This window comes from Ursus americanus, chromosome 7 (genome assembly GCF_024610735.1).
Source record: "Ursus americanus isolate L20-20 chromosome 7, mUrsAme1.1.p, whole genome shotgun sequence".
Taxonomy (NCBI): Eukaryota; Metazoa; Chordata; class Mammalia; order Carnivora; family Ursidae; genus Ursus; species Ursus americanus.
In genome coordinates this window covers 1,379,810-1,519,387 of record NC_142133.1, presented here as the reverse complement: position 1 = coordinate 1,519,387, position 139,578 = coordinate 1,379,810, and the positions used below count along the sequence as shown (strand labels likewise).

Sequence of the window (139,578 nt, the reverse complement as noted above, 5' to 3'; positions counted from 1 at the left end):
GAGCATAGACATCTGAGATCAAGGTGTGGGCAGGGTTAGTTTCTTCTGAGCCTTTGCTCTTTGGCTTGAGAAGGTTGTTCTCTCCCTGTGTCCTCACATGGCCTCCCTCTGTATGTCTCTGTCCTAATCTTCTCTTCATATCAGGACACCAGTTACATTGTATTAGGCCCACCTTAATGCCTTATTTAACCTTACCTCTTCAAAGGTCCTATACCAAACACAGTCACATTCTGACGTACTGGGGGTTAAGACTTCAACATATGAATGGGAAGGGGGGACACAACTCAGCCCATAACAGAGTGTACCCAGTGAATGCCTAGGTCCTGCCTGGAGAGTTTCTAAGCTTAAGTACAAGGAAAGGGGACCCGAAGAGAGCCTGCTGAGTTCTGGAGACTGAGGCCAAAGTAAGCAATTTGTGGGAGAGAGTACCAAAAAGGAGGGGGCTTTACAGAGTGAGCAAGCTGTGGAGGTCTGCATAGGGACCCCTCAAACCTTTATTTGAGTACCAATCCATGTGAAGGAATGATGCAATCTGAGGAAAGCACCAGCATGAGGAAGTAAGCAAAACAATCCCCAGAACTGACTTGACCAGTGACTTGTGCTCCCACCAGCAAGCAAGAAGAAACCTCCTAATACAAGAGGCCATTAAATCCCTCAGAAGGGTATGGTCTCAGTAATGCAACCAAATTAGTGCCAGAATGAAGCTGCTTGGACAAAGCTCAAACCCAAGTCTCATAAAGATTAAACTGATTCCAAGGAATTTAACTGCATCTAGAACTAAGCTAAAACTATTCGAAGGAATACAACAAACTCTAGCACTCCATTTTTAATAATATAAATTTCACAATATCTGTCATCCAATAAAGAATCACCATCATACCAAAAAAGTAAATGTGATTTGTAATGTTTAAAAAACTCAACCAGTAGAAATAGACACAGACAAGACACAGCTTATAGACTTAGTAGACATAAACATTAAAACTACTATTATAACTGTAGTCCATGAGTTTAAAAAGGTAAAAGAAGGCATGCAAATGATGGAAAGAAAAATGATAGATTTGTAAAAGACACAAATTTAATGTATAGAGATGAAAAATGCAATATTTGAAATGAAAAATACAATTTATGCTCCTAACAGCAGATTAGATGATTCATGAGAAAGATCAATAAATTGTAAGATACAGCAGTAGAAATGATCTAAAATGAAAAAAGAGGAAAGACAGAATATTAAGAGAAAGTCAGTGAGCTGTGGGACAATATTAATTGGCCTAACACAAGTATAACTGAAACCCTAGAAAATAAGGAAGTTGGACAAAAAAAGTACTTTGAATAAATTATGAAAAGAAACTTTCCAGACTTGATGAAAACTATAAATGTCTAGATACAAGAGACTCAGTGAGCCCCCAGTACATTCACACACCATACATATACAAATCATGATCAAACTCCATAGGACCAGTGACAAAGAGAAAAGCTAAAGCAGTCAGAGGAGAAAAAAAAAAAGCAACTAAGTTAAGAATAAGAAAGACATCTCATCAAGAACAAGACAAGCTAGGGGCGCCTGGATGGCTCAGTCAATTAAGTGTCAGACTCTTGGTTTTGGCTCAGGTCCTAATCTCATGGGTTGTGAGATCAAGGCTCATGTCAGGCTCTGTGCTCAGTGGGAGTCTGCTTGGATAGTCTCTCCCTCTGCCCCTTCCCCCAGTCGTGCTCTCTCTTTCTCTCTCTCTCAAATAAATAAAATATTATTAAAAAAAAAAGCAGTACAAGCCATTAAACAATGACACCTTTTAAGTACTAAGTGAAAAAAAAATATCAACCTAGAATTACATGTTGGGGGAAATATCTTTCAAAAACAAAGGCAAAAGAAAGACATTAAGACAAACACTGAAAAACTTTATTGCTGGTACTCTTGGATAACAAGAAATGGTAAAGAAATTTCTTCAGGCAGAAGGAAATTGACACCTGAAGGAAATTCAAATCTAGACAAAGTAATAAAGAGTTTTGGGAATGGTAAATGCATAACATAAAAGACTGTTTTTCTCATGTCAAAAAGCACTTTAAAAGATAATCAATTATTTAAAGGAAAATCAAAAGATATATGGACTTTATAACATGTGTAGAAGAAAAATGTATGCAAACAATAATACAATGGCTGAGAAGGGTAAAATGGAAGCACACTATAATAAAATGCTTAGAAAGTATGTGAAGTGGTACAATATTTATGTTTAATATCATGATAATTTAATTATCATGGATAATTAAAGATGTATATTGTTAACTCTAATGTAATTACAAAATCTTAAAACAAAGAAATATGCTTTTCTTAAGGAAAATAAAAAGGAAATAAAATGGAAACAAAAAAATACTAAATTATTCCAAAGGAGTCAAGAAGAAAAGGAGAAAAAAGAAACAATGGGACAGAGGCAAGATGGCAGAAGAGTAGGGGACCTTGTTTTATCTGGTCCCTTGAATTTAGCTAGATAACTGTGAACTCACTCTGAACACCTATGAACTCAACCTGAGATGTAAGAAAAGAATTGCTGTAATTCTACAAATAAAAAAGCAACCACTTTCTGCAAGGTAGAAGTTGCAGAGAAGTGAATCTGAGGGGAGGTATCAGAAGATAAACAGCAGGTGGAGGGAGCCTTCATAAGCCAACTACCAGAAAGTGATACAGTAGCAGAGCACAAAATTGGAACCATTAGAAGTCTGCTCCAGTGAGGGACATCCCTGCCTGAAAGGTGCTCAGGTGATGAAGTGGGGCAGAATCCTAGGTGGGACAGTGTGGTATCAGGATCCCCGGGACCACAGAAAGAACATGGGTGCCTGAGCCAGCAGACTTCCCAAGCATTGAAGAGGGGAAGCTGGTTGTGGTCGGTAAGCGTTGGAGTGGGCTCTCAGCTCAGTTTGCCATAAACTGGGAGCCCCAGCAGGATCCGGCAAATGCTCTCTGTGTGATGACCCTGCAAAGGGCAGAAACATGGAGACCCTTCTCCTTTCCCCAGGAAGATTGGTATGGGCCCACACCAGAGGAATCTGCTGAGTTTGGCTCACACAAAAGTGAAGATTGCTTTTCCCTGAGGGTTTACTGAAGAGAGAGGGACGGGATCTTTCAGCTCCAGGGCTGGAGATAAGGATGCCGCCATTTTTATTTTCATCCTCTGAAGCAGTGTGGAAAGCCTTCAGGGAACAAAAGCCAGAAAGAAGAACCCAAAGCAGCTTACACTGAGCCCGGCCTGCTGGCAAGGGATGGTGCAACTCTGCTGAGGCAAAGACAACTGAAAATCAGCACAGCAGGCCTCTCCCCCAATAGACCAGCTGTAATATCAGTTTACCAAGCACACAGAACCTCAAAAATCCAGCACTAGGGAAAAACAGTATATAGAATTTGAGGTTTTTCCTCCTAATTTTATCTTTCAGTTTAAATTTTCCTTTTCTTTTTTCTTTTTTTTTTCTTTTCAACTAGTTTCTTATTTTATCAACTCTTTGTTTTTTTCTTTTTTTAACTCCCATTTTACATTTACATTTTATAGATATATTCTTCATTTTTGGCTTTCTTTCACTGTGTTCGGTTTTATTTTTACACATATGTGTAAATTTTGCTTTCTTTAAAATTTTGGGATTTAGGGTCTTCTAACAAAGAGACCAAAATACAGCCAGGACAAAGGGGATCACCCTGTTTATATTCCTCTCCCCCCCTGCTTTTTTTTTCCTTCTTTTTTTTGGTTTCTGACCTATTTGGATTTGTCTAGTGTGTATTTAGCTTAGGTCATGGTTAATATTTTTGATCTTGTTCCCTCATTCATCCATTCTTCTCTGGACAAATTGACCAGAGGAGGAATTCACAACAAAAGAAAAAACCAGAGGTAATACTCTCTGCCACAAATCTAATTGATATAGATGTAAGTAAAAAGTCAGAGCTGGAAATCAGGATAATGATTATAAAGTTACTAGCTGGGCTTGAAAAAAGCAATAAAAAACATTAGAGAATCTCTTAGTGCAGAAATGAAATCTTATCAGACTGAAATTAAAAATAATTTAACTGAGATGCAGTCTAAATTGGCTGCTATAGAGGCACCTTGGTGGCTCAGTCAGTTAAGTGTCTGCCTTTGGCTCAGGTCATGACCTCAGGGTCCTGGGCTCAAGCCCCATGTCAAGCTCCCTGCACACTGAGGAGTCTGCTTCTCCCTCCCCTCCGCCATCACTTGTGCTCTCTCTTGGTATCTCTCTCTCTTTCTCAAATAAATAAATGACATCTTTAAAAAGAGAAATAAATAAATTGGATTCTCTAAAAGCTAGGGAAAATGAAAACACAATATGATGGAAAGGAAGGGAGCTGAGGAAAAGAGAGAAAAACAACTGATGGACCATGAGGGGAGGCTTCAAGAAATCAGCAATACCATAAAGTGAAACCATATTGAAATTATTCGGGTCCCAGAGGAAGAAGAAAGATGGGGGAGGGGGATAGGAGGTATATTTGAGCAAATCATAGCTAAGAACTTCCCTAATCTGGGGAAGGAAACAGGTTTTCAAGTCCAAGAGGCAAAGAGAATGCCCCCAAATCAAGTAAAAATAGATCAACACCCCAACATATAATAGTGAAGCTTGCAAATTTTAGCAATAAAGAGAAAATCCTGAAAGCAGCTGAAGACAAGAGCTCCTTAAAATACAATGGTAGAAACATTAGACTGGCAGCAGACCTATCCATAGAGACCTGGCAGGCCTGAAAGGGCTGGCATGATATAGTCAGGGTACTAAATGAGAAAGACATGCAGCCAAGAATACCTTATCCATCAAGGCTGTCATTCAGAATGGAAGTAGAGATAAAGAGCTTCCAGGACAAACAGAAACCAAAAGACTCAGTGATCATTAAACCACCCCTGCAAGAAATATTAAAGGGGATCCTGTAAGTGAAGACAGAGCCCAAAGTAACATAGACCAGAAAGAAACAGAGACAATATACAGAAACAGAGGTGTTACACGTAATACAATGGCACTAAATTCATATCTATCGATAGTTACTCTGAATGTAAATGGGCTAAATGCTCCAATTAAAGACATTGGGTATCAGATTGGATAAAAAGGCAATACCCATCCATATGCTGTCTACAAGAGACTCATTTTAGACCTAAAGACACCTCCAGATTGAAAGTAAGGGGGAGGAGAACAATTTATCATACCAATGAACATCAAAAGACAACTGGAGTAGCAATCCTCATATCAGACAAATTAGATTTTAAACCAAAGACTGTAGTAAGGAATGAAGAAGGACACCAGATCATGCTTATAGGGTCTAGTCAACAAGAAGATCTAACAATTATAAATATTTATGCTCCTAACTTGGGAGGAACCAATTATATAAATCAATTAATAACAAAATTAAAGAAACACATTGATAATCATACATTAATAGTCAGGGACTTCAACACCCCACTCACAGCAAAGAACAGATCCTCTAAGCAGAAGATCAACAAGGTAACAAGTGCTTTGAATGACACATTGGCCAGATGGACTTCACAGATATATAAAGAGCATTCCATCCTAAAGCAGCAGAATAAACATTCTTCGTGAGTGCACATGGAACTTTCTCCAGAATAAATCACATACTGGGTCACAAATCAGGTTTCAACTGGTACCAAAAGATTGGGATTAGTCCCTGCATATTTTTGGACCACAATTCTTGACTTGAACTGAATCATAAGAGGAACTTTGGAAGGAACTCACACTTGTAGGTTAAAAAGCATCCTACTAAAGAATGAGTGGGTTAACCAGGAAATTAAAGAAGAATTTTTAAAATTCATGGAAACAAATGAAAATGAAAACACAACTGTTCAAAATCTTTGAGATACAGCAAAGGCAGTCCTAAGAGAGAAGTACATAGTGATACAAGTCGTTCTCAAAAAATTTAAGAAGTCTCAAATACACAAGCTAACCTTTTTTTAAAATTTTTTAAAAGATTTTATTTATTTATTTGACAGAGAGAGAGACAGCCAGCAAGAGAGGGAACACAGGCAAGCGGAGTGGGAGAGGAAGAAGTAGGGTCCCAGCGGAGGAGGCTGATATGGGGCTCAATCCCAGGACTCCAGGATCACACCCTGAGCCGAAAGCAGACGCTTAGCGACTGAGCCACCCAGGTGCCCTTACACAAGTTAACCTTATACCTAAAGGAGCTGGGGAAAGAACAGCAAATAAAGCCTAAACCACAAAGAAAAGAAATGATAAAGATTAGAGCAGAAATCAATGAAATAGAAAGCAAAAGAACAGTAGAACAGATCAATGCAACTAGAAGCTTTTCTTTGAAAGAATTAATAAGATTGATAAACCCTTATCCAGACTTATCAAAAAGAAAAGAGAAAGGACCCAAATTAATAAAATCATGAATGAAAAAGGAGAGATCAAGACAAACGCCAAGGAAATAAAACAAGTTTAATTATCATATGGTTTCTCTCATCTATGGAACATAAGAACTAGGATGATCGGTAGGGGAAGAAAGGCATAAAGAAAGGGGGGGTAATCAGAAGGGGGAATGAAGCATGAGAGACTATGGACTATGAGAAACAAACTGAGGGCTTCAGAGGAGAGGGGGGTGGGGGAATGGGATAGACTGGTGATGGGTAGTAAGGAGGGCACGTATTGCATGGTGCACTGGGTGTTATACGCAACCAATGAATCATCAAACTTTACATCAAAAAAAATAACAAAAAACTTAAAAAAATAAAAAAATAAAGTATTATTAAAAGCACATATTATGGGCAACTATATGACAATAAATTAGGCAATCTGGAAGAAATGGAAATTAGGCACTCCTGGAAGCATAAACTATGAAAACTGGAACAGGAAGAAATAGAAAACCTGAACGGACCCATAACCAGCAAGGAAATTGAAGCAGCAAACAAAAATCTCCCAACACACAAGAGTCCAGGGCCAGATGGCTTTCCAGGAGAATGCTACCAAACATTTAAAGAAGAGCTAATGCCAGGGGAGTTAAGATGGCGGAGGAATAGGGGACCCCTTTTTCAGCTGGTCCCCTGAGTCGAGTTGGATAAGTACCAGACCAGCCTGAACATCCACGGAATCAGCCTGAGACGCAGGAAGATACATCTGGATCTCTACAAATGAACATCTTCAGTGCTGAGTATTGAGGGACGAAGCGGGGAGCCGTGAAACCGTGCACAGATATCGGAAGATAAACGGAAGGGGGAGGGAGCTGACGCATTCGGGCGCCGGGAAGCGGTAGCCACCTGCACGGGGGAGCGGGTGGACTCGTGGACCGGCACCCCCGAGAGAGCAGACTGAGACTGTGAGCCAGGGAACGCACACGACCAGACTGAAAACCGGAGCTCCGGTGCGCTCACTGGAACCACACTGAGACCAGGAGAGCCAGGAGCGCACGGGTGCGGCTGGCAGCTGGAGGCTGGCGGTGTTAGACACACAAAGGACAGAGACGCGCCGGCCCGGGAAGTGAGGGCTGGGACGCCAGGTGTGGGGCCCACATCCCGGGACGCTGCAGGGTTGAGCAGCACCAACAGAAAAAGAGTTAAAGTGGCCAGAACATCAGTGGAGAACGGTCTGCGATCCCTCTGTTCTGAGACAGAGGCTGAGATTCGGCCACTACTGCTCTGACTCTCAGAAGAGGCACAGCAAACCGCCAGGGAAAGCCGCCAGAGAACAAAAGCCTGGAAATACCAGCTCACAGTGTGCCCACCCCCATCCCCCCTCGCAGGGGACAAGGAGACTCTACCCAAACAGGGTTGCCTGAGTATTGGCCCGGCGGCCCCTCTGCCAGAAGGCAGTCTGAAAAATCAAGAAGCCCACATCCCTAAGATCCCTATAAAACAAGGGCGGACGGCCTGGGTCCCAGTCAATAATTTGGGCTCTGGACAACCCCGCAACTCTCCTCATCAGAATGACGAGAAGGAGAAATCCCCCCCAGCAAAGAAAAGACAATGAGTCTGTGGCCTCTGAAACAGAACTGATGGATATGGATATAACCAAATTATCAAAAATGGAATTCAGAGTAACAATGGTCAAGATGATGTATAGACTTGTAAAAAGTATTAACGAAAATGTTAATGAGAATATAGAATCTCTATGGGCAGAAATGAGAGCGAATCTGGCAGAAATTAAAAATTCTATGAGCCAAATGCAGTCAAAACTAGAGGCTCTGATGGCCAGGGTGAATGAGGCAGGAGAACATATCAGCGAATTGGAGGATGGGTTAGTAGAAGAGAAAGCTAGAATAGAATCTGGACTAAAAAAAATCCACGCTCAAGAATGTAGGTTGCGGGAGATTACTGACTCAATGAAACGTACAATGTCAGAATCATCGGCATCCCCGAGGGGGTGGAGAAAAACAGAGATCTAGAAGAGATATTTGAACAAATTGTAGCTGAAAAATTCACTAATCTAGTGACGGAAACAAACATTCATGTATAAGAGGCAGAGAGGACCCCTCCCAACCTCAACCACGACAAACCTACACCACGTCACGTCATAGTGCAATTCGCAAATATTAGATCCAAGGATACAGTATTGAAAGCGGCCAGGGCAAAGAAATTTCTCACGTACCAAGGCAAAGTTATCAGAATTACATCAGACCTGCTTACACAGACCTGGAATGAGAGAAGGGGTTGGGGGGGCATTTTTAAAGCTCGTTCAGAGAAAAACATGCAGCCAAGGATCCTTTATCCAGCAAGGCTGTCATTCAGAATTGATGGAGAAATAAAGACCTTCCAGAATCGCCAGTTATTGACCAATTTCGTAACCATGAAATCAGCCCTACAGGAGATATTACGGGGGGTTCTATAAAAGTAAAAAGCCCCCAAGAGTGATACAGAACAGAAAGTCACAATTTATAGAAACAAAGACTTTACTGGCAACATGGCATCATTAAAATCATATCTCTCAATAATCAGTCTCAATGTGAATGGCTTGAATGCTCCCATAAGCGCCACAAGGTTGCAGATTGGATAAAAAGACATGACCCATTCACATGCTGTCTACAAGAGACTCATTTTGAACCTAAAGATACATTCAGACTGAAAGTAAAGGGACGGAATACCATCTTTCACGCCAATGGACCTCAAAAGAAAGCTGGGGTAGCAATTGTCATATCATACAGATTGTATTTTAAACTACAGACTATAGTTAGAGACGCAGAAGGGCACTATATTATTCTTAAAGGATGTATCCAACAAGTGGATATGACAATTATAAATATATATGCCCCCACCAGGGGAGCAGCAAGATACACAAGCTAACTCTTAACCACAATAAAGAGACCTATAGATAAAAATATGTTAATAGTAGGGGACCTCAACACTCCACTATCAGCAATAGACAGATCACCTAAGCAAGAAATCAGCAAAGAAACAAGAGCTTTGAATGCCATACTGGATGAGTTGGACCTCATAGATATATACAGAACACTACACCCCAGAACCAAAGAATACTCATTCTATTCTAATGCCCATGGAACATTCTCAAGAATAGACCATGTTCTGGGTCACAAAACAGGTCTCAACCGATACCAATAGGCTGAAATTATTCCCTGCATATTCTCAAACCACAACGCTCTGAAATTGGAACTCCACCACAAGGAAAAATTTGGAAGAAACTCAAACACTTGGAAACTAAGAACCATCCTGCTCAGGAATGATTCGATAAACCAGGAAATCAAAAATCAATTTAAACAATTTATGGAGACCAATGAGAATGAAAACTCAACGGTCCAAAACCTATGGGATACTGCAAAGGCAGTCCTAAGGGGGAAATACATAGCCATCCATGCCTCTCTCAAAAGAATAGAAAAATCTAAAATGCAGTTTTTATATTCTCACCTCAAGAAGCTGGAACAGCAACAGACGGACAGGCCTAATCCATGCACGAGGAAGCAGTTGACCAAGATTAGAGCAGAAATCAATGAATTAGAAATCAGGAGTACAGTAGAGCAGATCAACAGAACTAGAAGCTGGTTCTTTGAGAGAATCAATAAAATTGACAGACCGCTGGCAAGACTTATCGAAAAGAATAGAGAAAGGACCCAAATTAATAAAATTATTAATGAAAAAGGAGAGGTCACAACCAACACCAATGAAATTGTAAGGATTATTAGAAGCTTTTATCAACAGCTTTATGCCAATAAATTAAACAATCTGGAAGAGATGGAGGCCTTCCTGGAAACCAATAAACTACCAAGACTGAAACAGGAAGAAATTGATTTTTTAAACAGGCCAATTAATTATGAAGAGATTGAGTCAGTGATAAACAACCTTCCAAAAAACAAAACTCCAGGCCCGGACGGTTTTCCTGGGGAATTCTACCAAACATTCAAAGAAGAAATAATACCTATTCTCCTAAAGCTATTTCAAAAAATAGAAACAGAAGGAAAGCTACCAAACTCATTCAATGAGGCCAATATTACCTTGATCCCCAAACCAGGCAAAGACCCTGTCAAAAAGGAGAAATCCAGACTGATTTCCCTAATGAATATGGATACCAAAAGCCTCAACAAGATCCTGGCTAATAGAATCCAACAGTACATTAAAAGGATTATCCATCATGACCAAGTGAGATTCATCCCTGGGATGCAAGGGTGGTTCAACATTCGCAAATCTATCAGTGTCTTAGATTTTATCCAGAAAGAAAAATTCAAAAATCATATGATTCTCTCAATAGATGCAGAAAAAGCATTTGACAAAATAGAGCATCCTTTCCTGATTAAAACCCTTCAGAGTGTAGGGATAGAGGGTACATTCCTCAATCTCATAAAAACCATCTATGAAAAGCCTACAGCAAATATCATTCTCAATGGGGAAAAGCTAGAAACCTTTCCCTTAAGATCAGGAACACGACAAGGATGCCCACTCTCACCACTATTATTCAACATAGTACTAGAAGTCCTTGCAACAGCAATCAGACAACAAAAAGGGATAAAAGGTATCCAAATAGGCAATGAAGAAGTCAAACTGTCTCTCCTCACAGGTGACATGATACTCTATATGGAAACCCAAAAGAATCCACTCCCAAACTATTAGAAGTTATAGAGCAATTCAGTAATGTGGCGGGATACAAAATCAATGCTCAGAAATCAGTTGCATTTCTATACACGAATAATGAGACTGAAGAAAGAGAAATTAGGGAATCCATCCCATTTACAATAGCACCAAAAACGAAAATTAACTTGGAATTAACTTAACCAGAGACGTAAAGGACCTATATTCTAGAAACTACAAATCACTTTTGAAAGACATTGAAGAAGACACAGAAAGATGGAAAAATATTCCATGCTCATGGATCGGAAGAATTAACGTAGTTAAAATGTCCATGCTACCCAGTGCAATCGACACTTTCAATGCTATCCCGATCAAAATACCGAGGACATTTTTCAAAGAACTGGAACAAGTAGTCCTTAAATTTGTATGGAATCAGAAAAGGCCCCGAATCGCCAAGGAACTGTTGAAAAGGAAAAATAAAGCTGGGGGCATCACAATGCCAGATTTCGAGCTGTACTACAAAGCTGTGATCACAAAGACTGCACGGTACTGGCACAAAAACAGACACACGGACCAATGGAACAGAATAGAGAGCCCAGAAATGGACCCTCGGCTCTTTGGGCAACTAATCTTTGACAAATCAGGAAAGAACATCCAGTGGAAAAAAGACAGTCTCTTCAATAAATGGTGCTGGGAAAATCGGACAGCTACATGGAAAAGAATGAAACTGGACCACTCTCTCACACCATACACAAAGATAAACTCCAAATGGATGAAAGACCTCGATGTGAGACAGGAATCCATCAGAATCCTAGAGGAGAACATAGGCAGCAACCTCTACGACATCGGCCAAAGCAAACTTTTTCATGACACATCTCCAAAGGCAAGAGAAACAAAAGATAAAATGAACTTGTGGGACTTCATCAAGATAAAATGCTTCTGCACAGCCAAGGAAACAGTCAAAAAAACTAAGAGGCAGCCCACGGAATGGGAGAATAGATTTGCAAATGATGCTACAGATAAAACACTGGTATCCAAGATCTACAAAGAACTTCTCAAACTCAATACATGAGAAACAAATAAACAAATCATAAAATGGGCAGAAGATATGAACAGACACTTTTCCAATGATGACATACAAATGGCTAACAGACACATGAAAAAATGTTCAAAATCATTAGCCATCAGGGAAATTCAAATCAAAACCACACTGAGATACCACCTTACGCCAGTTAGAATGGCAAAAATTGACAAGGCAAGAAACAACAATTGCTGCAGAGGATGTGGAGAAAGGGGATCCCTCCTACATTGTTGGTGGGAATGCAAGTTGGTACAGCCACTCTGGAAAACAGTGTGGAGGTCCCTTAAAAAGTTAAAAATTGAGCTACCCTATGATCCAGCCATTGCACTACTGGGTGTTTACCCCAAAGATACAGACGTAGTGAAGAGAAGGGCCATATGCACCCCAATGTTCATAGCAGCATTGTCCACACTAGCTAAATCATGGAAGGAACTGAGATGCCCCTCAACAGATGACTGGATTAAGAAGTTGTGGTCCATATATACAATGGAATATTACTCAGCTATCAGAAAGAACAATTTCTCAACATTTGCTGCAACATGGACGGCACTGGAGGAGATAATGCTAAGTGAAATAAGTCAAGCAGAGAAAGACAATTATCCTATGATTTCTCTCATCTATGGAACATAAGAACTAGGAAGATCGGTAGGGGAAGAAAGGGATAAAGAAAGGGGGGATAATCAGAAGGGGGAATGAAACATGAGAGACTATGTACTATGAGAAACAAACTGAGGGCTTCAGAGGGGAGGGGGTGGTGGAATGGGATAGGCTGGTGATGGGTAGTAAGGAGGGCACGTATTGCATGGTGCACTGGGTGTTATATGCAAGTAATGAATCATCGAACTTTACATCAAAACCAGCGATGTACTGTATGGTGACTAACATAATATAATAAAAAAACATTAAAATAAAACAATTAAATTAAATTAATTAAATTAAATTAAAGGCATTCCAAAAAGAAATAAAAATAAAGAGGAGCTATTGCCTATTCTGAAGCTGTTTCAAAAAATAGAAAGGGAAGGAACATTTCCAAATTCGTTCTATGAGGCCAGCATTACCTTGATCCCAAAACCAGATAAAGACCCCACCAGAAAGGAGAATTACAGACCAATATCCCTGATGCACATGGATACCAAAATTCTCACCAAGATATTAGCCAATAGGATCCAACAGTACATAAAAATGATTATTCACCAGGGCCAGGTGGGATTTATTCCTGAGCAGCAAGGGTGGTTCAACATCTGCATATCAATCAACATGATTAATAAAAGAAACGACAAGAACCATGTGATCCTGTTGATTGATTCAGAAAAAGCATTTGACAAAATACAGCATCATTTCTTTTCTTTTAAGATTGTGTTTATTTATTTGACACAGAGAGAGCACAGGCAGAGGGAGCAGCAAGCAGAAGGAGAGGAAGAAGCTCGGCAGGGAGCCTGATGTGGGGCTCGATTCCACGACCCTGGGGTCATGACCTGAGCAGAAGGCAGATGTTTAACCAAGTGAGCCATCCAAGTGTGCCTAGCATCCTTTCTCAATTAAAATTCTCCATAGTGTAAGGCTAGAGGGAACATACCACAATATCATAAAAGCCATCTACAAAAAGCCCACATCCAATATCATTCTCAATGGGGAAAAATTGCTAGCTTTTCCCCCAAGGTCAGGAACATGACAGGGATGCCCACTCTCTCCTCTACTATCAACATAGTACTATAAGTCCTAACCTCGGCAGTCAGACAACAAAAAGTAATAAAAAAAAACATTCAAATTAACAAAGAAGAATCAGACTCTCACTCTTCACAGATGACATGATACTTTATGTGGAAAACTCAAAAGACTTTACCCAAAAATTGCTAGAACTCATACAAGAATTCAGCAACATGGCAGGATACAAAATCAATGCACAGAAGTCAGTTGCATTTCTATACACTAACAACGAGGTAGGAAAAAGAGAAATTAAGGAGTCAACCCCATTTATAATTGTACGAAAAACCATAAGATACCTAGGAATAAATGTAACCAAAGAGGTAAAAGATCTGTACTCAGAAAACTATAGAACACTTATGAAAGAAATTGAGGATGACACAAAGAAATGGAAAAACATTCCATGCTCATGGATTGGAAGAAAAATATTGTTAAAATGTCTGTGCCACCAAAGCAATCTACACATTCAATGCAATCCCTATCAAAATACCATCAATAGTTTTTGTAGAGCTGGAACAAACAATTCTAAAACTTGTATGGAACAAGAAAAGACCCTGAATAACCAAAGTAGTGTTGAAAAAAAAAAAACCCAAAGCTGATTGCATCACAGTGCCTGACTTCAAGCTATATTACAAAGCTGTAATCATCAAGATGGCATAAAACATACACATAGATCAATGGAACAGAATGGAGTACCCGGGAATGGACATTCAACCCTATAGTCAACTAATCTTTGACAAAGCAGGAAAGAATATCCAATGGATAAAAGTCTCTTCAACAAATGGTGTTAGAAAAATTGGACCATGACATGAAGAAGAATGAAACTGGACCACTCTCTTACACCATACACAAAAATAAACTCAAAAAGGATGAAAGACCTAAATGTGAGACAAGAATCCATCCAAATCCTAGAGAACACAGGCAGCAACCTCTTTGACCCCAGCCACAGCAAATTCTTGCTAGACATCTCCAAAGGCAAGAGAAACAAAAGCAAAAATGAATATTGGGACCTCATCAAAACAAAAAGCTTTGGCACAACAAAGGAAACAGGCAACAAAACTAAAAGGCAACCTATGGAATGGGAGAAGATATTTGCAAATGACATATCAGATAAAGGACTAATACCCAAAATCTGTAAAGAACTTGTCAAGCTCAACACCCAAAAACCAAAAAATCCAATCAAGAAATGGGCAGAAGACATGAACAGACATTTCTTCAAAGAAGACATCCAAATGGCCAACAGACATATGAAAAAATGCTCCACATCCCTTGGCATCAGGGAAATATAAATCAAAACCACACTGAGATACCACCTCACACCAATCAGAATGGCTAAAATTGACAATTCAGGAAACAGCAGATGTTGGCTAGGATGTGGAGAAAGGGGAATCCTCTTACACTGTTGGTGGGAATGTAAACTGGTGCAGCCACTCTGGAAAACAGTATGGAGGTTCCTCAGGAAGTTAAAAATAGAGTTACCCTACCACCCAGCAATTGTACTACTAGATATTTATCCAAAAGATACGGAGTAAGTCAAAGGGGTACATGCACCCTAATATTTATAGCAGTAATATCCACAATAGCCAAGATATGGAAAGAGCCCAGATGTCCATCAACAGATGAGTGGATAAAGAAGATGTGGGGGATATAGATAGATAGATGATAGGTAGATAGATGGAACTAGAGGTATTATGCTAAGTAAGTAAGTCAGTCATGATTTCACTCATGTGGAATTTAAGAAACAAAACAGATGAACATAGGGGAAGGGAAGGAAAAATAAAATAAGATGAAAATTGAGAGGGAGGCAAACTGTAAGAGATGCTAAACTCTAGGAAACAAACTGAGGGTTGCTGGAGGAGAGGTGGGAGTGAGGAAAGGATAGTTGGGTGATGGTCATTAAGGAGGTCACTAGATGTAACGAGCACTGGGTGTTATACGCAACTGATGAATCACTGAATTCTACCTCTGAAACTAATTTAAAAAATAAAATACATCTTAATATATTAAGCAAATACTAACAGATCTAATGGGAGAAATAGAAAACAGTACAATAATAGTAGGGGACTCTAATACTCCACTTTCAGCAATGGATTCAGACAGAAAGTCAACAAGGAAATGTTGAGCTTGAACCATACATTAGACCAAGTGGGCCTAACAGACAATTATAGAACATTCCATCCAACAGCAGCAAATACACACTCTTCTCAAGTGCACACAGAATATTCTCCAAGACAAATCACATGATAGAGCACAGAATAAGTCTAAGCACATTTAAGAAGATTGAAATCATTCCAAGTATCCTTTCTGACAACAATGGTAAGAAACTATAAATCAACAGTATGAAATCTGGAAAATCTACAAATATGTGGAAACTCTACAATGCACTCCTGAACAATCAATGGGTTGAAGAAGAAATCAAAAGGGAAATTTAAAAAATCTCAAAACAAATGAAAATGGAAACACAATACAGCAAAAGCTATAGGATCTCACAAAAGCAGTTCTGAGGGGGATATTAACAGGAATAAATACATAGAGCAAGAAAATACAAAGATCTCAAACAAACAACCTAACTTTACCTTAAGGAACTAGAAATAACAAAGCCTAAAGTTAGCATAAGAAAGAAAATAACAAAGGTCAGAGTGGAAATGAATGAAATAGAGATGAGAAAAAAACAGTGGAACTAAGAGTAGGTCCTTTGAAATGATAAATAAAATGGACAAAACTTTGCTAGACTAAGAGAAAAAGAGACAAGACTTAAATAAGTAAAATTAGAAATGGAAGAGACATTACATCTGATACTACAGAAAGACATAGTATCATAAGACACTGCCATAAACAATTAATTGGACAACCTGGAAGAAATGGACAAATTCCTGGAAACATACAACCTACCAAGAATTTACCAGGAAAAAATAGAAAATCTGAATAGACCATTAATGAATAAGGAGATGAAATTAGTAATCAAAAACCTTCCAACCCAGAAAACTTGAGAACCAGATGGCTTCACTGGTGAATTTTATCAAACATTTAAAAAAGAATTAACACCAATCCTTCTCAAACTCTTCCCAAAAATTGAAGAAGAGAGAAATCTTCCAAATTTGTTTAATAAGGCCAGCATTACCCTGAAACCAAAATCAGGTAAGGACAAAAACTATAGGCCTGATGAATATAGAGTAAAAATTCTCAACAAAATGTTAGCAAACTTAATCCAACAACACATTAAAATATGAAATTTATCCCTGATACAAGGATGGTTCAACATATGTAAATCAATAAACTTGAAATACCACATTAATAGGTGGAAAGGTAAAAATGTTATGATCATCTACATGGGACGCGGAAAAAAGATTTAACAAAATACAACATCCTTTCATGATTAAAAACACTCAACAAGGGGCGCCTGGGTGGCACAGAGGTTAAAGCGTCTGCCTTCGGCTCAGGGCGTGATCCCGGTGTTACGGGATTGAGCCCCACATCAGGCTCCTCCGCTATGAGCCTGCTTCTTCCTCTCCCACTTCCCCTGCTTGTGTTCCCTCTCTCTCTGGCTGTCTCTATCTCTTTCGAATAAATAAATAAAATCTTTAAAAAAAAAAAAAACACTCAACAAATTGGATACGGAAAACAAATTTGATCAGTAGTGTTTCTATATGCTAAAAATGAAACAACTGAAAAGGAAATGAAAACTATGCCATTCACACTAGCTTAAAAAAAATACTTTGGAATAAATTTAACCAAGAAAGTGAAAGAGGGAGAATTGGATGAAGGGGGTCAAAAAGTACAAAGTTCTAGTTATGAGATAAACAAGTCCTAGGGATGTAATGTACAGCATGATGACTATAGTTAACACTGATGTACAGCGTATTTGAAAGTTGTTAAGAGAATAAATCTTAAGGTTCCCACCACAAGGGGAGAAAAGCATCTTGTGTGTGTGTCCCTGTGAGGTGATAGATGTTAACTACAACTTATCGTGGTCATCATTTCACAATATATGAAGGTCAAGTCATTATGCTGTTCACCTTAAACTTTTACAAGGCTGTATGTCAATTATATCTCAGTAGGACTGGAAAAAAGTGAAATATCTAAACAATGAAAACTATAAGACTTTGATGAAAGAAATTGAAAACACAAATGAAATTTGTCCCATATTCATGGATCACAAGATTTAATATTGTTAAAATGTCCATACTACCCAATGCCATCCATAGATTCAATAAAATCCCTACCTAAATTCCAATGGTATTTTACATGGAACTGGAAAAAACAATTCTAAAATTTGTATGGGACCACAGAAGACCCCAAATAGCCAAAGCAGTCATGAGAAAGAGCACAGCCAAGGCATCACACTTCCTGATTTTAAACTACTACAAAGCTATAGTAATTGAAACAATATAGTACTGGTATAAAAGTAGACACATAGACCAATGAAGCAGAATACAGAGCTCAGAAACAAACCCTGGCATTTGCAAACATTTGATAAGGAGCCAATAACACTCAGTGGAGAAAGGATATCTTCTTTGACAATGGTGTTGGAAAAACTGGATAACTGCATGCAGAAAAATGAAACTGGGTGCCTATCTTATCCCACTCACAAAAATCAACTCAAAACTGATTAAAAACTTAAACATAAGACCTGAAACAATAAAATTGCTAGAAGAAAACATAGGGAAGATGCTCCCTACGACATTGACCTTGGTGATGACTTTTTAAGATATGACACCAAATCAGTGGGACTGCATCAAACTATAAAACTTCTGCACAGCAAAAAAATGACCAACAAAATGAAAAGGTAGGCTCTGGAATAGGAGAAAATGTTTGCAAAGTATATATGGGATAAGGTTTTAATATCCAAAATACACAAAGAACTTCTATAACTCAATAACAAAACAATACAATTAAAAATGGACCACAGAACTAAGTAGATGTTTCTCTAAAGAAGACAACTGAATGGCCAGCAGGTACATGAAAGAGATGTTCAACATCACTAATCATCAGGGAAATGCAAATCAAAACCTCACACCTGTTTTTGTTTTTGTTTTTGTTTGTAAAGATTTTATTTGACAGAGAGAGACACAGTGAGAGAGGGAACACAAGCAGGGGGAGTGGCAGAAGCAGGCTTCCTGCTGAGCAGGGAGACCGATGCCGAGGCTCCATGCCAGGGTCCTGGGATCATGACCTGAGCCAAAGGCAGACATTTAGCAACTGAGCCACCCAGGTGCCCCAAAACCTCACACCTGTTAAAATGTCTATTATCAAGAAGATAAGAGAACAAGTGTTGGTGAGCATGTGAAAATAAGGGAATCTTTGTACAATATTGGTGGGAATGTAAATTGGTTCATCCATTACAGAAAACAGTATAGACCTTCCTCAAATAATTAAAAATAGATCTACCATATGACTCAGCAAAAATAGAGCTCCCATATGATCCAACAATTCTACTTCTGGATATCTATCAAAAGGAAATGAAAAGAGAATATTGAAGAGCCATCTGCAATCCCATGTTCACTGCAGCCCTGTTCACAGTAGTGAAGAAATGCAAACAACCTCAGTGTCTGCCAGGGGATGAATGGATAAAGAAGATGTGGTGTGTGCATATATACAATGGAATGTTATTCAGCCATGAGAAAGAAGGAAATCCTGCCTTTTGTGACAACATGGATAGACTTCAAGGGCACTATGTTAAGTGAGATAAGTCAGGTAGGGAAAGACAAATACTGTATGGTATCACTTACATGTGAAATCTAGAAGGGCTGATCTCCTAAAAACAGAGAGTAGAGTGGTGGTTACCAGGGACTGGGGGCTGGGGGAATTTGAATAAGTCCTGGAGATTTAATTCACAGCATAGAGATTACAGAGAACAATATTATATTATGAACTTCAAAGTTGCTAGAAGACTACATCTTAATTGTTCCCACCACAAAAAGGAAAGATAATTATGTGATGTGATAGAAGTGTTAGGTGGCACTACGGTAAGAACTATTTCACAATATATTAAGGTATCAAATCGGGGCGCCTGGGTGACTCAGTCCTTAAGTGTCTGCCTTCGCCTCAAATCATGATCCCATGGTCCTGGGATCGAGCCCCGCATCTGGCTCCCTGCTCAGCGGGAAGCCTGCTTCTCCCTCTCCCACTCCCCTTGCTTGTGTTCCCTCTCTCGCGGTCTCTCTCTGTCAAATAAATAAATAAAATCTTTAAAAAATTTAAAAAACTAAAAAATAAAGGTATCAAATCAACACAAGTATACCCTGAACTTACACTATATCAATTACATCTCAATAAAATATATTTAAAAAATAAATTGAAAAAGAAAAAACATGATCATTTCAATAGAGAAAGCATTGAACAAAATCCAGCCTCCGTTCCTGATTAAAACAAAAGAAGGCTAACCCAGCATCCTTTAGGCTTCGGCATGGGTGTTAATTCCTCTGGGAAGAGTGCTTCAGGCCCCGCCACGTCCAGATCGGGCATGCCGTTTACCAGCTTCAGTAGCAACCTGAGCTTCTGCATCAGAGCCCTCAAACAGCAAAGCTCTGAGCTGTGCCGGCTGGCTGCGTTACCACGCCTGAACTTTAGCTCGCTATGTGGCCCACAGAGTCCACACAGATATCTGGAAGCTGGACAAATGGATAAATAAAGTTAAAGACTAAGCTTTACAAAACATTCCTCAAAGCAGAAGAAAAAAAATAATTCGAAGACCTGTATAGGAACTATGTGTACTTGTTTAAAACCTACGGTCTGCCAAATTCAAAAACAGACAGATATGATAAGCTTTATAGTAAAAACACATACAAATGTAAACTTGGCAGTTAATTGTTTAAGCTATAGGAAACCTTACAGGTGAAGCAGGGAGATAAACATCCCAGGAATTAAAAACAAGCTTATTACTGTTATTCGGCACTAAATTGAACTTTGAGCTCCCTCGCAGCCCAAGCAAAAAGAGGACGATATCAGAGGTTGTAGAATTCTCACTGGCTCATAAAGGAAGGCAGAGCCTAATTAGTAGCAGAAACAAGATGCTTATAGAGATGAAAAGATGGGGACAAGTTACTCAAGGAAGAATTATATGATTGCAATGTCAACAATTGGGAACCTTTCAGACAGTAATACTACCTACAGATCTTTGCTTGGTAAATTGATCAACTGGGACCTCCCTGAGCATGACAAGGTTTTGAACTGCACGGCCATGGATGGGCAGGACAGGCGCCAGCTTCATGTGGGGCACTGAGCTAACGTGCCATGATCAGAAGCAAGTCAATGTGGAGGGTTTTACAGAAAACAACCAAAAGTTGTCAGTGTCCAACTAAGTGGCTCTACAGTTCCACAAATAGCATTCTGTATTTCTTCAGGGAAAAAAAAAAAAGAGATAGAGAAAATGCTCATGTTTTATCCTAGGTGATAGATAGAGGGTTGTGTGGAATCTTGATTTTAAAAAGGGGGTATGGAGGCCCATGGGAGAGAAGTGATGTGTGAGTCTGTTGACCAGATCTACTTTGTGTTTTGGATCTCTTCTAAAAGAGGATCGAGTTCCTACCCTGGGCAAGGTGGGGTTTGAGCTGCTGCCACTTTCTTCCAAGAGGAGCAGGTGGGATGGCCTCTGCAATTCAGGCAGTAGGGGTGCAGCCCAGCTAGCTCAGGGAGCCACAGGCAGGGGAGACCAAAGTGCAAGGAGCCTGTCTCATCAGTCAAGAACAAGGTCAGTTCCTCTGAAGGTAAATCAGTAAATAACAACAATAGCAACAAACTGCCCTGCCTAGTTGATAGATCTTGTGTACTTCTTGCTTAAATAATATAGATACACTGTGTCAACTATCAATACATTGTCTCTCAACTTCAAATTCATCCTTCATTGCCTGCTTGTGAGAATTAAGATGGACCCTTTAAGTATTTTTTCTTTGCCAGATGGCACGACATTAAATCTGTCAGTTGAGGCATTGTCCTTCCAAGTTCCAGCAGGCTCCTGTAGCATTTAGGTGGTTGTGGAGTGGAGTGCCTTTTCTGAGACGCCTCCCTGAGAACAGCCTTCCCAGCACCCTATAGAGTGGATTTCCAGCAGGTTTCCCAGGGCAGCACCACAGACACTGCTCTGTGAGCCTGGCAGGGACTTTGGGGTGGGGAGGGGAGCTTCTCCTGGGGAGCTCCTTCTCAGCCCCAGGGGTAGTGGCTGCTCCTTGTAGCTGTTAATTGCTATACTCTCTGGCATTTTCTCTACTTCTTACTATCCAAATCCTCTTCGATTCTGTTACAGTTGATAATTCTTCATATTAAATTTTCCCTGTTCACTATGTGGTTTCTCTCTCCTGACTGCTCCTGACTGATGTATATAGTGTCTCCTAGAAGCATTTTCTCCAGCCATTAAAAAAAATCTTGTATGGAGCACACGAACACCATTTGTAATGCCCACAGATTGGCATCATCCATCCAGCTGACAGCTGAGTGGACCGCATGCCAGACCCTGAAACTCCAGAGATGAATTGGACATGGACCCTGACCTGAAGGATTTTGTGGTATAGTGAAAGCTCAAGAACATAAGCCATCGAAGCACCATGATATAGGAATATGTTTTGTGGGAGCTCCAAGAAGGGAGTCCTGTCAACAGCAGGGGCCATCCCCCTGCTGGTCCAGCTATTCTGTTCCTTTCTTCCTCCCCAGCCAGCCTTCCTGCTCGATGCCCAGCAGTGCACACTTCAACCCCTGCACTGGGCACTGCCAGCCACCCCTTCTCCACAGGTGAGGAGAGCTCAGGCCCAGCTGGCTCCCAGGACCTCTGCATATCTCTGCTCTGGACAATCTCACAGGACAACCCAGGTCTCCAGGAGTAAGCTGAGGGTTGGACAAAGAGCAGTTGTGTGTGCATGTGGAGGAGGGGAGAGGCACGATGGGGTTGTTGGGCCATCGATCCACAGTCCTGTGCACATAAGGACCCCTGGTCTGAACATCGATGGGCAGGCCGTAGGGCACTGGTATCCATTTGTCCTCCTGCCCAAAGGCACCAAATCATCCCAAGCCTCTCCTAGAGTCCCTGTACCCACAGCACTGACTGCTGTCACATCTCCCTGCCTTTTATATGCCTGACATGCCCTGCTTCCATCTCCCACCTGGGAAATTCTTCTCCCCCACATCCCCTCACCACCCCAGTAAGATTTGTCAAATAAAAAACAAATATAGACTTAGTAAGGAAAGACTTTATTCCAAAGGATTGTTGTAAGGCTGGAGACAAGGACTGTTGCAATAGGGAGAATGCTCTGATCATGGTGTCTGCTCAGCTCAGGGTCAGGCAAAAAGGGCTTTCCTATTATAGGTAGTAGGGAAAGAAACTGGAGAGAGCCAGCTGTGGGGAAGTGGGGTGGAGGAGTGGCAGGATCTGGTCGGAAATCAGAAAATGACTCACCCAGAGGCCAGCCTGTTCTCAGGAGGGTCCAAGGAGGGGCTGAGAGGCTGGGTCCAGCGGAGGGTGGGTCAGAGTTGGAGCACTTTATTCCCATTAATCAGTGGGGACCAGTCTGGGTCGAATCCTGTCCTTGGCAAACAAGGGACATCGTGAATGTCATCTAAATTGTATGGAAAGGGGATCTTGGCAGAAAGTCATTTCCTGGAACACAAAGAGTGGGGGTTTTCCCAGTCTTCACTGTTTTCCAGGATCACAAGGCTTGGGGAAAGCTTGACATTATCACTTTTATTTTTGATGTGCTCTTGGATTTTACCACATGACGAGAGCGACACAGAGAGAGAGGAGGGTCAGTAGACTGATGCTGACCTCACTGTCTCCTGATTTCTCAGCCCCTGCTATGGCTGCGGACCATCACCTGCTCCACATTCCAGGGAGAATGTGCGAGAGTCCGACTAGGTTATGTGGCCCACAGCTCACACCCTCCCACAACTCCGTAGCCCATATTTTAGCTTTGCAGCAGTTTCTGATTAGGCTTTGCGGAGGGGAGCCAGGGGAGCACTGTGGGGCAAGAGGGGCAAAGTGGCAATTGCTTGCCATTCTCGTCAGCATGGCCCTTGGGAGCTGCCATTTCCGTATTACTCAGGGTTCCCCTGTGCTTTGCAACACCTGTATAAGCAGTCTCCCCAAGACATTCTTTGTGAACTCCCTGGGTTCCCCTCTTCTTGATGATCCTAAAGATCCAGACTGCTAAGTTGCTATTAAATGCAGTATCAGGCCCTTATTTCACTCTCATCCCAAACAGGTTAATCCTACGGGCTGCTAGCCACCCATGGCTATCATGGGTCAGGAGCCCTCCTGGGTTGAACCACCTATGGTTACAAGACCATGCGGACCAAGAGAGGAATCTTCTGGGCAAGGTGCTACCAGAGACTGGTAGGGCAGGTGCCCAGTGCCTCACAGCCTCCTGGGCACAAAACTGAGGTTCTCCAAGGAACAGGGAATCCATGTGGGAGCCTCTGGAGACAGGTTTGAGCAACCGGACAGAGGAGAGGATGTTCCATTAGTCAGACTAGGGTACCCAAGAGGAGGAGTGGGCAGTGGAAATGAGGAGGCCTGTTTGGGACTGCTGAAGTGTTGGTAACTGTTGGCCACCCAGGTGGATATATTTCTAACACATGGTTAGAAATATGGATCTGGTGCTTGGATAAGAGATGAAGACCCCAGTACAAATATGGTACTATTGGCATGTGGCTGAAGTGAAGAGTGGTGGTGAGCATACACAGGAGGACTGAGGAGGGAAAGGGGAAGGAAAGCTGAGGATGGAAATGGTGACACCATCTTTCAGTGATTAAGGATGCTGGCCCAGCACAGAAGGTGGAGAAGGGGAAGTAGGTCAGAACGGGGCTTGATCTTTCTGAACCTGCCTCAGGTCTTGAGAGGGGAGAGAAAAACAACTATCTTTTGGAGTATTCTAAAGATAAGTAAAATAATAATATGACAACATAATGCACCCAGATCGTGCCTCACACATAGCATGTTAACCTCGTTACATAAAATAACACGTATAGGTCCAAGCTCAGGAAAAGCAGGGGCTTCCATTCACTCATTCCTGTTACCCCTGATGGCACCACAAAGACAGCTGGACCTCAGGAAGATCTCAATGGATGACTTCTCCCATATCTGGATGTGGGAATAGAATAAACCACTTAGCAAATGGGTCACAGTCCTGTCATCCAAAAGGAGAGATGATAATTCTATCCATCCTAAAACAGAAAAAAACTATCAAGACCAATAATTTATCTAAAGCTAGAGATTATTTTTACAGTTGGTCTGTCATTACTTTTGCTTATGAACACCAGGCACTATTTAAGGTCATATGTAGCACTTAGGTATGAAGTAATGGCACATCTTATTTTTACCCAAGAGACGGGAAGTTTTCCTTAAATCACACATCTCTGAATATCCCACCAACCTTTAGAATACTCTTAAAAACCTCTCAGGTATTTTCTCGACGGTCTCAAGTGATTTACTAAATTCTCACCTCTCTTAAATTGGCATTAACCATTTTGACACTGGGTAAACCGTACCTTTGTTCAGAAATTTGCGCAAAACTATTGATAGTCATCAAGAAGACAGCCGTCATAACAGCATGACTAAGACATGCAGCCACATACAACTCACAGTTATTTCTCAGCAGCACCTGCTGGTGGGAATCATAAACACCTGGATTTGAAAAGTTATGGCAAACTGTCTATATATTCACTAGGAAAATCTAGCGCCTCAGAAAGATTGTATTTTTTGTTTTTGTTGAATGAGGAGGGAAAAAAAGGAAAATGGTTCACGTTTAAATGGATGGTTCTTAAGATGTAACCATTTGAAAAATCAATATACCAATGTTCACTATGAAATGTGTGCAAACGTGAACTGGGGCCCAAAAAACAATAGCAAGACAGCGACTTATCCTTTTTGTTATTGTGCTATTCTCTGTATTTTAAAAAGAAATATTAGGCAATTATTTTTCTCTTGGAAAACAGTTTTTTATTTGCATCTGCTACTCAAGAACAGCAAAACATCTATCTTCTAAAGCAGAAATCTTGATGTGGAGTTCCATGGGAAATATTGATCAAACCAAAGCTGTGCAATGGGGTAACATAGGTGTGAGGTAATGTCTGCATTCCGATAATATTCTCCACTCAATGTCACATTCATGTATCAATTTTTTTTACAGAACAACCTTTGAAACATTTTTTAAAAGGAAATAAGCTCTTAGCACAGATAAGTATTAAAGTGATACAGTGTCATATGAACTATGACTCCACTAAATTCATGTAAACACAGTTTCTAACCAGTACCGAAAAACAGCCTTTACTGTGATCAAATTAGCGAGTAGGAGATCCTGGGAGGTGTTTTTAAAAATTTCCCATCTAGGGCCGCCTGAGTGGCTCAGTAGGTTAAGCATCTGCCTTCGTCTCAGGTCATGATCCCAGGGTCCTAGGATCCAGCCCAACATCAGGCTCCATGTTCAGCAGGGAGCCTGCTTCTCCCTCTCCCTCTCCCTCTGTCCCTCCCTGCCCCCCCCCAACTCGTGCGCACACGCTCTCTCAATTAAATAAAATCTTAAAAAAAATTTCCCACCTACTGATATCTCTGAAATCTCATCATTCAAACTTGAGTCTTGAAGATTTTTCCGTTCTTTAAGCATCTTTTTAAACCTAATATTTTTCTTTGTGTGGATAACATCTTAAAACACTGAAATTAACAACTCTGCAATAAGAAACTGGGAACAAGCAGAAATAACTGAAGCATACAGGGTCAAGCCCTGGAGAATACTACCAGGTGCTGGCACGGGGAAGTAAGCTGCCCTCTCTCCTTAGGTGTCTAACCTGAGGGACATTATAATCAGTTTCCAGTTTCCAGATGCCCAAAAAGAAATTCCCCTCAGCTCACTTCTATCCTGGAGACATTCTATTGACAAGGCTGTGTTGGTAAGACTGTCAGAGCCAAGTTTTGTGGACAAACAGCTACACTGTTAACTGGGAAAGACAGAAATGCCTGGAGACAAGGAAGGTCAGTAACACCCCCCCACACACACCTGCTTCCTTGAGTCAAATAGGAGCACAGACATTAGAGAAGTCTGAAAATTACTAAGTGCTTTACAAGCGATGGATTGCTGAGAGGGCACCAGACTCAGCAACTATGTTTAAGCCAATGTTAACTAAAATGTCTAGGACCAAAATTTTGTTTTTGTGTTTTACCTGATTAAATCAGGCAAATTAGGTGAGGTGGTAGTGGATATAATCCTGAGATGGCCTGCACTCATCCAGAATTGTGTGGGTTGGGTATGCAGAGGGGGTGACCCTCCCTAATTATGGGCTCATCTGGCTCTCACACTAAGCTTAGCCTTTGTCAGCAATAAAGGTGGTATTCTGGCCACCAGCTGCCAGTTTTACTTTTCAATTTTGTTCAGAACTCAGGTGAGGAAACTGGGGGCTATTTATTAGCCCCTGAAAATTTTTAACTGGTCAGAAACACTGAGAAATAACACAGAGAATGGATGATGCAGACCAAGGAACTCATGGTGAGGTTTTGTGGGACCAGGTGTATGGACCTCAGAAGGTGGCACTTCCCCTCCCTCCCTCCTTTCTTAACACTTGTTAAAGTGCACATGTAAATGTACAGCCTGACAAATTTTCACACAACAGTGGCACCCAACATCAAGATCAAGAAACTTACCAGGACCCCAGAATGTCCCTTCAGGCCCCCTTCAGTTACCACTCCTCACCTGGAATGACCATTATTCAGACTTCTAGCTACATGGATTTGACATGGGTGGGTGTTGTGGCTTGGTGTCCTATGGGGTGTTTTTAGCTGTGCACTTGGCTTTACACTTCGAGACTTGGCAGAATTTAAGGTTTAGGGCACCTGCTGCTTTGACCTTGTGGGTGACAGCTACTTATAGCTAAGAGAGGCAGGAATTTAAGCAAAGGTCTCACTGGGCTAAAATCAAAGCACAGCTGAGTTCCCTCTGGAGGCTCCAGTGGACAATCCGTTCCGTGCCTTTTCCAGCTTCAGGAGGCCCCTGCGTTCCTGGCTGTGGCGCCTTCCTCCATCATCAGAGCCAACAGTGGTCCCCTCTGACTCCCGCTCTGACTATAGCCAGGGAAGGGTCTCAGCTCTAAGGAACTAAATGATTAGACTGGGCCCAACCTGACAGACCAAGCCCATCTCCCCATCTCCAGGCTGTAGCCTCTACAGTCTTTTTTTTGACAGGCAAGGCCACAGCTTCCCAGGTTCGGGCATTAGGGCACACACCTCTTCAGTGGTTGGGGAGAGGGGAGCGCTGCCCTACCTACTACAGGGAGGAGAGTAGTGAAAGAACACTCTCCTCCGTAAATGTCTGCTAGGATTCTTGGGTGAAACTATCTCGACCTAAACTTCATGAGGATCTTAATTATGGATTATCTGTTATTATGAGATTTACTATTAATTTTTTTATCAGTAGGTTATTTTTTAAATGAATTTATCATTACTTCTGTATTTTCAAATTTATTTATGGCATTTTAATGTCTGACAGGATCTGTATAGTGACATTTTCTTTTTTCATTCCCATTGTTTCTGCCTTTTAACTTTTACTTTTAAGAAAAAATATCAGGCTTATTTGAGGTGTATGAAAATTTTCCACCACTCCAAGAGGTTTCCTTGTGTGCCTTTGAAGTAAATCTGCCCCCCTCCCTCAGCAGGCCTGGTAACCACAGTTTATTTCTGTCCTTATAGTTCTGCTTTGACAAAAATGTCACATAAGTGGAGTCATACAGCCATTTGTGTCCGGCTTAGCATAATACTTTTGGATTTGTTCACATGTCTACATGTGTCCGTGTGTTCCTTTTCACCGTACGACGAACCACAGCTTGTTTATACATTCATCAGTTGATGGACGTTTGGGTTGTCACCGGTTTGGCAGATTATGGAAAAAGCTGCTATAAACATTTCAGTACAGGTCTTAATATGAACAAATATTTTCATTTATCTTGAATACATTTTTTAGGACTGGAATTGCTGGCTTGTATGACTTGGCAGGCTGACCAATGTCTCCCTAGATCTCAATCTCTGGAACCTTTGATTGTTAGGTTGCATGGCAAAGGGAAACTAAGGTTGCTAGCCAGCAGACAGAGAGATTTTGCTAGTGGGCACCATGCAATCACCAGCGTCTCGATAAAGTTGGAAGAGGGACGGGAGAGGAAAAGGTCAGACTGAGGTCATGTGAGAAGGATTCAACTCAGGACTGCTGACTTTGAAGATGGGGGAAGCAAGATGGAGTCAAGGAATGTGGGTGCCTTCTCGAAGCAGGAAAAGGCAGAGGATTCTCCCCTAGGGCCTCCAGACAGCACACAGCCCTGGCCACACCTTGATTTTAGCCATGTAAGACCCACGTCAGCTTTCTGGCCTCCAAAACTGTAACACTGTTTTTAAGCCACTAAGTTTGTGGCAATTTGTTATAGCAGCTGTAGAAAACTAACACATATGATGAGGGACGGGAAACCGTCACACTTCCTGCAGGGGCTGAACCATTTTGCATTTCCACCAGCAATGTTCGTCATTCCACAACTCCTCTTTCTTCTAATGTCAGATTTGTTGTTGTTTTCAACTTTAGCAATTCTATGCCTCTTTCCTTTCTTCTTGGGCATTCTTCCCATAATTTATCAATTTTCATAATCTTTTAAAAATATAAGAACTTTTGATTTTTTTTCCTATTTAATTCCTGTTTTCATCTTTATTATTTGCTTTGGGTTTAGTTTATAATTTTTGCTTAATTTCTTAAGATGAATGTGGTCTTCGGCCTTTTCCCCTCCTAATACTAGACTTTAGGATTATAAATTTTGACTCTAAGAATGGCTGTAGCTGCTTCTCACAAGTTATGATGTATAATATTTTCATTATCATTCAGCTCAAAATATTTTTCTAATTTCCTTTTTGATTTCTTTTCTGATGGGTTACTTAGAAGTGTATTTCTTAGTTTCCAAACATGAGAATTTTTGTTATTACTGATTTCTATCTTAATTATATTATGATCGGGGAACACAGTCCCATGATGTAACTCCTTTAGAAGGTATTCAGGCTCGCTTGGTAGTCACATGTCCTAGTCAGTTTTCATAACTGTTCCTGGTGGGCCTGAAAGCAGTGTGCGTTCTGTGATTTGGGGTACACTGCTCTGTAACTGTTCACAGGCCAATATGGTTGAATGTTTTCTTCAGGGCTCCAATATCTGTACCAATATGGGTCTGCTTAGTCTATCGTACACAAAAGGTGTGTGAAAATCTCCCACCAAGTGTGGATTTGCATACTTCTCCATGTATTCTCATCATTTTTGCTTTAAATACGCTAAGGCTGTTATGTACATACAAATTTGGAGTTATATATTCTCATATTTGAAAAGTCTATCTCCATCTCTAACAATGCTTTTGCCTTAAAGTTTTTATAATACATAGAAAATACAGCTACACATTAGCTTTTGGCTGGAGTCTGCATGATGCACTTCTCCTATCTTTTGTCTATGAAGACAGAGAAAGTTTCAGACTTCTCTTGTCAAATGCTTATAGCTGATTTTTAAAGACTTTCATCTAAAAAAAAATTACAGCATGTAATCCAGGTAACTACTAACTTATTTGCGTCTAAATCTACCATATTACTAAACGCTTTCTGGTTGTCATACCTGTTTTATTTCCTGTGTTTGCTTTCAGATGATCATTTATTGCACTACTGTCCCTTCTACTGGCTTGAAAGTCACACACTTTACCGTGTCTACGTGCACTCTAAGTCTCATGTTCTAGGCTGACCGGGACTCTCCGTTAATGCGAGCCTTAGATTACTCGATTTATCCCCTCCCCCAATTTATGTAATACACTAGTCTTGTATCTTCGTTCTCTCTGTATTTCCATCTCCATAAGACATTGTTTTGCAGTCATTATTCATTTTGATTTATCCAGATGGCTACCACTTCCATTACCATATATACCTTTCTGCATCTGTATTTTTTTAAACACTACTTATTTTTTCTACTGCACACTGTATTAAGAACTGCTTGCCTGGACTGCAGTCTCTGTACTGAGTCAGCCAGCCCAGGCCAGTTCGAGCTCCTCCAGTACATCTTTCCTGCGAACCCTGGAGGAGTAACTGACCATGTGAGGGCAAGTCTTTCCATGGCTCCTACTGCCTACAGGATTGGGTTTATGAACTCTTTCTTGATCTGTCCCCTACCTAATTCTAAAATCTCATCCTTACTTACTTATGTCCCACATCTCTCCTATACACTCTACTCAGAGTTAGTGATTTTCTAGAGTACCCAGATTTTATAAAAAATATGCCATTCCTTGTACCTGGATTGCCAGTCTCCATTCATGTATCTGAAAAACTGCTTCCAATCCTTCAAGACCCAGTCAGTTCCCTGGGTGCTTTCTTGTGCTCTGTGGGTGGAGGCTGAAGCCTTTCTGAGCGTCCTCTATGCATAAATCTGCTCTCTCATCTTGTTACTGTTCTGGTTGCTCCATGACAGCAGGACTAGCCTTAACCATGTGAATCCCCATTTCCTAGCCCAACAGGAAAATGGAGCCTAAATTGAGTTCATCCTCCAAAAGGGGATTATACTCCCCATAAGGCATTTGTTTTCCTTTGTGTTGTTCCGAAGCTGAAATCACAGTCTATGTGAAAGAACTTTAAAAATTAGGTAAGTACGTAAAGATTAATGGTTGGTAGTGAGTGGTAACTATTTCACATGCCTTATGGAAAAAAATTTTAAACAAAACATGTCTAGCTTTATTTTGTTCCCAGGAAATTTAAATTTAAGTATCAGTGGATCATAACTTACTTTGTAATCTTGTGCCTGAAGAGTGAAAAATAAATCAGCATTGTAAGGAGAATCTGAATGTTCTAATTGGTCTGAAAATTTTGCTCTTTGCAGGATAACTCTTTTAAAATAAAATATTACCTGGAATCCCAAATATATATAAAATCACGTTGTGATTGAAGCACATGTGGTGAGTCTTTCTCATAGCAGAGTCACTAGTAGCACAAAATGATTACCCCTCTGCTAAGTTCAGAGTTTTGGGCAGGTTTCCATAGTCTCTTCAACTAGAGAACTGAATAACTTTGTTTTAACATGCCAACAACCAATCTGGCATTTAAAAGTAACTTTATTAAAGTTGAGGATAGCTGTTAATACACAGTTTGATATAATAAATCTACAGATAATCACCACTCACATCACATAATCGAGCTTCTAGGATGACACTCTCCTCGGCTAACGCTCAGCGCTGTGGCAGTGACTGGGCTCTGTACGACAGGCTACCTGCCCTCATGGACTCACGGGCTCTCCTGCTCCCACCATCCAGAACCTGGGCATTACTGATCCTGAGAAGAAAGTTCAGAGCTTTTTCTGTGATACGTATGACTTACTTTACTCAAGTTTTAAAAGGCTAAGAGACATTTGTGAATTCCAAATGTAAAACTGGAATTTAAACTGTTTGTCCAGATAAACTGTACTATGAAATGAAAGGGTTTATTTGCATGAAAAAATACACGGCTCAGAATCTGACATAGGCTAAGTAAAACATTTTGTTTTCTGAAAGATACTGATAATATATACCTCTGTCTTAAAATAATTCAAACACATGATTAAATGAACGAATTTTGAAAAAATGTTTAAGAGGACAGTTTGCAAAATAAAAGTTAAAGTCATTTAACCACATTTTAGTAAATATGTAGCTATATATTTTATTTGTCAAGAGTAAATGTCAATTTTATTTAAGATATTCAAGTACAAAAAATGAAAAATTATATACCAATCACTGTTAAGAAAAAGTTAAAAGGCATTAAATTGTTCTAAGAATACTACAAAGGCACTGAATTCACATATCTCCTAATATATGAATTATCTGAATTTTCATATCTTTAATATTCAGTTGTTCACAGTTATTTTCTTAAGAAATATTTTTAATAAGATGATTATACCTTACGTTTTTTCCCCTGGAGGACAGAGCTTTAAACAACAAGTATGTAAAACATCCTAACGAAATAGGGTGGCAATACCCCAGGTTCAAAGGTACTCATCACTAGAAAAGGGATTTATACCTAGATGTTTTTACTTTGAAACACATCTTGTTTCATCACAAGAATACGTCAACCACAATAAGGCACACTGAAGCATGGAAGGCCATGCTACATAATTTGATACAAAAGCTTAGGATCGTGTTACCAATTGGATAATGGTATCAAAACTTAAAAAGTTCTAAAAAACTATTAAGAAGTTAGAACTTCAGGTACATAATACATTTTATAACATATTTCCCAAATTTTACCTTTAGTATGTACAAAAAAGGAGTTCATCTTGGAATATAAATGCAATCAGATAGCCATATAATGAATAACTTCTGTATTTTCAACAGCACTGACACTTTGCTCTGTGGTACAATGCATGTAAGTGACAATAACTGGGCAGCAGGAGAAATGATTTAGCTTCATCACAAACCAGCCACATGAAAACGTCTAACAGCAGTGAACATAAAAGTGATATCCACCGTGGCTTATGTATTAACCTTATACTTAAAAATATTTTTCCATAAATGGCAGTAACTGCAGCCATTTGCCAGATATAGAATAAGTGATACAGCAAATAAAAACAGCAAGAAAATCAAAGCATACTTCTAACATTTTAATAACTTTTGCTTGTGATGACCTTCTGTGATCTGGAACCTTTGTTTTACATAAAATTGGAGCTGGAAAGAAAAGAAAAAACCTTTTGATTGGTACAATAAAAAAAACTATATAGGAAATAAAAATTACTAGAATCATCAGTTTTACAAAGCTTTTACAGAGGGAGGAAATATACACCTAATATACTATAGGGTATCTTTGGAAAAGAAAAAATAATAAGACATCAAACTCTGTTTTCTTGAATATGAATTCTTTTGAGTTCTCAAAAAAGCTATGGGCTTGGCCCTGACTTTATAAACAAGAGCACATGCTAATAATGGTCTTTAAGTGGAGCAGGGCAACAATTTTTACAAAGCAAATGTAAACTGTCTTTCATGTATGGAATAAACTTGGGGAATTCAATTTTAGTAACACTGGATTAAGGTGAAAGGATAAGAACAGGTAAAAGGTCCCTTAGCTTTACAATTCAAAGCATATCTTAAAGCAGTAATAAATTATAGTTTGTCTTTTGAAGTTCAATGATTGAGTAAAATGTAGATATTAAAAGTCATATTTGTTCTTTTGACAAATAATTGCATGCCCACTACATAGCAGGCACTGTTCTAGGCTCCAGGGATGGATGTATCAATGAACAAAACAAAGATCCACGCCCATGTAGAACTTATATTCAAAGATAAAACGTGAGAATTCATTCTTTTCCCCACAAACCATAAAATCCACAGGTCAGTTAAACCCACCAAAACTCTGTGGATTCACTTCTCCATAATTCAAAAATGGAAAGCTGCCATGGGCCAACATTATGTTTTCCTAATTATTTTGACGTTAAATTAGAGTATTCTGAAAATGCTGGGTTTGAAATGAGATGTGATGATAAAATTAAACCAGAAATGTTGCTCTGTGAGGAACAAAGGAGAGCTGGACGCTGCCAAAGCAGAGGTAGGTGGAGTAAACTAAGGAAAAGAGTCATCAAGAAGCACTCTCAACAGAACAAGTCAACGATGAATTTCAGGAACAAATAGGCAAAATGACAAGGACACTTTAAGTGGGAGAAATAAAAGACATAAAGTACAGAAAAGGAAAAAAAAAAACAACTTATTTTCTAAAACCTTATAACTATGATTTTAACACATACCCCAAACCTATAAGACTTGAGATTATCATCCAAATGCTACTCATGGCCGCCCCATTGTACAGGGGCCCTCTCTACCTTCCTCTGCATCTTTACGTCCACCATTGGTTTCACAAGCTCTGACATCAAAGCACAGGAGTTCGAATCGATAGCCTGGTTCCCTTATTAAAATAAAAATTCTCACAAAATCATCATCAGTAGAATTTGTTAAAAAAAATGAACTAATTTTTTTATCCAATATTATTTTACTTCTATGATTCCTCAGCAAAGTATATAGCTTCCATATAGACATGAAATTTAACATAATAACAGTAGGTCAGCAGTTATTAGATGTGTGCTAGAAACACAGGCTGGACAATGAAATAACAGCAGCCATTTCTTCCCCTCAGGTAACTGAGCCTTTTTACAATATGACGTATTTTGTCATTCATTCATTTGCTCATTTTGGCAAATATTTACTGAGTACTTAATATGTGCCAGATGCCATTCTAGATCCTGGGGAAATAGCAGTGAACAAGAGGGACAGGTCTCTGCTCTCAAGGAGCTGACATTTTAGTTGCCAGAGGCTGATAATAAATAAGGAAACAGACTGTGATAAGCCTAAGATCAAATAGGGCAATGAAACAGAAAGTAATGAAGTAGGGAACCACCAGAGCGGGAGTTTTGGGGATAGCTTACTTCTTACGGTCCTTCTCCTTCTTCAGGTTGCTGCCCGATGCCATGTAGGGCTGGTTCTGATATATCTCTGAGGTAGCTTTCTTTTTTGAGAAAGCGATTATTTCTTCTTCCAAGAGTCTTCTCTTCTCTTCAAGCTTCATTCTCTCTTCTTGGTGAACTCTTTTCAGGTGCTCAAATTTGGCCTGTAGCTGTGAAACATAGGTGCAATTCCCATCAACAACACACTGTGGCAGCACACGCACAGGAATATTCTCCACCTTCACAACACTTGCTAACACCAACCTAACACAGTAATCTACAAATTTTCCCGATGTCTCAAAAGTTCATGCTTGAAGTAAAAATGTACATATGAAACTGCCTTGGTAACTTTATTTTTTAAAAAGATTTTATTCATTTGACAGAGAGTGAGAAAGCACAAGCAGGGTGAGCAGCAGAGGAAGGGGGGAAGCAGACTCCCCACTGAGCAGGGAGACCAATGCGGGCTCAATCCCAGGGCCCTAGGATCATGACCTGAGCCAAAGGTAGACACCTGACTGAGCCACCCAGGCGCCCCAGTAACTTTAATTCTAAATGAGTTCCCATGCAAAAAATGCATGAACAAAAAAATAAATAAAAAGCCTCATGTAAAAACCTGTTTTTAAAACATTTGACCATTTCTTAGAGTTTTTATTTTCTTGCTCTGTATTTTCCCCACAAAGCCTTGTCTTCAAATAAACTTTCTAAAATCCATGTTCAATAAAAGTGAGGGACACAAATCACAAAATCGAGTTATCAAAAAAACACCTTAGTTTCCAAATAGTTACCAAGTACAGTGAAACAGTAAAAAGTTACACTGGTAAACCTGCTTGGAAAGTGACAATTATCAATTTAAATCAAGAACCTTAAAAACCTATTATAAGTCTCTACATTATCTAAAGTAAATCAAGAAATCCTAAACTGAGTAAGTTTTATTCATAAAAATACTCACTGTAGAATTTACACCATAACAGGAAAAAATAGCCTGTCTTATGAAGTCAAAAAATAAATTTATGCTAAGTACACTCAATGCAGTCATTAAAATGAGTTTGTAAAAGGCTGTAACATTACAAGGTGAAATTTCCCATAGTTTGGTGTTTATGTGGAAAAAAAAAATCTAGGGACGAGGAGATTCCACATGAATCAGCTGTGTGCCTTGCCTGCCAAGAACACAAGTACAGCATCTAGAATCTAGATCACAAAGGTAACTTTTAAAATTCTCTAATCTAGTTAGATTAACTTTAGTATTTTCTTTTTTTTTTTTTTTTTAAGATTTTATTTATTTATTCGACAGAGATAGAGACAGCCAGCGAGAGAGGGAACACAAGCAGGGGGAGTGGGAGAGGAAGAAGCAGGCTCATAGCGGAAGAGCCTGATGTAGGGCTCGATCCCATAACGCCAGGATCACGCCCTGAGCCGAAGGCAGGCGCTTAACCGCTGTGCCACCCAGGCGCCCCTAACTTTAGTATTTTCAGTTCTGGGCAGCATTCATACAAAAAGTAGGACCTAGGGCACCTGGGTGGCTCAGGCAGTTAAACATCTAACTTCAACTCAGGTCATGATCCCGGAGTCCCAGGATCGAGTCCCATATCAGGCTCCCTGCTCAGCGGGTGTCTGCTCCTCCCTCTGCTTCTCCCCACCTTGTGCATGTGCACGCAGGCACTTCTGCCCTCTCTCTCTCAAATAAATAAATAAAATCTTAAAAAAAAAAAAAAAAAGAAGTAGGACTTGGTTTCTAGAAAAGATGGCATATAATAACTGAAGAAATGTTTTACTAAAAATCAGAGGTTGAGAGTGGAAAGTGAAGAGCTAAACTCCATCCTAATAAAAACTGTTCCAAATATGGAAGAGGTTGTGCTGTACACCAGTAAAGCCTGATAGGAGATATATTTAAATGGAGAGAGAAAAGAACTGAAACAGATTAAGTAAGACTACCCTAAGATTCTTTTATTCCTGAGGATGGCATTTCAGAGAAGCATCAGTTCCTTAGTATTTGCTTATTTAAATAGTTCCTGCTTTTGCAAAAAGCTGTGTGTGTGTGTGTGTGTGTGTGTGTGTGTGTGTGTGTGTGTGTTTAAAGGGTGGGGTACATCTAGTTGTCATTCAAATCAGTGGTATAAATAAGAGAGTCACAACTCTCTGAGTATGTGTGCATCTCCTATAAATGTGGGAGAGGAGCTGAGTAAAGCCTGGAAAGACAGGATAGAGGAGTGGATTTCTATTATGTTAATAAAGACATCTCTGATTACTTAAATGGAGGCTGCATACTCTATATGCATTGTTAAATATCTTGAAAGGTTATAGGGTACTTCATATATCATTCGTGAGGATTACTAAAAATTGCAGAAATACTATGAAGAGAAAAGTGTTTTAAAAGGAGAAGCGGGGGACGCCTGGGTGGCTCAGATGGTTAAGTGTCTGCCTTCAGCTCAGGTCACAATCTCAGGTCCTGGGATTGAGACCCACATCGGGCTCCCTGCTCAGGGGGGCAGTATGCTTCTCTCTCTCTCCCTCAAATGAATAAATAAAATCTTTAAAAATAAAATATTTTAAAAAATAAAAGGGGAGGCGAGGTAGGTGTGACTATTATTCGCATCATGTGGAGTTCACAACTTTTGACAGCAACAGTCTATACCATATACAAGACTCACTCATGGTTCCACTATTCACTACAATAGGGATTTAATTCAAACATATTTTCCAATACTCAGAAGTAGTGTTTACAAAAGTTATAGCAATGTACCACACTGGTGATGCTGTCTTAAGGGCATATCAACAGCACAGAGGTCTCCTGTTTTTCTGACCTTGACTCTAAAATATCTAATGATACTGACTTTACAGTATAAACACTGGTCACGAAGTACCTTGTAGTATTAATAAAAGAGGCCTGGAATCTACTGCCTCTAATGTTATATAAATTAAAAGTTTAGAACTCTTATGAGAACTTTGGTTGTTGATGCCTTAGGTTTACACTACCTTCATTTTTTGTGCTTAAAAAAAAGCACCTGAGCCATAAAAATAAAAGTCTGCAAAGGATCTGCTGACAAATAGTCTTTCTCTTTTTCTTTCAACCATGTGGTTACCCTGAATTTTTAATTTCCTTTTAAATAATACACGTTTAAGCAAAATATTCTTATGTGGGATTTTAAAAATTAAAAACTAGAAACCACTTCTACATCTTTTCTCCTCACTGGAGAAACTAAGAATCATGATACATGAGAGATAAACTCTTAAATAAAAGAGTTTTACTCTACTACCATCTTAAAGATGAATCTACTAATGAAAAAAAATCAGCATACTTATTTCCTACTCATCACAACTCTCCCCTCAATATTTATATTTAAAAATAACTCAAAACTAGGGGACTATTCTCTAATACAAGAGACTAAAGAGAATACCCAAATGTGACATGAGACCTATGACTGAATTCCAGTTCAAAAACAAAAGTAAAAAAATCACCAAACAAAACAAAAAGAACCACAACAATAAAAGGTCATCTTGGGACAACTAGGGAAGTGTGAATGTTCGACTGAAGATCCAGGTGAGATTATGACATTCCTATTAATTTTCTTAGGTGTAATACTGGTACAATGGTTATGGCGGAAAATGTGCCTAAGCTTCAGAGATGCATACTGAAGGGCGTCGGGATGAAGTGTCAACCAGCTTTCAGATGACCAGGGAAAAACATACATCCTCCCCTCAGATGCATACACACGCATATATAAAATACAGATGGCAAATTCCCTTCTGAGCTCATCCTTTTTGACCATCGTCTTAAATATGGCCATTTCACTTAAAAGTAGCCATTGTGGTTAGGTCTACAGAAAAGAGCTTAACTCAAATAAAAGTAAAATTATTGCTTGAAGAACTAGAAGTAAATAGTACTACGGAAATTACCTGCGATGTTTATGTGTACTCACATGCATATGTGCACCAAGGCTATCCAAAGGTCATCTGACCACTTGACTCATCTAGAAAGCCTGACTTCAAACTCAAAGAGCTACTTAACTGCTATCATAGTTACCCATTTCATAGCAAGCATCAATCCCAACAACTCTCAAGAACTCTCAAGAAAGCTTTATCAAGCCACAGCTGAAACATTTCTGGTTCAAACTTAAGGCATTTAAAACACTTCTTACTAATCTAGTCCAATACAAGTCCTTGGTGAACCACTTTTTTTTTTTTTTAAGATTTTATTTATTTATTTGACAGAGAGACAGCCAGTGAGAAGGGGAACACAAGCAGGGGGAGTGGGAGAGGAAGAAGCAGGTTCCCAGCAGAGGAGTCTGATGGGGGGCTCGATCCCAGAACACCGGGATCACGCCCTGAGCCGAAGGCAGACGCTTAACGACTGCACTACCCAGGCGCCCCTGGTGAACCACTTCTAATGGAAGACTATTTATGCAAAAAGGCCAAAATTTCTATTTGAATTCAGATTTTTTAAAGTCTGTATGCAAAGACTATGTGTTAAGATATCTACTTTTTAATGAACAACAAGTAGTCTCCAAGAGCATCTCAGCTAAATCCTTGAGATGAATCTCCTAACAGGACACCTAAAAAACAAATACAGATAACATCAAACCAGCATACTTGCCTCTCTTTCAGCTTCTTTCAATATGGCTTCTTTCTCCTTTACTCGCTGCACAAACATCTGCTTCATTTCTTCTTCCTTCCTCTGACGTTCACCATAAAATTCATGTCTTTTGGCTTCATAGGTCTCTTGAAGACTAAAAAGTTATTTGTGGTGCTCTCATGTTAAAAAATGATGTACGAAACTTGCAAACACTCAAACTTCTCGGGTTAAGCCTTATAACTATAACAACACGTACAAATACCCTCTTACACAGAGCAACCCGAAACATGACATTTCCTACAGCATGAGACATAAAAAGCCACCAGTGCTACAGCTAATAGAGGGTACGAGATTTCTGAAATCTCTGATTTATCAAGTCCTTCACAAGAAGTATTCTCACTTCACCCCAGATGAATTCCTCTTTCAGTCTTTGTTAATTAGCATCACTGTACCTGGAAACTTTGAAGTCATCCTTGACTTTTCCCTTCACCTTATCTCTGTATCTGATCACCAAGGTCTGGGGATTCAGTCTGTGACCTTAACATCATGTTGATCCAGTCTCTGATTTCTACAGATATTCTGCTACAGCCCAACTCAATCTCAGTGATTTTCTGCCTTCACTATTACAAACTAATGTCTTAACTGATCTCTGGGCTTTTAGTTCCTCTTTCTAACTTCTTGCCACTCTTAAGATTTTCCAAAAAACCCCACAGATCTCATTATCTTTTTTTCCCCTGCATTAGTTATCTACAAAATAAGGTCCCACCTCCTTTAAATAGCACTTAAGAAATTTCACAATTACAGACTGATTCCCCTAATGAATATGGACTCCAAAATCCTCAACAAGATCCTGGCTAATAGAATCCAACAGTACATTAAAAGGATTATCCATCACGACCAAGTGGGATTCATCCCTGGGATGCAAGGGTGGTTCAACATTCGCAAATCTATCGGTGTCATACATTTTATCCAGAAGGAAAAATTCAAAAATCATATGATTCTCTCAATAGATGCAGAAAAAGCATTTGACAAAATACAGCATCCTTTCCTGATTAAAACCCTTCAGAGTGTAGGGATAGAGGGTACATTCCTCAATCTCATAAAAACCATCTATGAAAAGCCTACAGCAAATATCATTCTCAATGGGGAAAAGCTGGATGTCTTTCCCTTAAGATCAGGAACACGACAAGGATGCCCACTCTCACCACTATTATTCAACATAGAACTAGAAGTCCTTGCAACAGCAATCGGACAACAAAAAGGGATAAAAGGTATCCAAATCAGCAAAGAAGAAGTCAAAATGTCTCTCTTCACAGATGACATGATACTCTATTTGGAAAACCCAAAAGAATCCACTCCCAAACTATTAGAAGTTATAGAGCAACTCAGTAATGTGGCGGGATACAAAATCAATGCTCAGAAATCAGCTGCATTTCTATACACAAATAATGAGACCGAAGAAAGAGAAATTAGGGAATCCATCCCATTTACAATAGCACCAAAAAGCATACGTTACCTTGGAATTAACTTAACCAGAGACATAAAGGATCTATATTCTAGAAACTATAAATCACTCTTGAAAGACATTGAAGAAGACACAAAAAGATGGAAAAATATTCCATGCTCATGGATTGGAAGAATTAACATAGTTAAAATGTCCATGCTACCCAGAGCAATCTACACTTTCAATGCTATCCCGATCAAAATACCGAGGACATTTTTCAAAGAACTGGAACAAACAGCCCTTAAATTTGTGTGGAACCAGAAAAGGCCACAAATCGCCAAGGAATTGTTGAAAAGGAAAAACAAAGCTGGGGGCATCACATTGCCAGATTTCGAGCTGTACTACAAAGCTGTGATCACAAAGACAGCATGGTACTGGCACAAAAACAGACACACAGACCAATGGAACAGAATAGAGAACCCAGAAATGGACCCTCAGCTCTTTGGGCAACTAATCTTTGATAAAGCAGGAAAAAACACCCAGTGGAAAAAAGACAGTCTCTTCAATAAATGGTGCTGGGAAAATCAGACAGCTACATGCAAAAGAATGAAACTTGGCCACTCTCTCACACCATACACAAAGATAAACTCCAAATGGATGAAAGACCTCGATGTGAGACAGGAATCCATCAAAATCCTAGAGAACATAGGCAGCAACCTCTACGACATCAGCCAAAGCAAACTTTTTCATGACACATCTCCAAAGGCAAGAGAAACAAAAGATAAAATGAACTTGTGGGACTTCATCAAGATAAAAAGCTTCTGCACAGCCAAGGAAACAGTCAAAAAAACTAAGAAGCAGCCCACGGAATGGGAGAATATATTTGCAAATGATGCTACAGATAAAACACTGGTATCCAAGATCTACAAAGAACTTCTGAAACTCAATACGCGAGAAACAAATAAACAAATCATAAAATGGACAGAAGATATGAACAGACACTTTTCCAATGATGACATACAAATGGCTAACAGACACATGAAAAAATGTTCAAAATCATTAGCCATCAGGGAAATTCAAATCAAAACCACACTAAGATACCACCTTACGCCAGTTAGAATGGCAAAAATTGACAAGGCAAGAAACAACAATTGCTGCAGAGGATGTGGAGAAAGGGGATCCTCCTACATTGTGGGTGGGAATGCAAGTTGGTACAGCCACTCTGGAAAACAGTGTGGAGCTCCCTTAAAAAGTTAAAAATTGAGCTACCCTATGATCCAGCCATTGCACTACTGGGTGTTTACCCCAAAGATACAGACGTAGTGAAGAGAAGGGCCATATGCACCCCAATGTTCATAGCAGCATTGTCCACAACAGCTAAATCGTGGAAGGAGCCGAGATGCCCTTCAACAGATGACTGGATTAAGAAGTTGTGGTCCATATATACAATGGAATATTACTCAGCTATCAGAAAGAATGATTTCTCAACATTTGCTGCAACATGGACGGCACTGGAGGAGATAATGCTAAGTTAAATAAGTCAAGCAGAGAAAGAGAATTATCATATGATTTCTCTCATCTATGGAACATAAGAACTAGGAAGATCGGTAGGGGAAGAAAGGGATAAAGAAAGGGGGGTAATCAGAAGGGGGAATGAAACATGAGAGACTATGGACTCTGAGAAACAAACTGAGGGCTTCAGAGGGGAGGGGGGTGGGGGAATGGGATAGGCCGGTGATGGGTAGTAAGGAGGGCACGTATTGCATGGTGCAGTGGGTGTTACACGCAACTAATGAATCATCGAACTTTACATCAAAAACCAGGGATGTACTGTATGGTGACCAACATAATAAAAAAACATTAAAAAAAAGAAAAGAAACTTCACAATCTAATGTAATTCTACCTTTCCAGATTCATCTCTTACCAAACTAATCCAATCCTCCTAAGGTTCCAGCCATACTAACTATTCATTGTTCCTCAAACCATACATTTCATGCTTTAAGCTTGTGGAACTCCTGTGCTCCAAGGCTACTGCCCACCTGCCAACCCCCACTCTAACCAGCTAATCCTCTACTCCTCAAGGCCAAATTCAAATGCAACTTTCTCTATAAAGCCTTCTCTGGGAGTGTCTGGGTGGCTTGGTCGGTAAGCATCTGCCTTTGGCTCAGGGCATGATTCCAGGGTCCTGGGATTGAGCCCTGTATCCGGCTCCCTGCTTAGCAGGGAGTAGTCTGCTTCTCCCTCTCCCTCTGCAGCTCCCCCTGCTTGTGCTTGCTTCTCTCTCTCTCTCTCTGTCAAATAAATAAATAAAATCTTAAAAAAAAAAGGGGGGGGGGCTTCTCTGGCCTCCCCAGTTGGAACTAACTATGCTTTCTAAGCACTCTCATGGCACTTTGTTTGTACCTCTTCTTTGGCATTTATATCCTACTTGTCTCCCTCTTCTAACAGATCATTATCTTTGTAACCCAACTATCCAGCAAAGCTCTCTAGACACTTCAGGCTCTTCATAAATGTTCATTTAATGACAGAAATTGCCAGAAAGTAGAGCCAGATTTAACCAAGCAGAACAAGGATTGTCCTGAAACACTATGCCCAGCTGCCCTTTCTTATAGCATTTCAGAGGTATAACAGACCTTCTTATACGTCACAAACACCAAGACCTTCCATTTCGGCTCACTATGAGACTATCCCAAAGATCTAACAGGGAGTACAAATATACCTTCCAGCTGTGTTGCAGTGAGAAATTTCTACTGCTTACGAAAGTATTTTATATCTAAGTAGATATAAATGTGATGAATTAAGGAATTTTACAATTTTAAATAAAGTCCCGCCTCCTTTAAATAGCACTTAAGAAACTTCATGATCTGGCCTAATTCTACCTTTCCAGATTCATCTCTTACCAAACAAATCTAATCCTCCTAAGGTTCCAGCCACACCAACCTATCCATTATTCTTATAACTGGAGAAATAAATCTTGTAAGTATAGAACTCCAGAAGTTCAAGGAGAATCAGAGTAAGAAATGCTGCACAACAGCGATTACGGCTGGTTGTGCAGGCTGTGCACAAGCAGGTGTTCTGAGAAGGAACAAATCCTAGATATTGTCTTTAAGAGCAAAACGTACAAACTGCCCTAGATAACTGCATAAATGCCCCAAATGTCAAGGAAACATTTCACTTTTTAGCAGGCTTTTTGTTTTTCTGTGTTTGTTTTGGTCTTATTTTAAAGCAGCCTCTCTATCTATCAGGCTGCTTTCATCATTTTCAGAAACCTCACGACATTTCACTGATCCTACACTGGACTGATACCCTTTAAAGGACAAACTTGGTTTAAATAATGCTTTGAATTCACACCAAATGTAAATTTTAAAACGTTCTCATTATCTGTTTATTATAAGCACTTGAGTTGCTTAAGAGGAAAGTAAATCTACCTGGCAAAGAGAAAAGACGTAACATTTGTTGAATAGCTGCTACCAAGAAGGTACTTTTCTGGAATCTTTTATCTACCTAATTCCCATAGCATCCATGAAGAACAAGCATTAATACTCTGTTTTACACAAAAGAAAACTAAAGCTCAGAGTGGTAAAGTAATCAAAGCAACATAGTTGTAAATAAAAAGCTGGAATTTGAACCAGGTCAGATTTTTGTTTTATCAAAAGAGTAAAAAGTCATGTACTGCTCCTGCATATTTTCCATCAAGTCACATGGTTTTTCAACTTTGACAACCAGAAGCCAATTTTAAGTAAAATGAATTGTAAAGAAACCTGCACTACCTTTCAAAAGGTGGTAAAGAAACTCCTGGAAGATTTGTAAGAGAACAATTTACATACTTAGTGTTGTAAAACTAATGCAACTACTGTTTACTATCATGGATTTATTCATTAAACGAAAATGAAAAAGTTTTCTTGCTATTTCAGTATAAAATTCTTGCTTTTTCTAGTCTAAAAGTAGCTTGTCCCAAATATTCAATGAAACATATTACTATACTCGCAAATATCACTGATTTAAAGCAAAGTTTAAAACCAAAGAGGAAGAAAAAAAATTCACAAATGCTCATATTCCTCAAGAAAATCACTGCAGTCCCTTCACTTAGGACTTCTTCGTGTTTCATATACAGTTCTAAAAAGCCTTCCATTTCTGCTGTAGACTAAATGCAAAAAGTTTTTTATTTCCTGAGAGTTCCAAAGACACAAATTTTACAACACAAAAAAATTCTGTCAAACACTTAAGCAACTCTAAAATACTACAAAAATCTTCCTTTCAAAACTACAGGTCCCTCAACACTTCAAATGGCAGATTCTGTACTCAAATGTTAAAGATGATTAACTGTGGGAACGAGAATGGTTATGTTAATCTAAAATAACTTAGGGATTTGAGGTTTATAAGCATTTCTGATCTAGCTTAGATAATTAAGATCAGTTAACCAGAGGAGCATATAATGCCATTTACTGGGAACTAATGATAAACACATGAATAGTGTTGAGAGATTAGGACACTAACTATGACTCAGCATAACCATTCACAATAAAATATAAGTGGAAAACAAGCTGAAGGTCTGGCAGTAAAGAGAAACAGAAGTCATCCTAACAGGTTCATATAGCTGTTTTTTAATTGATAGATACAATATTGAGGGATGGATTTTACATGTCAACCAAATCATAGTGACTACTGTTAGGTATATCCCAAATTAAATGGAAAATATTGCCCAGAAAATAGATTATAAATTCTTGAAACTGTAAAAGACTTCCTAAGACATTAAACTATAATGAACCATAGACGCTTTACCAAATAATTTATTCACAAATAAGAAAACACCAAGAGAAGAAACACTCTGCCATGCCTGACTCAAGAAATCCAGTGAGAAATGTCTTCTCTCTAAAGGAGAGCAGCCTAGGCAGGCAGAGTCCTCTCTTACACTGAGATCTAGGTTCCCCATCCTTTTTTGCTTGTTCGCTACCCAATCTGTTACCTTCTGTAAACTGAAGAACTTCCTTTTTCCAATTTTCCATTCTTCATTTGATCAGTGAGCAGATGCTTCCCAAACTGAAGAATGGACTTTCTAAGCAATCTTTGATTCTGAATGCCCACCATCTACCTATACCTCCTGTTGGTATTAACCTGATTACCTTTTGGAGAGCTACCTCTTCCCCCTGGGGATATAGTCTGGTAGAACAATTAATTAGATTCATGCCCACTCCGGCCAAGACAAGGGTATGCGTCCTAATTAGGCCTACTGGACTAGGATAAAAATTGTCAAGCAGGGAATAAAAAGGCTGGAAATGGTTTCAGGTCATTCACTCCACTCCCAGCATAGAATGAAACTGGTTTCTACCTGTTCTAAGTATTCGCTTTGAATCTGTAATTCTTGGCTGATGTAGTCTTCCATAACACTACTGCCCTTTCTGTTTTAGATGGAGTGGTCTTCATTATTTTCAAGGAGGTGTAAAGGAAGCAACTGGATTGTATTACACTGCTGTACTTCTATAACCAGAACTTGATCCTCAGCTTCAACACAGCTGATCTCTCCTTTCCTGAAACCCTCCTTCACTTGGCTTCCAAGACATGACACTGCTGGCTTTCCTCCTTCCTCTACGCAAGGCTTCTCAATCTCTTCTGTCTGCTTCTGCAGCTGACAAATACTAGAGTGACTCAAGTCTGTTTCCAAGGTAGTACCTTTCTTTTCAGATGTACTTCTCTCTCCAGGCAATCTCATCCATATTCACATTCAGTTAGCCATCTAAATGCTGACAATTCAAGCTTATTCCTTCAGCCCAGTCCTCTCCTCTGAGCTCCAGAAAAATATCCAAAGTGCCTATGCAACATTGTTCACTTGTATGTTCCGGAGGAAACTCAAGTCAGCAGGTCCCAAACCAAGCTTATGCTACATCAGGCCCATCATTGCTGCTCCACAAAAAAGCCAGTCCTTCCAGAGATTCCTATCTCGGGGAAAGGTACAACCATGTACACAGCCAATGAAACCATAATACCAGAAAACTAGAAGTCTTTTTTTTTTTAGCAGCACCTTCTGGCATTTCCTGCTTCTTCACCTCATTATATCCAAACAGTCACTAAGTTCTTGCAATTTCATCTTCTAAATATGTCTCAAACACATCCAGTTCTATTTTCACCACTTTCACCTTAGTCCAAACAATACTCTCCCACTGGTCTCTCCTAAGCACCTTTGCACACACTTTTTTTTTTTTTTAAGATTTTATTTATTTATTCCACAGAGATAGAGACAGCCAGCGAGAGAGGGAACACAAGTAGGGGGAGTGGGAGAGGAAGAAGCAGGCTCATAGCAGAGGAGCCTGATGTGGGGCTCGATCCCACAACGCCAGGATCACGCCCTGAGCCGAAGGCAGACGCTTAACCGCTGTGCCACCCAGGCGCCCCTGCACACACCTTCAATACTTTCTTTGCATTACAGCTAAAAGTAATTTTTCAAATGCAAATATGGTACGATAACTCCTTGAATGGTTTTGCCTTTCCCTTGGAACAAAGCCCAAATCCCAACCAGGTCCTCCACAGTTTGACTCCTGCCTACCTGTTCTTTCAATCTTATGCCCTCAATTTGTCTGCTCTCCAGCTGCACTGACCTTCTTACAGAGCTCTGAAGACGTTATTCTCTCTCTGCCTGCAGTCTTCTCATGTCTTGCTCTGATTTCCCCAAATTATTAGCTCAAAACAGTAACAGCCTCAAGAAAATCTTCTCTAATTTTCCAGATTAAGTCAAGAAACCCTGCCCCATTATATACCATCTCTCCTTTAGTGCACATTTCACAACTGTGATTAACTGCAATTCGATTTTGGCCTCCCCTATAAGAATGTAAACTTCATGAGAGCCAGGTCTATAGGATCTTATTCAGTATTATATCCCCAGCACTTAGCCCAGAGCCTTGCAAATAGCAGACACTTTTAAAATGTTTATGATTTGGGGGCACCTGGGTGGCTCAGGTCATGATCCCAGGGGCCTGGGATGGAGCGCCACATCAGGCTCCCTGCTCAGTGGGGAGCCTGCTTCTCCCTCTCCCTCTGCCATTCCCCCTGTTTGTGTTCTCTGGCTCTATCTCTGTCAAATAAGTAAATAAGATCTTTTAAAAAATAAATTAAATAAAATGTTTATGATTTTTCATAATATTATGCACTGCTGACTCCCAAATTATCCCAGCATTGAGTTCTCCCTAAGTGCCAGATTCATTTATGTAATAACCTACTGAAACTATTCACTGGCATATTCATTTATTTAAAAAATTTATTTATTTATTTTAGAGAGAGACAGAGAACACATGGTGTGCATGAGTGGGCAGAGGGGCAGAGGGATAGAATCTTCAAACAGAATCCCTACTGAGCGTGGAGCCCAATGCAGGGCTCGATCCCACAACCCATGAGATCATGACCTGAGCTGAAACCAAGAGTTGAATGTTTAACCCACTGAGCCAGCCAGACACCCCTTCACTGGAATATTTAATAAGCAACTTAAATTTAACATGTCCAAAACCTCTCAATTATCAACCATAACCCCTAAAATCTATCCCTTTCCTAGTCTGCTCATATCAGTAAACATTACCACCATTCAGCCAAATTCAGGTCATTTTTCAGTGACTGGAGTTGTCCTTGATTTCCACTGTCCTTTACATCCTATATCCAAACCATCAATGAGTCCTATGAACTTTATCTTCCAATCAGATGTCCTAAATGTGCTTCTGACCACCTCTACACTACCCACCCTGATCTAAGCCTTTATGGTCCTCACCAGGACTACTGTAGCAGCATCCCTGACTCTTTTCCACAAAGGGCCAGAGTGTCCTCCTCCCACCTCCACACCAGAAATTCTGTAAGGCAGGGTTTCTGTTTAATCCCACAGTGCTTACATACCCACTGACTAGCAGTGTGTGAAAGCATATGGGAGATAAACAGCAAATATCTGCTAAATGACTGAGTGGAAATTTTAACTTAAATGCAGATTCTCAGGCACCATCCCTGGAAATTCTGAACCCTCATTTCTTAATCTTCCACAGATGCCTATGACTGACCCTCCAAGCAACCTGAATCCCTTTTCTTAGAGTACTTCAAAGCTGTCCCATTTGCTCTCACTCAGGATTCGTGGCTTAGTAATACACACTGAGACCTCTGAACTGACCCTCAGACTTGAAAGAACAAGAAGTGAAGCCTCCTCTGGGAAACACTAGTGAAGCCAAATCTTCAACAGAGAAAATAATTTTATCAGAATTGGTCTGTAATCAAAAGCACAGCATGCCTGAAATTGGTGAGGAGGGGTTAAGTATATATAATTCTTAATTTATCACACTACTAGAGCTAAAACACGAATTAAAACCGTAGATTAAAAAATTTAAAAATTTAACCTCAGCTACTATTAAATCTTCCCAAAGGTCATATGCAATGGCAGCACTGATTTAATGTTCTCCTTCTCCTTCTTTTTGTGTTTACTAGTTACTAGTAACTAGTTACTAGTACAAATACTAACAGGGAAATGACCGAAAGGCAAATAATGAAATGGAAAAGAAATCCTTAGTTCCACAACAGAGTTTTTTAAAGAATGTTTTTCCTAAAGATCTCATGCTTTCCTCCATGCAAAAACTGTTCTGGAAAGCTACATCAAATCAAATTTGATGTAGTAGGTTAAGGATTAGAGTTTCATGTTTACATATCTTAATAAAAAAAAAAAAAAGTCAGGAATGTGGCAGCACAAAATTACCCAGCAAGTTTATAACACTGAATGCTGTAATTACTGAACAAGAAGGTCATCAGGCTCTAAAATTCTTATAACTACCCTGTAATATTTTAAGAAACAGTCTAATCCCTGACTCCCTACAAGCACTTTCATTCTTCCTTTGTAAGACATTTTCCTAAGTTTAAGTCATTACAAGCTTTCATCAAGATAAAAACCAAGGTTTTTTTGGTTTAATCTGATTCACATTCCAGGTTTTTTTTAGAAGAACAGATAAATATACTTTCATCTGTTTCAGAAAAATACAAACACAGAAAAATACAAACACACCAAGTAATGAGAGTTCTTTCCTTTAGTTATTCATTTTAGCATGTACGAAGATAATGGGCTTCTGCTATTATGTTCTTTCTTAAACTCTCTGAGTCAGGTGAGGTATTAGAGACCCTTCAAAAGCAAGAAGGCCTCAAGTGGTCTGAAAAGCACAATAATTAATCATAAGCAAATGATTCTACTTCATTGTTTGCCAGATTTCTGCAAACCACATTCTCCAACATCCTGGATATGTAACAAGGTACAACCCTCTCTAACTTTGGTTGGCTTTTCACAGAAACCCCCTGTTACCTGAGTGGCTTATTCTCTGGGCCCACATCTGTAAAGCCCATTTCCTCCAGTTTGCAACGCCTGTAAAGTTCATAATGCCTAGTGTGGGTCTGTTCTCGAAGATCTTCCATGTTTGTACAAATGAGCATTTCCCGGAGCTTTACAAAATCACAGTGGTTTTCATTTTCCACTAACCAGAAAAACAAGAAAACAGCAACACCAATTTTTAATTCCTGGCACACAGCATTTGTCAAATGAAAGAATCTATAAAAACACATCTGAAATAACAGTGAAATGATCAGTCTAACACCTGTGACTGTTTTATATAAGGAACCAAGGAAGAAACTCTTGCATTATACACACTGAATTATAGGCAATGTAAATGAACAGATTGGGAAATTGCTTTAAATTTAATACGCAATGAATAAACAGGAAAGAAATACGTTACCATATGCTCCAGTTATTTCACTAATAATTTGTTAGCAGCGTACAAACCATCCTTAGGGCATTTTATAAAGCGCTTAAAAAGAGTCTGTAACATTATTTTACTAAAACTTCAAAGTAGTAATTCTGTGTACTCAAGATACCATCTGTACATGCTATAATTATCAAATTCTTTTTATACAATGCTACATTATGATGCTGTGTTTGACCCACTCAAAATTAGTGAATAAATACACTTAGTTCTCCTTACATGGTCCTTCTTCTAGGGTTATGGTGACCAGAAGACTACAAATAACTGTGTAACTGTACCCAATAGTTTTAAGTACAATTACTGTTTTTGTATTTTTTATTTATTAAAAATGTTAAGTTTTGTCAATACTTTTTACTAACTACAAATCTGTCAATTTAAAAAAGCAGCAGTACTGGGAAACCAGTACTAGCAGGGGTAATTCATTCCCCATTAATAGCACCACCAGTAAATGAATGAACCAGACAGTACTAATTACTTATTCATTATAATGCTAGATAAATCCTAAAGTTTTTTAATTGGCTGACTAGTTTGTTTTGGAAATAGTTGGCAATACTTTGACGATTGCAAATACATAAATGTACAAGATGGTTTACTGTGCCTAGAATTACCTAGTAATTAGTTTATGTATGCTTAAACACTAGTATTTATATTCAAATTCTGTTCTGACTAGTGCTTCCCACTTTCTAAATGTCTTGGCACACCAGGCACAAAATGTTTGTGGTATAATGGAGAAAATGGGGAAGCTCTGCCCAGCCTCCACACACTTGGCCTAAACAGAACACATTCCACTCTTCTGAATACCAAATCATAACCCAATATAAGCATCACCTCAGAGAATGCACTGAATGCAACTTTCAGACTGTTAGGGGATACACATATTCCTAGTCATCATTCATCTCGTTTACCTTGTACAACACCCCAAGGGTACTGGCGAGCTTTGACCATCTTATTTCCAACTTTTACCTCATCCATACTTCCTACAACTGCAAACGGCAAATGTCCCTGGAAAGGAACCATGATATCAAATCATATCTCACGCTATTGTGATAAATGACTAACTAAAAGTTTTATGAAAGTAACAGATTAAAGAAAATTTACTAAATAACAAAGTTATTAAAATCAAATGATCTGCTTTGCCTCTGATTTTATTTATTTTAAAATTATTTTATTTTTTTAAGATTTTACTTATTTATCTGTCAGAGAGAGAGAGCACAAGCAGGGGCAGCTGCAGGCAGAGGAAGAAGCAGGCTCCCTGCTGAGCAAGGAGCCTGACCCAGGACTTGTTCTCAGGATCCTGGGATCATGACCTGAGCCAAAGGCAGATGCTTAACCGACTGAGCCACCCAGGCATCCCTGTACCTCCAATTTTAAAACTTGGCAGTGAATATATTTTATAAGAGTACATCTCAGGCCCTGTAAAGAAAATTATTCATTGAGCATCCCCCACATGCAGGGTATCATGCATAGGAATAAAAAAAAAAAAAATTCTAGTATCGGTTATCATTTCCCTCAATATTATCCTTGCCCTAAAAGACAATGTTGAGGAAATTACACACACACACACACACACACACACACACCCCGACACACAAAATAAATAACTAAAATATATAGCCATATTTAGTGTATGCGCAGATGTATGATACTAATACAAAGTAATATTTAAGTCCCAAACTAGTGCTAAAGATAGTAAATGTTACATAAACTTAGAGAGTGAGGGATCACTGTGAGCAGGAAGATACAACCCAAACCAGAGATGGATCAAGGAGAGTAAGAACTAACTTAGGTAAGGAGAAGATTTTGAACAAATACATAATAGCCAGACTTAGAGAACAGTGAGTAGACTGGTCTGTCTGAAGCTGAGAATTAATACAGCAGAAAAGTCTAATGTAAAAGTATTAAGTATTATGTTTAATATTTAATAATTGACACTCACATGTCTTAATTGTACCTTTCTGAAAAATTATTCCAAGTGGGCACAAAAAATAAAATTAGATCTAAAGACAATATAACACATAGGAATTGAGATCATTTCATTTATATTAGTCAGCTTTTTACATATTTAAAGTATCTTAACGAAAAATCAGAAAAGGAAAAGGAAAAATGGCATGAACACTTACTGAATGTCACTGTGTTAGGCAGTGAACAAAGACTATATCCTCACAACAACCCAACTGTAGGTATTAATCCAATTTTGTAGGTAAGTTAACAGTCTCAGGGAGGTTAATATCTCCCACAAGAACATATGGTTAAGTCAAAACCAATGACCCTTCAAAATATAACCAGATATTAAAGAAATTTAGTAGCCTGAAGAAAGTATCACAAAGAACTTAAACATCTTTAGTCATATTAAATGAAAAGTTATGTGAATGTTTAAAATGTACATGTGACACTGTAAGGGAGAATGAGCTTAAATGTCAGATTAGAAGATGTCTTTAAAGATTTTAAGATTCCAAAGCATTCCAAGGAAGAGTATAAAGACTTCACATGTTTTTTAAAAACAGGGTAAAAGGCATCGTTCTAAGCAATTAGTTAAGTATGGTGCTACAAAAGGAGTATCCCAGCCTCGACAATGTATCATTTTATTTAGGTGAAAGTAGAGGAAAGAAAATATGCTCAAAAATATATTCTCATATATTTTTGCCAACTCTAGAAAATAAAACATTTTCCTATCCTGAACTTTCTGAAAATTCACCTTGTGTGAAGTCTTTTTGGAAGACACAAGTAAAAGTGCATTAGTAGGAATGTCACTTATAAATTACTCTTTTCACATGTAAACAGAATTAACATTCAACTGGGAGCTTACATTCATTGAAGCATTGATTTTAGCAATAGTTTCATCGTCTGTTGGAAACTGATATATCTGGACACCATTGCTAACCAATTCACTCATGAGCTTGATCTTAAACTTCTGTAATTCAGCTTTAGAAATTGCATCTGCTTTGGCAATCACTGGTATAATGTTCACCTATGAACAATAAAGAAAAACAAAATCTCGTAACTGAGGATTTATTTTTTAATTCTGTAGTTTCTGTATTCAAAACCACTCAGTCTCTCACAAACCTCCTTAACCTAGATCAGGGGATGAACAAACTATGGTCCAGCTCATTGTCTGTTGATATAAATAAAGATTTACTAGAACACAGCCAGGCCCACTCTTTTACATATTATCCATAGCCACTTTCACTCTCCAATAGCAGAAATAAGTAGTTACCTCAGAGGCCATATGGCCTGTAAAGCCTAAAGTGTTTACTACCTGGTTCTTCACAGAAAAAGCTTGCCAACTCCTAACCTAGATAATCGCTGGCTGTCACTGTCACCATATTCCCCTACACAATCATTCCTACAGATGCTGACCTTAATAGTAACTGCTTTTAAAAAGCAGAGTTCTTATAAGATTAATCTTATATCTGAATTTAGGGTTATAAATCTTACATTTTCTTCTCTTTCTCCAAGTCTCTTATAATTCTATCACACACAATATGTAAGCAGGAAGCTGAGATCGCCTGCTTAATTCACTAGGTACTTTTTACTTCTTAATCATCTAAGCACTAAATAATCAGGGATTTAATTGATCCCTCGGCAAAACTATGAAGCAGGCAAGTTTCTCCTTCTGCCTCTCATTTCGGCAGATCCCCTCCCCAATGAATCCATCCAATTTACACCCTGTTGTGAGAGACTCCTACCTAGATGTTGAAGGAAGGCAATTTTATGAATACCAACTGAAAGTGTTCATGACATTCTCAGCCTCAAATCCTATCACTGGCCAGAGAGGAAAAAATCTGGGGTCATAAAAACTAACTTTGTAACCTTAGTCCCACAAAAGATTGACGTCTCCACAAATCTAGGGGTTTGCAGATTGTTTGTTTTTTGGTTATTTAGTCGGTTTTAGTGAAAAATTTCAGGCTAACTAGTATCAAGAGAGTGAGATAACAATGTAATTTTCAGAATGAAAAGTAAAAATCAATTCTATTCTTAAACTTCTTGCCCTTCTCCAATTTCACACTGACTTACTGTGTATATTCGATTTATTAGTCTTATAAATATGCTCCACAGGAGATAAAAGATTTTTCATCTACCCATGAAAACTTATCAGCAATAGTGGGTAAACAGCTTTCATGCTAAATTAGTTAAAGTACATAAAAAGTTGATGCCAAGTTCTTGGTTTCAATATTATATACTTAGATTGTCAGTAAACTATGCCAAGTTAATAACTTATAATTGCAACCACAGTAATAGCAAAAGCACGCTGTAGTGTGTCTGACATTAAGCTTTTGATTGTCAAGGTAATCATTTCAAAGATATCCATGTCGAATAAACATATTCACAGCTGTATGACACAGCTACTAGCAAAACTGAATAAGGCACAAAGCCACCCCCACCCATAACATTCCCCTTGTAAAAAACCTGGGTGACCCAGATAACTGACCAGTTGAGCATGCCCTAATCCCCCTCTTATGTTTTAAATTCAATAAATAACGAGTGAACTTATGAAACTCTAGACACCCAACCCTCAACCCTAATAAAGGCAGAGCCTAGGTTCACACTCAAGCTCACTGTGTGGCCCTCCAGCATGCTATCTACCCTCCAGGACCTATAAGCAATAGATCTTGTTCTTCTGTTCTTCAAAGTTCCCTGATGGTATCTGGCTGAAGTGCATCCTGAGATCATAGTTAAGAGCCACAAGGGCTGGCCCAGCCATGACACTGGGCCTGGGGAGGATGTCTGTGGGGTCTGCTATGAATAACACAGTTGGGGAAGTACCTCAGGCATTCCTAGCCAAGAATATCACTATAATTAGGCTGGGAGGGTACATCACAGACTGAAAGCTACACTGAAAGCTATACATATGTTTATTTGTATATTGGGGGGAGAGAAAAAGATGTTTCACACTGATGGTAACCTGTCACTGTTTGCATAAGGTAACTTTCATGTCAAACAGTGGAGTATTCTGCTTTTAGGAACAAAAGACAAGCTATTAATTTAATTAACACTCACATCTGCCCCCTGAGATAGGGTATTATTTTTCTTACTTTTTTATTTGAGATGTAAGGAAACTGAGGCTCAGGAGGCCATACAAACTTGTCAAAGAACACAAAGCTATTGAGTGACAGAGCCAGTATTTAAAACCAGCCTCCACTGACACCAAATTCCATGCTGTTTATACAGATTACATCATGTTGCTTCTGTCTAGCTAAGACAAACTCACACATGCTTGGTTTTATGTCGATTTTATGAGTTTCCATATAATCACACTCAAATATGAAAATACTGAATAAATGGTTATAACATCTGATCAGATGTAAACGTCATCACATTATTGCTAAAGCCAGGGGACTGTGCAACTAGCCAAAAGTCAATCAATCACAACTTCAGTGGCAGCTTTATGCTTTCCATTCTGATTTCTATATAGAAAGTAGTACTGGCCAGAATGTACTTTTTTTGAATCCTATCTCATAAAATCGTTAGCCAGGATAATGAAAGCTGCATTTCTCACACCATCAGAGGTTACGGGAAAGCTAGTTTTTTTAGTACAAGACAGTAGTCTTCAACCACCTTTTACACAAATTAAAAAAAAAAAAAGTAAGTTAATTTATAGATATTATTTTTTATAGCTCCCTGAATTTATATATCACTCCTTGGCTCAGAAATTCAAAAACAGGTTTTCTTGGTATGGCTCAAATTAAAACATAATTTATTATAACACATGATGAAACATTAGACCTTAATCTTTGTCAATGAACTTCTTCTCACTTAATAGCATCATAAAGTAAAATAATGTTAAATAAATTTTGGCATGCAATTTAATCACTAAAAAAAGGACTAAAATTTTATGTTAATTTATTTTCTTTGCAACTCATCTTCCAAACTGAATTTCTCTGGAAAATAACCTAAGATTGAAACTTATCAAATATTTTGAAAATGCAGAGAATAAAAGTTAAAATACACATACATATTATAAAGGTAACTTAATAGTTCAAACTAAATATTAATGCATGATAAATTGAGTCCTTTTCCAAGCCCACCTTGCTGTCAAGGCTCTTCATTGCTAAGAGATCCAGTGTCTTCAGAGAGTGACCTGTAGGGGAGATGAAGTAGAGGCACACGTGGATGCGAGAATCGTGGTAGGTAGAGAGAGCGCGCTTGATCTTCAGCTCCTCTTGCAGATAGGCCTCAAACTGCGCATCTATGTAGTCAACTATCGGTTGGTAGCTGAAAAAATAAATATTAAGGTACTTAATACAACATATTCATGCTACCTTAGTAAGATACTTAGTAAGTAATTCTAAGGTGTGAGATCTATATTTTTACCAATTAATGAATAGCTACTATCTTTGCTAAACAGAGAACTTTATAATAAAACAAATTGCACAGAATATGCACATATAAAGGTAGTACTTTAAAACCATCCGTACCACCTGTGCTTTAAACTGCTTTATAGAAACTGAATGAATGTACACGGACCCATTCTCACGTTCATTCATACACTGCACCCCTTTCTGATAAGGGTTCCCATATTTGCCAGACTGCTGAATGAGGCCAGGCACTTAACCATAACCAAACTGGACATATTATTTAACTGAGAAAAGGCGTGAGTATTAATAACTTAAAAGATGTTTAAATCAAATTCTATGACTTCTTGCTTCTTAAATTGGATTCATAAAGCATGAAAAACAGCAACAAAGGAAGAAAGGCGTACATCAAATGAAAGTAACTAGCGGTACAGGCATGATTTTATCTTTGTTTAATTATAAACAAAGGAAAGGCACACACACCCTATGCACTAAGTCCTTGCTTAGATCACTTCTCCTCCTGGCATGCCTTTTTCCCTCTAGCTATTTCATTCTATTCATCCTTCAAGACGCAAATCATATCACACTGCATGTGCAGGGGCATTCATCTTAGTTTTTGAATGTTCTACTTCATTCTGATATACTAAAAATTATCTACACAATTCAACTTTCTACTCTTAACTATTCTTATTAAATAAATCTGGCTTTCCAAGTGAAAATAATAGCAAATAGTTCCTCTGTCAAATTCCCTGGACACCTTTATAATTATCTTTGTAGCCCAAATGGAGCAGTACTTTGTGCAGCTGAGGTACTCAGTATATGTGCATAGAACTGATTCTTCCATAAAGTTGCCTGATCCTTCTAGTCGTTAAGGATCATCACCTCTTTTAATCTCATAGAATACCTTGTTCTTCCCAAGCAGATGGTAAACAATGTGAGGACAGAGACAGTATCTTATAATTCTATGTTCTCCACAACACCTAGCATATACTTTGAACATTCTCAGAGAGAGTATTAGGAACATGAGTGTTCACTATTAGGAACACTATCCTTGGGATACTCGTCTAAATGTGATCCAACATAATTCCCTCCCCAAAATAATAAAACAGTAAAACTTAATCTGTTAAGTACCTTTTTAACATTAAAAAATCTAAACAAGCATTTATTAATGACCTGAAAGAGATCAGTAACATGACCCATTTTATGACCTAACAGCCATAAACGGTCCCCTACCTGACTGTGCTGCATTACACTTGTCATAAATGAAGACCAAAACATTTTCTGCTAAATAAACAGCATACCATTAGGAGTTTTTCCAAAGTAATTTGCCCTAGGTTTCCATTTCTAATACACAGCATACTCAGTCTTCCAATGAAACAAAAGACAATGGCTTAAAATATAAAAATCACCTCCTTAAAAACCTCCAAATATTCATAAAGTGCTGAGGAATTAACCAGGTCACTGAAGAGAGAGTAAAGCCTGAGAGAGGTGAGCAGAGGACTAGAGGAGGGGTCAGTAAATGGGCCAAGTCCAGATGATGCCTGTATCACACAGCCCTGTTTACTGGTGTACGTATTGCCTCTCGCTTTGTGCTACAATGGCTGAGTTGAGTAGTTCGGACAGAGACCATTAAGTCCCGCAAAGTCTGAAATATTTACTATCTGTCACTTTACAGAGTTTACTAACCCTGCACTAAAAGCATCAGCACTAGTTTTGTCCTGAGGCCACTTGTCAATCTAGTTCTTGAGCTTCACTTCTGTAGGGCTTACCGGACAAGAAGGAAGGAATGAAAGCTCAGGGTCCGCACAGGTAGGAATCTATTAAGAGACTGCCTCCCCACATTGACTTGAGATCCTAAAAGCCACACCTTCAGGGTGAGAATGAACTAAAAATTAACCTACAATTTCTCCCCTTTCCCCAAGTTTCTGGAGGAAAGGTTGCCCTGGCACTAAATGAAGCAGGGAAAATAAAAGGAAAGGGGAAAAAAAGTCCTTGAAACTTGAAGCCACAGGGTCTGCTCTCACATATATCCACAGCCCAGGTTCACAGTGCCTCTTTGATGCTGAGAACCCGGAGCCATGAAATGAGTTTAAGGATCCTCAGAGGATTAAAGCCAACAGGGCCCTAACATAAGCATATCCAAATCTGTTCAAAGGAAGACAAGTTCATCTTGGACTTCAAAGTTATCTCTGCAAAAACTTTTTCAAAGACCATGAGAACTACAATAAAAAAATAACCAAGCATATAAGAAAAAAAAGGGCAGTGAATGAGAACCAAGAGAACCAAAGGAAAAAAAAAACAAGTACCAGTAAATAATTTATAATCTTAAGTGCATAAGGCTGAGAATCAATGAGAAATTAGAGCAAATTAGATCAAAACTCAAAGAAAGATAATGATAGGTGTAAGAGCAGAAATAAGTAGGAAAAAAACAATATAAAATTGAGAGGACCAATAATAAAGCCAAAATCTGAAAAAAACAAATAGACCAACAAAGCTTTGTTGAGATTGATCAAAGGGAAAAGAAAATAAACACAAATAACCAGATTCAGAAAAGGAAATGCAAATATCATCACAAATGCTGTAAACAATAAAAAGATATCAGGAATATGTTACCAAATATTTTAAGTAAATATCTTTGAAAATTTGGATGAAATGGACAGATTCTGGAACACTGTTATATTACAACTGTCTCAAGAAACTACTCTAAATTGGCCTATAATCATTAAAGAAAATTAGTTCGTAATTAAAAATCTCAGAAAACTCCAGACCGAGATGGTTTTATTAGTGAATTCCACCAATCACTTCAGGGAAAAATAACTCTAATTTTATACATAATATAAAAAGAATACAAAATGGTATTCAAGATTTCAAGGCTAATTTACCGATGAAAAATCAGTTACTGAAATTCACCTTGTTAAAGATTAAAGAAAATGTACAATCTTCTCTACAGAATACAAAAATAAAAATATCTGATAATATTTATTCATGATTAAAAAAAAAACTCTCACTGGTAATACAATGGAACTCCCTTATTCCAGCTTTAAAAAAAAAAGCAAGTAAGCATAATAAATGGTAAAAATAAAGCTTTCCCTTTGCATTAGGATGGCAAAGATAGCCCACTAATACCACTGACTATCCAACATAATACTGTAAAAAGTCCTACCCAGTGCAGTCAGGTTTTAAAAATGGAAGAAAGAAAAATTAAAACTGTCTTCAGCCATGATGAAGTAACCAGGAATGGATTTACTCTCCCACTCTGAACAGCTAGAAACTTGGAAAAATACACGAAAAAGGCTTTCAGACACTGGACAACAGGCAGTATTTCCCTTCTCAGAAGGGAAATAAAAAAGAAAAGCTTTATGATTCTCCCAGCTTACTGCCTGAAGACAAGTTTCCAGGACACAGCACAAGACAGCACAGAGCCTGGCGGACTCACCGAGTTGAGGAGACAGAAAAAGGAGTTCAGGGAGGCCAAGGCAACTAGAATCTGGAGGCAAGAACACTGAATAGAAGGCAGCAGCACCAACGGAAGTGCTAATGATCTAGACAGACAGCGGTTCCCTCCAGTCCATGGTGAAGCACTAATCTGCATATACCTATTTCCTATGTTATAATCATGGTGGTAGTTACAAGACTACGTATTTGTCAAAATTAACTGAATCGTACACTGAAAAAAACACTGCATTTATTTATTCTGTGTAAATTATACATCAATAAAACTTATTCAAAAAGAAACAAAAGAACTGAAAAAAATATTAATGTTATTATTCATAGGTTATACTATTATACACACATAGAAAATCTACACAAATTTAGAGATGAATTGTTGGAATTAATCAGAGAATTTACAAAAGTCACTGTATGCAAAATCAATTATATTTCTATACACCAAATAGAAAATGAAATATTTCTAAAAGATACCATCTATGACAGCATCAAATATGCCAAATAGCTAAGAATAAACTTAAGTAAAGCTGTATAAGATCTCTACATAGAAAACTATAAAGAAATTATGAAGATTTAAAGCAACATGTCACAGGCCTTTGACTCTACCACTAATCTGCTTCTTCCACAAAGTCCACGTAAATGTGCTGAAAGGCTAACACTAAGTCACACAAAGGGACTCAATTATGCAAACTTTAGGAAATTAGAAAATTACCTCCAACAATGAAAATATATGCACTTCAAAAAGGAAAAAGAACAAGTTATTGCTTAACCCCAACCTATTTCCCTGTTTCATATTTTAAATTTCACACATAATCTATAATCATCCTTTATAATACCATAGGAGAAAGAATGACATAATGTAAAATATAAATAACAATTTCACTATCAAACTTTTCCTGCAATGCTTAATAATGGACCTGGCTGATTTGCTTAGAATTGCACACACAGAAAAATTCATGCACCATGGATTTGGCCATTATATATTTGCCATTGAATGTCTTACGTTTTTCCCCTCAATAAGTCCTGCCTCAAAATTAGTACAAATCACTTATTATACACCAAACTGGCCTATGAGGAAATAATTAAAACAATTTTTGCCAAAGTACACATTTCAATAATGTGAGTCAAATTATGCTAAAAAAATTAAGACAACTGGATAGAAAAAAATATCAATTTGTTAAGAATAAAACAAATTGCTGATTTATTTTAAAAAATTAAATTCTGAGAGGAAAAGATATGAATTTCCATTGTAAAAAACCAAATCACGGCTCATGGGACAAGACAAGCGTCTTGAAATAAAACAATTACAACAAGAAAACGTGTACCTCTCTTCTTTGTTTATTTGGTCACCAAATCCTACTGTATTCACAATGGTCAATTTCAATCGAACATTACTTTCGTGGAGTTCATATGTCTGAGCTTCAAGTCTAACATGTGGGTAAAAATGTGAGGATCCATGGTCTTCAAAATTAGTATTAAACAATGTGTCAATCAGCGTTGATTTTCCAATTCCAGTCTCCCCTGAAAGAAACAAAGGTATATCTTCACAGGTGCAGAGGACAAATGAGAAAAAGAGAACTCTTAGACTGGTTTCAAGGAGCCCAAATATTTCAAACATTCCAAAGGCTGAGTTGTCTATGAAAGACATAACAAGTTAAGGCTGGTCCACTGAGTCATTAACAGAACATAAAAGTGAGTATATATGCTAAGTTACTCAGAACTCCGGAGAAAGCACTGAAATGTTTAAAGAACAAAAAAGTTTAAAGCAGTACAGCGAAGAAAAACAAAACTGATAGAATTTAAGTAACTGAAAAAATCTGCCATCATGATCTCAAATTAATCACATGAGCACCATACTGCTTCCAAGAGTGAAGAGAACACAAGGAAGAGTTTGGCACTTACCCACACAGAGAATATTAAAACAGAAGCCTTGCTGAATGGATCTATTGACCAGCTGATCAGGCAAACTCTCAAAACCAACATGGCCAGACATAGTTAAAGAACGAATATTTTCTTTTTTTTGCTGAAGGAAAACAAAGACAATGGCAATAATTTAAAACAATTTTAATTAACAATTAATTAAAATTGTTTTTAAATTAAATTAATTAAAATTGTTAATTAAAATTAATTAAAAACAAAAAACTTTTACTAAAATAGGATGTAGGCACATTTGAAAGGATAAATATAATTTACCAAAGAAACAAGATTTTATGATCATTAGATCTTCACCAAGATACAACTATATTAAGTAAATCTGTGAGAGACCTGTTTCCAAACCCTGAAAACACATACACATTTCTTATTCTCTTCACACAATGAGAGTCCAGCATTATTTATAACAAATACTTGATTTCCAAGAAATAGGAAAAAACTCATGTAAACTATGGCAGAGTCATTCACGAAATAGAATGTTTAAAGTTATTACATATGTTTATGGTAAGTATTTAGTAACTTAAATTTTACATTAAAAATTCACATGAAGGGGCGCCTGGGTGGCTTAGTCATTAAGCGTCTGCCTTCGGCTCAGGTCACGGTCCCAGCGTTCTGGCATCAAGCCCCGCATTGGGCTCCTGCTCAGCGAGAAGCCTGCTTCTCCCTCTCCCACTCCCCCTGCTTCTGTTCCCTCTCTCGCTGCCTCTCTCTCTGTCAAATAAATAAATAAAATCTTAAAAAAAAAAAAAAAAAAAACTTCACATGAAGAAAGTACAATACAAAATTACACAGTTTCAGCTCCCAGTAATGGCTAATAACACCTGCCACCTGCTAATAACAATTATAATCTATTCTTCCAAGTCAAAGGAGTGCAACCAAAGGCCAACAGACACTGGAGGGAATGAGACTCTTGGGAGTAGGAAACCATGTAAAGTGAGATGCACATTTTCTGGGTCTTTCCGAGGGCATACCCCAGTAACTGCTGCACAAAGAAGACAGACCTCAGGATGGAAGTGGTAGTCTCACTGGGTTGAGAAGTTGGAAATAAGGGCAGGTCGATCAGCTGAAAATTGAAGAAGAAAATTACAGAAAGGAGGAAGCCCAAAATCTGCAAGTGCACTCCCCTCAAATCTCTGGCTGACTGCTGAACTGTGTAAGTATAGGGGGAACACAAAGAGCCTTGCAAGGGGGGAATGGAAATTGGAAGGAGCTATGTAGAGTTTTCAAGAATGCCACCCTGGGGAGCTTGAATTTTAACTCTGTTAAGTTCAAGGGGCTCAATAAACATTTCAGGCTTTCCACTAAAAACCTATATGGACCACATTTTAGGAGTAAGGATCACACCCCAGGAATCAGAAATGTTCCCTAGTACACAACTAAAATAGACCTGCCCTAGCAAAGTGTATAACCAAGGCTCAACATGAACAATGCAACAGGCTAGTAATTTACTGCCTGCTAGAACCAAGGTCAACACTCTTCAGAAGAAGAAATCAGAATCTAGCACCCTACAATGTATTATCCACAACATCTACTATACAATAAAAAATTACTACAGAGAAAGAAGCAGAAAAATGTGATTCAAGGTGAGGGGAAAAGTCAACAGAAAGAGATCCACAAATGAACCACATATTGAATCTGCCGATAAGAACTTTAAAATACCTATGATAAATATGCTGAAGAAGAAAAAAATACACTTTTTCTACAGGAAAAGGAGATAGGTATAATAGGTGGCAAATTATAAGAGAGATATGAAAGCTCTCAACAACAAAAGAGAACAAATGGAATTCCTAGAAGGAAAAATGCAACATCTGAAATAAAAAACATATTGAAGAGAATTAACGGCAGATCAAACAATGGAAGGAAAGATTTGTTCAATAGTTGCATCCAAGTTAAATATCTTTATCAATCCAAGCTAAAAAATCTCTTTATAGAAAAGATAAAACTGTAATAGAGTCTAAAAAAACTGTGGGACAATATCGGATGGTCTTACATACCTGTAATTGGAATGCCATAAAGAAAAGATGGGGAGAGATTGGGAGAGGGAACGAAATATCCAAGTGACAGTGACCGAAAATTTTCCAATTTTCTAAACATGAACTAAGAGATCCAAGAATTTTAGCAAACTACAAACAGGAAAAATCCAGAGAAACACACAACTAGGCACATTAGAGCAAAATGTTTCAAAACAAAGATAAAGAAAAACTTTACAACCAACCAAACGTGGGGAGGCATATTACACACAAGTGAAACATATAAAATGACTACAGGTTTCTCATAAACAATAATGCAAGGCAAAGCATAAGACAACAAAACAACATTAATAAAATGCCAAAAGAAAAAAAAATGACAACCTAGAATTCTATAGCCAATGAAAATATCATTTACAAATGAAAGCCAAAGGAAGACATCTTCAGACAAAAGAAAAAAAAACTGAGAAAATTCACTAAGAGCAGACCTACACTATAAGAAATATTAAAGATTATTATAAATAATATATTTAATTATAAATTTTATATAATTAAATATATATAATATATATTATATATAAAAAATATTTATATAATTATAAATTTATATAATTATAAATATTATATTATTATAAATATTAAAAGAGAAAGGAAAATGACATCAGATCTACAAAAAGAAATGAAAATTGCCAAAGGGTGTAGAAATGTGGATAACTGTTAAGAGAATTTCTTTGTTACTTTTAATTTCTTGAAAATATGACTGTTTAAAGCAACAACAACAATGTATCGCAGAATTGGTAATCACGGAGAAGTAGAATGTATGATAGTGACAGCACAACAGATGGGAGCGGGAACGGAGAGCTACTGTTGTAAGGTTTCTATATTATACATGAAGTATTATAATATTGTTTGAAAATATGTGTGATAAATTAACGCCTACACCAATTACTATTTTAAAAAAATAAAAGACCAAAGAGGTATAGTCAATAAGTCAACAGTAAAGATGAAATGCAATCATAAAAATATTAATCCAAAAGGCACAAAAAAAGAAAAACGAAAGAACAAATGGGACAAAGTAAATAGCAGCAAATCTGGCAGACTTAAACCTAGCCAGATCTATAATGAAATTATATGTAAAATGGTCTAAACCAGTGATATCCAACATAACTTCCTACGATGGTGGAAGTGTTCTATATCTGAGCTGTGCAACAGGAACCCACTAGCCAGCTACATGCAGATACTGAGCACTTCAAATGTGACTAATGCAACTGAGGAATCGATTTTTAAATTTTATTTAACTGATTTAAATTTAAATAGCCACATGTGGCTAGGGGCTACCATACTGGACAATGAATGTCTAAACATTTCATTTAAAAGAAGGAAATCGTCAGATTGGATAAAAGAGCAAGACTCAACTCTATGCTGTCAATATAGTAACTGACAATCTGGTTGTAAAATCTATATGGAAATGTAGGCAATAAAGAACAACTACAACAATTATGCAAAAGAACAAAGTTGAAGGACTTAAACTACCTAATCATAAAGCTACAAATCACCAGAAGTGCGGTGTTGTGACAATCTAATTATTTATCTATCTGTCTGCTTCATCAAAATTAAAAACTTGTGATCAAGGAATATGTAAATCACAGACTGAAAGAAAATACTATATATTTGACATATATACATGACAAAGCACTTATATTCGGAATACATGAATTCAAATGATTTAATAACAATTCATTTTTTAAACAAATGGGTAAAGACTCGGATAGAACTTCACAGGTAAGAAAATAGCCAATGAGCAAAAGAAAGTGCGCTCAACAGTTATCAGGGAAATGTGAATTAAAACTGTAGTAAGATATCACTGAACACCAACAAAATGGCTAAAATTTAAAAGGCTGATAATGTCAAGTATTAGAGATTATAAAGTGGAACTCTGATAAATTTGCTGGTGTGAAAGCAAGATGATACAGACACTTTGGGTAACAGGTGGGAAGTTTCTTATAAAGTTAAATACACGTTACTATACAACCAAAAAACTCTACCTGTAGGTACCCAATATAAATAAAAATACGCATGAATGTTCTTGGCAGCTTTAGTCCAAATAATCAAAAACTAGAAACAACACAAATATCCAACAATTGGTCAATGGAGAAATAAAATGTAGTGCATCCATACAACGGAATACTAAACTACTGATATATGCCACCGTATGGATAAGTCTCAAAAACTAAGTGATTTATTTACTGTGATTTGACTAAAAAAATAAAAGCTTATTTTTTCATATATTCTCACATATATGAATATGGATAAAAATCTTTCAAAGGGTAGTGATAGAGTATCGAGAGTGGTTATTACTAGGGAATGGACGTGGAGGTTGAGGGAGTGGTCTGGGAGGCAGAGGTGAGAAGATTCACTTTTTACTGTATATGGTGGGTAAAATTCTAACATGGACCCCAAGATTCATGGCCCCTGGTGTACCCACACCTTCTATTTTTTTTTTTTTTTGATCAAACACTCATCTAGGTGCTACTATGAAGGGATTTTGTAGATGTAATTAAGGTCAGAAATCAATTAATCTGAGAAAGGGAGATTATCCTGGGTGGGCCTGACCTAATCAGGCGAGCCCTTAAAAAGACTGTGAGCTTCCAGGTGAAAGAGATTTGAAACCTGAAGGGGATTTGATATTTGGGTTCGCCCTTCTTGTATGGATGACAGAGAGCTATATGGCAAGGACATAAGAATGTTCTCTACGAACTGATAGCAACCAGCCACAAGAAACTGAATCCTGCCAACAGCCTGAAAGAATTTGGAAGAGGAGCCTCAGATAAGAACCCAGCCAGCCAACATCCCGAGTGAGACCCTGAGCAGAGAAGCCAGCTGTGCTGGCCTGGCTTTCTAACCTACAATGAGCTAATAAATAGGTGTTATTTTAAGAAGCTAAATTCATGGCAATTTGTTACGGGGCAACAGTTTGTTCTCTTTTCTACCCTTTGAATCTCTTTTAGTCACGTAAGTATGTTGTCTTTATTATTAAGAAAGAGAAAGAAGAAACACTATGCTTCCCAGTCACGAAAGTATTCAAGAACATTAGAGTAATATGTGTTAGAGTTTCTACCTGATAAGCACATGCTCATCAGATAAAAGTGGAACTATATGACCTATAGAATCCCTTCTAGTTCTAAAGCTATAAGATTTTAGGGTCATGTTAAAAGAAGCTTTTCAAAAATGTGGTAGTGGTCACCATAATTTAATGAAGAAGAGGGGCCAGAGAAAATGAGGATTAAGCAATGACCACTCAGTGAATAAGTCACTCAAGTATTACTAGTGGCTGTGACAGTAGTTTCAGCAGAGCAATGTGTTAGAAAGCAGATAAAAAGTAATTCCAAAGGTCTGCAAGGTGATAAAATAAAGATAGGGCAGACTCTTCGTACCAAAGAGAGAAAAAAAAGATAAAAAGGACGGTAGTTTGGTGGTCAAACTACAATTTGTCAAAACCATGGGGCCTTTAGCATATGTGAAGGAAGAAGGGAAAACAAGAAGAGGCTTAATAGGTACAGAATTAAGAAAATCATTTAATCTTACTGAATTACCCATGCTTGTATTGGTGATTTTCGTTTTTGGGTTTTTTTAAAGATTTTATTTATTTTTTCGACAGAGAGAGAGAGAACACAAGCAGGGGGAGAAGCAGAGGGAGAGAGAGAAACAGGCTCTCCGCTGCGCAGGGAGCCCAATGCAGGGCCCAATCTCAGGACCCCGGGATCATGACCCGAGCCAAAGGCAGATGCTTAACCTGTATTTGCGCTTTTCTATTTAACGAATCATCAATTCACCTTTCACCAAGTTAAATTTACCCCTCTTTTTAAATACAAATTTTAATACGAATTACCAAAACACATCCCTTCTATGCAGGCACACTTAGAAGAACCTTTAAGGGCTGATCTCGTACTCAGGAAGGCATCTGACAGGGCCATCCAGCAACTTCCTACACTTTTGTCATTAAAGGAGTTCTCTCCATCCACCAAGTTCTGCAAGTATGCTCGGCAAAAGCAGTGTTAGCCTTCCTACTGAATGCTGTGGAAGCAGTTAGAGTTTTAATTTCCTTCACGTCCCAAAAGAAAGAGACACTGAAAACACTCAACAACTATTTAATCCATTATTGACTTTTTAATTTCAATCAACATAAAAGTTAATTTATATTCAAGGTACAAACAAAAGTCTGTCAGGTCTCTGAGTAGTTATTTTGAAACCCTAGAGGCGTGCAGAGTCCAATATGGATCTATTTAAAAGATATACTCACGTTCTGTTCATCATCAGATATTTGTGAGGACAGACAAGTTGTTTTTGTTGGCATGTGAGACTGAAAGAGCTGAAAAAGAAAAAAATCAAAACAGGTATTACTCCAAAACACCTCATATCTACCTATGTTAAAAAGGAATTCTGATATTATCATTATCACCAAGTTTTGACTTACCATCTATACAGCTGACTCATGCTTAAAACCATGGTTTTCTTGCTAGTTAAATATATGCAAAAGTAAATAATATGTAATATTCAACATATAATATACATCAACATATTTACCCAAATATGTAAAAATACTGTAAAACAGTAAATTCCCATTTACATCCAGGAAGACAAAAAACATTACTTTTATTTATAAGACTTTACAGTGGAACCAGAAAAGACCCTGGACAGCCAAAGGAATGTTGAAAAAGAAAACCGAAGCTCGAGGCATCACAGTTCCAGACTTCAAGCTGTATTACAAAGCTGTAATCATCAAGACAATATGGTACTGGCATAAAAACAGACACATATATCAATAGAACGCAACAGAGAACCCAGAAATGGACCCTCAACTCTGTGGTCAACTAATCTTTGAGAAGGCAGGAAAGAATATCCAATGGATAAAAGGCAGTCTCTTCAACGAATGGTATTGGGAAAATTGGACCATGACACGCAAAAGAATGAAAATGGACCACTTTCTTACACAAAAATAAACTCAAAATGGATGAAAAACCTAAATGTGAGACATGAATCCATCAAAATCCTAGAGGAGAACACAGGCAGCAACCTCTTTGACCTTAGCCACAGCAACTTCTTATTAGACATGTCTTCAAAGGCAAGGGAAACTAAAGCAAAATGAACTATTGGGACTTCATCAAGATAAAAAGCTTTTGCATAGCAAAGGAAACAGCTGACAAAACTAAAAGGCAACCTATGGAATGGGAGAAGATATTTGCAAATGTCTTATAAGATAAAGGGCTAGTATGCAAAATCCATAAAGAACTTATCAAACTCAACACCCAAAATACAAAAAATCCAGTCAAGACATTTCTCCAAAGAAGACATACAAATGGCCAACAGACACATGAAAAAATGCTCCACATCACTCAGCATCGGGAAAATATAAATCAAAACCACCTGACAGGTGTGAAATACCACCTCACAACTGACAGAATGGCTAAAATGAACCAGATGTTGGTGAGATGAAGAGAAAGGCGAACCCTCTTACACAGCTGCTGGGAATGCAAACTGGTATAGCCACTATGGAAAAGAGTATGGAGATTCCTCAAAAAGCTACAAATAGAGCTACCCTACAACCCAGCAATTACATTACTAAGTATTTATCCAAAGGATACAAACGTAGTGATTCGAAGCGGCACATTTGAAGGACCCAATGTTTATGGCAGCAATGTCCACAGTAGTCAAACTATGGAAAGAGCCCAGATGTCCATCAACAGATGAATGGATAAAGAATATATATACGTGTGTGTGTGTGTGTGTGTGTGTGTGTGTGTGTGTGTAAGGAGATGGATGGAACTAGAGGGTATTATGTTAAGTGAAATAAGTCAATCAGAGAAAGACAATTATATGATTTCTTTCATACGTGGAATTTAAGAAACAAAACAGAGGAGCATGGAGGAGGGAGGGAAAAATAAAACAAGACATAATCAGAGAGGGTGACAAACCATAAGAGACTCTTAACCATAGGAAACAAACTGAAGGTTGATGGAGGGGAGGATGGGGTAACTGCATGATGGTCTTTAAGGAGAACCACTTGATGGAATGAGCATTGGGTGTTACAGGCAACTGATGAATCACTAAATTCTACCTGTGAAACCAGTAATAAACTGTATGTTAACCGAACTGAATTTAAATAAAAATTTTTTTAATGAAAGACTTTACAGGATTAAAAAAGGAAAATAAGTTGGGGCGCCTGGGTGGCTCAGTCACTAAGCGTCTGCCTTCGGCTCAGGGCGTGATCCTGGCGTTGTGGGATTGAGCCCCACACCAGGCTCCTACGCTGGGAGCCTGCTTCTTCCTCTCCCACTCCCCCTGCTTGTGTTCCCTCTCTCTCTGGCTGTCTGTCAAATAAATAAATAAAATCTTAAAAAAAAAAAAAAGGAAAATAAGCTATTTCACTAAAAAAATATTCTAGGAGCCAATAAGATACTCAAAATTGATATATTCCACAGTAGCATGCCAGGGTAAATACAAATGTTAATGATCCAATTTCGGTATAGTTAGGGATTCCTGTTATATGCCAATCATTATATAGCTCATTAAGTACATTTTCTTAAGCACATTTCTTATTCTCTGAGCTATACATATTCTCATTCCCACAGCCTACATGAGAAAATTAGGATTCTGAAAGGTTAAATAATGTACCCAAATCATAAAAGCTAGTAACCTGTAGACACGGGTCTGATATGTCTGCAAAGCTGATGTTCCATCCACTACTGTCCCAAGCTATAAACCAAACAAATATTCGCTGTTTGCAACAGTGAGGAACAGGGGAAGAGAAGTACAAGAGAAGAGGGAATTTCAAAGTGATGCTACCTCAAAAACTGCTATCCTACTTTTGAGTGCTAGTACCTCAGCAGACCTATGTATCCTTCCAGAGACAGACCATGCATGTATGAGCATATGTGAAAATGCAGGTGTCTTTATTTATAAAAATGGTAGTGGCCTATTGCTCTGCATTGTGGTGTTTCCCCTTAATCTCTCTTGGAGATGTTCCACTGCTCTGCAGATCTACTTCATTCCTTCAGTAGTACAGTATTCTGTTTTATATATAACAATATATAATGGATCCACAATATATGTGGATCTCTGTCTTTACTTAAGCAGTCCCCAGTCTTTAATTACAATAAACTATGCTTTGACCACATGTATGATGAAAGGGAGAACCTTACCACTGCAGCAAGAGAATAGTGTTTCTGGCATCTTAAAGTGCCCCCCCCCCCCACCATACATATACACACACACACACACACACATGCACACACAGGAATTGTGAATACAATCTCACAGATACACATATATGTATCATGACTGGATTTTATAGAATGCTAACAACAATCTCCCTCTGTACATTCTGGGTAATACAAGCTATTGAAGCTGGCCTTGTGACTTAATCACTATATATACAGTGTTTCCAAATCCTGAGTACCTAACTGAACACATTGTTTCAACATGAAATGACTCTTGACGGTTGGATGATGTCATTATATAAAGCACACAGCAAAAGTTCTGTGATGAACACTTAGGTACTGGCTGTATTTTCACAATCTAAAAAAGTGAAAAATACATAGGCACATCAAATTGGCTTAAGGTTTTGTTTTTTGTTTTTAAGCATATACACTTCATCAAGCTCCCTTGCCCCCCACCATTGTGTGACATGTAGGCAGTAGCTCATGTCCCTCTCTTATGCCAGAACAGAAAAGTGAAAGCAAAGGAAAAAGAGCAGTGGTAGTTAGGGAGATGTGGAGAAAGGGATCATTAAAGGCCAGAGCAGTTTTCAGAGATGACAATGATATTTCAGTGAGTCAGGAAAAGTGAGAGAGAAGGTGGCATTTATGGTAGAAAAAAAATCCCTGAGTACCAGAGGGAGGTAGAATTTAGTATCTGGAGAAAGAAAATAGTGAATATAAGAATTTGGTGGTGGGGGGGGGGGAGTTCATTGGTCTCTTGCTGAATGAATAAGGTTATAAATGAGGTTGAGAAACCGATTAGGGACAACAGATGAGTAGCTGATTGAGGAATTTTAAAGTGTTCATCTCAAGAGTCTGACTGTTGGTAAAGGCAAAGAAGTACCACAGAAAATAACTGTTTGGGGGCCCTGTTCAGAGGCTTGCCTTAGATAAACTTAGTAAGACAGCAGAACATTCCATGCCCAGTGCTACCTCCTGATTGTCAAAAAATTATGGTAAGAAAAATAGCTTTGCAGTTTTAATATAATGACTAGCATATTTTTGTTAAATACTTGCTTAGTAAGCCATTTGGTTGATAAGTAAAATATGCTTAAAAAAACAGGATAGGTTTTGTATTAGTTCATCATTAAATTTTTACTAATAAAACCTAGGTTATATTTCTGTCATTTATGTAAGTTAATTTCAAAGATCTGCTTTTGATTGTTCATTTCCTGTGTTTCTGAATACCTGCCAAAAAAAGTCTATTTAATATCTCTGTGGATAAATGTTTTGATCAGGAAGTATGAATGAGTCACACAGAAGTATTAAAAATAGTTGTTTTTAATTTTTCCACTGCCACTACATGACTAGTTGAATTTCCAAAACAAGTTTTAGAATAAAGTTTTTAACAAATTAACAAGACATTATGGAAGATAAAATAACAAGGGGACAAGAGCTGACCAAGTCCCTCTAGTGGCAAACCCTAAATTAAAAAAAAAAAATGCAAGTGGAATTTCAGTCTGCAATATCAATGATCACTTACTATGTGTAAATCATTGTGCTGGGTACTGGGGTCTCAGGAGGAGTAAGACAGAGCCCTTGATCTTAAGAACTTACCTCAGAGAAATACAATGTCCTTGATCAATCTCATTCCAAAGAAGACTAACAAAATCACCGCCTACACTTGATTATTCAGTTTGCTTTCTCTATAGTTTTTACTTTATTTTAAATACATATACACGTCATACACAAACACATATATATTTAAATCTACACACACACTACCTAGAGGGGAAAACAACATACAGTACCTTTAACTCCTGGCAAAGTCTAACACACTTTTTTTTTAATTTTTTTTTTTAAAGATTTTATTTATTTATTTGACAGAGATAGAGACAGCCAGCAAGAGACGGAACACAAGCAGGGGGAGTGGGAGAGGAAGAAGCAGGCTCGTAGCGGAAGAGCCTGATGTGGGGCTCGATCCCAGATCGCCGGGATCACGCCCTGAGCCGAAGGCAGACGCTTAACCGCTGTGCCACCCAGGCGCCCCCTAACACACTTTTTTTAAAGTTGTAATATATGAATCATAGAAATGTAATGAATCATAGAAAAAAGTGCCATAACATTTTGGGGTAGCTGGAGGAGATGGGCACTCTACTTTCTTCAAAATTTCAGTTTGGGGAGTATGGGCAATACAACAGAGGTGGCACACAATTTGCTCTGGGGTCCTCTGGGAGACATATAGATGACTTTTTTCCTATCAGCCAATTATGGGGAAACATTTGGTGATTCCTTCACAACAGGACCTCAGATAACAAATTTCCTTATTTGTAAACATTCTTGAAACTAGCCCTCTCTCTAGGTGTAACAGAGCCTTAGAGGAACAGAAATGTGACTTGGCTTTCCCATAGTTTCATTTTAACTTTACTGTCCCACAATTTTTTTCTTTATAAAATTAATCCAAGAAATAGAACCAAAGTTTTCAAATTGTTCCCTGGTGTTTCCTGGAGCTCTTTAGGAGAAAGAAAAAAAAAAGTAAGAGAGAATGGAAAGCAGAGAGCGGTCAAAATAATTACCTGGGCCTATTTTATGGGTTTCAAGAGGACAGAGTTCTTGGGCTTAAAATAATACTTTGAAAGATTTCACAAACTCATTATTTAAATGAGTTATTAACTCTTCAGATTAAGGAAACTTAATAAAGAGTTAGGGGTATCGAGCTTAACAAAAGCTTACAGTAATGGAAGGCTGCTTAAAATAATAAATGCAATTTATTTTGAAATTACTTCCCTCCCTTTAATTAGAAATGGGAGTATTTTATGTTTGTTATAGGAAAAAATACCATTTCTAATTGTGTTATTTTTTTTAATAACACTGCAACCAACATCCCTCTTGTGGTACACTACTTGGATCTCTCTTCTAGCAAGAATTTGCCCTTTGATTACAAAGAATGCAGCTGGCTGACAGCCTCCAGCTGTGGAAAATTCTACCAGAGACCGTTTCTCCCTGGCAGCCCCTAGCCCAGGACCGAGCACAATGCTAGGTGGGCAGCCCTGTAAGTCAGAGAGCTCTCTACCGGGTTGGCCCAGACTCTGCCAGACCTGCATGGCCTCTGAGGCTCTCTCCACCAGGTTCTAGTTTCCCAGCTTCTTTCCTTTCACAGCCGTCTGCAACTGCATCAGAGCATAAAGGCTTTTCCTTTGCAGTCCTGTGTCCTCCCACCTTCTCTTTCACAGGCATTACCTCCCCTCCCTACCTCCTACCCCAAATCTACCTCTAACACTCCTAACTTCAGCATCTGCTTTCTGGAGGATCCAAAGGGACATACTGTATTACCATCAATCACTTCGTACATTTGATAATTTCCTCATGATAAATTCCTAGAATATAATTACTGGTCAAAGGTACAAACATATTGCCAAACTGCCCCTCAGAAAGGCTATACTGACTCACATTTTCCAAAGTGAGTATGTTCAAAAAAAAAACCGAAAAACCAAAAAATAAAATTTGTGTGTTCATTTCTTTATGTAGTCATTAATACAGGGCACTAACACTTTTTAAGTGTTTGTCAATTTGATAGGAAACACTGACATCTTAATTTGATGTCCAGTATCTTGAACATTTTTTTCAGCATATTTTCATAAATCATTAGTTCATGTTTTCCCCCACTGCCCATCGGGGTATGGCTTTTTTGCTCCTCTTATTAACAAAAGTTGTTGGATATAACTCTGTGCTTGTCATGTCTATTACAAATATCTTTTCCTGATCTGTCACTGACTTTTTCAATTTTCATAAAGCCTAATCTATCAGTCATTTCCTTTGTGGTTTCTTCCTTAAATGTAAAGATTAAAAAATCTTTTCACACCCTAAGGTTTAAAAAAAAATGCACCTAAATTTTTTCCAAGTTCTTTTAGGGTTTCATGTCTTACACATAAGTTTTTAAGCCTTCTAAAAATTACTTTCTAGCACTGTGTGAGTCAAGGCAATCTGACTTTTTCCCAACATCCTTAGCCTACTGCTCCATCAAGGAACAGCAAAGTATATTCAAACATCCATAGTCTGTTTTAGGGAAACGAATCCCTAAGGGAAAAATTAGAATGCATGAATGGCCTAGCAAGGCCAATCTGACACAGTGAGGAGAAATTACTGAAGGACTAGGGGGGGAGCTGGTTCAAACAGTGACACGGTCATCAACTGGGCCAACAGTATAGGCAATTCCTGCACTGAGTGGGAAGAAAAACTAATCATCTTCTAGGGTCTCTTTCAACTCAATTTTATGACTGTATACCTATGAGCAAGCAATGAGGAAAAAAAGTATGTGATGTGTTGGAGAATGAAGAATGAGTCATGGAAACTACACGCTCAGACAAGGGGAAGTAAGGAAAGGCACAACAAAACTGCTAGTTGATGTGAAAAGACTTCTCAAAGCTTACTTAAATGAAAAGTAAACAGCTTGAATTCCTGGGAGAGGGAGTATGTTCCATGCAGACTGGGTAATAAAAAACCCAATCAAATTTTAAAAGTCATTTATTTACCCAGGAAAAGCATATGAGAAAAGGAGCTAAAGAAGGGGGAAGGCAGAAGAAACTCACTAAAAAGACTTAAAATTGACAAGGAATATCTGAGGAAAGAAGAATACTGAGGAATCAGTATGAAGACTATCAATACACAACTGCTTTTTATTTGTTCCACAAACATACACAATACCTACTAAAAGGCCTTCCATTTTCAGGGAAGAATAACAAACCCCATGCACTGAGGACCAAAAGTAAGTCAAATATCCCTGCAATTTAAATTTTAGTACAGTGAGAAAACAGTCTTTCAACTTATGGACAGGACACAACAGTAGCTCAGGGTATATGAATCCTGCATGGTCAGAGAAGACACTGCCAAGAAAAGGCTTGAGCAAAGACTTGAAGGAGAAATACAAATATTCCTAGCAAATGGGAAAAGAAAGTAGAGGAAGTGATGTGTGCAAAACATGCAAGTATACTTGGAATGGCTGGAAAAAAGCAGTAAGCTCATCATTTAAGCCTAAGGAGGCTTAAGGTTAAGTGCAAGGAGGACAGAAAAGGTGAGCCTGGACAAGGCAATAGGGGGCTGGACGTCCACTGTGCCTTAGAGTGAAGCCCTGCCCACCTTCAAGTGTCTTGACCTAAGGTAATTTGGTATATATTACTGTGAGGCAGGAAAGAAGACGAGATAAATCAGCACAGGTGTGATGCAATTTTGGAAATACTGAATTGAAGGTTCCCATGGGCACTCTGGATCCCTCATGGAGTCTAATCACCCAAATCTTTAGTCAAGTATATAATTAATCTAGGGTAATTTTTAGATGATTATTAAAAATACAGTGGTAATTCCCATTTCTCTTGAAGTTTCCACTGATTCTCTAAGACTGGAATTCATCCATATTGGTAATTCTTCTACATTTTAGAGCACTGAAAACTCAGCCTAACTTACTTAGCCAGTCGGGCTTACTTTCCAGACTAAAGATAGTTAATGCTATATTACTACTAATAGGCTGCAGTTTAGAAGGTAGTTTTACATTTTTATAAGTCAGAAAAAGAAATGTTTAAAAAAAAAAAGAAAAAAGTTGAATATCTATATTGAAATAATGACTATGGGGAATATTATTACAAAAATTGGAAGCAATAATTATGAAAATTAAGAGAAATAATATGATGTGATATTAAGTGGCAAAATAAGAATTTAAGACTGACACTGACACCATGGTTACAAGTTATTTACGCATATGAACAAGCATATACAGAGTCTGATTCTTGGAGGAAAGAGAATAAATATTACCTTTTTTCTTGATATCCATTAATATTATCACTTATGTGAATTTAACAAAGACTAAAAGAAAAAAGAAGTATTTTTCAAATATCTATAAAAATGAATTTATTCAACAAGTATGTATTGAGTGACTACTATGTTCCAGGAACTGTCCTACGTACAGCAGATGTATAACTTAACAAAACAGAAAAAAAGTCCTGGCCATCAGGAAGCTTCCATTAGTTAGGGGAAGACAGGCATAAAACATATGCTGTGATAATAGGTTCCGTACTACAAGGGGCATCCATTAATAACAGTAAGCCTTGAAACAAAGCTCCCACAAATCCCCTCTGGGAAAAGTTTGGTCACATGTAAAATTGGTAAAATATTACCATATTCTGACTAAATTAACAAATACATAAGGAAGGCTTAATCCATTGAACCTAAGAAAAGCAGCGGGCAGAACTCTCTAGGGAACTGTGGAACAAGACACAAGCAATAAATAAGTGAAAAATTTTATTATTCCCCATTCATCTACATTGACAAAGAGGAATATCACCCTGTGATGATGCCCTGTTCCCTCTGTAGGGCAATCCTTTTGCCGCAGGCCATACTCTCCTTTGGTACCATGGCCTCTTTAAGGCCCTACAGGATTTGACCACCATCTATCTATCTCTCCAGCTTCATCTTGTTCTTGATGCCCCCACTTTGGGCATGTTTTCAGACATGCCAAAGCTCCACCCGACCACAGGCAGGCCCTTTGCAACTGTCATTCCCTCTGCCTGGATACCCTTTCCATCCTCGGTCCCATACAAAAGTTCCTCCTTTCATGGAGCTTAGTGAAGAGGAGGCAGTTAAAGAAGAAAGCTGAGCGTGGTCAACGTTATGAAAGAGAGTGATGTGATCCAGGGCAGTCAAAGGGCTAATGGGGGAAGGGGCATATTTCCAACAAGGTGCAAATATAATTCAATGGAGAAAGGAGAGTCTTTTTAAAAAATGGTGCTGGAACAATTAGACTCCCATATGCAAAAAAGAAAAAAAAAGGAAACTTGTACCATATACAGAAATTAACTCAAAACAGATTGTAGACCTAAAACTCTGTGGCCTTAGGTTAGACAAAAATTTCTTAGCTACAACACCAAAAGTGTGATCCATAAAGAAAAAATGATAAATTGAACCTAATAAACTAAAAACTTTTGCTCTTCAAAACAAACTGTTAAGAGAATGAAAACACAAGACACATACTTTGACGATACATTTGTAAGTCATTTATCTCAAAAAGGACTTATATGAGAAATACATATATATTGAAAACTTGTACAACTAAATAATCACACAACAAATTAATTTAAAATATGGGAAAAGTTTTGAACAGACACTTCACCAAGAATAGAGGGATGGCAAATAAGCACATGACAAGATGCTCAACATCATCAGTCATTAAGTAAAGCCAAATAAATCACGAGATTATCACTACACACCTATCAAAATGACTTTTTAAAAAACTGACACAGTAAAGATGCAGAGCCACAAGGGCTCTCAGTCATTGGCGGGAATACAAATTGGTACAAAAATTTTGGAAAACGTTTGACAGTTTCTTAAATTAAATAAACACTTACCATTCCACTCAGCAATCTTACTCTGAGATAACCCAGGTGAAAGGAAAAGTTATATTCACATAAAAACCTGTATGTGAATGTAACCAGTAACTTCATTCAAAACTGGAAACAGCCCAAATGTTCCTCAAATGGAGAAAGAATGAACAAACTCAATTGTGACACATCCATACAATAGAATAACGCTCAGCAATAAAAAGGAACATGCAACAACAGGGACAAATCTCAAAAGTATTACATTCAGTGAAAGAAGCCAGCTCAAAAGCTATGGTAATTCCATACATAGAACACTGTTAAAGGCAAAACTAAATAGGGGCAGAAAACTGATCAGTGATTGTGAGAGATCAGGAGGAAGACTACAAAGAAGCACAAAGGAACAGGGGGTTGGACAGTGATAGAACAGTTCTATATCTTTGATTGTGGTTGTGGTTACACAACTGTATGTGTTCATCAAAACTCATGGAGCTTTATACTAAAAAAGTGTAAATATCACTACACACATTATACCTCAACAAAAAACTTAATTCATGAAAATATAACAAAATTTTCTAACTAAACATACGTAATCAATACATGCGAAGCAGTAGCTAACAAAAACTTAGAACATCTGAGGATAAACTAAGTAATTAAGACTAACATATCTGTAAGCAGCAATAAAAAAAAGTAAATATACACCAAAATAAGCAAATGCAAAAGGAGATTAAAATATTTTCTCCAACTGTTCAAATTACAATTGAGCAGTAGGTTCTTTTGGCTCTCAGAGTTATGTCAAAATTGTAAATTATATTTCTTTGCTATGCAACAGAATCTCTGTTACTATATGACAAGCGGCCTATCTTCTCCCAAAACAGACAGCCCTAGAAATGCTCTCAACGGTCCATGTCACAGTAGAGAAGAGTTAACATGACATCAGTATAAACATATGGCTTGGGGCGCCTGGATGGCACAGCGGTTAAGCGTCTGCCTTCGGCTCAGGGCGTGATCCCGGCGTTACGGGATCGAGCCCCACATCAGGCTCCTCTGCTATGAGCCTGCTTCTTCCTCTCCCACTCCCCCTGCTTGTGTTCCCTCTCTCTCGCTGGCTGTCTCTATCTCTGTCAAATAAATAAGTAAATAAATAAAATCTTTAAAAAAAAAAAAAAAAACATATGGCTTAAGAAGGCTGTTAGAATTAACTGCTTATGGTGGCAACAGATGCAAACTGCTGGAGCACAAAGTAACTGCCAAAGCCCCATATGAGGGCCTGGGATGAGGAGGTACATGACAACATGAACAAAACAAGATTTCTCTGGGGGCGCCTGGGTGGCTCAGTCAGTTGGGCATCTGCCTTTGGCTCAGGTCATGATCCTGGAGTCCTGGGATCTAGCCCTGCATCGGGCTCCCTGCTCAGCAGGGAGTCTGCTTCTCCCTCTGCCCCCCGGCTCTGTTCTCTCTCTCGCTCTCTCTGTCTGCCTCTCTCTCTCAAGTGAATAAATAAAATCTTCAAAAAACAAAACAGGATATCTCAACAAAATTTGAGAAAGGTAACCCTCATCCCCCCAAAATGGAATAACAGTACTGAGCTCCTAGGGTTAGGATGATAAATGTGATAATACAACCAATGTACTTGTCACAGTGAAGGCACTTTAGCATTCGGTAGCATTCAATTATCCCAGTGGATATACTCAAAGCAGCAAAGGAGAAATCCATATAAAAACGTATCTTGAGAGGCACCTGGGTGGCGCAGTTGGTTAAGCATCTGACTCTTGGTCTCCGCTCAGGTCAGGATCTCAGGGTCATGGGATCCAGGCCCAAGCCCAATCGGGCTCTGCGCTCAGCACGGAGTCTGCTTGAGATTCTCTCTCCCTCTGCCCCTCTTGCTCATGCTCTCTCTCTCTCTAATAAATAAATAAATCTTTAGGAAAAAAATTTTAAAATGTATCTTGAATATTTTAATGTTTGCGAAGATCTTTAGAGATTACTGGACCGCTAAAGGAAGTAAAAGTATGTCCAAAGAAGTTGAAAGTAATAGCTAAAGTTCCCTTTAGTTTTTTAAAACCATACCTAAAAAAATTTAAAGGGAAGTTTTTCGTGATTAGTAAATACAATTAAAAGGCATCTCATGTTATTTTAAGATTGGGTATACGGACTGAGTCTGAGATACTGAATCTTCTTCCTACCTAAAATATCCAGCCAGTTCTTCTAATCTATGGCCATCTCTTCCTTTAATACTTATTCAATACTGAACTTTTGCAAAGTCTTCCATATATACATTAAAACTAGCATAAATCATAATCTCACAAATAGGTTGTATTTTCCAAAAGTTCATTTTAGTAATAAGCTTCTTAAATTTAGAATAAAGTTTCCATAGAAACAATATTATAAATGGAATTCAGGTCCTGAGTAGGTTCACAAATGCCTTATTTATCTACCTATGATATACAAACAATTTACAGTCTGAGACAGTTTTCAAATCCGGCAGCTAACTAAGAAGAAAGCATATTCGTTGCCCTCTTCCTAGAAAGACCAACTCTAGATCATGAATTTGTAATGGAGATATTACCTAACCCACAGAAAGGTAGTGGAAATCAGTCCAGGGGACATGAAAAACCACAAAATCAATGGCTTGTAGCCCTCCTAGGCTCAACCTACTTGAAAGAATTATTCTTTGGTATTGAATTCCTCTTATCGGGGAGAACTTAAAAGTTATTCAATTAATTACGTTAATTAATTTTAAAAGATTAATTAAATCTCTTATTAACTAAACTTGATTTAAATTTAATTTTTCTCCTTAAGGGGCAAAAATGAAAATAAAAGGTTGAGAAATACTACTCTAGGTAAACCTTGAGACAGGCCATGTTCGCTGTTTTGTCTTTTCCCACCGTGCTTTTGCAGCGCTCTCCCATGCTGTCCTGCCCACTCCAGTCTCTTCCCCCAGTCTGGCCCTAAATTGAAACTGCCCACCTGTATTCACTCCTAATGGATTCCCTTTCTGGATTCCCGAGACCTCACTAGGGGTTCGGAAAGCGACCCACTACTTTCTAGAGCCAGCTATACTTTCACAAGAGAAGAAAAGACTTTTTAATGAGTGGACTTCATGCAGTATAAATGGGAAAATGCTGAAGATCATACTGGAGGTGGGAGATAATTCAATGTCTTTGTTTTTGAAGCCCTGACTCATTGCTCTGCAGACTAAGCAGTAAAAGCTACGGATTTGTCAAAGAGGACAATTTTTCATTCACGTATATAGGACTACCCTAGTTAGCAACTCCTGTTAAAAACAAAGCTCCTTTATAACAGACATCTTTTTATTTTCAAAAATCATTCGAGCGATTCTGGCTTAATCCACAGCTCAAAGTAATGTTCCAGCTAAACAGTATACATACAACTAGGCAAAATATTGCTGTGCACAACTTATATTTGTCTATGAATAAAACAGCATACAGATGACTCACAAAATATCTTTCTACACATATAGGCTAACCAGAACAATAGGACTCCTTGCTGTCTCTATAAGTATAGCCCACACAGAGAGTAGGATAAACTTGAACTGGGTCTAAAGAGGAGAGGGGAAAGGAGATCAGAGATGTCTGACAATTCTCCCATCTTCTCCTTGGTAAACCCCTTGGTAATGTGACACCAGGCTGCCTAAAACTAGCTTGAAGGGGCTGAGACTCCCATCATACCTGGCAAGGACCTGCAGGGCTGGGTCATCCTCCTGGTCTCACCCCACATCCAAATCTCAAACACAACTGTCTCTTCTCCTTTCCCCTAACCACAGCCCCTTCTTCTTCCTATGTATATATTACTTTGTTCAACATACAGTATCATTTTAGTTTATATTTCAATTTATTACTCTGGTCTGACATCCCAGCAAATAACCCTAGGCCTCCTATACAATTTCTACTTCTGATCATAAGGATTTTGGAACACAACTTTTGTTAACTAAATGATTACCACGCAATCTCTACTATACTGCTGTATACTTTTCTGTCAGTTATCTCAGGCCTAAATATCAGAGTATGTAGGGTTCTCTATATGGAAAAGGATTTGGGACAGCCTTCAATAGAGTATGGCTGAGAAGATATATATTTATTCCTCTCCCCTAACAGAGGCTCTATAGCCTTAGGTCTCTCCTATTATCAGAGAAACTACTTTCTGTCACTTGAGTCTCCCAGCATCTTCCCTTATAACAGAAAGAAGGACTGAAATTCTAAAGCCTGGGGTCATTCTCCTCAGTTTATATCTCCCCAAGGGTGAATTTCAAATCTTTCCCATGCTGTTTGACTTTACCTTCCTTTCTAGTATCAATACCCAGTTCACTTTTTAAAATTTTCCCCGACAACTTATTTATTCCACAATTTAAAACTGTCTAGTGTCTGAAAAAACAGACTGAAAGAAATCTGAAAATTCTAAAACTCCCAATGTAGTCAATTCGCAGTTACTGAGAGAATATGGTAACCCTGTTTCTCCAAACACAAGGTCTAAAGGGATCATGGTATTTAGAAAGATCACTGGCACTGCTGCAGAATATCCAGGACTCAAGACTTTTCTAACTAGGTAAAATTGTAAATCACACACCTTCATTTGTCTATGATAACAAGGTTTGTAGGTAGCCAAAGGGAAACCTGCACATTTGATGTGACATTATTTAAGCAAAACGAACAAGAAAAAGGGGGGTGCCAAAATGTAAGTCTGAACAACTTTAAGACTGGCAAACAAAATTCACCTTCAAAATGTCATGTCCTGGAACAAGCTGTTTCAGCAAACTCCTCAGTGAAAAATCTCAAGACTTGCTGAGAAATACAGAGAAAGCAGTTAATTTCAAATTGTAACTGCCAAAGACAAAATTTCAAAGATGGGAAGAATATTGGAGCAAAATATGCATATTTACTAAAAGTCTAAGTGCTATATCCCAATCTACAAAATCATATTTATTTAAAAGGTATTTAAAATTAGTTTTTAATCTTTTATTTATGTTGTTGAGACTATAAGAAATGTGATTCCTATTTCTGTGATCTTCAAATCAGTAGCAGATACAAATCTTACAAGGTGTTAAATAAATTTTTTTTTAAGATTTTTTATTTATTTGACAGAGAGACACAGCGAGAGAGGGAACACAAGCAGGGGAAGTGGGAGAGGGAGAAGCAGGCTTCCTGCTGAGCAGGAAGCCCGATGTGGAGCTCGATCTCAGGACCCTGGGATCATGACTTGAGCCGAAGGCAGACGCTTAACGACTGAGCCACCCAGGCGCCCAATAAATTTTTGAAATAAAGCATCATTTAAATCAAACTTCCTTCCACATATGAGAAGAAAGTGTAAAAATCAAAGTTCTTACTGAGAGAGCTCTGAAAATCAGGTATGTTGTATTAGGAGTACTTAAAATCTTAAGCAGAGAAAATTAGATTTAATACGGTTAAAAATGGGGGTTGATACATATTCCTGAAAGAGGAAATCTATTCTGTAGTAAAATGTAAAATTTTTAAAGCACTGCTCTCCCACACACTAAAATACATACATACATACCAATACAAATAGGTAGTCTGGGACTATGTCAGGATCAAAACCAGTCTGGGAATACCTAAAATGTATGACATTATCTGTGTCCAGCCTGGTGGAAGGTGGAGCTTCATAAAAGCATAAATGCAGACCAAGAAATAGCTCCTGGCTGCCTGTAAGAATTTATAATTTATGCATTTAACATTCAACAAGAATAAAACAATTCAAGGTGAACTTATTTTCCACATAAAGAATAAGCAGCATCTGTCCTCAACAATATATAATCACGGCTATGAAGGATACAAAGAATATTACAGGTTGCTCTTCCTGAAGACAGATCATTTAATAGAGGAGAAAAATGCAAGGCTCATTAAAACTTAATTGATGCAAAAAGTTAAGTAGCAATACAAAACATAAGTCAGGAGGTATTACAAGGTAGCATATGACTAAGCGGCAAATGAGCAGTACAACAGATTGTCAAGGATTAGGATTCTCTGGGAAAGCTTCAGAGAAGGTGGGACAGGAACCTGGTCTTTCATTATCCTATAATGATTATAGGATCTGGATCAGTGGGAAAGAAGGACGTATCTCCAGGTGGAGAAATGGAAACACAACAAGGCACTGAGGTGGTAATTAATTCCAGGACATGGAAGTAAAGAATTAAGAATCACAACTTTGAAATAGAAACTAAAAAAAAGAGGAAAGCCTATAAGATACAAATATTATCTTCACTGAAGGATAACTAAAAAAGAAACATAAAAGAGTTCAGAAACATTACAACTGAAAGAGGAATTCAAAATGCAGATAAGAGTTGGAGAAAATTCAGACACCATTTAGAAGTTTTGGGAAGGATAATCTGGAAAAGCAGGAAATTCTAAGTGCTTTTCTCAGGAGACAGAAAAGATAGTCAACATTATTTCAAGATCTACTATTGCAGTCAGCAATAAATAACTATACAGTTAAGATCTCTTGAATCATAACACTTATGCAATTACTAATAAGGGACATGAAGGAGACAGTAGCAGAAACAATATGGCCAAGAGCAAATCTCACCATCACCAGCTGTAATTCCTTGAGCAAAATATGAAACTTCCCTGAGTCTTGATGTTCTCCTCTCTTAAAAAAAAAAAAAAGTCTGAAAACCTGAGTATCAAGTGAGATTAACATAGCTCTTTAAAAAATAAAGGCAGAATGAAAATGAAAATACAACATACCTAAATTTGTGGGACATAGCTAAAGCCATGCTGTGAGGGAAATTCACACCACCAAGTCCATATATATTAGAAAGGAGGAAAAGTCTCAAATCAGTGATCTAAGGTCTACCCTCAAAAACTTAGAAAAAGAAGAGCAAAATAAACCGAGAACAAGCAAAAAAAAAAAAAAAGGAAATAAAGGTAAGATCAGAAATAAGTTATATTTAAAATAGGAAAACAATAGAGAAAAAAATCAATTAACTATAAAGCTGGTTCTTTGAAAAGACAGATGAAATTGACAAACTTCTAAGCAAGATGGACCAAGAAAGACAGAAGACACAAATTAACCCTATTAGAAATGTTACAGGGAACATCATTACAGACCCTGAAGACATCAAAATGATAATAAAGGGAATATTATGAACAACTCTATACACATAAATTTGACAACTTGGAAGGAATGGGTCACCAAATCACCCATTACCACAATTCCCCCAATAAGAAATAATATTAATAGCCACATAACTACTAAGGATTAATTAAGTCTGTAATTCTAAAACTGTAAAAAAGAAACCTCCAGGCCCGGATGGTTTCACTGAAGAAGGCTACCAAACATTTAAAGAGGAATTAACACCACAAATTCTACACAATCTCTTCTAGAAAAAGAAACGGAGGGAACACTTCCCAATTAATTTTATGAAGCGATTATTACTCTGACACCAGACCAAGACAATATAAAAACCTACAGACCAATATCCCTCATGAATTGAAAGAACATCTACAAAAAATCTACATCTGTGATGAAAGACTGCTTTCCCCTCAACATCAAAACAAAGCAAGGGCATCTATTCGTATCGTTCTTATTCAAATGATGCTTCAAGTCCTAAGCAGCACAAATAAGGCAGCAAGAAACGGCAAACAGAAAGAAAGAAATAAAACGGTCTTTATGCGTAAGTGACACGATATTCTATGAAGACCATCCCAAGGAATCTACTAGGAATCCCAACTCCAAGAATAAATTAATTCAGCAAGGTCAAAGGACACAAGATAAACACAAAAATCAACTGTATTTCTATATGTTAACAATGAATATGTGCATGATAAAATTAAAAATACAATTTACAATTGCTTAAAAAAATGAAATGGGTGTAAATCCAACATGCAAGACTTGTATGCTGAAAACTACATAATGCTGATGAAAGACATGAAAGAAAATGTAAAGAAATGGGGAGAGATATCATGTCTGTAAATTAGAAGACTCAACATACTAGAGATTTTAATTCTCCCTAAATTGATATACAGATTTAATGTAATCCCTATCAAAATCCTAGCAAAATTCTTTGTAGATATAGACAAGACTACTCCAAAATTTATAATGAAAGGCAAAGGTACTATAATAACCAAAATAATTTTTGAAAAAAGAAGAATAGGGATGCCTGGGTGGCTCAGTCGGTTAAGCATCTGCCTTCAGCTCAGGTCATGATCCCAGGGTCCTGGGATCAAGCCCCGTGTTGGGCTCCCTGCTCAGCAGGGAGCCTGCTTCTCCTTCTTCTCCCTGCCTGTGCTCTCTCTCGCTATCTCTGTGTCTCTCTCTTTCAAATAAATAAATAAATAATCTTTAAAAAAAAAAAAGAAAGAAAAGAAAAAATAAGAATAAAGTGAGAGGTATCAGTCCACTCTATTTCAAGACTTATACAGCTACAAGAATCAAGACTATGTGCTAATTGGGACCCAGAAATAGATCCACACAAGTATACTCAACTTGTTTTTTGACAAAGTGCAAAAGCAACTCAATAGAGGACAGATAACATTTTTAACAAATGGTGTTGGAGCATCCACAAGCCAAAAAATGACACTTGATCTAAGTCTTACACCTTATACACAAATTAACTCAAAACATGCCATGGGCTTGGGGCTCCTGGGTGGCTCAGTCAGTTAAGAGTCCAACTCTTGATTTCAGCTCACATCATGATCTTAGGGTTAGGAGATGGAGCCCTAGAGGGGGCTCCACCCTCAAGTCTACTTGAGATTCTCTCTTTCCTTTCCCTCTGCCCCTCCCTCTGTTCACACTCTCTCTAAAATAATTAAATAAAATCTTTTTTGAAAAATGGGTCATGGGCTTAAATGTAAAATAGTAAACTATAAAACTTTTAGGAAAAAAAATGAGAAAATGTTTGGGATCTAGGGTTAGGCAAAGAGTTCTAAGGCTTCACACCAGAAGTATAATCCATTGGAGGAAAAATTGTTAAAACAGATTTTATCAAAATTCAAAACTTTTGTTCTGCAAAAGAGCCTTTTAAGAGGACAAGAAAAAAAAACAACAGACTGAGAGAAAAACAGCTGCAAACTACATATCAAGAAAGGACCAGCATCAGACGTATTTTTAAAGAAGAAAAAAAACCCTCTAAAATCAACAGTAAAAAAATCCAATTAGCAAATGCTAAAGAAATGAAGAGACACGTGTTGTGAGGAGTACTAGGTGTTATATACAACTAATGAACTGTTGGACTCTACATCAAAAACTAATGATATGTTGGCCAACTGAACATAAGAAAAAAAAAAAGAAATGAAGAGACATTTCACTGAAGAGAATATGCAGATGACAAATAAGCCCATGAAAAGATGGTAAACAACGTTAACCATTAGGGAAATGCAGATTAAAATCACATACCTCTCATATATACACATATATCTATCAAAATGTCTAAATAAAAAATAGAAACACTAAGTGCTGATGAGGATATGGGGAGACTGACCCCACATACATGCTAGTGGGAATGTAAAATAGTGCAGAAACTCTGGAAAACACTTTTAACAGTTTCTCATCAAAACTAAACATGCGGGACACCTGGGTGGCTCAATCGGTTAGGCGTCTGCCTTCAGCTCAGGTCATGATCTGATGGGAGTCCCGCACTGGGCTCCTTGCTCAGTGGGGAGCCTGCTTCCCCCTCTGTCTGCTGCTCCCCCTGCTCTCTCTCTCTGTCTCTCTGACAAATAAATAAATAAAATCTTTAAAAACAAAACAAAACAAAACAAAAACAATAAACCTAAACATGCAACTGCCATGTGAACCAGCAACTATACTCCTGGGCATTTATTCCAGAGAAATGAAGATTTCTGTTACATGACATGTTACTGTACTGGAATGTTTATAGCAACATTATTCCTAGTAGCCCACATTGGAAACAACTAGGTCTTCAAACAAAGTGTAGTACATCCATACCATGGATACTACTCAGCAATTAAAAGGAGCAAACTAATGATACATGCAACCAGCTGGATGAAATTTCCAGAGAATTATGCTCTGAATCCCAAAAAGTTCCATACTATGTGATTCTGTTATATAACAGTCTTGAAATGAGAAAATTATAGAACTGAAAAACAGATTAGTGGTTGTCAGGGGCTAAGGAGGAAGTGGGAAAAATGAATATAAATGGACAACCTGAGGGTCCTGGGATAATGGAAAGTTCTCTATCTTCACAGTATCAATGGCAATGTCCTGGTTGTAGTCTTGTACTATGGTTTTATAAGATGTAATTATTGAAGAAAACTGGATAAAGGGTACAGGGGATCTCTGTTATTTACCAACTGCACGACTACATCTGAATCCTCAATTACCTCAAAATAAAAAGTTTAATTAGAAAGGTAGTATTATTGAAAAAAGTACAGCAATTGACAAGAAATCCAACACCAGTTAAAGGAAGTGCTCTCTTTAGCCCGTTTGATTCTGAAGATTACTCTGAATCACAGTTTATAAAACACATTATCCTCACCTACACATGCACACCAAGCAACTGTAACACAATTCAGACAAAAACTGAGATTTCTCTAAACACGTGATGAAAGTCGAAAGAGACCTGGGCTGTATCAGGTATGTCGAAAAATCCTTATCCAGGCTCTATCAAAGAAATTGGCTGTATAACTTCCACACATCTCCTTACCTCTATGGCTACAATTCAAACTCTGTTCCTACTATCTAAACTAATTTAGGAGATTGCTTAGACCAGTAGCTCCAAAACGTTTTGGTCTCAGGCCCCCAAAGAGCTTTCACCTACCTCGATTAAAACCATTAATATTTACAGTATCAGTAATTAAAAGAGAATTTTTTTAAAAAAGACAAGTACACATATTAGCCCTCAGAATGGTGAGGTCATTCCACCTCATGTAGTCTCTGGAAAACTCAATGTATACTCAGAAAGAGGGTGAAAAGGGCAAATAATTGCTTGGTATTGTTATGAAAATAATTGTGACCACACTTTAAGAAACACTGGCTTACTATCAAATGAGGTAAATATTTAAGTGATTTTAAAAGTATAAAACATTGAACAAATCATTGAACAAAACATACATTCTTTTAACGTTCAAGGGTGCCAAGGCAAAAAAAAAAAACAAAAAACTCAAATCCTCATGGAGGACAACTTGGACAAGCGCACAATTGGTAAAAAGAGGCAGCTTCTTAAAGTCCAAGGAAGCTGGGCTCCAGTGAGTACAGTAAGAGAAGCGAGTACAACCGTAAAATACTACACCACTATTTTATTAATCTGCTCTGTGCGTCCAAAACCGTTATAAAAATGATGGACCCACAATCGCTGTTTCAGATTTAACTTCTGGCGAGACAAGGAAGCAGGGCAAAAACTTCCAGCCACTCCAGCACCGCACTCTCAGCGAGCTGTGGGGGTCCGCCCTGGGCCCCGCTTCTGGGGGCGAGCGACGGCCCCGCCAGGCGTCTCCCGCGCTGCAGCAGGAGAAAGAGCACCCCTCCTCCCCACCCGGGTGGGACCAGCCGGCCGCGGGAGCCCGGGAGCACCAGGCAAGTGGGCAGTAGGGGCCGAAGAGGGACGCGGCTCACAATCCCCGCCTGGACTGGACGCGGCCGGGACTGGGCTGCGGGCCCCGAGCCCCAGGCGGAGGAAATTACGCTGGGACCCCGGGAAAGGCGGGGCGGGGGTCCTGGGAGTCGGGTCCCGGGGGAGGGGGAAGCGCTGGGCAGCGGAGGGGGCGTGAGGGGCCGACCGGGACTCACCAGGTGCCGCGCCACCTCAGAGGTCATGGTTCCGAGCGAGTGCTGAGCGAAGGCGGCGGTCCCAGTGAAGCGGGGATCTCAGCCCCGGCCCCCGAGCCGAGCGTCCCGACCACTAACGGAGCGAAGGGGGGCCGGGAGGGGTGGAACGCGCTGGGCGAGGGCCGGAGGCGGGTGTAACGGGCGGGGCCGGCCTCCGCCGGGGCGTGGGGGAGGGTGGTAGCGTTGGGGGGGTTGTCCGGGGAAAGGGGAGGAGCAGCCAAGCCTAGTAGCCTCAGTGACGCGAGGGCGCAGAGCCGGAGGGCGGAGGCCCCACCAGGCGGGGCGCGCGCCATTAACCACGCCAAATCGTTGAGTGCGCGCGCGAAGCGAGCCTCTCACAGGACTGCCCCTCGACGTCTCAGAGAACGACAAATCCATGCAGGGGGAGGGTGACTGGAGGAGATTCGGGACCTGAGGAAGAAGATGCGAGGAAACAGATGTTGCCGGCCAGCGAACAGCAGCGGGCGGGTGCAGTGATTGTGGACCCGCGCGAAGGCCGGAAGTGGGCGGGCCATGGGGCGGGGAGGGGGCGTGCCCGCCGGCGGCCGGCGGGAGCCGAGCTGGCGGCCAGCGCGGGGACCGGAAGTGGGCGGGCTCGAGGGCGGGATGCAGCCGGCGGGGGCGGGGCCGGCGGGGGCGTGTTCGCCCGGGGCGCGGCCCCAGTAAGGCGGTGGCGGCGTCTTCTGCTGTGGACGCCCTGGCGCGGGTCCTGAGGAGCCATCCGATTCAACTCTACGTGGGTCAGAAGCCAGCGTTTTGAAGCCCGCCGAGATGGGGCCCGGTTGAGCCGCCCGCCGCCAGGCCAGCAGCGTGGCTAAGGATGGAGGGGCCGGCGGAGCTCAGCCCCGAAGCCGTGCTGCGCTTCCTCTCGGAGCGCGGGGGTCGGGCCCGGCACGCCGAGCTGGTGCAGCACTTCAGGGGTGCCCTGGGCGGCGAGCCCGAGCAGCGCACCCGCGCCCGCGCCCTTTTCAAGGAGCTGGTCAATGCTGTGGCCACGGTGCGCACCGACCCTGCCGACGGTTCTAAGTATGTGCACCTTAGGAAGAGGTTCTTGGAGGGGGCCCAGCCGTCCGAAGCCGTGCCCCCGCGGGACCCGCCCAGCATCTCGGTGACTGCAGAGCCCGAGTCCAGCAGCTGCGCCCCGGGGGCGCCCGACGGCCTGCTGGAGACCTGGGACAGCGGCCTGTGCCCAGAGGCGGCGTCCCCCGAGGCGTCCCCGAGTCTGGGTTGCGAGCCTAGCGATGGGGAGCGCCCGGCCGCAGCGCTTGGGCAGCTAAGCCCGGCCGGCGAAAGCCGGAACGGGCCGCCCCTGAACGGCGGGGCCCGGAGGAAAAACTCGCGGCGAGACGTGCAGCCTCCCCCCCGGGGACAGGTCCCCGGGCCCAGCGAGGACCTAGCGCCCCCAACCCACGGCTGCGGGGAGGTGGACTCGGGCAGCTCCCCCGGGGCGGTGACCACCCCAAGGTCTACCCGCCAGAACCTCCGGGACCTTGTGATGGGCAGCTCCCCGCAGCTGAAGAGAAGCGTCTGTCCCGTGGGGAGCAGCCCGGGAAGCTCCTGTGGGGGAGTACGCGGCAAAGGCGGGGGCGACTCAGACAGCGCATCAGTGGCTTCGTCGTCGGCGGAGGAGGAGAGCAGCGGTGGGGGTTCGGTGACGCTGGACCCTCTGGAACACGCCTGGATGCTCTCAGCCTCTGACGGCAAGTGGGACAGCCTGGAAGGGTTGCTCACCTGCGAGCCGGGCCTGGTCGCCAAGCGAGACTTCATCACCGGCTTCACCTGCCTGCACTGGGCCGCCAAGCACGGCAGGCAGGAGCTCCTGGCCATGCTGGTCAACTTCGCTAACAAACACCAGCTGCCAGTGAACATCAACGCCAGGACAAGCGGAGGCTACACTGCCCTGCACTTAGCTGCCATGCACGGGCACGTGGAGGTGGTGAAGTTGCTAGTGGGGGCTTACGACGCAGACGTGGATATCAGGGACTACAGTGGGAAAAAGGCCTCTCAGTACCTGAGTCAGAGCATCGCGGAGGAAATCAAGAACCTGGTGGGAGCTCTGGATGAGGACTATGGAGAGAGTGCCACTGGCAGCGGGGGTGGGCGCTGGAGGCTTTCAAAGGTGCTCCCTTCACACCTCATCACCTACAAACTCTCGCATGTCCTGGAGGATGGAGGGGATCATCACCATCACCACCACCACCACCACCACCACCACTTGACTGAGGGGTGGGCTGGAGGCAAAGCAAAGGATCCAGGTCGCAAGGCCCCTGGCAGCTCTAGTGGACGAATAAAACCCAGACTCAACAAAATCCGCTTCCGGACCCAGATCATCCACACTACACCCTCTTTCAGAGACCCGGAGCAGCCACTGGAGGAAGGGGAGGAGGAAGAGGAGGATCGGGCTCTTAAAGGCCACTCATCCTCATTCAAATTGAGGCCGAAGTCCAATGTATTTGGGTAAAAATAATTTCTTTTAGAAAATTCTAGGTTTATTGGTCTTCAGGAATAGAATACACAGTGCAGGCAAGCAAGCGAGACCAGAAAAGAGGCTAAATTCTGCATTCTTGCTTGGGAAGTTGGAATGGGTGGGAGGAATTCCTCCTGCATTCTGGGTGAAGTAGGTTTCCAATTGATTTCATCAAACCTTCCCCCTAGGCCTCTTTTCCCTATGCCACCCCTCTGCCCTGGAGTCCCTGTTTCTGAGGACTGGAAATGTGTTTAAATTGGGTGTACAGAATTGATGATTGAGGGTTCCTTTGATTTTACCATTACTGGATGCCATGCAAAATAAGGAATATTGCACTTTTATGTTTGTTTTTAAAAGTGTTTACTCTTCCAAGAGCAACAAGAAATGCAAGTTGTAATGAAATTGTTAAGTGTGAACAAAACTACACACTGCCCTGGTTTTTTGTTTTTTACTAACTGCATTTACCTTTTAAAATACTACTGAAGGTCAGTTCAAAGTTGAAAAGTGAAAATACTATTTAGAGAATAATGTGAATAAAAATGGTATCCTGTTTGTATTGTAAGTAGTGCTCAACTATTTTTTTTAAAAAGCAATTTCAACTTTAATCACTGAACTAAAGAAGTAGGCAACATTCATTTTTGAGGTAATCTATAGTGTGGTTTCCTCTTAACTATCTCTAGTATCACTGCACTCAGTGTTAAGGTACATTATTAATAACTACACAAATTTTTATTTAAAGAGAACACTTAACCTATGGTACTTTTAAGTAAAACGTTGCCTTTGGTTCCAATTCTCACTCATTTGTTTTGCTATTCTAAACGTCTAAATTTGCCAGAGTTTTAATTCCAGGGATCATATAACCATTGGTTCTATTTGACATGACCCTATTTAGTGGTACTTAGATGTGAATTGCCTACAGAAGCTGTTTCTGATTTAGAAGACTAGCAAAAATTGGCATAAATGTTAGTGAGCCTATGCTTCTGTGAAGTAATTATTAAATCAATGATTCTCACATAAGGTACACTTTTTATTTTAGTAATAAAGTACACTCATAGTCTGTGCTTTGTAGCAATGTTTGCAAATGTTTATAATACTAAAGACTTTCAATTTTCCAGTTTCCTTGAATTTGTTAGAGACGTACAGTGAAGTTATTGAAAAGCTGGAGAGTAAATCTACCCAGTAAAAAATAGCACTTTATAAAAGGGAAAAGAGAAGAGATGGACTATTTCTTTATTTAAATGCTGCTGGCTATTGAATTCTTTTGTATATAAGTGAAAAATACCTTTCATTAAGATTACAGAGTTAAGTGTAGTTCTTAATTACATTTCATTCAAATATGTTAGGGTAAACATCTATATAATTATTATAGAATTTAACTCACAAGCATATTAAATCAATTTGTAACAAGATTCAGAACAACTTTGTGGGAGATTAATTCTAACAAGTCCCTCTCCCTTAGTCTTTTTGGTCTCCTAACTGCTGAAACATAAGTTCCTGCAGCCCACAGAGGTTAAGGAGTGAGTTAACAGGTTACAGAGTGAATGAACCAGTATATAAATGGCACAGAACTGCAGAGTTTTAGAGAGTTCTTAGATCTTTACTTTCCCAAGTCGGAGAAATTTGTACCACGTTTGTCACACCTTTCTAGATAGCAATTGAATTTGTTTAAAGACATATCAGAAATATTCACATAAAATATATAAACTATTATCTGTTGTGTGCCTTTTTGTTTTAGGATTATGTATATATGAGAAGCACTTTTATCCATACATATGGGTAAAAACAGTCTAATTTTGTATAAATAGAGGTTCCTTGAAGGTGAAAAGCAGTCATTTGTTTGGAATCATGTGCACATTGCCTATATCTAGTGCAGAACAAGCTATATAACTTCCCGCCGAGGAATCTTATATTTCATTGACATATAAAGCTAAAGTGAACTATAAAAAGTAGATACTTCAGAACCATCTAAATGTTCTACTGAAGTCAATATTAATCTCAAAACGTGTATATTAGTAACTAATACACAGTGCACTAATACACATATTAGTAACTAATTGCACAAAATCTATAATTTACTGTATCTTCAAGATTGAGTCAATACTTCATTTAACCTGCTTTTCACACTAAAGATTTTAACTTTTCCAATAAAATCTAACTTTAAATTTTCAAAATCAAATCATTCCTGAGGGAAACTACTTCTAGCATTCCTTGTCATGATGTGCTTGTGTGCAATAAGTATAGCATTTTCAGCTACTTAAACTAAAAAATAAAGAGGGATGTAGAGTTTCCAAATTGAGATTATTAAAAGCAAATGATATGTGTAATTCGATTTTGTGGAGTTGTGTCTGCCATTAATGGAAATATATATGTCAATTACTTAGATGTTTGTTGATATGAAACTGTGTGGGGTAGACAACCCAAGTATGTCCATGCGTTTCTTATAGGTACACTTGAAACTAGTGAATGTTTGGTCACAATTCGCTTCACTTTTATGGTATGTAAAATGCAGCTAGTTTATATAACTTGAAAATCTGGTACTATTTTATTCATGACTGAAATCTTGGGAGTCCAGGATGCCTTGTCTCTTATTTTTTAAATGAGTGAAATCTTGGGAGTTTATAGAGTGTATAATTTGTAAAAGTTTGTTTTGTGAAAATAAAAGATTCTCACTACATTTTTTCTCTGAATTGTCTAAATCATTGTAGTCCTTTATACTTCTTACCTGTGTAGTGTTCTATAGTTCACACAGTGCTTTTCGAAGTTTCCAGTGATTTGATCCCTCTCCTGTCCCTTAAAGTTGATAAGGGAATGAAGTTTGATGGTTGTTCAGGGTCAGGAAGTAAATGGCAGCTAGGTAAGATTTGAAGATTCAGTGCTTTCCTACAATATTTTCTGCACTTCAAATTGCCAAATTTGGGCAAAACTACTGTAGTTTGGCTTCAGTGTTGGAGGAATCAACTTGGACAGAAGGTAGTACCTTCACGACTACCTTTAAAAAAACAAAAACAAAAAAACATATAGTTCATGCACACACCAGCAAACTTGAACCCTTCCTACCCAGACCAGATCTGGAAGGTATGGGAATGCCTTTTTCTATTTTCTTCAATATCCGTTAAGCTTTGATCTTTAATGAGCTCATTTCCTCACCAAATAAATACTTTGATCTTTACTTTAACAAAATTCACCTCTATTCAGATGGCAAAGGGATATGTGGGAAGCCTTGATATACTTGCCTGCCATTGCTCTCCTGGAAAGATCCAATTATCATTGCTGCTGGAGATATTTGTTGTCACTCTTGCTTTATGACAATTATAAAATATTTTTATATACAACTGAAGGATTAAATAAGTCTAGTTTCTGTTTCTAGAATGACTTATTTCCTTAGAAGTACGTATCTTAGAAGGGTTCATTGAACAGTCCATTTGAAGAGCTTTGTAATTAGTCCTAGTGAAAAACTGTATTTTGCTAGACAAATGGCAATTATTTGGAGTTTCCTGGAAATTAATCCTAAAAAATAAACGCTCTGGGAATTTACTGCAAACCATTGTTCCTTCAGTGATGAGTCAAATTTTCATGAATAACATTAGAAGGTAGTTGGAAAATGACACTTTGTGAACTCATTTTTCAAGATTCAGCAGTAGAGTTGTTTGTGCCATTATCTGATTATTTTCCTCTGAAGAATATCATTTCATGTTATACTTTATTCTCCTTAATCTTCTGCTTAAAACTCAGTTTTGTCTTAGGACTGGCTTCCCCATTCAGTTAAAAAATTGTCTTTTTCCGTATTTATTGGTGAGGAATATGGGACAAGTCCCCACCCTTGCACAATGCCTGGTGTGATAAAGATAAGTGGGTGTTTTGGGTTTTTTTTTTTTTTAGTGGAAAACACTAAAATATTTCATAGTGTTACATCACATGGATAATTTCAATGATATGCATTTATGCCAAATGAATAAGGGTAAGTATTTTTCATAGGATCTGGCTCCTAACTGCTAGCCAACCATTTCATTTACAGACCAGCCAAAAGAATGATTTTTACACAGGAGGTAAAATCAGCTTTAAGAGGATTTTACTTTGTGAGCAACTTAAAAGATTTTCATGAGTAAATTTGATTATAAGAAAGTTTCTCCTTATAAGTTGATTCAAGTACGTAATCCCTAGGAGAATCTGCTTTAAGTGACTTTAAATATTCTAAGTATTATCATGTATACAAATGACTACTTTGTGTAATCCCAAAAAGCAAAAGAATAGAGCGGTGAAGTTTAGTTTAGCTTAGGGAACTTACTAATAATCATTTTAAACATGCTGTGGAGTATCTCAGGAAGCACAACACAGTCCTTGGAAACAATTGATCTGAGGTTTCAGGAGCCCCCGAGAAGTTAAAATAGATCAAAGGCACCTTTGTGACTGATTCTGTCACTGCTCTAGGCCATAGCCATTCTGACCAGAGGTTTAGCTAAGGGTGGCCTGACTGAATGAAATAAGTTATCCAGTGAAGTAGCATTATATATTTTTTAACCCAAATTTAGGCTGTTCTGATGAAAGAACATGGAAGCATGTGTTAGAATACTCATGGATCTCTCAGAAGTTTTGAATTCCTGAGATTTGTCTAGAGGTTTCCAATATTGGTAAATGTGATCCTTGAGTTTTGTCTCAGGCCATCCGGGCTGCTATAAGAGAATACCATAGACTGGGTGGCTTATAAACAACAGAAATTTATGTTTCATAGTTATGGAGGCTGGAAAGTTCAAGACCAAGATTCTGGCAGAATCCTTTTTTGGTTAGGAATCTGCTTCCTGCTTCATAGACAGTAGTCTATTCCCTGTGTCCTCATAGGACAGAAGAGCACAGGAGCTATCTGCGGTCTCTTTCACAAGGGCACTAATCCCATTCATGAGAGCTCTATCTTCATGACCTAACCACTTCCCAAAGGCCTTACCTCCGAAAAGCCTCACACTGCGGATTACATTTCAACGTATGAATTTTGAGAAGACACAAACATTCAGTCCATAACAAGTATGTATTCAAGAGACAATGGTTTGGTTGTAGCCATCAGTTCAGTTCTGTGGCTGCATGCTGACTCTGCACTAAGGAGATTCTAAATCTGGCAAAGGGTTTTCTTTGGCTGTATGAAAACAGTTAATGCTTCCAGGAAGTTTACTGTGCATGCCAGGCAAGGTTTTAAGCACTTTATAAAAAGTAAGCTGTTTAATTCTCCCAGCTCCCTCCCCATTAGATTCTAGTGTCTCCATTTCATTGATGGGAAATTGAGATGCAGAAAGTGGCTATTTGTCCAAGTTCACAAAGCTAGTTAGTAGTAAAGCCTGGCCTTAACCTCAGGCAGCTTGGTTCTTGGGTTTGTGGTAAGCACTAGACTGTGCCACTTCTCTGGGAACATAAATTCTAGTCAACTGGCCCTAAGCTTACAAGGCTACCACCTAGTGATGTAGAAATGATGTAGAAAATTCACAGTCCCTGGATAAGAAATCAAACAAAAACCACAAGCAAGCACTGATGATTGAGGCAAATACTGCTTTTAATACCTGATATTGCTGCACAGGAATAAGATTAAAACTAGATTTTTAGGTGTTTAGTTTTTTTCTATCTTGCCTAGGACAAAATTCATTTGGGTTGAGAAAGATCATTTTCTTTGCTCAGAATGATAGAGTCGCTAAAATGTATAGGGTATGGTAATGTTTCTTTTTTCAGGCTCACCTCCCCTCTCCCCAGCCTCTCCTCGCACTTTGAGCACTAACCTTTAATGGAAGCCTCACCACTTCCACACAATCATAAGATTAAAGATCAACCTAGAAGAAAACCGGCAATACATCATCCATTTTTCTTGCCATAAATTTACCAATTTTTAACCCAATGAATCTGAATTTTGATAACTCATTTTGGAATAGTCATAAACTTGCCTTTGCTGTATTACAAAGAGTGATATTTGTATGTTTTAAAGAACAGAATCTTTAAGGATATTTGCCCCTTGTTTGCAAACTGCTCTTAAAAATGAGTCACCTTCCACAACTTGGACACCCAGTTAATTATATATGTACTTCAAATGAATAAAAATGCCTTGCTTTAATTTATTAACTATTTTTATATAAAAAATGTAATATATGCTCATGGATTTAAACAAATGACGGGATAGAACCAGACGGGGGAAAAGTAAAAACTACTCGTTTCGCCCCATTTACATTCCCCAGCGTAACTCCAACTTAATAGGTCCTTCTATATTTTTGGGCATCTGACTTTTCTTTAATTTAGGCTATCCTCTCTCCTTGGTCTAAAATAATTCATTCAGTTTTTACTGGGTTAAACCTAATACAGATATTGAAAAAATGAAAAAAGCTAGTATTTAGATTCTCGCCTAAAGACACCTTAAGTCTAAGGCTTCGGTGATGAGAGTAGGACAGTTTGGGCACTGCAGGAAGCTTCACTAAGATGCTTGTTCAATCTCCATGTGCCCACTGCCAGTCTGTGGCACCCTTTCCGGAGGGAGATTTGCAAATGAACATCTGACCATGCCACTCCCCGGCTTTAGACTGACACAGTTTTTACAATCTCCCGAGGTCCACTTTCTTCTTTCTGGCCTCATCTCCTGCCACTCCCCTCCCTGCCTCCCACCACACCATGATATATGCTTTCAATCCACCTTGCACATTTCATAAACATTTTTTCACTCTCCTAGGGTTTCCTTCAGGTTTCCTGAAGCCATCTGCAAACTGCCTGGGGAATGTTACTTGAGGTCTGCTCTTCTTTTCCTTCCCTGTGTGTGTGTTTGAGGGGGGGTAGTTAATGAGTATAGTCTAGACATGTGTAATTCTTATGCTGACTGGTCAGATTCACTCTCTCCTTGTGTCCTTGCATACATCTCTATCTCTTTCTCTACAGAAAATCTATTCCGATTTGCACTGCACTGTAATTAAGCTCTCAACTAATTATGAAGTGATATTTTGGTAAGCAAATGAACAGAATAAAGGAGTATTTAAGGGAAACATTTGTAGGTGAAGACTGTAACCACCACCATGTGCCTTTCATTCAAGGCTAATACTACCATTAGTGTAGGATATTGATGAGAGTATTCCTGAACTGAGTGGAAAGTTGGACAGGATGAACTTTGAGGTCATTTTAACCAGAAAATTCTGTGATACAGATGCTTATTCTCATGCCCCAGCCTAGCTGCAGCCATTCACTAACACTGGGACCTATGTTGAAGCAGAAATTTGTCAGCCTGGTTTGAGTTTATAAATAGAAATGAATTGTACTTATTGCGCCCCCCAAAATAGAAAATCTTTTAAAATCAAATAACCATTCAAGAAATTGAGTTGTTGGGTCACCTGGGTGGATCGGTTAGTTAAGCATCTGCCTTCAGCTCAGGTCATGATCCCGGGGTCCTGGGATCAAGCCCCATGTTGGGCTCCCTGCTTAGCAGGGAGCCTGCTTCTCCCTCTCCCTCTGCTGCTCCCTCTGCTTGTGCTCTCTCGCTCTCTCTGTTAAATAAATAAATAAAATCTTTAAAAAAAAGCTTTTTAAGAAATTGAGTTGCTAATTAAAAGTCATTCTTTCCCCCAAAACACTGTAATCTCTCAAAACAAACAAAGTAACACAGATACTTTCTAACATACACTGTTTGAGAGAATGTAAAAGGAAACACTCACTTTATGAGCTTAATGTAATCTTGATACCAAAATCAGACTGGTAGAGTACAAGAAAACAAAATTATAGGCTGATTTCACTTGTTAACCTAGAGTTAAAAATCCTTAATAATAACTTATCAAATTCAGCAAATTCAAGTAAGGTACTCCCCTCAGCAGTGAAAGGCTGTTTCAAAATCAGAAAATCTGTTTGCTATAATATACTACAATCCAGTATGTAGAAAAACTATTTAATCATCTAAACAACTTATATTCTTACAATACCAAGTGTTAGGGAAAATGTAGAGCAAAGGGAACTGTCATACGCAGAAGGGGTGTGAAGGTAGAACCACTATGGAGAGGAATTTGGAAAAATGGAATGAATTTGAAGATACCTCTACCTTTAAGCCAACCATTCCACTTCTCAATACATACCCTACTCAGAAGGTACCCTCTATTTTTTTTTTTTTTAGATTTATTTATTTATTTGAGAGAGTAGGGGGAGAGCGCAAGCACAGGGAGGGGAGAAGGAGAGAGTCTTTTTATTTTTAAAGATTTTATTTATTTATTCGGCAGAGATAGAGACAGCCAGCGAGAGAGGGAACACAAGCAGGGGGAGTGGGAGAGAAAGAAGCAGGCTCATAGCGGAGGAGCCTGATGTGGGGCTCGATCCCTGAGTCGAAGGCAGAAGCTTAACTGCTGTGCCACCCAGGCGCCCCAAGGAGAGAGAGTCTTAAGCATGGAGCGGGGCTTGATCCCATGATCCCAAGATCAGGACCTGAGCCAAAACTAAGAGTTGGAAGTTTAACCGACTGCACCACCAGGCATCCCAGTGGATAGTCTTTATACCTAAAGCATCAGCATCACTTGGGAGCTTATTAGAAGTCCAGAATCTCAGGCCCCACCCAGACTTCCTGAATCAGAATTTGCATTTCAACAAGATCCCAGGAATTGGCTAGCTTTGGCTCTAGGGAATTCAAGCAAGGCAAGTGCATGTTTGTTGCAGCATTGTTTCTAATAACAACCAAAAAGGGAACAACCCAAATTTCCAACACAAGGAGAAGATACATTGTAGTACTACCATACAGTGACATACTATAAAGCAGTTAAAAATAAATGAAATAAAACCATACATACCAACATGGATTAAATTCAAAATTGTAGTGTTAAGTGAAAAAAGAAAGCAAATTGCAGACTGAAATGTAGAGTATGATACAGTTTATATTATTTGAAAATAATATTCTGTTTCATTTGGGGTTACAAACATATGCAGCATAAAAAAGGCGTGGGGTGATATATAACAAATGTAATATGGTTGTTACCTTTGCAGGGGAAGAAGAATGAAGTGGAGAAATAACTATATCCATGGTGTTCTGTTTCTTTAAAAAACAGATCAGAATCAAACATAGCAAGATGTTTAAATATGGTACAGTTGGGTGACGGGTATATATTTGTTTACCATTTTTTTATATGTTTGAAATATTGCACAAGGGGGAAAAAAAAGTACAGAGAGAGAGAGAGAGACAGGCATACTTTGGTCTCTTGTCATGACTTTTCCATTCTTCCTCGCCTTGCTGTTTATTTGAACTCATTCACAATAAAATCTAAATGATAAAATATAGTCCCTGGGGAGGCTACAGCATCAAGCTGTTAACAGATGAGGCAGGATTAAACTAAAGAGGCAAACACCAAGGACATCAGCTAGTGGATGATAAAGGGAGGCTGATTTGCACACTGATTCCACAACTCCATCCCAGCCCCCTGTCCTGTGCCTCGCTCTGGAAACTGGCATATTTCAGACTTGCAGCTATACCTCTTAGACCCTCAAATTTGAAAAATTTATTTAGGCTGGCTTCCTTCAAATTACTGCTTTGCAGATTAGGAAGGTCAAGGTGAGATGCAGCCTCTTCTATCTCTGTCATTCCACAGGCAAGCTGGGGATGGAGATCTTTCCCGAGAGTAGAGCCCTAGCTTGGTCCTTAGATTCATCGAAGTCTGAGCAGTGTACAGACATCCAATTTGCTGGTGTGGACTGGGGCTAGGACAGTGAGGGCCTAGATCCATAATTGAGGCAGTGACTTAAAATTTTTTTATGGGAGTCTATAAAATACTCCATAGATTAATTTTGACTGTCTTTGTATGTTATATAAATGGAATTGTATAGTATATACTCCTTGTGTCTGACTTTTTTCCTGAATGATGTTTGTAAGATTCTTCTGTATTATCGTTTGCAGATTGGTTGTTTATTCTCCTTGCTATATAGTTGTGTGACTGTAACACAATTTATGTTTTTTATGTCAATTGAGTAGTTTCTATTTTGGGCTATAATGAGTGTGCTATGAATATCCTAACGAAACTCAGATGCTGGGTGGCAGGGCATGCATTTCTTTTTAACTCTGGTCCATCTGGGACAGTGACCTCTTGATTCTCCATCTTCCAGATAGAAACAGAGGTGGCAGTTCCAGTGGTCCTCTTCTGTGGTGGTATTCTGGGAGGGTCTTAGAAGCTCAGCCTACAGCCTTCTCTCTAACACAAAGAATTCCGAGACACCTGAGAGACTGCAATAAATACCCCTTTCCTGATTTCTGTTACAAACAACTGATCATGAGCCTTTAAAGAATGTATTTACTGTTATTCCCATTATAACCACATTTAGTTTACCAGGGTAAGCCCCTCTCCCTTATATGCTTACTTATATTCTCATGTTTTCTACATGGGTGTATTTTTCTGCCTCCAAAGGTGTCTGCTTAGTTTATATTTTTAAAAATCTATCTGCATTTTATTTCAAGGCATTTCACCAATAGGATGACACGCTACCTTTTCAAAGCAACACATCTCAGGTAGTACATTTAGTTTACTTATAAATGGCAGATTTTGTTAATCTTACAAAAGTACTTAAGTAGTTCTGGTTGTTATCCCTTTTCTTCTTGAAGGATCTCATGTTTTTGGCAAGCCAGCTGGCAATCATTTAATTGTAAGTGTCTGACTAAACATAAAATACTTCCGAATGGATAAATGCTATTGAATAGCCACCAGGAAGTACAAGTGTTACGTGGCCTAAAGTAGTTTTTTAAAATAAATTGTACTGATTTTTCCACAAATTTGAAAAATGATAAATCTATACCATTATGTAAATATAAATATATATATATTTACTAAATAGATATATTTATATTTATATAATATATATATTTACTAAATTGAGAATTGATTTTTAAATCTCAATACCACATATGATAGGAAGTTTCTAAGATTAAAAGCTTGAAAATTATATATTATAAATATTCTAAGAGTGCTAGTTATTTGAAGTTTAAATACACATGATGCCATCGTTGTATGAACTGGCAGTTGACTTGTGGCAGGCGTAGGATGGCAGATATCATCTTGTCCAGCTCTTGGTGTTACACACAGAGCAGCAGAGATCAGGCAAGGGTACCATTGTGGCTGAGCTAAGGTGTGGATCTAAGCCCACAGAGTCTCAGCTCACTACTATTGCCTCCACTTAGACTATTTTCTGTGGTTTGGGTGAATTATACTTTCTTATAATAGGATATTTTGAAAAGAAGTCTTGTTCATAGTCCCAAATCTTTTTGCAAAGTGAGGTAAGTATATAGATATCAATTCATAAGTTTAATGACAAATCTGTCAAAACTTGCCAAAACCTTAATTTGGGAAACCCTAGTTGCAAATAGCATTCAAATTTAAATTGTATGTTGATTTGTATCCTAAGTCCCTTCCCACTACTAATATGAAGTTTGAAAATCCTGTGCTCTGGGAGAAGCTACCAGTTCATCAAGCCAGCTCATGATCATTGTTGTGTAATGAAGAATGTTTCTGGTCTTTGTCTTGGCTTCCTGTCATGGAGTCTCTTAAATGTCTTGGAATTTCCTAAATGATAGGAATGTTTTGTTACGCTAATGAGGTGATCCATGATAGGTCCCTAGATAGCTTTAGGATGGGGGGGCTGGTCACCAACAAAAAGCCAACCATATAATTAGGGGGTTGGGACTTTGAGCCACACCTTTGGGGAGGGGAAATGGGCCTGGAAATTGAATTCAGTTGTGTGGTCGATGATTTAATCAACCATGACCATGTAATGAAACCCCAGTAGTGACACGCCCTGATTCCACAGGGAGAGGGCACAGAAACTATGCATTTGGGACCCTCCCAGATCTTGCCCCATGCGTATCCTTTACAATAAACCTATACTCATAAGTATAGCTCTTTCCTGAGTTCTGTTAGTTGTTCTAGAGAAGTACCAAACCAGAGAGGACACTCCGAGACTTGTGGCTGTCGTCTAAAGTGAGGGCAGCCTGTGGAGGACCCTGCCCTCAACCTGTGGGGCCTGCAACTAACTTCAGGCGGCTAGTGTTGGAACTGAATTACAGTGTACCAAATTGGTGTCAGACTAGTTTTGGTGGAAACAATATCATATTATCTGTTCAATACTTGATGTCCAAGATGAAATACACAATTATCATGTTAGATTTCTTTCCCTTTGAATTCCTTTTTGGCTCTAAAATCTGTGCTCGTGCTCTATGGAAAAGGATTTTGGGGAATTGTGTTAAGCAGGGTCCTGATGGGAAATAGAAGGCATGTTCAGCTGGAATTTTTGAAAAGACTTTTGAATGAAGGAACTCTCAACAAAAATTCTCAGAATGCAAAGATTTGGTGAGAGGGAAGAAAAAGCTTTATCGCCATGCAGTTTACAAACTGGGGAGACATAGCCTCTGCTGCAAACCCAAAGTACGCTCCAAAATTGGTCAAAATTTGCCACACTGCAAACTTCAGGAGCAGAGTGACTAGCAGGACATAGCTCACCATTTCTGGTAGCAGTTTCAGGATGTGGCAGCAGCCTCTAACAAGCATGATAAGATGTTGCAGGGATCTTCCTGCAAATTTTAACGAATTTTGTGCAAGCTTATCATCTTGGTGTTGACTGGTTTTTTTCCTCATGGTCATTCAGCCTGATTATAATTTTCGTTTTTGTTCCCTTGACACGAAGGGACTCACCTTGTCTGTTAATTGTTGCTGTCTAATTATTGGGGTGTCTGGTTCTCAGAACAATTTTAAAAAGAACAGATAGGATTAAGAAAACAGCAGGGAGGGGCGCCTGGGTGGCACAGCGGTTAAGCGTCTGCCTTCGGCTCAGGGCGTGATCCTGGCGTTATGGGATCAAGCCCCACATCAGGCTCCTCCGCTATGAGCCTACTTCTTCCTCTCCCACTCCCCCTGCTTGTGTTCCCTCTCTCACTGGCTGTCTCTATCTCTGTCAAATAAATAAATAAAATCTTTAAAAAAAAAAGAAAGAAAGAAAGAAAGAAACCATCAGGGAAGGCTGAGGTACCCAGAGAAGCTGTTACCACCCTCAAGCCTGAGATGTTACCAGCACCTGTTGAGAGCTGGAGAAAGGGGCTGTCTAGCAAGTCCTGTCATCCCAGAAGGATGCAGCCACTGCAGGACCACAGCCAATGGCAAGGAGCAAGCCAGCCTCCCTTCCCCTGTGCTTCTCAGCAGTTGAATGGAACTAAAGCAAAGTTAAACCCAGATGATCTGTCCCCGAGGTAGAGAATGAATCTGGGGATGAATGGATGCTGTCTAGCACAGAGAATGTGCGCCTATGCAAAATAAGAGATGGGAGATTCCAGGACTATCACAGATTGGTTGATTTTCAAAAAGTCAATGGGTATTTGTTTTCTCCTGTAGCATGGAGTTGATACTATTTAATTCTGTTAAAAATCTAGTTTGTTCAACAGCTGGTATCATATGAATGCTATTGCTCAAAAGAAATATGGATTAACTGGTAACTTCACATGCAGTTTGTAGTTAGGCATTTTCTTCAGGAAGCCTTTGAAGAGTTGGCTACATTTATATGTTATATGTTCCCTGTTGCATTTTCCGCTATGATGTTGTAATTTAGTTTTTCTGACTATTTTCCATACTACATGGTGAGCTTTTTCTGGGCACAGATTTTTTCATACTCCTTTCTGAACACTCAGCACAAAAATGTGAGCAACTAATGAGAGACTCTAAGTTGAATAAACTTATTTTAAAAAGAATTAAAACTTTTTTAAAAACTATTTTATTTATCCAGGGCACCTGGAAGGTTCAGTTGGTTAAGCGACTGCCTTTGGCTGGGGTCATGGTCCTGGGGTCCTGGGATCGAGCCCCTCATCGGGCTCCCTGCTTCTCCCTCTCCCTCTGCCTGCCACTCCCCCTGCTTGTGCTCTCTCTCTGTCAAATAAATAAAATCTTTAAAAAAAAAATAAAAGATTTTATTTACCCATTTGACAAACCAGAAAGAGCACAAGCAGGGGTGGGGAAGCAGCAGGCAGAGGGAGAAGCAGTCTCCCCGCCCGCTGAGCAGGGACCCCATCCAGGATCATTACCTGAGCCAAAGGCAGATGCTTAACCGACTGAGCCACCCAGGTGCCCCTAAACAAAACTTTCATAAATAGGATATATAGTAAATGAAACTTAAAATGAACAAACTTAATGGACAGCCTGCCTTATACTAGATCGGACATTTCAGAAGAAGAAAAAAAAATCACCTGGAAGATACATTTGAAGAAATTATCTAGATGCAGCTCAGAAAGACAGATTTTTTTTAATGTAAAAAAAGAAGGTAATACACATAAAGGAGTCTTTATGAGACCTAACATACATGCATTTACGATTCCAGTAGGAGATGAAGAAACGATGAAATTTTCCCCAACTGATGAAAAATACCAGTCATTGATCAGGTAGTCCAACAAATCACAAGCAGAATAAGTGACTAGAAACTGACAGTTGGTATATTATACTTAAACCGAAGAACACCAAGTACAAAGACAGAACACTAAAATAAGCCAGAGAGAAAGGTACATCATCTCCCCAAAATGGACAGGTAGGCTGGGTGCTAATCTCTTAATAGCAATAAGAGCAGTAAGAGCCACGAGGCCAAGGGGATGAGGGCTTCAACACACTGACAAAAATAACAGTCAGCTGTAATTGAAGTTGAAGCTAAGAGGTCTTTCAAGACTGAGGGCACAATAAAGGTGCTTTCAGATAAGTAAAAAATGAAAGAATTTCCTGCTAATAAAGTTGTTCATTAAAGAACTATATTGAGAAAAAGGCAAAGTAATCCCAGATGGAAGTTCTGAGACATATGTGGTTATGTGTACATTAATGTGCATATGTGGGCAAATCAAAAAAAGACTACTGACTGCATAATACAATAATAACAATCACTTGTAATTTAAAAATTGAGAGAACTAACATAGGAAGGAATTTAGATCTGCATACAAAAAAAAGATCAATGTTCACTATAACACTAATTTGCATATAATATAAAGTCAAACCACAACTGAGTATCTACAAAGAAATTAAAATCTGGTAAACAATTATGACCATCTTCTTCTAATTAAATATTCCATTGCTGTCATGTTTATTGTTTTGTCATCTGCCAGCAACCCCAAACATATAGGCTATGACAAAACCTACATCCTGACTGTTTTTTTTTTTTAAGATTTTATTTATTTATTCGACAGAGATAGAGACAGCCAGCGAGAGAGGGAACACAAGCAGGGGGAGTGGGAGAGGAAGACGCAGGCTCATAGCGGAGGAGCCTGATGTGGGGCTCGATCCCACAACGCCGGGATCACGCCCTGAGCCGAAGGCAGACGCCCAACTGCTGTGCCACCCAGGCGCCCCTACATCCTGACTGTTAACACCAATTTATAGGGAAACCTGAAATTGATGATCCTAATGTTTCCATAAATTTTTGCAATTTATTAAGTTTTTGCATATTAATGAGTTAGTTCTTCAATCTGCTTTATGAAACTCCAGTGTTTAGCAGAAGTGAGAGAATTACTTGGCATATTATATTCTAAACATGTATTTATTTAGTGAGCCAACATTCTCAGGCACTGAAGTGAGTGGCATTTTACCACTCTGAGCTTCAGAGGGGAGCCACATGTCATGTCCTAAGAGGGAGCTGTGTCCAAACTGGACTACTGTGTGACCCTAAGTTGAGAAAGAAGCCAAGATTGAGGAGATCCAGAGTGGAAACCAAAAGTAAAGATGGTTCGTGAAGATGAAGTGAGTGCTCTCCTCTTGAAAAATAATTCACTCAGTAGGTATTATTGAGTGCAATTAGATGTCATGCACTTTTCTGGGTGCTAATTTGTAAACAGGAATAAGATAAGTTCTATACTTTTCTTACTCTTGGAAAGTGATAAATAAATACAGAATTGTACTACAGTTATTAAGAATCTGGTGATGGTTTACAATTCTTATGTGTTTCCCGCTGAGAAGAGCATACCAAGAAATAGTTTTTCTATGAGAAAATATTATGCACCACCCTAACATGTCCCTTGATATGAGGCACTGAAAAGAATACATTACTTCTATGAAATCTCTACCAAAAGTATGTAACCTGAATGGAATAATTAGGAAACATCTGACAAACCCATATGGAGGGACTTTCTATAATATATTGACATGTTGTCTTCAAAAACATCAATATCATAAAAGACAAAAAGAGTCAGAGGAACTGTTCCAGACTAAAAAAGACTAGAGAAATATGACAACCTCATGCAACACATGATCCAGACTTTCTTTTGCTGTAAAGGACATTATTAAGATAATTGACAAAACTGAATAAGGTCTGTAGATTATAATGGCATTGTTTTGATGCTAATTTTCTGATTTTGTCATTGTGGTTGTGTAAAGAATGTCTTTCCTCCCAGGAAATACACATTAAGTATCTGGGCTAAGGAGCATGGTGTCTGCAAGTTACTCTCAAATGTTTCAAGAAAACAAAATAGCAAGAGGGAGAGAAAGTTAAAGCAAATGTGGCAAAATGTTAACATTTGGGGAATCGAGACAAAAGACATGGGAATTCTTTGTGCTCTTAATGCAACTTACATTAAGAATTAGGTAAAAGAACAAAACTATCATGCCAAGAGTTAAATGGTAAGATGTAGCAATCACTGAAACCAAATTAAGTTCATTTAAAGATGGGGCAAACACTAGATTAGCTCTCCGAAAGTAGTTTCCATATCAGATTTAACTTTTTTTCTGAAACTTTCATTTTTATGTTCCATAAAAGCAAACCCAAGTTCCAAATTCCCCACCAGGTATGCATGTTACATGTTTGGACTGATGTGTGTTGTTCTTGTTTGTCCTGAACCTGGTTTTGAAAACGACCTTGAAGAGTGGGACCGAGCCATCTACAAAAAGATAATGGTGATCTAATTGCAGGTCTTCTGTGTGACTTCTTTCCATCGACCAGCTTAAAAATCAATCCAGTTTGATTTAGCTTTCACACATATGTTAAGAAAATCAATTTCTGATACCCCATCTAATATAGTAATACACAGTAATACAAAGAGTAGGTTTGCACAGTAATAAAAAAAAAAGTTTTTTAAATGGAGCCTCAGCCACAGTGCTCCCATTATTCAATTCTTTAGAAATTCTTTAAAAATAACTTTTATTTATTTTTAATTAAAATATGTTTGATAAATACATTGTATAAAGTTAAGGTGTACAACATGATAATTTGATACATTTATATATTGTAATATGATTGCCATTGTAGCAATAATTAGCACCTCTATCACATTGCATAATTATCTTCTCTTTTTTAGTGATTGGAATCATTAAGTTCTAGTCTCTTAGCAAGATTAATGATTATAATACAATATTGTTGTATTTTAAGTGCTTTTAATAGTTCATTCATGAGGGCCTGATCTCAGCTACTAGAAATGGCTCTCCAAAAAAACCACTAAACTGCTAAAAACCATTAGAAACTACTAAAACTGTTAAAAAGCAGTTTCAAATGCCAAGGAAATTGCATTATTGAGATGATGCTTTTGTAGGACTCCCTAGTTCTTCTGCCAACACCCTGAGTTGATGTTTCTTGAAACAGAAGTTGGAGACTTTTTTCTACCCCCAGTAAGTTCTGGCCATGCTCCAGAACAGAGCCTGGATCCAGCAGATGTTGCTAGTGGCCAAACCCCTTTATGGCAAACATGGGAGCAATTTAAAAGAGGTGTCACATGGCTCTGTTAGCCAATCATCTTGGAAAGAAGGAGCTAGTTTACCTGATGCTTAGAAAGGATTTTGTTGTCAGACCTTTCACATGTTAAAGTAGTTTGATCTGCGGCACCTCCTCATTTGCAGAGATTCACTGAGATTTTTTTTTGAGTGCTTTCATTCTCTACTTTCTAAATTGAAGAGTTAATAGTAGTGATGGATTTAAGCATTAGGCCAAATTTATGCTAAGAAAATAAAACAGATGTTTCTCCATCTCACTGGATTGTTGTGGTAAAGAGAATCTCTCCAGAATCTTCTGCAGGTTTTAATTAAATAGTTACTTGACTCTGGAAATCATGTGAGGAAATTGGTTGTAATCTAGAGGCTTAGACACGCCTTTTACAAAAGGTTACTACAGGCCACTCCTGTTTTCTAACAGTAGTAGATTAGAAAAGAACCCACAGAACTTCCTGCTCAGAAAGGGCTGGGGATTTTCTCTCTTTCTTCGGTCTTCTACTTTTTTCTGGAAGAGTGCATTAACCATAGTGGGGGATTCACAGGAACACTCAGGAATTATATGATTTCTTTTTTTTTCAAAGCCCAAATCTCTTTTAATATTTCATCTTTCCTCACAATGGCTCTGAACAGTAAGCATGTTTTACAGGATCCCTTTTCTAAAAACTGGTAAACTCAAGCCAGGGAAGGGCAGGGCTGATTAGTCACTGGGGGCCCCAGCAATGCTTCATTAGCACAGTATGTCACTGCAGTCCTTAACTGAAGGCTGCCAGCTTCCCGCTCCCATGAATCACGGCCACACTCAGCCATTTTTCGATGGGAGGCTCAAATTCCTGGGCTCTGTTTTTACCCTGTCCTACTGCTGTCTACTGAACAGTCATTCCAAATCCTCAAGCCTGGAGACTGAAGCATCTGTTATTCTAAATCAGGCCCAGGTGTAGCAGGAAGGACTGAATCAGATGGCTCGGCGCTCATCCATACCCGCCTGGCTCCTGTTTCCAAATCAACTCTGACTGACAATCTCCTGACACTTAGACGCTGTCGCTTTTTATATGGGACTTACCAAAGGTTAGAAATTGAAGATAAATCTTCTAGAATTACTTAAAAAATAAGAGAAGGGAGAAGGGAAATATTCAGGATGCCTCAGAAGTATAACTGCAAATAATTGGCTTCCAAACATGGGTTGGGCTGGATATATATCCAAAAGAATTGAAAAATAGGGACTTGAACAGATATTTCTACACCAATGTTTATAGTGGCATTATTCACAATAGTTAAAAGGTAGAAACACCTCAAATGACATTGGTAGATGAATAGATAAACAAGATGTGGTATATTCATAGAAAGGACTATTATTCAACCTAAAAAGGAGTAAAATTCGGACACACGCTATAACCTAGATTAATCTTGAAGACACTGATAAGTGAAATAAGCCAGCACAAACAGAGAAATACTGTATAATTCCATTTATATTAGGTACCTAGAGTAGTCAAATTCATAGAGTCAGAAAGTGGAATGGGGGTTGCCAAGGGATTGGGGGAGAGAGAGAGGGGGCTTAATGTTTAATGGGTATAGAGTTTCAGTTTTGCAAGATGAAAAAGTTCTGGAGATGAATGGTAGTGATAGCTGCACAACAATGGAATGTACTTAATGCCACTGAACTGATCTAAAAATGGCTAAAATGGTAAATTTTATGTTATGTGTATTTGCCACCTTAAAAAAAGAGGATTAGGGAACAAAGGGATAGAATGCTAGCCAGTCATGTAAATAGCAGAGGCAGATTTTCTGTTTCTCAAATAATCTTTCTTTATTTTCCTTTGGCTATTTGAGACATATTTTAGAAAGAAATTAGGATTAATAAAAGAAACTGAGTAGTGTCCACTTAATGAGTGGTTCAGGGTGTTTCAGCCAGATTGGGTACTTTGGCAACTGAACATTTGGGACAGATAGAAGTGTTATGCTGTAAGTAGAAAATGAAAGTCCCTTGTGTGTGCACAAAATGACACTTGACTTAGAGCGTGGGGGAAATCTGCTAATATTATCTGCTAAGGGCATAAGACAAAATCTTCCCACGCTAAACCCAAAGTATTCAGAAGGCTGTCACCAGGTAATTTTTTTTTTCTCTTCTGGGCAGATTGCCTCACTTCTAGCTTTTCTTTTTCCTAATTTGGCTTTCAGATATCACCACCTTTTTCTTTTCAAAGGCTCTACCTCTAGCATCTGAGTCATTACAGCCATTTAAGTCATATTTATTTAATCACTTACTACAGACCATAGTGCTAAGTCTTCTGTGTATACCAATAAGTACAAGACAAGGTTTTGGGTCTTATATCTTAGGGAGGAAAGTCACATGTATACAGAAAAGTAACTAACAATGTCAGTGTTGAAGGTGAGATGCACATACTAATGTGTTACTGATGCTCCCAGAGGAAAAAGTGTATTGTCAAATGGGAAGCATTAAAGGAGACAGACCAAGGAACCATGTACCTGGAGTAATGATGGATGGGTTAATTCCAGAAATAAGACAATATAATGCATGTCCTCAAAGTCTGCGTTCTCCACCTGACATTGGGAGACAATGAATAACACACTTTGGTTAGAACAAAGTGTACGTCTGAGAAGTAGAAGCTAAGATAGGAAACAGAAATTGCTGTCAAAAGATTGTGGGTCCTAAGAATCAGGGATATTATCTCGAGGGAAATGGTTAGCCGTTGTTGCTAACTTTTCATTTTGGAACGTGTCAAAAATACGGAAAAGTATATGTAAGCCCCAATGAACCCACAAACCAGCCTCCACAGTTAGCCATTTTGTCAAATCCTCTTTCATATATTCTCCTACCCACTCCCCTTGTCTCATGTTATTTTGAAGCAAATCCCAGACATCAGAAAAAGTGGAGTTCATAAGCATTGTCGAAATGCTTAAAACTGCTGCTGGTAATTTAGGAATATAATATTTGAAATCTAAATGCCTATTTTCTACAAATCATAAAAATATAGACACTCCCTGTGATGCCAAATTGCACATCATCAGGGTGTGTGCACAGTAAGGTATGTGGACGCTTAATGCAGGAGGGTGTAGTGTCCAGCAAGGCTTCCCAGTCCTCTATGAAATATTTAGATTTTTTAAAAAGATTTATTTATTTGAGAGAGAGAGAGAGAGAGAGAGTTTGAACAGGGGGAGGGGCAGAAGGAGAGGGAGAGAGAGAATCCTTGAGCTGACTCCCTGCTGAGAGCAGAGCTGGATGCGGGGCTCAGTCCTAGGACCCTGCAATCATGACCTGAGCCAAAACCAAGAGTTGGCCACTTAACCAACTGAGCCACCCAGGTACCCTGAAATATTTAGATTTTTAAATTCTTAATAAAAATTAAAATTGAAGAAAAGTTTGTTGGTGTCCCTAAAAAGGAAAAAGTGTGTACACATACACACAATCACATAATCACAATATCATTATCACACGTAAAATATCAGCAATGATTACTTAATATCATCAAATATTCGGAGGGTTCAAATTTCCCCCATTTTCTCAGATTTCTAAATAGTTTGTTTTTTCAAAACAGAGTCCAAGTTAGGTTCATGCATTTCAATTGGTTATGTGTTAAGTCTCTTAACTGATAGGTTTCTCTCCCAGTTACTCCATCAAAAAAAAAAAAATTAGCTTCTATTTATTTATCATTTTTAAAAGATTTTATTTATTTATTTGAGAGAGGGAAAGCTAGAGACAGAACATGAGCAGAAGGGGAGGGGGATGGGGAGGGGCAGAAGGAGAGGGAGAAGCGGATTCCCTGCTGAGCAGGGAACCTGATGCCAGGACCCTGAGATCATGATCTGAGTTGAAGGCAGACACTTGACAGACTGAGCCACCCAGGTACCCTATAGCTTCCATTTATTTGTTGAAAAAATTGGTTCCTTTTTCCTGGAGAATTCCCACAGTCTAGATCTTGCCAACTGTATCCCGATGGTGTCATTTAGCATGTTCTTCTATCTCCTCATTTCCTAGAAATTGGTATTCATATCTACAGACTTAATTATATTCAGGTTCCATTTTGCCAGGAACACTTCGTAAGTGGCATTCAGTACTTTTATCAGGAAACCCATAACATCTGTTTTTTGTACATGTAAGTGTGAAGTTTACAGTTACTGAAGATGGGTGCTCTGATCCACTATTTAATTAAGTGTTGCCAAATGGTTGTCTCCTAATTCTATCATTCCCTCTTCAATTATTAACTGGAATACTTCTGTAAAGAGAAACTTCTTCTCATCAACTATTCAGTTACACTATTCAGTTCATATGGGAAAAGAAGGATAAATGCATGGGTTTTACCCTTTTATTTGCCAGTTTTCCAAATAATAAAATGGTTTCCTAGAAACTTCCAAAGGTGCCCAAGGAATGGAATTTTAAAGATACCTTTATGAACTGTGATCTTTAGCATATTTAATGTTTTCAACCCTCCATAATTATTTTTTGGTGCTCTAATTTTCATAGCTAACTTGAGAGGGTCTTTCTGATCTTTGGTTGGCTCTCAAGTTGGTTAATAACTCATTTTGACACAACTCTAGTAGTTGCTGTTAGTTCTTTTCTTTCTAATATAACAATATGTTCCAAGTTCATTTTGTACATTTCCTCACCCATACCTGGAATTGGAGACTTCTTTAAAGAAGGCTAGTTTTTGTTTTGTTTTGTTTAGTTTTTGTGAGAAATGCCATAGAGACATCTAGGGTGCACATTGCTTTTGAGTCTATCATTGTTTCTAGGCCTTTCAGAGGACAGTGTTACAAAATCCGTTAAAAAATAAATAAAACATTACTAGCTGTGAGACTTAAATCAGTTTGATTCACTTCTCTGAGCCTCAGCTTTCTCATCAGCAAAATAAAGATGAATAATACCTACTATCTCATAGGCTTGTTATGGGAATTCAACAAGCTGGTATATGCTAAGTTTAACTCAATGTCCTTCTACACAGCTTGAAATACAATTCATAGACCTGCTTAATCTTAAAACCATTATACACTATTCAGAAGTAGCAGCCTCAAGGTCTAGTCTATTCCCTTCCAAAACACTATCCCTTCCTCTTGATACACACAGACTATCCTTCATAATAATGGGGGTCATTAGGGAACATATTTTTGACCTATCTTCTTTTGGGGTACAGCCCACAGTGGATGGATGGGTTGGATAGTTAAGAAGATACTAAGGCTGAAAAGACTTACTCTAGTAAGTCTTAAGCCTAGAACTGTCAGCTCCCCCCATCCTCAACTTCTTGTTGACTAAAGTTCTCTTGACCAATTTTTCTCAAACTTTCGGAACTCAAAATATCTTGTTTCATCATTCTTCTAAAACATTAAAGAGATGACTGGCCCATTCTTGGTGAGACCAAGATTTTTTTAGCACTGACTATGCTGTGAAGTAGCTGGCACTTCCTCTTTAAAAGAGAATGTAAAATTCAATGTAACACCAGCAACGGCTCCTTTCTGGCAGAGCACCCTGCTCCAGAAGTCCAGACAAGACAGAGGGCTGGTAGGCTGGAGGTGAGGGTCACACCTGGGAGGAAGAAAAGGATGCAAGTCAAGGTCCAGAGCCGATCTCAGGATGACATCCATTCAGTGTCTGATCCCAGTGATGAGAGAGGTGGCCTTTGATTTTTGGATGCCTCATTGCCATGTCCTTATCCCTATCCCTTATCTTCAAGCAGTCACAACTAATCATGTTGTCTCACTTTCCCCACTTACTGTATAGACTCTGGGTTTGGATCAGCAAATAGAATTCTCACAGAATTTTAAAAATTATAGCACCATTCCATTAATTTTGACTTGAAGGGATTCTGAATTGTAGCCTACATAAAAATAAGCTAGACACTTGAACCCACAAATCAATCATAAATACACTAAAACCAGAACTATATACATTGTGCCTCTTGGTATATGCAGAAAGAAGTTTTTAGCATCACTTACGTAGTATTCTTTTTTTTTTTTATTTTTTTTATTTTTTTTAAAGATTTTATTTATTTATTTGACAGAGATAGAGACAGCCAGCGAGAGAGGGAACACAAGCAGGGGGAGTGGGAGAGGAAGAAGCAGGCTCATAGCGGAGGAGCCTGATGTGGGGCTCGATCCCATAACGCCGGGATCACGCCCTGAGCTGAAGGCAGACGCTTAACCGCTGTGCCATCCAGGCGCCCCTACTTACGTAGTATTCTTGCTGTAAAAAAATGTAACCTAAACTTAGTCAAACCTGTAGAACTAGCTACCAACTTTCTTACAGGAAATAGCAGGGAACAATGAGACAATTAAATGACACCATGGGGATGTCATCAATGAATCAATCCGGAATGTGGAAAAATCCACAGGACAAATGACCAGGTTCCCCCAAATTAATGGCATAAAAAGGAGGGGAAGGATGATTATAAAAGAGATTTAAGGAACAAATTGGCCAAATACAATATGTGGAATTTGTTTGGATCCTGACTCCACCAAAACACTTGTAAAAATAGATTTTTAAGACAATATGTACAGTATGAAAGTATTGCAAATGTTGTTAGATATGATAATACTATGGTGATATGTTTCTTAAAAGTTTTACAGATGCATAGTGAAGTATTTACAGAAAAAAAAGTGGCATGATAGGAGAGATTTGCTTTAAATGTTCTGAAATAAAACAAAATACCAGTATTTGTGTGAAAAAACCTAAAAATAATATGAGCAGGGGCGCCTGGGTGGCGCAGTCGTTAAGCGTCTGCCTTCGGCTCAGGGCGTGATCCCAGCGTTCTGGGATCGAGCCCCACATCAGGCTCCTCTGCTAGGAGCCTGCTTCTTCCTCTCCCACTCCCCCTGCTTGTGTTCCCTCTCTCGCTGGCTGTCTCTATCTCTGTCGAATAAATAAATAAAATCTTTAAAAATAATAATAATAATATGAGCAAAATGCTGATATTTTGAAGCTGGGTGATAGGTTTATGGCGGTTTATTGTATTATTCTCTCTACTTCTTATATGTTCAAAATTTTCCATAATAAAGAGTTTTTAAAACATAAAAAAGTAAAAATAAGTGAGAGAGAAGGAGGGAGGGAAGCTTTCACAATATAATAACCTAGGTGAGCGGTGAAGGTGCCTTGCACTCTGGTTCTGTCAGTGAGATGGTGAGAACTGAATGATTCAGGATATATTTTGGGGAAGTAGATAATACCTAGGTTTTTGGCTTTGAACAATTGGGAGGATGGCTATGAATTTGTTGAGAGGAGAACTGGGAGAGGCAGCACTCAGAAGTTCAGATTTGGGGGCGCCTGGGTGGCACAGCGGTTAAGCGTCTGCCTTCGGCTCAGGGCGTGATCCCGGCGTTGTGGGATCGAGCCCCACATCAGGCTCCTCCGCTATGAGCCTGCTTCTTCCTCTCCCACTCCCCCTGCTTGTGTTCCCTCTCTCGCTGGCTGTCTCTATCTCTGTCGAATAAATAAATAAAATCTTTAAAAAAAAAAAAAAGACGTTCAGATTTGGCCATACTGAGTTTGAGGTGGCTATTAGAAGTGTCAATCCATGGTTGGACATCCAGCTGTGCAGCTCAGAGGAGGTGATGAAGCTGGGGGTGCACATTAGGAGTCATCGGCCAACTGAAGGTATTTAAGGCCACAGGATCAAATAAGGTCACTAGGGGAGATAGCATGGTTGAAGGAAAGTAGTCCGTGTTAAGTTAGAATGTTCCAGAATCTAAGATGAGTACTTAGAAACCATGTGCAAAGTTTCTCTAAGGCAAAAAAAGAAAATCAGGTTTTTGCAGTGACCATATTCGAACCATAGGAGTTATGAATTGGCTCCAGTGTCTCTTTATCCCCGGAGCATCTAGAACACGGTTGCTGGGGAAGTTGCAGCAATGCTGCCTTGTTGCAACCTTGGACTGGAATTTAAAGCTGAGGCTAGCACTCCACTTTCCAAAGAAATGGAACTGTTATCCAAACCTGGACTCTGTTTCCTGCCCTGTTTCCTCAGCGGCTTGTCAATATTTGATTTCCAGATCACAGGACGCCAATCACTGCCAAGGTCCAGAGCCTGTCACTTAGAACAAACAGAAGAGGAAGTCAGCAGAAACCGCTCTGCTCACACTGTCTACTTTTAGGGACTTTTCCCGGGTTGGTTTGTTCCCGCTCTTCCCCACTTCCAGGAATAGCAATGCAATGCTAACTCTGAGCAGCTTTTGTTTGCTTCCCGGACTATGAGGCCCCAATGGACAATGTCTTGATTCACGAGCCAGTGGGATCTTAAATGTCAGAGTGAATGCTAGTGGTGAGCTTACTCTTCAATCCACTGGCAAAATTCTTCCACTGGCACTTTATTTGTAATGCATGCCTTCATGGGCCCAGCAAATTTAATTCCTTGCAGACTGTCTTTGAGCCTCCATTGCCAAGAGAGTGCCAGGGTAATCTCACAAGGTGTAGAGACAGGGAGGAAGAAGGCATTGGGGGTGGGACTGGCATTGCAGATCCTCACCAGTCCAGTCAGTAATTTCAACTACCTGTCCTACAGCAGCAAAAAGAGTGGGCACCCAGCCTCTTCTGGCCCATCCCTGATGGGAGACGCCTAAAATGCTGCCCTTTTGCCCTGAGATTTTGTTCTCTGTGTAAAGCCAAGTGCTGCTGCCATTAGTAAATGAGACCACACTTTATTAAAACAAATCCAGGTCCTCCCAAGTTTACATCTGAAAGGAGACTTTCCAGGTGAGGATGGAACGCTAACGCTCCAGGGGTTGGTGCGCTGACAGGTGGGAGAGTCGTGGTTCTTTGCTGGGAGCTTGTGTGTACACATAGGAAGCCCAGTGTAAGTGTTATGACTATTTAATTATGGCTGTCACCCCATGCTAGTTCCCAGAGGTTCACTGTTCCCATTTTAAACTCTCTACTCCCAGCGTGGATAAAACTCTTATTTCTTGCAGAAAGGCTGCAGCATTTGAAAAAACTTCACTAAGACACTAAGGGATCTAAAGTCACTAAGATACTAAGACACTAATTGATCTAAAGATCCCTTTAGAACCAAAAGTATCTAAAGTCAAAAGAAATCTGAAGCCTGACACCAGCTGCGTAAGGCACTAGGAGATAGGGTGGGATGGTATCGGCACCCCATCCAGGCTACTTCCTACTTCTTGACCTCTGACCTTCCCTCCTCAGGCACCTTGGTCTCCTGAAGGAGACCTCACTGGGCATGCTCTGTAGGTTACTTTCTGTCAGTTGGTTATATTTCTGGTCTCCTTTCAGGTGACTGACCCTCATATTTCAGTTAGGGACCAGGGTGAGGAATTTACCTTGGGCACAAACTTCAAGGGGTACAGTGCCAGAAAACTCAGTCATCCAGATAAGTAATAGTGTGATTTAATATTTTTTAAAAAATCACGTGAATGCAAAAAATTCATGATGAATAACATATTAAAAATTAAATGAAGACAGGATCCAAGCCTTATTGGAGTCTGAGGTAAAGGGAATAATGTACTTCCCTATATTCATGTTTTTATGTATTTTTAAATGGCTAATGATTTTGATAAAATATTATTAAAAAGGTCATTTCCATCAAAGCCTGGAAAATAAAATGATAATTCTGTTTTAAGTGTAAGTAAAATATTTTAAACTTAAAATAATGCTGGGAGTTTTAATAAACCTGTATTTCAAAATTTTCGAACTACTTTAATGTTCTGGGGAAAAAATCCTTACAAAATACATAAAAATCTGAAGGGGGCACCAACCTTTTTGACCTGTTGCCTCAAGCTCCAATATGGCTGCTCAGCAGGGCCCCAGGCTTGCCTTCCATGCCTAGTGATCTTCGAACATGTGTATGAGCCTGGAGAGGCATCAGCCCAACCAATGGCTCTCTTTACTTAAACATTGTTCCTCCACCCCCAGCAGCGGTCCCTGAAGGTCACATCTGTCCCAGGTGACCCTCACAAGCACACATCTGAACGCATGACCTGAACTGCACCAAACACAGTAGATCTTGATTGAGAATTGGGAATTGGGGACTAGAGAAGCCAGTCTGTGCTGGCCAGTGCATGGGGACATGCTAGCCTGGAGACAAGGGGATAGTTATGGCTGTGTATGCAGAAAGAGTTAGGGGTCCTCAGAAAAAGAGAGATGAGACTTAGGTTCCATGACAGTAGAGAAGTCCTTTTAGGCCCCTGGCTATTTTCCATGATCCATCCGCCCTACCTACCTGCTCTACTTGCCCTAGCACACTTCTTGGGGGACTTCCTAGGAGGTGTCTGAATTACAAAGAAATGCAAAAAATTCAGTAGTTAATTAAGGATTTTAAGGGAACAAAGGGAGTGCAAAAACTAACAGTTTTGACCAGGCCAGGAAATAGCTTAAGAATATCAGAGATGGTAAATCAGTAGTGAAACTCCCAGTGCTGTTTCAGAAGTAAGCAAAGCCCTGCATTCCTTACAGAGATAAGGAGCCCAAGACCCCATCCAATTTATACCAGCTCTGTGAGCACGCCCATAGCCCTTTCCCTTGCCAACCCATTACCTCTGCTTCATATAGTGTTAAAGCCTCTGAGGAGCACAAGCTTCGTCAGCATATCTATGCAGGCATGTGTAGGCATGTATTCTAAGTATGCCTGTGCAACTTTATGCCTCCTTTACATGGGATGACAAAGCTCCCCTCTCTGAATATTCATCCTAAATCCTAAATAAAAAGAATCTGCCTACAGGGTAAGTCACAGCTTTGGAAGTTATTTCCTGCGATCTCCTTATTTGCTGCAAATAAAGTTCCCTTTGTGTGACAACTCCATCTGGTGTAGTCTCTACCTGTAACTTACCAATGTGTGAACTCATGTTGTTGGGTTACATGTCAACAGTCTGCAAAGACAGAATATTGGGCCATGTGCAGATGGAAATGGAGACAAGTGACCATGTGGCTGGGAGCAGGACTTGGAAACAACTTTCTAGGTCCTGGGTATTTCCTCATGAAGCTGCAGTGGGTTTCATGAGCTGCATTCATATATTTATCATCCAGTCCTTTTTTTAACCCTTTAGCTAGTGTAGGTGAATTTCCATTACTTAGAATTAAAAAGAAAAAAAAAAACTCCTTGAGGCAAATTTAGTGAGTCAAATAGGATAGTGGAGCCCTAGGAACATGGCTTCACTTTGTACGGCTATCGTGGGCGATGACCACAGATTCCTGAATACAATATATGAGAAAGGTCAGAGAGGGAAGATAATATTAACAAATCAATTCGCAGGTGGAAAGTAATACAGGGAAGTTCCAGGACTGGCTATTTCAAGCCCCTGCAGGAAGCCTCCCTGGCTAACCACCACCTCTTCAGAGAATATTTCCCTGACTTCTAGCCTAAGATGAGTCCCTCCAAAATTATGTAACCAAATATTTGTAAGAATATTTTATTGTCTGTCTTCTCTGCTGGAATGTAAACTCCCTGGGGGCAGAGGCTTACACCTGTTTGGTTGCCATTTGGTCCCCAGTACCTAGTACAGTGGGTGACAATGCCAGGCGCTTAGTACTAGTTTGTTAATGTAAACAAACACATGCATTGGGTAAAATAGTATCTCACTGTGATATCATGACCCCAAAGCAACCCTAAAACTTGCAAATGCCTGGTTACAAGAGACTCCCATTCCTCACAAGTAAATATTTGTTCTTAGAATGGATACTCGCAACCAATGCTTAAGTAGCACGTGTTCCATACCAGTGCTGTTAGCCCTTACCTGAGTTAACATTTTGATCCTGACAGCAGTTTTAAGTGGCAGTTCAGGTGAGCGCTGGGCTTCGAATCAGCCCCCAGCCTCAGGACTACCCTTTCTGTTTGTTTTTTTTAAGATTTTTATTTATTTATTTGACAGAGACAGCCAGAGAGAGAGGGAACACAAGCAGGGGGAGTGGGAGAGGAAGAAGCAGGCTCATAGCAGAGGAGCCTGATGTGGGGCTCGATCCCAGAACGCCGGGATCACGCCCTGAGCGAAGGCAGACGCTTAACGACTGTGCTACCCAGGCGCCCCTGGACTACCCTTTTTGATGGAATAAATGAATTGAATGAATGCTGAAACAGAAATTATTCCATTTCAGTGTCATTAGTAACTCATACCTTATGAATAGAACACCTGAGAAAATATAACAGGGAGATCAGAAGAGGATTAACAGGCCTTAGCACCTAGAGGAGGGAGGCATAGAAATATCGAAGTCATTTGCACAACTCACCAGATTTGCAACGTTAAAGCCTAAGAACAAAACTAGACTTGCTTTTATGCCCTTTCTCGAAAGTCTTTGGAGCACAGGTGTGACTCAGACTTTGAGAACACATACCATTCCACAAGCCTTCCTTGGTCACCTCACTGCATTCCACCCCCCCCCCCCCCGTGAAAAGCTCTGTGGCCAGTGACAAGTGACCCCCATCCCTGCCCTGGAGTTGCTTACAGTCTGTTGGGGGAAGGCAAACAATAAGCAAGTAAATGGGCACATAAGCAGGAATCACACACCAGAGAAATCTTAGGAAGGAAGCAGAAAGGATGAGATAATACAGGGACCAACAGGGTTGGCTTCTGAGGGAAGGCTGGCAGGAATCTGTGACCATATTCTCCATATAGTGGGAAGCCTCTGGAAGATTTTAAGTAGCAGAATGACATCATATGATTTATATCTTTTAAAAGCATAAAGGTGACTGCTTTGTGGAGAATGGACCGGTGGGTTGGAGGATGAGAGGTAGAGATGGGACACCAGGTAACGGTCCCAGCAACAATGGAGTCATCGACCAGGAGAAGGGATAGAGGCCAAGAGCAAGGTCCAGGTTGGAGATCTGTTTTGGAGTTAGCATCCTCAGGACTTACGGGTGGAGTGAATGGAGAAGGCTTAGGAACACTCAAGGAAGAAGCCCAGTTATGTTTTCAAAAAGAGTTCCTATCTTTTAGACATATATACAAAAATATATTTGGGTGAAATGGTATTATGTCTGGCTGGAAAGGGGAAGTGGATAGAAGTCTTAATGAAAAACGGCCAGCCATGTGTTGATAATCACTGAAGCCTGGTTTTGGATGTGTGGGGTTCAATATGCCATTCCTTCTTCTTTTGTATATGAATGAAATTTTCCATTGAACATTTTTTTTTAGAAAAAGAAAGAGCTAATGTTATATGACGCTTGATCCTGCCAGACACCATTCTGAATGTACATTACTGCATTTGAATGCCATATTTATCATCACCATGACCATTTTACAGATGGGAAAGCTGAGACACAATTTAAAGCTTAAGTGGCAGAACTAGGGTTCAAACTCAGGCCACCTGGCAAAAGACCCACCACATTGCATCGGTTTCTATCCAGTCTAAAGAATTAGGTTCCAAGTCATTTCACATGACATTCTAATATTTTTGAGATAGTCACAGAAATATTAATATTAATTAAACTAATTAATATTAATTAACCCCAAAGAATATTAAAATAAACTTTAAAAGCATACAGGGGCGCCTGGGTGGCTCAGTCAATTGTCTGCCTTCGGCTCAGGTCATGATCTCAGGGTCCTGGGATAGAATCCTACATCGGGCTCCCTGCTCAGCTAGGAGTCTGCTTCTCCCTCTGCCCCTCCCCCCAGCCCATGCTCACTCCCTCCCTCTCTTTTTCTCTCACAAAAATAAATAAATGAAATCTTAAAAAAATAAATAAAAATAGCATACATACAAGTAGGTTCAACATACAAAAATCCAAAAGTAACATATAAGTGTAAGGTAATATTAATACCAATATATTTCAAATAAGGCAAAGCAATAATATCCTTGGGCCTGTCTGCTCTTCTGACAGGAGAGTAGGGGGTGAGCTACTGCTGCTCAATCAATGAATCATCACAATGTAAACACACTGGGTGACCACTGCCCAGACCAAGGAAGAAAACCTCATCAGCTCCCAGAGCCCCTACGTGCCCTTCCCAGTCCCTGCTCCACCCACCTCCTCAGAGGGAGCCAATGGCTTGCTTTCCAACATTGCCAATTTATTTTGCCTGGTTTGTGTCATGGAGTATGTTAAAAAAACAAATGATCCCCAGTTTCTTACTTGAACACTTGGTGGCTTTATTGAGATGGCGAACTGGTAGGAGGAACAAGTTTTAGGGGGAAACCAGGGTTTATATTTTAGGGTGGGTTAAGTTTGAGATGCTTATCCAAGTAGAAAGGTAAGGCAGCCAGTTGGAAATTGGAGCCTAGAGCAGGGTCTGGGTCAGGCCTGAGAGCTCATAGTTGATGTGGAAAGCCAGGCTGAGATCACCTGGTCTGGAGTGCAGTCATTAGGTCAGACCACACCCTCCAGCCCTCTGGCAGGTGTAACCTGGGGAGGCGGGTAGTGGTGCAGGTAGGAAAGCATGAACTTTGTTCTCCCTGGCAGTAACTGCATGTCACCTACGAATGCTTAGATCAGTCAGGTTCTCATGGGTCACCATTTCCTGGGGTCAGGATGAGTGTATTACAAAGGCAAGCCTCTCAAAAACTCAGAGATGTATGTGGTCCCACTCCTGTAGAGTGGCTGCTGTTAACCAGAACACCCTCTTCATCTCTGAGCCAATATCAGAAGATGGAAGGATGAGTGCTCCCCTCCCTCTAGCTAACCCCCAAACACATTAAGAGATAAGTAGTGGTTGTGACCATGTGTGTTGACAAATAATGAAGGAACATAGAAATGCAAAGTAATATTGATAAACAGGGCAGAGCCTTTGCTTTTTCAGTGTGAGTAGTAAGGCTACTCTGTTTGTTATTAGGAGGACTTCAGACTCTTATTATCTTTAAGTTCCAAAAAAAATTCCAACCAAGTTGTCTTAGGAAGAGTATTTATTATCTCTCTCTTTTTTTTAACTCTTTTTTTTTAAAGATTTTATTTATTTATTCGACAGAGATAGAGACAGCCAGCGAGAGAGGGAACACAAGCAGGGGGAGTGGGAGAGGAAGAAGCAGGCTCATAGCGGAGGAGCCTGATGTGGGGCTCGATCCCATTAACGCCGGGATCACGCCCTAAGCTGTAGGCAGACGCTTAACTGCTGTGCCACCCAGGCGCCCCGAGTATTTATTATCTCTTATCACATGACATTCCAGAGGTGTGATGGTCATTCAGTGATGTCATCGGGGACCCAGGTTCATTCCATTGTTATGCTCTGCCATCCTTAGACTGCTATGTTCAGGTGAATCCCCTCCAGGGCTGCCCATGTGGGCTCCCATCACAGCCAGATACTAACACTGTCTGTGGTAGGAGAGCCAGTTTCTCCCCGGAGCTTCCTTCCAAGAGTGACAGGATTTTTCTCAAAGACCTCTGTCCCCCCACACCTCTGGCCCCCCACATGTCTCAGCCAGAAGTGGGTCAGTGAGCCCTGGTTTGGGAAGGGACCTTTATGGGGGCTGACACATAATGTATTTGTCACCTTGAGTCCCTGGTAAGAGAAAGCACGCAAGGATAGCTTCTGATCTCAACCACTGAGTAAAGCAGGCCTGTTGTGCCCTTGGGCCCCTCTCTGTTTAGGCTGGCTACTCAAATCAGAGGGCCTGCTCTTCAGCCATCTCAGGGAGCCCCATAAGTTTGGGTCTGTTTTTTTGCCCATTGTTCTTCCTACCGGGGCCATGAGAGATAATTGCACAGAAGGAAAAGTGCTTCTCCAGTATGCTTGAGGAAGCAAACGGGATTCCATAGCCTGGCCTTCCTGCACCTGTGCCTGGGAATGCCTCCAACAAACTGCTGGCTCATAGCCCTTGGGGTGGAGGGCAAAACTGGAAAAGAGGAAATAGAAACATTTCTGATATCCCTCCCCATCCTCACCCATTGAAGCCTCCAGGAAAGATGAGTAGCTGGTTTCTGGTCCTGTGGATTTGGGGACTATCATTCATTCAACCAGAATGATGCAAACACTTCCTCTGGACTCAGGTCTAGCAGGAAATATTCCACCTCTGAGGTGGCGGCCTCCCCAAGTGCTGGCTCCCATCTCCCCAGTAAGCAGCAGACAGGGAGGCTGTGGGCCCTACGGGTGCACAGCTGGGGGAAGGTGGGGCCCTGACCTCCCCTCATGCTCCCCTGCTTCCCATACCTGTCCCTTTCAGCTGGCCTGGTAGACCCCTGGGCACTCTGACATCTGAGTGTGTTACTTTTAGTAGCAGGTGTGTGCATGCTTACCTAAGACTACTTTAACTTTTTAAAATTACTTTAGTAAAAACCTCTACACCACAGAACCATGCTTCTCCAAACCTGAAGGTGAATGTGAACCAACTGGGAACCATGCTGAAATTTGAATTCCTGACTCAGTCTGGGTGTTCTTAAGAGTTGATTTCTAGAACACAATTTTCCTTTAAGAAAGATTCCCCTTCCTGCGTGTTTAAGGGCAAAAAGTGGCTAGTTAGGCAGAGATGAACTTGGAAAAGCCATCACAATGATAATTAGCTCCTCGGATGCCATGACCCCTCCCTCATTAGCATGTCATACTAGACATGATTAAAGGACAATTCTAGGGTGCAGCTATTTGTTACAAAATGGTTGTGACCTTTTCTTTGGGCAAGGCTGCAGCAGTCCTAAAGCTTCCCAGAGCCATCTCAGTCTGGATGTTCTTTGCAGGGCACTGACGCATGCGGATTTGATTTTTTAACTGGTTCACAAATGTAGGTGCTCATCTGGATTTTGTGGGAAACAAGTCAAGCGGATGATAGACATTCATAAGGCTTAACACAGTACATTCTAGTGATGTGACAGCACACATAGCAGTAGTTAGGCTTGGGAAACAGCCTAAATCACAGAGATCAAGGAAGGGAATTTAATCTGGGGAATTAGGAGCAATGGGTCAGGAAGCTGATAGAGCACAGTGGAGGGCACGGTATCCCAGACATTAGTAATTTCAGGAAGCACTACCTCCCTAGGGCAGAAGGGACAAAGAAAGGACGTGAAGCCTGATATCCAAAAGGCAGGACCACCTATGTGTGCTGGAATTGGGGCAATGGGGGAGAAGCCACCTAGTCAGAACTGAAGGACAAGAGACACAGCCAGAGATACTGCAAGAGCAGGGAGAATGGGGAGGGAGTACCCTGCTTGTCTCCTTTTCCTTCCTGCCAATCTCTTGCCAGTTCCTCCCATTGGCCAATTCTAACTGGAGCCTGGCAAGGTAGTCTGGGAAATGAAGTCTGATAGAACAGAGCAGGCTGAGGGCTGAGAAGGTATGAGAGCAGATGAAAAATAACTGGCACAATCACTCCTTTTGTGGCTCTATCTATTCTCATATATCTAGACATATTTAACTTCCATACAATAATGTCATTAAATCCAACTACCAGGATAAGCTCCCCTTAAGATACCCTCTCTCCTCAAAGAGAGAGACACAAAGCCCCAGCAATCTTCGGATCCACCTCAAAGTGCATACATAGTTCACCTGTCAGATTCAGATGTGACTTCACATGTGGTCAGTGAGCTATACATGTTAAGTAGCACAAATTCTCCTTGTCTAAAATAATAGGCAACAGATAAAGTAGATGTGTGTGTATATATAATTTAAAAACTTATTTATGTATGTTGTGTTTTTATTTTTATTTATTTACTATATTTTCATTATATTTTATTATTTAAAACTACTATAGTTCTCATTTCTGTAACTGTCATTAGGTTGATATTATCCCTTTTTTTTTTTAACCACCCTTTCCAAATTCCCTTTGCCATCTAATGTAGTTGGCATTCTTTACCTGGTAGAATGACACAAACCTTTATTTCTGAGTCATATGAGTCTTCAGTGGTCCTAGCTTTAATGGATAGCTGTAGTTTTCTACTGGCTTTTACTTTGAACATGAAAGTACTAAGAAGAACCCACTAAATCCCCTGGGTGCCAAACCCGGTCCTCTCTTATTCCCTACTATACAGAACCAACCTAATATCCCCTTGGAATTCAGGAAGTATTACCCAGACTGCTCATTAAGTCCCCTTCTCTATCTGCCTATTGCTATGAGGCAGTGGTATAAGGAGGGCCCAAATTGCCACATTTCAGCATGTGAGTCAGTGGGAACGTTGTGTATCCCTTGGTAAAGCATTCCACCCCAGCCCCTGACAACAAAAAACTCTAAATCTCTAGACCAAGTCTTCAAGAATGGTGATAGATTATCAGGTAATGGTGAGAGGGTTCTTTAACATCTCCACCCCATTGATCCCTGGACTTGCAAATTCCTGCTGTAGAAAAAACGGCGTCATATATTGCTCCCCAGCTGAAAGCATTCTATAGGTTAGCTCCCCCCTGCCAACCTTGTTTCCCAGCTGGTCCTATAACTAAATATATATAAGATTGGGCTTATGCAGATCCAGAAAGCACAGAGTCTTATGATGCCCACTCTTGCTGCATTGCTGCCCCTCTCTCCCTCCAAACTTAAGCCTTATAGAAACTCCTTATGACCATATGAGAGGGACATAAAAACTTAGATCTGGTTTACAGATGTATCCTCACAACATGTGGCACCAACAAGAAACAGACTGCTGTTGCATTCAGACCCTTTCAAGGTGGGCCTGAAGGACAGTGGTAAAGAGAAATCTTCCCAATGGACAGAACTTCGAACTCTTTGCTGAACAGGAGAGATAGCCAGAGATAAGGATCATTAGACAGTGGCTAATGGTTTGGCTGGTTGATTGGGGACTTAGAACAAAATTGGAAGATTTATGACAAGGAGATCTAGCGAAGAGGTCTGATTTCTCAAAATGGATGGAACATGATGATATTTGTGTCTCATCTGATAACCTCCCTATGGCATCAAATGCAGAGGAGACTTTCAAAAGTCAGGTGGATTTGATGATATTAATATGTGAATATTAGCTTTCTCCTCAGCTTGCTCAGTGGCCCATGTACAAAGTGGCCATAGTAACAGGGATGATGGTTCAACAATATGGACTATCCCTTACCAAGGTTGATCTCGCTACTGCTACTGCTGTGTTCCCAATCTGCTGATGGCAGAAGTCAACACTTCTTTTTGTAGGGCACCATTTCCAAGAGGGGGCTGGTGACAGGCCAACATGGAGGTATGTTGATTACATTAAACCCCTTTCCATCATGGAGGGGAAAGCAATTTGTTCTCAAGACAACAGACAACTATTCTGACTGTGGACTTGCTTTCTCTGCCTGCAATGCTTTTGTTATTCCCACTATTGATGGGCTCAAAGAATGCTCTATTTACCATCATGCTATTTTGTAAAAACTTACTCTGACCAAGGGACTCTTACATATCAAAAGAAGGCATTTATCACTTGATAATGAATTCCTCGTTTGGTGGGTCAGATTACACACAGTTCATGATGTCAAGTTGTGCTGCCTACTAATCTGGGGTACTGTGGTCAACCTTTCAGTCTCTAACAGAGCTCAGTAGGAAACCAGCAGCTGTTTCTCAAAAGCATAAACTACAGTTGTCAGTAGAATATGCTACAGATTTGCTCTGAATGGTAGAACACAGGGATATTTTGGCTTTCCAGCGATTAATATCAATATATATTTAGTACTTAGTAAACCCTCAAAACTCTTATTTTTTCTCTTTCCTCAATGCTTAGTCACCCTGTTAAATGACCTTGGGTCCCTTTGGGGATGGCTTGGAGAAAGACTTCTATATTATTGTATTTCTGACAGTGCTGAAGGTCCCTTCCTAAGGAGACCTAGTCTTCTCTTCATAAAGGAATTGGGGTTCCTGTGAGCTGGCAAAGGTCTGGAAATTGAAAGAGAAATAACTTCCTTTTGCGGTTACTCAAATCATGTTTCTGCTGACCTAGAATTTTTCTGCTTATGAAAGGAATGTTTTAGTAGGGTGCCCATGCTTCTTTTGAAAGGTAATCCCAGCAGTTCAAACTTGAAGCTGTCTTTACCCCTTTTGCACATTATAGTAACTGTACCCATCTTGTCTGCTGGTTGAGCACTGTCAGTTGGACTCATTGTCCCAGGGCCCCAGCATTCCCACTGAACCAGAAAGCCCGTTTCATCAGAAATTCTCCCATTGTCATTTTCACAAGGCTGTTCAAGGCTTCTGGTCTTCCCCTTACCAGAGCATGTCTCAAAGCCTTAATAAAGGTCAGTCTCTGGGTCCTCCTGGGAGACAGTCAGGTGGTGGGTAAGTGGGTTGCACAAAATAATTTCCTTTCAGCTTTCTCATATTCCTAAGTCTTTGACATTATTCCAGGGAAGTTTGAACCTCTCTGCTTTGTTAAACATAGACTGCGATTGGGCCAATTGTCAACCAACAGTTAACCAACCAACCAAATTGGTAGAGCTAATTCCAGCTCTTCAAAGTAGCACAGGGAGTCCAGAATCTTGGATCATAGTACCCATATTAATAAGTGTAGTCCACTCAAATATTTTTTTCAATCTCAGGTTCTTATGGATATAAACTTAGCAAAATCTTACTGTTGTTTTAGTGTATAATCTGTCTCTAGGAACAGACTGAGGATTCATGGATCTTACTCTAAGTATGGGTTTGGAGGTAATGAGCAGAGTGATAGCAAATCTTCAGAATAGGCTTTTCCTTGAAAGCCTATTATGTCAGGTGAGTGGCTTCAGATGGTATAGAAGGAGGTGTTTGTACTGGTAAGAAAGGCTTAGTGGATTTGGGGTGCAAGGTTCTTAGATTTTGAAACCTATCCAAATGTCTTCACTTCAGTTTCAAGGTCCCACATGCCATACTAACATAACCTAATTTTAACACAAGAGTCTTGACATTGCAAAAGTTGCACTTGTCTTGTAATTTGGAAGCCTGTACAACTAGATTTTGGTCTAGTCTTCAGTATGTGATATAAAAATAGGAAGTTCTATTAACACCATCATGGAAGTTCTGCATTTCTTTGACCCTGCCCTGACTTGAGCCAAGAGTTTAAAGCCCTGAGCTTAAAGCTTTCTTCTACATAAGCTCTCCAGTGCCACATGAAGAAGCCGGTCCTTCTTCATTACTATCATAACCATCATTACTACCATAACTATCAAGTACAGTAGCTCTTTTATGTCTCAAAGTCTTGTTTTCCAATGGTCCTTCACCACAAGTCAGCACAGATGATAATATAAGTCACTGTGATATCATAGACTTGACAGAGCCCATAACCGCTTTCAAGATCAAATAGGTAAGCATTCTCAGAATTCCTGAATCTCCAAATTTCTGGGACTACTTCTGGGAACAGTCAGGAACCAGTCAGGGCAGGGAATGCATCTTTGTCCTACCACACACTGCCAAATGGTCATGAACCATATATCTCTACTCCCACTGCTTCCAGACACAGTTGTCTGGAACTAGGAGGACATCCAATCAGCAGCTTATAAATGACTGGCAATGAAGGGCTCTGCCCAGAAAGAAGAAATGCTCCAATCAAGTCTCTCATTTGAAAAGTAAAATGGATAATAAGATGCAGAAGCTCCTCAGGTTTGGGAAAGTTTGAAGGCCACGGATAAATTGATGAAGAAGCAAAGATGACTCCTTCATAGGAAAAGAAGAATGGAGGAAAAACAGAGCAAATGGGAAGAAGCAGACACAGGGAGACTGTAAAGAGAGAGTGAGACGGGCCTTCATTGAGTGCCAGCGTGCACAAGGTTCTGCTTATTTCCTCATGTGGGTTCCTCAAGAAGCCCCTATATCTTTATCTTTATCTTAAAATAAATGAGCAAAAGCAAATCCAACAAAACAAAACCCTCCCTTTCACTTGAACTGTTTGCATGGTCTGTCTTTCTTAAAACCAAAATATCCTCGTCTGAGGAAGAAAGAACATCTCTAATGCATCATTGTATTAAATGAGGTAATTTGAGTGAAAGCCTGGATGTACTGGGGAAAAAAAAACTTGTTTTCAGAATCAGATAGCTCAGAGTTCCAATTCTGGGCCTACCACTTATTATTTGCATGACCTTGGGTGGCTTACCCTCCCTGCACCTCAATTTTCTCAATTGTAAAATGAAGATAATAGTTCCATTTGGAATGCCCTTTTAGACCTACCAATTTCCATTTGCGAACCCATTCTTCAAAGTCAAACTCAAGCGATATCTCCACAAGTCCTTCCTAAGTCCCTAAGGGGAGTCACCTTCCTTCTGTGCCTCAGAAGATAGATCCTACTCTGCCTCACATACTACCTTTTTATATACCTGCTTCATCTCTGCTACCATGCTATGAGCATCCTGCAATTAGGGGCCATATCCATTCACCTTCTATCCCCAACGGGGCATAGCAGAGAGGAGGTAATTAATGTTTCTGGAGTAAGAGAAGCATCTACTGCCCATTAGAACCACTTTCTTTCTTTCTTTCTTTTAATTTTCAACTCCTGTTCTTAAAAATGAAATTCCAAAGCAGGCCCAACTTCATTTGCTCAGGTGCTTATCATGTACAGTCATTTCTGAAATATATCTCATACAATAATTAGAGAGAAATTATAAATTAATTGGTCCACTGGCACTAATTAACATCATGTGAGTATTCTGGGTTTTCTTCAGCTTAAAATTTAGTGAATGCAGAGTAAGATCTCAAGGGAATGGAAAAACACAAAAAATGATCTACTATGATTCTGTTAGGAAAATGGAAAGAATTTAGAAATGTAGAAAAATTCATAGGAAAAATCAAGATCTCCTGTGAAGAACAGAAAAGGCAAATGGTAAAAATTAATTATAGGATGGAGATGATCTTTCAACCAATTATTTCAACATTGGGTCCAAGAAAATCTGTGATATGATTTGAAAGATGAGGTCATTTCAGGTAATTTAGAAACAACCCCTGGATACTCTGCTTTCATGAATAGTCTAAACCTAGACATTACCTAACTGCTAAATGGTTAATGATCGTGCTCTGTGGGGACATGCACAGCCCTGCATTTTAACGTGCCAAATAGCTGTTAGTTAAGCAGACACTCCCAACCATGTTCTTTCTCTATGTTCCCATAGAAAGAAAATCATAAAAGTGTGCTGAGTGAAGTTCAACTTAAAATAAATATTTAAATTGGTTATAAATTCTTGGTCAGTATGTGTAACTATTACTAATTAAGACTGGTATCGTTATGAAGGGAGAGGAAGAATATGTTCTTAGAAAGGAATGTAAATTGACTGAAATCTCCAAAGGCATGAATTAGCTGAGTTTGTCATTAGTTACTTAATGTCGAAGACTTACCCCAACTTCATAACTTTGAAATTAGGACAAATTAGAATTGATAAGCCGATTCTCACTCACCATCCCCAGCCGAATAGAATAACTTCATTTCTAACAAATGTAAATCACAATCACAACATTCTCTTCTCATTTAAACAGACCACCAAGATATCTAGCGATAAGATCCTTTTAGAACACTATTGAGTTGTAGTGAAAGGATCTTATTAAAGCTATTCAAAGACTGACAGATGAGATCAGTGATATCCCAGGAAGGAAACTAGATAACAAAATCAAATAAGCTCAATTAACAGCACCTCACTGGGCTAGGCTCCATTTCAAAAGTGAATGTTGGTGACTATCAGAGCCCTGTCTTCTAATAACTTTCTGATTTATTCTTAGATGGCTGTGAATGCAGTCTGTGGCTTGCTGCTGGGTGGATGGTGGCAGTAATGGGTGGGACACAGCTCCTTCAGCAGGGACTGAGTACAAAGATTTTGTCTGGCAGATAGAGTAAGAAAGCCCAGGCCCGAGGGTTAGGCTACAGATGAGGTGGAGGTCCCCTAATGGAAGGGGAAACAGAGGGACCAGGAAACCTGAATATAGGGCCTATCTGCAGGGGCCTGATCTTTGGTACCTAGGAGGAGAACAAAAAGAAAAGTATGGGTGGGTACTGACATTCTCAGTGGGTTAGGAGGACAGGGCTCTTGGGGCCAAGGGCCAAACCACAGCCCCTTTTATGAGAATTGGGGCACAAGGTGGGGCTAAGTCTCAGGCCCAAGTGGATGCCCAGATGGCTAACCTGGGGCACAAGATGAAGGCACAGAATCAACAGCAGGAGCTTAGCTCTTGTCTCAGTCAGGATTAGTCCAGGGAAATTTAAGACCAGAAGAGCAGAGCCTACAGGGAAAGATCAACCAATCGCCATAGCCAGGAGGCAGTGGGGGGAACCAGAGGGTGTCAGCTGGCCAGGCTGCCCAGTGTTGTCCCGGGCAGGCTGTCGAGGGCCTGACCAGCAGCATGTTGGTTCTGGTTCTCCCATCCAATGATGTTAGACAAATCTCTCAGAACCTCGTTTTCCTCTTTTGAAAAACAATGATAATGACACTAGTTCTCCTAACAGTCTGGGTTGACATCTTGTTCTCTTTCCCTGGCTCCTTGTCACTCAGCTGGGCCCTTGGGTTTAGAGAAGATGTTAGCCTAGTGTCTGTCTTCAGCTCTCTTCTCTCATTTTCTACTCTCTCCCTGGATTCCCTTGTCTACCCCTACAACTACATCTTTAGCCTTGGCCTCTTTCTTGGACCTCAGTGTACTAGTAAGGATTCATTAGGTTAGTTAGGGCTGGCTTATCTGCTGTAATAAATATATGATAATAAATATATGATTGGTAATGGCTGAAACACAATAGAAATGTATTTCTTACTCAGGGAAACTGCCATTAACAAACAATGTGTGAGAATACTGGTGATCTCCAACCTTGTCTACAATTGAAATTACAAGGTTTTTTTTCTTTTTTTCTTCATTTTAGCTATTCTGGGAGTAATGTCACTACATTGCTCAATTGGTTTTAATTTGCATTTCTCTGAATAATAAATTCTCTGAATTTATTGTCCATTTGACATATCTGTTTTGTAAAGTGCCTGTTCCAGTCTTTTGCTTTTGCTTTTGCTTTTTTTTTTTTTTTTACTGGGCTGTCTGCCTTTTTCTCACTAATTTGTTGGGATTATGTTATAAATACCTTCTCATGCCCTGTGTGAAGAGCGAAATAGCGGAATACCTTTCACTCTTATGACTATATTGATGGCAGCTTTGCATCATGTTAGTTTTTACAGTTAGTGAACACATCCTATTCTAAACAATAACCATCGAGTGTAAGTCTACTTGAATTTAGCAGAAAGAAAGCTGAGGAAAAATTGAAGGAATTGCTAAATTTCAAATAAATATTTTCTTACCATAAAAAATACTAGTTTCTAAAATAGACCTGTTAAAATTAAGGAAAGAGTTTATAGAAAGTATTTTATTTAAAAACTGTTATTTTAAATGTGGTTTGGCTTTATGCAGTATCTGCTCTTTGTCATGAATGAGGAAATTAACATTCGTAGATTTCCTCTTCTCTCTCCCACCCTCCTGAGTTTGCCGGCTGTATACTGTTGAGATTTAACATTTTATTCTGAAACCACCATTTCTACCATAGCAGAATCTTAACTCTGTTTACGTGGGGTCATCCCTCTTTACCAGTCTTTTTATCATGCCTTCTCTCTCCCTTAATTTTTGATTTTGATTCATCTCTTGGTTGGCTGCACTTCATTTTCAACTACATTCATAAAAGCCCTCAAGTGCTGATTTCCTCTGATACTGGAGAGCTTCTGTCACCTTCAAACTAGAAGGAAAACTTGCCAAAGTGGAAAGTGGTCAGGCGGGCCCTTGGATAAGATCATCTATAAACCTCCCACAGCACTCTGCTTTATAAGTCCAGGGAATGTGAACTAATTTCCCACTGACACTACCTTCCTTGGTGCACTGAGAACAAGTTCCCAAATTCCTGAATCTATCAGCAGAAGCCAGAACCTGAATGGAGAAAGGAACCCCGACAACCTAAGTGGCCATATTAACCCCTGCCCCCTTGCTCTAGCTGTCTCTCTTTCCCTAGGGTGGGATCTGCTTGAAAGTGTGCAAAGGGACAACCTCTGCTGGTCCTACAGCTTTCAAACCCTATGATCTGTGAGGACTCTACAGAGCAGTTTGTTAAATGTTCCACTGTAAAGGGAACTGTTTGGTTCCTATGGGAACACAGCACATGTGTGGATCAGTGAGATTACAATGGCCATTGAGGAAGACTGAATCTGTTTATCCAAGTTATTCATGCATTTATTTCTCCTACAAACATTTACATACAAGGAGGACCCTCCAGTGTAACATCCACTACAGTCTTGCTTTGTGTGTGAGGTCCTCAAGAGGAGTCTTTTCCAACAAGCTGGAGGGACCAGTGCCAACTAACATGATGTCACTCAGCCAGGCCCTCATTACCCTGAGCCTTGCACTCTATGCTTTCCTACTTCCACCCCCATGGCCCCGGAAGGTATGAGTAAAAATAGGGCCAGACTCTTCCTCAGGATCCTCGTAGCCCCTTTATAGGATAGCCTTTGCCAGCATCATCCTCCACCACCATACGTGCTCCCTCCTGCCCGTCCTTTCCACTGACTAAATAAGTAACTTTGCTGAATGCAATTTAATTGTTGCTCTTAAAGAGAAGCAGGGAATCCCACCACAGACATGTGCAGACACATCGAACACACCCTTTGCCCAGAGTCTAGGCCATGCAATAATGTCAAATAAATTTTCTATCTATTCAGCATCGTCAGGTAGAAAGCACTGGTTTTGCCCTAAGCACTGGGATTACCTTTGTCAGAGCAGAAGCCATAGAGCTGACAGGACATGACAGGCTCAGGAAATTCCAGCTAAAGGAGGGGTTGTAAGCCTATCGATGAAAAGAAAAGAAAGCTTTTTTTTTTTTTTGTCCCCAGCATAAGAAGCCAAGCAAGACATCAACAACACAAGTACTTGCAAACTTTGAGTTTGGAAAGCAAGATAGCACAGTGTGTTCATTTCACACAGTAGCTGAATTCTTCCCTGAGCAATGGGCACATCCACAGTCAGAGGCTGATCTCAGTTTTGGGGTTCGGGACCTACAGATACATGTGGAGAGAGACAGCAACAGGTTATTCTTTGGTCTATCTATCATCACCTATCTACCTATCCTTAGACACCATGACACTCTTGAAAGTGAACAGTACCATACGTGCTGTGAGATTTAAATTTGAGTAAAAAAAAGTTTCAGAAGCTGGGGTATCATCTCAGGTTTTCCATCTCTGCTCCACTCCTTCCTACATGAGGTGTCATTACTTTATGACAAGTTCTCCATTTCCTGAGGTTTGATACCCCAATTTGCAGGTGGCCCTTTGCTCCCTCTGTCTTTGCTCCTGCTGCTTCTTCTCAGCACCTCCTCACCTTCTTCTCCTTCAGTTCTCTCAGGAGTCCCCTCCTCTGGACACTTTCTTCTGACTCTCCAAGCCAATCAGAAGCTCCTTGCCTCACCTGCGATACAGGACAGCCCTGTCTGGGCCAGGCTACCCCCACCCCCTTAGGATCTGGATAGGACTGACTCAGGTCCTCTTGCCCAGGTCGTCAGACTGGAAGTGTGTGCCCTGCCCAAGATTTCTCTGAATTGGTGTTCTCAAAGTCACAACTGTGTCAATTTCCAGCCTTGCCCAAACTGTTCTTTTCTCTATATGTTGCAGCTACTTTGGTACTTCTGCCCTGACATCAACTCAATATGGGTTGAGACCTTTTCTCTTTAATCATTCCCTTCGCGGTAACAGTAAACTGGATTCTGTTATGAGCAGCAAAATGTTTATTGAAGGTTTATGGGTCACGGGAAGTGCTTTTAAGAGCAAAACACTTAAAATCGAAATCACCTTTTAAACCTCCAGCTATGATTTCTCTAGCTGGGGTAACTTCTTGTCCCCTTTTTTCAGGAACTCTCCCCTAAATCCTAGGACAACACCCATTCCCTCATGTGCCAAATCCTGACCCAGAAGTTTATCAGGTGATATCCTTCCAATAAAGCCAGTTCTTTCCTAGTGAAGAACTCTGGTGTCAACTGTTTAGATAAAGCAGTGTTTTTATTTCCTAAAATAGCAACCACCACACTGTAGTATAATCATCTATTTCTGTGCCTCCCACTGAAACCAGTCTGAACAACTCACTGAAGGCAGACGCCTCTTCTTTTGATCTATATATCCCCATTCCCTAGCAAGGGACTCGTAAGCACTCAGTACATCCAGCTGTTGCAAGAGTGAGCCACTGACCTGACCCAAGGACCTGGCAGGCACCATGCTTGTGGTGGTTCTACCTAGCAGGAGTGTGAGGGTCAAGCCTTGCAGCCTGTTGCTAGGTGATGATGGGGCTCTGTGGAGGGGTGTATGGTGTTGCCTAGCAACATTTCCTCACTCTCCTGTCACTCACAATGTCCAGAGCCAAATGATTCTTATAGAAAGACTAGGTCTTTTGGCTTATCTCACTTAAAAATAGGTAAGATTTTTTCTTTTGTCTAAGCACAAAATACATAATTTTTTCAAGGATCACAAGGACAAAAAAATCTGAGATATTCACACTCAAGCGTCTACCTCATCAGAAGGTTAACTGGTTCAGAGGGATATTGGGAGGGTTTCCAAGAACCCACAGCCTGTCTTCTGTTCCCTGAAAAGAAAAATTCAGTTAGCTGTGGCCAGTAATGTTGCTGGCCTGGAGTGCAACCAGGACTCTCCTGCAGGCTCAGACTTAGAACTCACTCACTTGGCCTGGCCTGGACCAGAGTCAGCTGGTCTCCAAGGACAGAAATGCCTTCTGGATATAGTTGATACTTCGCTGACTCGCTTAGCTCAGGATAAAGAACATTCAGATTTATTG

General features: G+C 39.5%; 2 protein-coding genes across 3 annotated transcripts; one reads left to right on the top strand and one right to left on the bottom strand.

Annotated features, from left to right (window-relative positions):
- Positions 1–31,821: 31,821 nt before the first annotated feature.
- SEPTIN10 (septin 10) lies at positions 31,822–91,414 on the bottom strand. 2 transcript variants are annotated; one of them, XM_087863222.1, is made up of 13 exons: positions 90,894–91,414; positions 68,913–68,981; positions 62,616–62,736; positions 62,039–62,234; positions 57,000–57,186; positions 53,780–53,941; positions 51,879–51,975; positions 50,520–50,688; positions 39,790–39,922; positions 35,181–35,368; positions 34,581–34,663; positions 33,369–33,435; positions 31,822–32,071 (listed from the first exon to the last, which is right to left on the bottom strand). In XM_087863222.1, the coding sequence occupies exons 1-13, from the start codon at positions 90,918–90,920 to the stop codon at positions 31,969–31,971; spliced, it is 1,602 nt and encodes a 533-aa protein (XP_087719348.1). In that variant the 5' UTR covers positions 90,921–91,414; the 3' UTR covers positions 31,822–31,968. The 2 variants fall into 2 exon arrangements, with proteins under 2 accessions (XP_087719348.1, XP_045627579.1); XM_045771623.2 differs by lacking the exons at positions 31,822–32,071; positions 34,581–34,663 and having other exon boundaries at positions 33,076–33,435; positions 90,894–91,408.
- Positions 91,415–91,545: 131 nt separating this feature from the next.
- Positions 91,546–96,073, top strand: SOWAHC (sosondowah ankyrin repeat domain family member C). Its single transcript, XM_045771778.2, has one exon. It carries the CDS (start codon positions 91,753–91,755, stop codon positions 93,391–93,393), a length of 1,641 nt encoding a protein of 546 aa, XP_045627734.2. The 5' UTR covers positions 91,546–91,752; the 3' UTR covers positions 93,394–96,073.
- The last annotated feature ends 43,505 nt before the right edge of the window (positions 96,074–139,578 follow it).

Excerpts from the sequence above, each read along its gene's own strand:
- SOWAHC (XM_045771778.2), top strand. The coding sequence starts at position 91,753 with ATGGAGGGGCCGGCGGAGCTCAGCCCCGAAGCCGTGCTGCGCTTCCTC.
- SEPTIN10 (XM_087863222.1), bottom strand. The coding sequence starts at position 90,920 with ATGACCTCTGAGGTGGCGCGGCACCTG. Across the intron at positions 53,942-56,999 it reads TGAAGAGCCTTGACAGCAAG|GTGAACATTATACCAGTGAT; the intron begins GTGGGCTTGGAA and ends TATTGTTCATAG. Across the intron at positions 33,436-34,580 it reads ACGTAAAGATGCAGAGGAAG|CTCCAATTTTATGTAAAACA; the intron begins GTAGAGAGGGCC and ends TTTTCTTTCCAG.